We start from the raw sequence: 122,183 nt of genomic DNA, 5'->3' as shown, positions 1-122,183 counted from the left end.
GTCCTTGCCTGTTTATAGTTGTTGGAAGTGGAGATCCTACACTATCATACAAATCTTAACTATACTCAAGATTTCTAGAAGCAGATACACATATTGATCTGGAGTTCTTGTTCTTTACTCAATAGTTCAGTTGGGAGTTTCAAAGTCATTTGGCCGTATGCAACATATGAGGTGTACCCTCTACATATCTAGCTTACTCTTACAAAATGATGGATAAAACACCTCCTTGTTTAGACTTGAGGGTTTATGGAGAAATGGTGGTATGGACATTCCACCAGACTTACAGTGGGGATGAAGGTGGTGGAGTGGAAAAGAAATGGTGAATTCTCTGTGAATCTCTTACATTTCCTAGCTCTCTGATATGATTTACCCATTCTGTCTCTGGAGTCCCTATTTACTGACCCTTTTCCATAAAGGACCCACTCCCTTTCCTAAGCTCTTGATATTCCTTCTAATGTTTTACTAATTGAAAAGCCTTCCAGCAGCTTTTTTGCTTTGCCCAGTGACGTGCTTTACAGAATGAAGAAAAGTTTTTGAGGAGATAATTGAGAGAAAATTATGATCCTACTAACAGGAAGTATTCAGATGGGAGCTATAGAGGTTTGTTTTTCCCAACAAGGCCTGAAATTAAGCATATGTATCACGAGGATTAATTTTTTTCCAAGAAGCCATATCAGGTCTATATGAGAAATTAATATTTTATCTATTAATTTCTCTAATATGGTGCCTTGCCTGAGTTTATCAGAGTTCTCACACATTAACATGGGATCATGACCAAACCACTTAGGAAGATAGGAGGAAATCTTTTTTATTTTTTAAAAGATGTATTTATTTATTTGACAGAGATCATAAGAAGGCAGAGAGGCAGGCAGAGAGAGAGAGAGGAGAAAGCAGGCTTCCCGCCGAGCAGAGAGTCTGATGCAGGTCTCGATCCCAGGACTCTGGCATCATGACCCAAGCCAAAGGCAGAGGCTTTAACCCACTGAGCCACCCAGGGACCCCGGTAGGAGGAAATCTTAATTCATCTCGCCTCACATACGGAAAAGAGTGTAACAGAGGCAAATTCTTGGGAGAACGCAAATATTTGGGTTCAAGAAAGAGAACTTCAATGAACTTCAAGTATCTTAATTCTCTGACAAGATAATCCATCTTGTGGAGATGGATGCATCAAGCAATTTTAGCTGGATTTCAGTAAACAACATATTTGTCTAACTACTTCTCCTTATTTTATTTTGATCTTAAGCTCAGTAAGTAACCTTCTAATGATGATTTAGTTCCTTGGGTAAGTCATCTACAGGAGACAAATGCATTGTTCAAATGGACATCAAGTACCTGAAATACTGCAATTTATTTCTTACTATAAATTAATGAACTGTCATGATGGTTAATTGGAGTATATCCCAAAAAGGGATCCATTCTTGGTATCCTCAAAATATTATCCTTCTGAGATGTGTGTATGTGTGTGGGGGGGGGTGTTGGCAGGTGCTAGATATCTTGGGAAGCCTCTAGAGAGACAGAGTCTGGTGCTTTGTGATACTATTGCATATTTTAAATTTCCCACAAGATAATTGAGAACCTTATCTCCTTATCTCAATTGTAGAAGAAATAGAGAATTGAAATAAATAAGAAGGACCAACGGTCTAAAATAAATGGGGAACCTAAAGAATCATACAGGAAGAAACTGTCTTGAAAGAAACAAAGTACTTCTAAGATCATGTCTATAAAGCGTGGCAAGATGTGGAAAACAATGTAAGGGAAGACTTAGTAAACAAAAAATGAGGTATACCAGTTCCAAAGTAACAAAAATAATTAGGAGAGCTAAGTTCAAAATAAGTGCAATTTATTCAGATTATTCAATAATTTGTAAATATATATATATATATATATATAATTTGTTAATATATTTCTAAGTGGTTGCCATAAATAATAAAATAAAATTTCATCTATTTATGGTTCAAAGTTACAATACTCATGAAGCAATATTATTCTTAAAGTTAATGATAATAACAAGAATCAACTTTGAGTGCTTATTATATGCTTAGCATTATGCTTAATGCTTTACCCATACTTCCCATGTAACCCTCACAAAATCTCCGTGAGCTGGTCTAATGTTACCGTCCTCAACTTCCAGGTGAAGTTAGGTTTTGTGTCCAGTTTGCATAGCTAGGAAGTGATAAAGTCAGGATTCAATCCAAAGCCTTCACTCGCAACCATCATTCTCTATCATAGTTACGCTTTGGCATATTTAAAGACCTGCTCTAAAATGGAAATGATTTGTTTGGGGGCTAGGTTCCAAATAGTAGAGACTGGGAGGAGGGTATTGCTGAGCTACTGGTTGGACACAGTGTTTCAATGATTGTATGTATGAAAGAATTTGAAATCAGTAAGTGTGCAACCCATCTAGAACCCTCTTTAAGAGTCAGCACCACAGGAACGCCTGATACCACCTCATTTTCCTTCTCCAACCCAAACTACCTTGTTGTGACTCTAAGAAGAATTAAGAGCCCCTCGATGCTATCTTTAATAATAATTTCATGCTTATAAAAATCAGCGTAGGAGCACAAATTAGACTTGTCCACACTTTATGAAATTCCCTAGGTTCCGAAGTGCCCTGAGGATGGCTTTTGATAAACTATTCATCTATAAACTGATACTACCTGTGAAGTTACTATCATGAACACATTCTATTTCTTCCTTGATCTGGAGCTATAGTTCCCAAATTTATGTTCCAAAACTTTATTATTCTCTTAATTTTTCACTCTTAATCTCACCTGTTTTTGCTTGCTCCAAAGTCACATCCCAATTATGGTCATAATTTTCATATTTCTACAATACTTTTCCTTTCAAAATATCTTAACATTATCTTAAGTTTTGTAAAAATTAAAATGCTTACCCTAAAATATATATAAAAAAAAAGCTTTCCTTTCTACTCCCAGACTTCCTAGTAATTATTTTCCTGACTCCCTGCACTATTAAAACCATTTTTCTCATTGTTTAGATTCAATTTTTTCAATGATAGGCCTATACTTTCTTGATTTATGTATGAGATGTTACCTATTGATTCCTGTTTTTATCCTTGAGGATTTTGCACTCTTTTCACTCTTCAACTCCCTTATAATTATTTAGTTAAATCATTAGTCATTATTATTTTGTAAATATTGCCTGTGGCTAAGTCAAATTGTGTTTAGTGCTTTATGCTTCCTCTTTCTGTTCATTTTTAGAGCTTATGATTACTTTCCTTTTTTGTGGTTGGTTCCCTATGTATTATTGTTAAAATATCCCATATAAATGTCCCAACAAATTTATCAGCTGATTAGTTAGTTTGTCTTTTGGAGAAAGAAAGAGAGAGTGAGCACCTGTGCAGGGGCAGTGGGGAGCCGGGAAGAATGAGAGGGAGAGAGAATCTTAAGTATGCTCCATGTCCAGCACAGAGCCTGACATGGGGTTCTATCTCACACCCATGAGATCGTGACCTGACCTGAAATCACAGCTTGGATGCTTAACTGACTGAGGCGCCCAGGCACCCCTCACCTGATTAGTTTTGAATATTTAAATACAGCCATCATACTTGTAATTTCAAATACTCAAGCGTTTCAGGTTTATTTTTTCCTCTGTTCCAACGTGGTCTGGTTATTTTCTAAGTATAGGGGGCTGAGGCTGAAATGGAACTTCTCAGTCCTCTCTTGACTTGGATACTCGATGGCCGGAATCTCACATCATCAATGTTGTCTATTTTCTCATTTGCAGAAGCACACTTTCCCAAATGGAAGTGTTCTAGGTCCTTGTAGATCCTTCACATGTGAATGCTATTTTGACTGGAAATAGAATTCTAGCCTCATTTTTCCTTAGGGTTTAGATGGTCTCTCCGCTGTCCTCTGACTTCTAGAGTTGTTATTGAGATGTCTAATGCCATTGTGATTCCTGGTTTACTGTATATGAACTCTCTGTCTCTCTCTGTGTTTCCCCTTTATCCTTGGTATGTCCTAAAATCGCATATGATGTGTCTTGATAGGGGTTATTTTTACATTTCCTAATGTTCATTCAGTGGCCCTTTCAAAATGGAAACACACAACTTTCTGGTCTGTGTTTTATTGATAAACTATTCACCTCTTTTTCTCTGTTCTCTCTTTGTGGAAATCTATAGTTAATCCAATTTTAGACATCCTGGATTGATAACTATCATTCTTTGATACTTCTCTGTTTTCCATTTTTTTCTTTTTTGTTCTTTTTTTTTTTAACATTCTAGGAAATTCCATTACTTTTTCTACTAATGATGTAATAAAGATAATATTTTATACATAATATTTTACATAATACATAATATTTTATTTTGTAAATGTTCTGATCATTCTCTTTTCATAACATTCTGTTCTTTTTATTTTTTAACAAAGCAGTAAAAATTAATGATGTCATCTGTCATTCAATGATATGGATAATCTTAAAAATATATTAAGTGAAAAGAACCATTCCCAAAAGAATTACATGTAGCATGATGTTCTTTAAAAAACAAAAACAAAAAGCACATATACACGGTTTTAAAAAGGAAAGAGTAAGGAACATAGCATTTGGTATAATAATTCACTCAGGGGAGGAGATGCGGCATAGATAGATAGTTATTTCTGAGGTCCTATTTTGGGATTTTCTTTCAGGGGTTTATTTGAATAAGAGTATATTATTAAAACTAAAGGAAGTGGGTCTTGAAAAACATTCTGTTCTTAATTCTTGGTAAGGCAGTAAAATGTACGGGGTAAGAGGGTGCACTTGTGAACTCAGTAGACTACCTGAGTTCAAATCCTGGCTCTGCCATTTAATAGGATGCCCTTGACAAGTTACTTGGACTATAAAATGAACATGGTGGTAGTGCATACCTCAAAGGGAATACTATGATGATTGAGATATTATTATAAAATTAGTACGAAAGTGTCTGGTATGCACTAGACATTAAGAACTAAATACATAATGGAATATGTTCTCTTTCTGTGGTTATTATCATTAATTTTCTTTTCCTTTTGTCCCTTTCATTGTCTTTGTTTTTCTCTGCTTTCTTTTTTCTGTTTGCTTTGATCTCGGTCTTCACCTATGAGGCTTTCTTCAAATGTCTAGCTGTCTTTGGCTATTGGTACATCACTAAGAGCATGGTATGAAAATCCTCACTAGTAGCTCTGTTAATGGGTGGGTTTATTAGGTCATCAGGCAGCAAAGAAGCCTTTCCAGCAGAAGACCCCCAAATGGCAGTTTCTGGAGTTCTATTCTCAGAGGCCATTCAGGTTTGGCTGATAATAATTGCCCCGTGTCCTGGGAGGGCTGTGGGGGAGAGGGATTAGCTTCCCTGCAGGTTACGAATGCTGGAGCTCTCAAGAGGTCTTCGATGCAAGCTGATGACTCATTGAACTGACGGATGCTTTCCTGCAGGTTCTGCGACTGCCACTGGCTCCAATCCTTCCTGCACCTTCCATCATCCCTAACACGAGCCAGCATCTCTCCTTACCTCCTTTAACCAAGTGTTTTTGTTGATGTGGGTCTTCATATTTTTGGTAAATGTATGCAGATGATATACTATATTTAAACACTAGCTTTGCCAACTCTGTTTCTTCACATTTGTATCACCTCTGACTCTCATTCTGTCCTTTAAAATATTTGTGTCTCTTTATCTTGTTTTGGTAAGCAACTCATCATAGGGAATATACATCTAATAACAAAAAAATAAATAAACAAAACTGATCCTTGTCACTTCTACTCCAACCTTATAATTTTTAAGCTTGACATCGGACATGGCTATTGGCATGATATGGTAGGAAAAAGCCAAGCCATGAACACAAAGCTTTTCCAGGGCAAGTCCATTCTCACATTTAAGTATTTGTGTTCTCCAGACATTTTCAGAGGCTTTTCATGCGCACAATCTTGTGAAATAGTTTGCCTTTTAATTCTTTATAGAGAATATAAGAAAACAACAAAAAATTACATTTCATTGAAAGTCTTCAAAGTACTTTTTCAACTAAGAAAATAATTCAGTGTTACCTGATCATATTTCATTAGGCTGAAAGGAAATTCTGTCCATAGTACAATACTGACCAAACAAATTGAACTAACTTTGCACAGAAATGCTTTCTAATTAACTTTGATCTGAGCACATGTAAAAAGTACTTCACATGTACTCTTAAAATCCCCTGCTTAATTCATACTTCTTTCCCCAGAAGCACAAGAGGAAGGGAGACTGTTCTGATCAATAGACCGTGATTTCCTGTCTTTACCTATTAAGGAAAAATGCAATTAATAAAATAATGCTGAAGAGATACGTATGAGTTCCTTTCCTCAGAAAAGCTATTCTTAAACTGGAAGAACAAAATCATTTCTATTTCCTTTCTACCTTCACTCATCAGAAAAATTTACAGCAGACTGAAGAGTGATCAGACTGTTTTTCAGACCTTATCATTTGAAACTGCACTAAAACTACAAAGCTATAGGAGACAGTAATTGTATACCATGATCTATTTAAATAATCAGAATCCTTTATGGGATCTCCATTCTCTCAACTCTGGCTACAGCATAATTAGTTTAATTATGATTAAACTAATATGCAATTAGACATACTTTAATTACATATTAGTTTAATTACAAAAGAAATAAATAGACTATGATGGTGGTGGATGTTTTTATTTTATTTTTTTAAGATTTTATTTACTTATTCTTCAGAGAGAGAGGGAAAGAGTGAAAGAGCAGCAGGCAGAGGGAGAAGCAGACTCCCTGCTGAGCAGGGAGCGCAATTTGGGACTTGATCCCAGGGCTCCGGGATCATGACCCAAGCTGAAAGCAGGTGCCCACCCAGCTGACTGAGCCACCTAGGTGTCCCAGTGGTGGGTGTTTTTAAAGTAAAAATGTTTATCATAGCAAAACCAAATTTTATAGGGTCATATATATACATATACACACATCACATGCATATGTATATATATGTATATATGTATGTATACAATTTGTTTATGTCTATATGTGGTATGAATGTGTATATACATGTTTATGTTTGTTTGGATGGAATTTCTTCTTTTCCTTTTAACAAAAAGAGTAATGGAAGAGCCTCTTCGCAGATCAGGTACATTGTAAAAAAAAATACACATTATCCTCCCTGACCCAAAACACACCAAGTAAGGTTTCCACATAGAGTGTGAAGCCACAGTGTGGCACAGCTCTTCAGAAAGCCCCCTGCATTCTAATTTTAAAGCATCTGTATTTGTCATTTCTGGGAAGAGAAAAATTACTTGATCATTTACAGGACTTTACAAGTATGTTACTCACAACTCAATTCTATTTTCCTTTCTAACAAGAAAATTTTCCATAACTTTTTCAGCTATACTTTTGAGAAATGAAAGTCTGGTTTTCTTTGTTGATCTGTAGTACATTGAAACAAATAACCAAGTTAATATCTGCGCCCAGCAGCCCAAGAAAACTAACTAACTAAAAAACTAATAGCTAGTTGGAGAGACTATTGGATTCCCTGTTTCTTTTCCAGGGCATAGGATTTCCAGGCCACCCAATGTGGCCCCTACAGCAGTTATGAATTTTGGTGACTAGTCCTCTGTTGAACAAGCCTGCCTTGGGGTCTGCTTTTCCGCATGCCACCCATCCTTGGAGGCCCTGGGGTGTGATGAGAACAAGTGTGCTTTGGAGGACTGATATAGGTCAGAATTCAGACAAGCTATATAACTGGGGCCGAACCTTTGACCTTTCCAAGTTTCAGTTTCCTCCTTGGTAAAAGGGGAAAATATTTCTTCTTGAGAGTTGAGTTTAAGTCAGAAAACATCTATAAAATTCCTCATACAAAGAAGTTCTTAACAAATGCTAGTTTCACTCTTTCTCCTTCGAATGGAAAAGTAGAAAAACATAAACTCCCTAGGGATTCAAGCCCCACCCTCATTCTGGGATGTGGTCACAGTGTGACCCAACCTCTTAGTAATCTGTTCAGCCTCTGATTTCCAAAGTCCGCGCATGATGTCCTTGCTAGTTGAACTTGATGTTCTTTCACTGTCACATGCTCTAATGATATTTGAATATTCTCTTTATCCTCTGCCACCGACCAGGGGAAATTTCGACAGGGGAATTCAGTTCTACTTTCACTTATATTTGGGGATAAGCATTTAACTGTGGATTTGCAAATGTACTTCAAACAAATTCCATGCTTTTCCCCATGACGAAATATGGGAGTGTTCCCCTGAACATCTCTGGCCTTTGCCTATCTAGGTCACTCTCCTCTTTTCTCTGACCTGGTCATGTTGGTCTTCTCATTGTGTTTGGACACCATTCAATTTGTTTGTTTGTTTTAGTTACCCAGGAGGCAGAGGCCAGGCCTACTGCTGCCACTAGCATAGAGCCTGGCACACAGAGAGGCTTAGGAAGCATTTGTTGAATGGACAAACACACTAAACTCTATAGCTTTGTGCACTTTTGCCATCTCCTTGGACTGACAAGTATCAGGATTAAAATGTCAATTCATACCCCTCAAAACCAAAGGGGTTATGGCAGGCAGAATAAATGTTTAATTAAACATTATCATTAAAAGATCTTGCAAAAATTTCGAAACATACAGACTACAGACCACTTCATAAAATGCTTTCTCCTTCATGGAGAAATGCATAAGATATGTCAACATACTTCCTAATGCTGATAATGATCTATTATTGATTTCTATAACGTTCTTTTCCAAGGCTTGAGCACCTTTTAACATAAATTATTTTACCCTAACAGCTTTCCTATGAAGTACTTATCCTGATTTTATGCATATGGGAAACTGATTATTTGAATTTCCTCTTCTACCAAGTCAGCCCCTGATTCTAGGACTCCTTACTGAGCCCGTGAGCTTTCCTGCAAAACATTTATTGAAATGAAATACCTCCTTACAAGCTATTGAAAGAAATTGTACTGGTCCCATCTCTACTAAAATCCTGGCCCTATAATTCTCTGAACATTAGAACTTGATTTAAACTTATCAACTCATCCTGTAAAGATGGTTCTTTTGAAAACTAACACTTCTCCTTTAAAAGAGAAAAGAAACTTATTTACAAGATAAATATTTACGGGGGAAATGTGCATTTTGTTTCTAGTTCTTAGTGCAGTTGATAAGGATGTCATATGGTTCATGCAAAGCCAACTTCTTTGTAACAGCCAGCAAAGGTCAGCTCTTCTGGAAGTCAGTAGGTGAACAAAAATTACACAGCACTACTTCGAGAAGGCACCACTCTAGAAACTGTAGACATCTGCTGCTGGTCTTTAAGTCACTGCAGCTCTGGTTACCAGCTTGGAAACCCTTAATACATGTCAAGGCGTGTGTTTCCTATGACTGACTCTTGCACTGGTGAGGAGGACTTGGCATAATCCCCCTATTAGGTAGAGAGAAAATTGAGTGGGATTTGAACCTCCCTCAGGCATAAAATGTTGCTTCTGGGCTTCTCTCATCATTCTTGTGCTCTAAGATGTGGTGGACAGCCCAACCTATCTTATTTGTTTAGTAAGTATTTATTGAATATCTCCTGTGGGCCTGGCATTCTGCCAGGAGTCCAGAGATGGAAAAGCATGGGTACTCCCCTCCAAGACTTTACAGTTTAGTGAGAAGACAGGCAGATCTAGACACAATGAGAACCCAATGTAACATAGTCTGTATCAATCCAGGTTGCAATGTGTGGAAAAAAATAGAAATTGCTTATTTGTCTGAAGAAGTAGGGAAATAATTCACTAAGAAAGCAGTGCTTGAGGTAAGAGTGAGCCAATGGGAATTTGCTGGGCAGACAAGGGAAAAGAACATTCTAGCAATGAGAAGAATATATGATAGTTATCAGAGGTATGAGAGAATTTGTTGTGATTGGGAAGTGGGAGTAATTTCTTACAGCAAGTGTGTATGGTAAACAAAGAGAAAGGCAGGTGATAGGGCTGCCAGATGATTTAAAGCCAGACTATGAATGGTTTGGAGGGCATGTGTTATGGGTCGAATTGTGTCTTCCCCCGCAAACTCTATGTTGTAATCCTAACCTCCGGTACTTTGAAATGTGACCTTATTTGGAAATGGGGTTGCTGCAGTTGAAAACTGGAGTAGGATGAGCTCTTAATCCTATATGACCAGTGTCCTTAAAAGAAGAGAGAACTTGGACACATCCATGCACAGAGGGAAGGCTAAGGAGAAACACACAGAGTCTGGTCACATGAAGATGAAAGCAGAATTTGGAGCTATTCTACCACAAGCCAGGAACTTGCTTGGAGCTGTTCCTGGAGCTGGAAGAGTCAAGGAAGAATCCTTTTCTAAAAGCTTTGGGGGACAGTATGGTCCTGCCAAGACTTTGATTTGGGGCTACTAACCTCCAGGATAGTGAGACAGCCACTCCAGTTTGTGCTACTTTATTATGGCCACCCGAGGGAACGAATGCACTATACTAAAGAGTATGGATTTGAATACAATGGGAGTGTACATCTGTATGGGATGGAAATTACTGAAGAACCATTGCTGAAACAAGAGAGTGACACAACCAGATGTGTGTGTTAGACAGAAGGTTCTGGCTGAAATGTAGACCTTAGATGGAGATGAGGAATGGAGAGAGTTTCTAAAATTCCCAAAGCTCCTTGACCTCTATACTTAGGATCCCCTCCTCTCTGAAATATATAAAAAGCATGGAGAAAGAATCACTCTTCTCCTTCTCTTAGTTTGGCTTAAAATGTTACGGTAGAGCTCTCTTGTTTGTATAATGTTACCTGGATAAAGGGGCACACTTTGAAATTCAATCCTTCCAGACTCCCTTGTTTAGTGATGGGAAGGTCACGATGAAAAATGACTGTACTATACTATGATACAGACACTTCAAGTGATTTTGATATTGATATTTTGATATTGATAAAAAATATAATTCAGTTGAAAATCTCATGACCATGAAATGAATAAAATTAATTTTCCAGTAGCAAGCCATTTGAGTTCCCAGAATGCTTTTCCTTGATCTTTATCTTAATTGGAGAAACTAATTTATATCCACATTTTGAAATGTCTATTCCGAGGCAAGTAAAAAAACTTGTTAAGAAACATACTGTCACTAAGATCAATACTAGGGAAGCTGGAGTACAGCTGTTATTTCTGTTAGGTGTATTTCCTAGAAATATCATGAATTGTGATGATAATTGGCAGCTCTGATGCAAGCAAATGACTTTTTAATTAGAGAAGGTGGCATCCAAGCCTCTGACACTTGCAAGGCTATATATTCTTTAGCTGTTTTTAATCTTAAATGGTTTAAATAGATCCTGTTACAAATACGGAAGACTTGAGTATGTTTTCAGTATTTCAAGCAACATAAATGCACACACATACACACTTTACAAGTGATATATCTTTACTAAAGTGATAGAATTCACTAGAGAGCAAGAAGGCTCTGTTAAGGCATTCTGATTCACATTCTGCCATTTCATCATAACCTCCTGAGACACAGCGTGTTGTACTTGCATATATGAGTAAATAATTTAGTGAATGTAAAACATGTCTCAATAACTTCCAATTGCTGAATAGCATAACTGATGTTACAGAAATATTAATTTTGGGACAACTGAGCTGGTCAGTTGGTAGAGCATGCGACTCTTGATCTTGGGGTTTTTGGCTTTTAGCCCCACACTGGGCATGGAGATTACTTAAAGAATATACATTAATTTTATAACATAACCTGACATGTAAAGTATATGTCTTAGATTGTATGATATTGAAGGAGTCATTTAACATGACTTCCCCTGGTTTTAAACATGATGTATACAGTATAATAACAAGTTTAAAAATCATGAGTTTGTTAAGACTCTTCCCAAACAAACATGGAAAAACTTGTGTACACGATCATATGTTTTGAACACTGATATGTAAAATTCTAATATCCCTTTGGGAAAGTTAAGGCTCAGAAAGATGGTGAGGCTTGACTGAGGGAAGCAGAGATAGCTAAGGGCAACACTGACCTACAGTCTGAGTCCCTTCATTGTGGTACAGAGGTGGTGCCATGCTGTTGTCCTGTGACCATCTCCCACAGTGATAAGCTCTGGGTACAAAAACAACAGGGTTTGTGTAAAATCAGGTTTGTGTAAAGATCTGTACTTAGTGGTTCCTACAAAATGGCTTTTTAAAAAGGTTGGAAGCCTTAATCAGTATTGTGTGATAATTTCTCATCCCACAAAACACATTTTATCCAAGGAAAGAATAGATCTAGGATATTTGAGAGGGGCTGTGGACATGGATATGGATAAAGGGGTGTCCAGTCTCTCTGTAATTGGTATTCGTGTCAGAATCAGAGGTGGTCAGAATACTTATACAGGGAAAGAATTGACAAGTGGTATAGGCACAATTAAGAATAGTAATGGAAGTAAAGCAAAAATACCCTGTATCTACATTGGGTGATTGAGTTAGTTATGCTTACCCACTGGTATCCATTCATTTTTTTCCACTCCTTTCTCCAAACACAATTTTTTTAGTACTTATTATGTACCTAGCATGTTGAGAATATCTCCATTTAAAAAATGTTTAATTTGCATATACTATCTGGACTTCAGAAAGAAAGTTCTGAACCTATGCAATTGATTTCAGATCAGATCATCTAAGAGAGGAACTCCGATACCTCTAAAATACTTGACTTGAAAGAAGTTAGATGGATATATGGACAGAGAAATAGTGTTTATAGTTAAAAAGCCACCATGCCCCACACTTACATATTCAGTGTAGTTTGTTATTTAAGTACAGAATAGGCAAGAAGAGCAATTGCTTGAAAGAGGAAAATGAGCAAACGTATGGATGTATCTCAGTATCTCATTTAATGGGTATCTCATTTAATCTTTTGAACAACTGTTTAAAGTATTATCATCTCCTCATTTATAAGGAGGAAACTGGAGAACAAAGGAGTGAACTCACCTAAAGTCAAAAAGCTAAGAAGGATTGAACCCAGGCCAGTCTGACTCCACTGTACCACAGAGCCAAATCCTTTATACAGAAAAAAGTTCAAAATAAATTAAGGGAGAAAATTGCAAGCCCAAAGCAGCACCACTCACTTCTTTAGCAGTTAGCTGTGCACATAAACTTTGGTTTTATAACTAGAGAATGGGCCCCCTCATCACCTTTGTCCTCTGCCCCTTCTTCTGGTCTCTTTCCTTTCCCCACTTTTTATGTTGTAATTCTTTTCCAAAGCCTTGGTACAATATTACTTCCTCCTAAAACCATAATGGAGTATTTTTCAGGAGCAGTTAGGGAAGGAAATTGAAGGCAGAGGAGGGTGAACTTGAAACCAAGCCAAGAGAGGAAGTTGTAGCAAGCACAAACTTACCAGATAGTATGCAAGCTTGGAAGGGATGGAAATGCAACTGGAGAAGTCACTGAAATTGAGCAGAGGTAAAGGGGAGAAAAACAGAAGGGATGCACAAAGAAACATGTAAAGCTAAGAAGAGAAACACATTTTGCTTTGTATGTATCATACAGAAGTCTTCAAGATGTATGGAAAATATCCATACATCCAATAGAGGATCAATAGTTTGATCCTCTATTGATAATGTTAACATGTACACCAGCAGCCATACTGAGAAGTTTAGAGACAGTATTGAAGTTCAAAAGGCAGTCAAAGAGCTCAACAAAATGCTTCATTTACACCTGAATCTGTAATTGCCACACTGGTGCTGAGATGCAGCTTTCCAAAATACATGTTCCCTTTTAACATTCGTTCTTGGGGTTTTGGGTCACGATCTGTATGCCAGCCAGAGAGCTGAGCACCGTCATACAAAATCTCTCTTATCATCTTAGCAATAAGTCTGGGAGAAGGGCTCTATTTTCCCCACCACGCGGAAGAAGCAACTGGGTATCAGGCAGTAATGTGGATGTGGATGCCGTGGATCCCAAATTTAACCCCAGGGTCCCTTCTGTTATAGTCTAATGTGTTCCCCTTATAATGCTACAAAACTTCTAAGTACAGGCTAGCCACACTAAAAATCCAAAAGCATTCTATGGATAGTAGGGGTTTAATAAATATTGGTGAAAAGCTGATATGTTTAATTTCCAAAGGCAAGCCATTGTACTATATGACTCCTTGTTAGTGGGGTGGGGAATGGGGCATGTGTCTAGACAATGGAAAGAATAGGGACATACCATAATTTACTTACTTCCAGTTTCATATATGCACACTGACTTTTTAATTAGTCCTGTTTTTGTTACTGATCAAGCTGTAACCTCACCTTTCTAACAATTTTCTCAGATACAAAGGCCACACTTGCTTTGGTTGACAACTCATTGGCAGTAACCACATTTGCACTGCGGTTCCTTTGGTTGAATTTGAATTCAATTGTATTTTAGTCAAGGGAGACTTTTCTCCACTTTCATCAGAACTGAATTAATGCACAATAAATACAGCCATCAAATTTACTAATTGTGGTGAATAAAGATATCCAAGGGTTGCAGACTGTCAGGAAAAGCACATTACAGAAGCTAAGTACTCAATTTCAAAAAGCCTTTTAACATAAATATTTCAAAATCATCAGTTTTGTTACCATTTAACACCAGTGAGTTTCATTTCCCACAACCTATTCTGACATTTAAAGGAACATTAAAAAAAAAAAAAACAACAACCCTATTTCATCACATATGACTACCGCTGTATAACGCCACTTACAATTTACTGGTTTAGAAGAAAGATAAAGACAGATGGGGGTTGGCTATGGTGAATCAAATGAAACCTTTTTCACACGTTTCTTTTTGAGTTGTGCTAATGTCATTTGATGCAAAGCAACACACACTCTGATATACATGCACACACTACCTTGAGATCCCTTCCAATCCCATCACCTTGGCTCAAACATCATAGGATTTCGAGATCATGACCAAATTATACTGGAAATACTAAAGTAACTGGGTTGCATGCTTCGCAGTCCTGGGACATTTTCTTTAACCCTCTGACAGGGGATGACTTTTTCTCCTCAGTGACTGGATAGAGTGTTGTGTTCGGGGCGTTAGATCATACAGAAGTGTTGGGAGAGAGTTCTATGAGTACTAGAACCATAGGGAAGTAACCCACTATAACATCCATACTGAGGAGGAGTTGGCAGAAAAGAGGGTTGGAAAATGGCAGCATAGGAAAGAAAAAGTTACCCATAATTTTAAGAAAGTTGAAAAAAGGAATTGGGCAAATGGTTTTTAATTCATCTTGGATGTTAAGCTTGAAAGAACAGAACTATGATCTAATTAAGAAAATCAGATTCCATTTACACAGTTACTAAGGAAAAATGTATCATAATCAAGGAGTTATTTATATTCAAAAGCATTTTACAAAATCTGGAAGATACAGGGTAAGTGGCCTTGTGGTTTGTTATCCTTTATCTGGGGATTTTTCTGTTCTATGATTTATCAAAAGCCCCAACACTCTCTGATGGGAGTTTTCACCAAGTCACTTTGGAAAGCACTGAACTACTTCTGGGGATTTATCAGGTGCACCCATTAGAGGCTCTGTACACTTTTAAGCAGGATGATCACATGGGCTTTGAGTACTGAGAGTTCCCAAGGGCGGCCCAGTGCATTCCTTTGCTGTGTTCTGAGCATGAGGTCCCTAAAGTGATGTAACGATCTTACAGGAATGGGATTCCGAAGGCTTTGAACTCCTAGCCCTGGAACAGGGCTTGGACAAATTCCTCAATCCTCAGAGCCCTACCGTCTCTTTTGGAAAATTGAATTATCTACTTTACAGGGTAGTCTTCTTACTAAATCAAATTAAGTTAAATATCTGTCATCGCTCAAAAAGACTTTTGGTTAGGTGAAGATTAAATTGGAAAATCAGGGAACCATGAATTGTTTTCTTCTACTCAGAGGTGATTCTCAAAGTTTGGTGAGCATAAAACTATCACCTGTGGAGCTTATCAGAGAATGCCCATCCTAGAAAATCCAATTCAGTAATTCTAGCATAGGTAGACCTTAGTAACAAATGCCTTAGGTGATTCTGATGCCCTTGGTTCACGGAACCACACATCGAGAAATACAGTTTTAGGACATAATATTCTAGCAAAATTGTGAAACACCTTTTACTTGAAATCATCACATGTGCTGTGCTTCTTTCTTCCAGTGTCATTTTTCTCCTTTAAACCTTCAGTTTTCCAAGGCCTCTGATTCTCATCTAGAATGAGCTCCCTAAGTCCCTCTCATAAATGAAACTATATCAGCCTTTCAGATCCAAATAGCATTGAATTCTAGTAAGTGAGCAATAACAAGACACCCAAGTTAAAACACTATACATTACCCAGTTATATAAAACTGGGTAATAGGTTTTTACCATATTATCTTTTTAAAATATAAGGTTCTAAGTTCAGGAATATTTTCACGGGAATTAAGTCCCATCCCCAAGACGATGACTTAATATAATCTTCAACAGTTATTTATTCCTTCACAAAGTTGATTCATAAATATTTGTCCCTGAAAGAGATCTTGGTGGTTACCTAGTCTTATCCATTTACTTTTTACAGCTAAGGAAATTATAGCCTATACCATCTGGCTTGTCTTCTAAACCGGAATCTTCACAAATGAAGACATTTCCCACCCAAGGGAAGCCTAATTGAGAACTAATTCCACACTTAGAAAAATTTCCCCACTGAGCCAAGCTTCGCTAGCTAGCATCAAAAAGGAATCAGTGTCTTAAATCATAGTAACAATTTCTTCATGTAAGTAGGACGCAGGGCATTTGGGTTAACTTCCTTCAGAGTATCTAATTCATGGGATAAGAAAGCAAGATCCTTGATTCATTTCACAAAGAAATACACTATTCCAATAAAACAAAATTACCCAGAACTCTTTTTACTTCAAGTATTGAAATTCCAGCATTAAAAAGATTAAAAATTACTTTCTCTAAAAATAGATCATCTGTCACATTTCATAGTACAATCTGAATGCCTTTGGAGTCCTTGCTGTTTTGGGCATTTTCCCCATTTTCCTTCCACACACACGGAATGTTTAGAGCTGATGGTATTTTTAATCATAATCCTCATCTGCTTTTTTTTTTTTTTTTAATAGATTATCTTTACATTTTCCAGAATGGGGTCTGTTACCCCAGGGCCACACAGCTAGCAAATCTCTCTGGAACTCATGCCTCTAATTCTCTTCCTCAATCCTATAAAGCTTTGAAAGATATTGATTCTGCAAATGTAAAAAATTAACTTATCAAAAATAGCACACATAAAATGGGAACTGGCCAAAGAAACCCTAAGAATATTGTTTTAACTGGAAGTTGTGCCATTAAGTTCTACAACTTACTGTATTCCTGTTATAGCTCTTTGCAATATATTTATCATTGTGTGGGAACAGTTTAATCTACTCCACACAGAGAGCAGTAGGAGCTCTCAGTGGCCTCAAAGTATGATGGCCCTTGCCACAAACAACTAATCTAAATTTCTTGCAAGTGGCAGGTCTAACTTTTTTTTTTTTTTCTAAAAGGAAATAACCCTTCTCTAAAAGTCAAATTTGTTTTTAAAGCTGCGGTGTCTTTAACCACTTCTTTTTCCAGTTTTTCAGTTGACACCTTGTCATGACTTACGGTGGGTTGCATCAATCACTCTGGGTTCTTGCAGAAAATATTTTGTGGGGATGACTATCACATGCAAGAAGCTAAGTGCCCTTTGTGGGTGACTGCACAGGTACCTCTGATTTCTTGCCAAATCATTCAAAATGCCGCAAATCCATTAAATCTCTCCACAGGGAGGAAAAAATTCCCGCATCCTAGAGAGAGAATTTATGAGTTCCTTTCAATCACCACAAATGAAATCCACCCTTAATATTCATTAGAGATTTTATGGTGGCAATATGCATTATCTATTCGTATGCCCCCCCGAAAGGCCAATTTCCCTTGAAACCTTGCATGGCTCCAAGCCACTCTTTGTAGAAACAATGGCCTATGTCCAAGTGGAATGAGGGGAAGCAGATGGATGACATGTCCTTATCCATTGGTAATGATTCCATTAAGTCACCGTGGTGGCTCTGAGCTTCTGAGTTTTAAAAATTAAAGGATTTGGAATGTACAGTCATGTCACTCTGTCGCATCTCTGCTGTCGTCTGTGGCAAACTTTTCAGTTTGCATCACAAAAGATGACTTTCAAAAGGGACATTTCTTTCGTTTGGAGAATGGTGTACATTGGGTACATACGTCTATGAGCCCGAGAGCTTTTCATTGATCTCTTCTTTCCACTGCCACAGTTCACATCACCATCATCTTGCCCCTACTTCCGCCCCAGTCTAGTCTCATCACTATGGAGAAGGATCTTTTCAAAATATAAGCTTCGGCACACATCTCCCACCTTCAACAAAGAAGGACCAAACAAACAACAAAAACAAGCCTTTGGCTTAAAACACTTCTTGTAGTGCTTCCCGCTGCTTTGGGGGCACAGGAGACAAAACTTAGGGTAAGCAATTAAGCCATAGTGATTTGACTCCTTCCTCAGACTTACCTTGTACCACATCTCCATGCTCTCCCCCAGCTCTCCTCATCCATGTCACAACCTCGCTAACTTTGGCTAATTAACTCCCACTGTTTTCATCAAATTTCGGTCCAATCATCACTACCCCTGTAAGTTTTTCCCAACTCCTTGACGAAAGCAAATCTGTTTATCATAGGCCTTCACCGATCCATGGAGCTCTCACAGCCCTTGCCCAAGTTTTCACTTCATGTTTGTCTGATTATTTCTATGGTTTGTCTCTCATTGGACTCATGAGATTCATAGTACCTGCTTCCACCCAACATTTTATCCTCCTTAATGTAAATATTCCAAAACAAATTGTTTAGGGAATGAATAAACAAGTTCTTGAACTTAATCCATTTTGTGCCCTGGCTAAAAATCCCTTTCTATGAATGAAATGTAGGCTTCAGTTCCGGTTGGGCTTAAGGTAGGCTGCAATAAGGCCGTATTTCTAACCCAACCATTTATCAGTACAGTTGTATTTAATAGCTAGGAACCAAGATGCAGAAGGATCTTATTCATTCATATGGGTTTTTTGAGTGAATTCAACCAGTTGCTTTTACAACTTCCTAGAAAGGAGAGGGAGCATGAATTTCTTTTCCTTTGCTTTTCATTCTCTCCTTAAAAAGGTGAATTATGCCTGAGAGTGATATCCTGACTCTGAAATAAAATATCATGAAATGCATATGTGATATGGCTATGATAAATATATGAAAGGGGACTTTAAAAGCTAAAATAATTTTATGTAAGTAACATGCTGTTAATAATGGTGATAATTTGGGAAGTCAGAAATGGGCAATGGTAAGCACAGCACATACATCCCCAGGCCCACCTTCTTTTTCTTTTTTTTCTTTTTTTTTTAAAGTTTTATTTATTTATTTGAGAGAGAGAGAGAATGGGTGAGGGAAGGCAGAGGGACAAGCAGATCCCCTGCTGATTGAGGAGCCCAAGGACCCTGAGATCATGATCTAAGCTGAAGTCAGATGCTTAACTGACTGAGCCATCCAGGCACCCCCACACCTTTTTGTCTGCATGGTGGAGGTCACTAGGGCAGCCCTGGGAAGCTAAAAGTAGAGTTTCATCCTACCCATATTGTGTACATTTGAACTAGGCATTTCTGGCTTTCTTATCTCCAGGGACAAAATTGGGCAAATGATTTAAAAAAATCCTAAAAATCAGTGAAAGCTAGTAATATACATTTAATACATTATCTCTTATGATATCACAGAGAATTATTGATGGTGGGACTCTATACCAAGTTTGTGTCTTAGCCATCTTTGTGGCCCCACAGCCCAGGCAATACCTGATACCATGGACATTACACTGTATTCACTGAGCAAAGGATAAATAATTATAAACACATAATTGTACATTATAATTAAATAGTAGTATTTGTCACTAAAAGTAGTAGCTCTTCTTAAGTTCCAACTGGGTATCTGGTACAACGAAACACTTTACATCCAATTCTCACAAGAACTCCCCAAAGAAATCTTCATTCTGTTTATTTAATAGATAAGAAACCAAAACTCAGAGAAATCAAGGGGTTTAGTCACATGGTAAGCAGTGCGGCTACAAGTCAAAACCAGGCTTATTTGGCTCCAGCACACATAGAATTCCTTCCCTGTACTGTTTCTTTCTTTTGTTTTTGTATCTTTCTGCTGAAAATCAAAAAACAAAACTTAAAGACAACTTACTGATAAGGAAAGTCTGGACTAAGAGTTAGAAGGTTGATGTTCCGTATCTGCCATCACCTAATGTGGGACCTCAGGTAACTCACATAACCCTTCTTGTGCCTCAATTACTCCACGTGTAAGATGACAGTAATGCTTTGCCTAATTCACAGAGCTAGTATAAAGTAAAATATGAGAAAAGTTATATTGTACCTTGAAGGCAGGGACTCTATTTATTAAGCTATTAAGCCCCTACCTTGAGTTGACTCTTTCACATGGATCATTTCATTTTATACTGCAAGGTAGGAACTAGTGTCTTCATTTTCACAAATGAGAAAAGCATAGGTAAGTGATCAGCCTAGTCTCAGACCTTACAAAGCCATGATCTTTGCAGGAAAACTTTGGACTCTTACAGATAATAGCTTAAAAATACAGCTCTGCCACCTGCTATTACATTGCAGGAATTATTTAACCTCTTTGAGCTTCAGGTTTTTAATCATAAAAATGGGAGCAATAATACCACCTTAATGAATCATGACAGAAAGCACACATACATAAAAGCACCTGAAACATGGCCAAGTGCTAAGTCAATGGAAACCATGATCATCATTATGTGGACGTGCCTGCCTGGTCAGAACAAGATCTCAACGGCATGAACCACTCAAGGTGGCACCTAGGGCATGTGTGTGTATGTGGTAAGTGGTGGTGACAAAAGAGGACATCTCATTCCAACCCAGCACTCCTTTACCCTGCATAGCCCCTGTTGTTCTTCTTTCTTCTTTTAAAGATTTTATTTATTTATTTGAGAGAGAGAGAGTGAGTGACAGAGAGTGCACAAGTCACTGGGGGAGGGAGAGGGGGAGAGGCAGAGGGAGAAGCAGACTCCCCACTGAACAGTGAGCCTGATGCGAGGCTCCATCCTAAGGTCCTGAGATCATGACCTGAGCTGAAGGCTGACGCTTAACTGACTGAGCCACCCAGCCGCCACAGCGCCTGCCCTTCTGCTCCCCTCTTTACAGTCTTACTTCAACTTCTCCCACCCATTTTTCAAAGCAAAATTCAGTCCTCTGAAATGACGTTGAAAATGTTCTTTGTGGATGACAGAAGCCTTCTTAGCTTCTGAGAATGGAAATGTAGACATTTGGGTTCATGAAGAAATTTGCATGGCCAGGAGAACTTGGCTGAGTCTCAAGTGAAGTTTACATTCACATACATAGTTGCTGGTTCAGAACATGAGGGAGAGAGAGAGAGGAAGTAGCTGGGACAGAGGAAGTATGGTTAGGGAAAAGAAAACAAACCCAAACCTAAAATAGCTTAGGGGAAAAAAAAAATGATAGAAATAAGGTCACCAGTGGTCATCTGAAGAGTGAAAAAAGAGCTGGTTTGACACAGCTGAGAGAAAATCTGTATGCATTGATTTTTTTTTGTACATAGAATTCATCACCCTCAGTGTGTCCGCATAGCCCCAAACATTGAACATAAAAATTAAAATAAGATCTTAAAAATAATAGATAGCTCTCCTTCATTCTCAAGATGAGGAGGCAGAAGACCCTGGAGATTAAGCAACCTGACCCACAGTGATTCTAGTAAGTGAGAGTTGAACTCCCATGTGATGCTCCTGGCTTCAGCCTGTGCTCCTCTGATGTCTAACATGGCCTCCAACATACCACACTACACACTCAAGTATGACTTTTGTCTTTAGTTTGCTTAGCAAAAATTCAAATTCTGAGCTTGTTTCTCTGCCACAAAAGAAAATTTACCGACACTTGGAGTGTTTTCTGAGGCTCATTATATACGGTGTTTTAATATTCAGCTTCTCTACTTCCAAAGGTTGATATTCCGCTTTAGTGATTTCTTTATTTTTGAACCAAGCAAGAGGTAGGTCCTAATGAAGAAGGAGATTTGGGTGTCCCATGGTCAATGAGCATAACTGGATCCCCATCGGACTGATGTTTTTTGTCCTCTCATTTGAGGAGCCAGTGAAAAAAATTTCAGCTTTCTTGTGGAAACCAAAATGTAGTTATAACTGATTATCATGGATCCTATTTCATTATCAAAAGAACAATTCTAAATGACAAATATTTCATGATGACACTAGAAAGGTCTTATTTTCAGAAGCGCCAATTCAACTTTCCCCCTAATCTGATGCATTTCAGTAAGCAAGCACAGGGTTACAATACAAAACAAAACCAAGGGAAAAGTTGGGTAAAACCCTAGGGCAACTCATGAAGGAGAAGGATTCTTCGTTTCTCTAACAGCTTTAGAAGCAGATCACAGATCTGCTATTCTCACTGAAAGGCATGCGGTTAGTGTAACTGGGAAAAGCTACCCACGAATCAAATGATCAGACTGATTTTCGTTCTTCATTATTCTGCCTCAAAAGTCTAACTGAATAATATCTCTAGTTATCCTGGACTTGGAGAATAATACTTCACACTTTCGGAGAAATTACATTTTCTCATTTTATATTTATTCTTGTTATATACAATTTTATTAGAAATGATATTTAATAATTTTATGTACATTGACAACTTACTTTCCTCAAACTCAACCTAAAGAATTTCCATTAATTTGATACCTTGTACCTTTACAATCTCCCGTAATTTGTTTCTTCTATAAGCTCTTTTTTTAAAATTTTTAATTTTTTAAATTTCTTTTCAGTGTACCAGAGTTCATTGTTTATGCACCACACCCAGTACTCCATGCAATACGTGCCCTCCTTAATACCCACCACCCGGCTCACCCAACCTCCCATCCCCCGCCCCTCCAATACTCTCAGATTGTTTTTCAGAGTCCATAGTCTCTCATGGTTCATCTCCCCCTCCAATTTCCCCCAACTCACTTCTCTTCTCCATCTCCCCATGTCCTCCGTGGTTTCACTTATTTGTGGAGCATAAGAAATATAAGCTCTTTTTTTTTTTTAATGTAAAATGTATGTCTTGCAAGATCTTCTCCAGGATCATTTTATGTATGTAAGTATTGCAGTGTGTTTGCTATCCTAGTGAATTTTTATACCAAGGATTGTGATTATTTGTTCTCTTCCTTTTTGACTTGCCTCTTAACCCATAAGCTCTCATTATAAATATGAAACCATGGACTGGCCATCCCCCACATACACACTTCTAAGCTTGTACACTCATATACAAAGTGGCTCAGGAGGCACTTAACGTGAATTTGCTCAGGAGTGAATGAGTGAATGAATGAAGGAATGAAGGAATCAATAAGCCGTTGCAACATCTCCTATTTTTCAAACACTTCTCTTGGGTGAATGTTAATTCGCCTTCCACCAAACATTATCCTGGCTGCAGTTAAAATTCTGTCATGTAAAATATTCATAATTCATTATTCGTTCTTGTTCATTGAAGCTTTTAAAATTATTTTTAGAATCCCAATTCTCAAGTTCATCAGTTTCAGTGCGGCGTGTAGTAAGTATAGCTATCTTTTGGTATTTTTGTATCACATTTTTCTATTTTTCCTTTTGATTTCCTCAGTCTCGATTATCATTTACTCTGCCTTCCTTTTCACGGGTTGTCCAAATCTATTCATTGAATCCATGTTCACTTTCCATACTACCATAATTCCAGTGTCAGCAGATAAAAGTTTTAAGCTGTTCTAACAAATGGGTTTTGCTTTCACAGTTGAACACAAGGGCATGCAACAATGAGAAATTATGCATGGATGGTTCAGAGACTGCCTCCCTCTGGGTGGATTTGTGAGCAGTCTTCTTAGAATGTCTTATTCCGTGGGACCACAGAGGCTCTTTGGTAGGAGTCTGACATCACTAATGTACAAAGAAAATGGTAGAATCCATGAAATTAACATGTCTTTTCTTTCTGAACCCTGTGTTTTCTTATTGTCTTTTTACTGGTGCTCTCAATCGTCATTCTATTTCACATACATTTTTTTTCTTCAAAGTGTACATCATGGATTCTTACTTCTCCATCTACACTTTTAAACTTCCATACTATTCATCAAATAGGCAGAGAAGAAAGGAGGGACTAAATGAGGCAAATCATTGTGTTTGGTACCACCTTGCTGACAGCAGAGTGTGTCCGTGAAAGAGACTTGTGGGGATCTAGTTAAGAGGGCAGATTAGGTGAATGAATTTGCATTTGACCCTGTCGGTGTTGGGGAGATATTTAAAGGTTTGTGAGGGGAGCAGTAACATCAGATTTGAGCTTTGGAATCATTAATCAGGTAGATTAGTCAAGTAAATTAATCTGGTAATGACACGTCATGCTGATTGAAGGAAACACACCAGGGTCAGATAGACTGGAAGAGATTGCCAAGGTGGAGAATAGAGAAGGTAGAAGAGGCCCACAAACAGCTTATCCTGCTTTGGTCACTTCTTTCCCACAGATCAGTAGTTTTCTTGGTCAGTGTAAAAACTCTTATACAATTCAGCGATGGGTCTAGGGGTCCTAGGAGCATTTTCCCATGTCAATAATTAGTTTCCCCTATTCTCCATTTGAATTGAAATGTTAACTGTAGAGGCATCTGGGTGGTTCAGTGGGTTAAGCCTCTGCCTACAGCACAAGTCATGATCACAGGGTCCTGGGATCGAGCCCCGCATCAGGCTCTCTGCTCAACAGGGAGCCCGCTTCCCTCTCTCTCTCTGCCTGCCTCTCTGCCTACTTACAATCTCTGTCTGTCAAATAAACAAATAAAATCTTCAAAAAAAAAAAAAAAAGGTTAACTGTAAAATATTTTGTTCCTTTATTTCTTGGTAAGCTTTAGCCTACATCCTGTTCCTCTCACTGAAACAAATAGTTCCCTGTAGAAATGTTCCATTATCCATGCTTTCTCTTCTGGCATAGTTGTGACAAGTTCACGTACTACTCCAGCAAGACCTTAGTACTCCACTCCTCTCATCCTCTTCTTGTGTACTTTAAGATGCTTTAAGTAGAGCTCTGTTAATTTTCTCACCTTGAGATTCTGTATATAATCCTTGCTTTTCTTTGATTTTTATCCAATTCTCATTATTACTTTTCTATTCACACTGTATTTGAATTATCCTGCACTTGGGTCTCTCTGTTCTGTTATTTCAGGCCTTTGTCTTCCCTTCTTCCTGAAAGAGCTTTTGCTATTATCACTTCTTAAGTGTATCACACTATTTTTTATAAAATATTTTAGACATACACAGGGAAAAAAATGTATATTTGCTCCCCCTTTTCATGTCAAGATTACTTCCATTTCTTTATATTACAAAAAATAAGATTCTATTAAAGGACGGTCTCTTCTCCTTCGCAGCATACCCATTTTGTTCTTTCTTGCCCTTCTTCCCAACCAAGTTTCTTCGGACTCACTTTCCTCTTTTGTTAAGATGTTTCAAGTTCTTAGCACGCAGAGCTTCATCATAAGTACCCTTCAATCACTCTCCTCCTAAACTGATTGTAAACACTCGGCTTCACATATTATTTTTGGTTACCTCCACTATTACCTTTCCTAAATGTATCTGAAATCCCCTCTCCACACCACTCATCTCAGATATGGAAAAAAACCCTGCATCCTTAAGTAGTTTTTCCTTTCACACTTCTCTCGTGGAGTATATACTTTCACAAATCGGGCCTTTACCTTTCTCAGTTTATATCAGTTCCATCATCACTTATCTTTCCCCACACTCCAGAACCCACAGACCTTGCAAACAACTAAACTGCACATTAAATATCTGTGTGCGTCTCATTGTCCTCCTGTTGACTTCTGTGAAAAGCCCTCCACAAATAATATATTCCCCTGTCTGATTTCAGTTTGTTTATGGTATCTCCACTGAATAAAATGATGCTTCTTTCCAAGTCCAGCATAAGCCTCTTGATTCCTCGGTTTTTGTATGAATATCATCTATTGTCACCTGAGTCCTGGCACTATTTTCTTTCACCTTCCCAACAGCCCCACATGGTAGATTCTGGTAACCTTGATTTACAAATGGGTGTTTTCAGTACACAAAGAGTCACTCAGAAGAGAGGGGATGAGCAGGGTCTGATAGTAACGTCCAGAACTGGAATTAGTGAGTTAAAAAAGGTGAGGAGTTTGCCTAAGCTCCCTGTGCTGGTAAGGTCAGAATTGGTTGGTATTAAACCCAGTTCTATCAGAACCAGCTTTGAGAGTATGAGCCTGAGTGGGATTAACAGGGAGTCAGACTAGGGTGAATAAGAACTTTCTGGAAGACAAGTCAGTTGCAGGCCACCTGAAAGCTCTGCTTTGGTAACAGGATCAAAGGCACTGGAATCTACTATTGCTTAAATTTCTGAAGTCAAGGAGAAACTAGTGTCTTTGTGGATTGGTTTCATTTTCCCTGACATGTGGGGTTTTGGCTCAGCTCCAGCATATCTGCATATGTTGGTACATTAAGAAAAAAAATCTGGTCACACTTTTACCCTTTAAAATTGCAAAAATGTCACCTCTGACTACCTGTCATGTATGGTAAGTAACACTCATTTCAGAAGCACAACTTTTCCCTCAACACCATTTGCCTTCTGTACCTTCTATAGAATGAAAGTTAAAGTATAACCCAAATAATAACCCTGCAATTACTACAGAAAAAAGTACCAGCTATGCTAAAATGAAACTGGGTATTTTTCACTTGGTATTATTATAGAATATATGTGTAGAATATAAAAATAATAATTTGCACTCATCCAACTTCTTTCATTCTGTGTCTCAAATCCCTGAGTATAAGTGGTTTCATTACATTTACCAAACCAATTTAACTCTAGCATGTTCTTGAACTCTCGCTCCAAATCCATTGAGGTTTTCCTGTCACAAATGCTGAGCATTATCATCTGAAATTCTGAGTATTCTGCAGATACCTCTGACCTTCTGCAGATAAAACTCATTTACTTAATCATTTAGTTATGTACTAAAATCAACAAAACCACCACCAAAAGAAAAGAAAAACATTACTATGTATATATAATTAAATCTAGACACACATTTACAGATACACATACACAATAACGGAGTTTATGTATAATTGGATTGAAATGAAAACAGAAAAATGGGAACAAATACGTAGATCTATGGAAACAAAATCCATTGGTTTCTCAAACTCCATTTATTTAGTCAGCAGATGCCGCTCAAATATTAATCTAGGACCCGTCACATTCTAGGGACCATGGAGGATACAAAGATAAATTACTTATAGAAAATAAACAAATGCTGAAGTCATTCTACCATAAGGTAGAGTATGGTAAGTTACGTGAAGATGAGGGCAGCGTATGTATTGTTTGGCTCTGTATCCCCGGTGCTAATATTGCAAACTGGCGTACAATGATGCCAATATGTATTCGATAAATATGTAATGGAAGAATAATGCCCTTACATTCTCTAGAAGCTCAAAGGAAGGTGCAATTACTTCTATCTGCCATGACCCAGAAAGTCTTCCTAAAGGACAACAAAGTAATCCCAGTCTTAAGGGATAGGGTAATGGTTAAAAGTGAGAATAACATGCTAGGCAGAGGCCAATACATAAACACAAAGACAGAGAGGCAGGAGAGTACAAGACAGTCACTAGGAATAAGCAAATCATTCAGTTCGGCAGTCCTGCCCAGGAAATCCACAAGGAGTTATAGACAACACTGAACGGTTAGATTGAAGTCAGACTGCTAAAACCCAGAACTGCCAAGTTAAGAACTCCAGATTTCCTCTTGAAAGAAGCTCTAAATATGTGAATTTAGATACTGATACAACAGCTTTGCTACTTGCCAACTAGTCATTATTCTTGACCCTGACGCTGAAGCTGTCAAGGGGAGTCTTCAGAAGTAGTTCTGAATTATATTACCAGGTGCTCTCTAAGAAAGTCCTCCAGGAAGAAGTCAGCAAAGCCCAGTGGCCCCAAAAGAGAAGATGAAGACGAAGGAAGTGGCACAGACGTTCCTAAAAATAACTAATGTTGGACAGTTTTATCAGTTCCAAGTCTGCTACTAGACACCTGTAATATTTAATGTGGTACTTTGAACACAGATGACTTTAGCTCTAGTCTGCAAAGACCTAACTTAATATACAAGTCTTGAAAGGTGAAAAGGACTCCAAGCCTCTTCAGAGAGCTCTAATGCACCATGAAATATAGCCTCTGTCTAGTGCGAGATGGATTCTCAGAGCAAAATGGCGTAGAGTAGGGATCCTGGAAACACAAAGTTGTTCCATGCAGTCACTACAAGCACAAATGACCATGAACTGTAGAGAAATAAAGGTACAAAATACACGCCTTAAGTAACTTACAATCGAGGTGTGAAAAAAAAGTACTCTTAAGTCCTAGGATATTTGTGTTACCTAGTTTTGGTTTCTCAACTACCTCATGAATTTAATATTACTCTTTCCATTTTACAATTGAGAAAATTAGGGTAAAAGTTTTTAATTAATTTGGCCAAGCCAAACAAGTAGCAGAGCTTGAATCCAAACCCAATTTTTTGTAACTCCAGAGTCTATACTCTTTCTCTTGAGTCATATGGCTTTAGGGCCTAGTTTAGTATATGGGAAACACTATAATATATTAGCTAAAAGCAGGATCCTTAGCGTATGACTGTCTAGATTCTAGATCTTGGCTCCACTTTTTGTTAGCTCTGTGACGTTGTACCTGTTGCTAACTTTTTTGTTCCTCATTTTTCTCAACTGTAAAACGGGGGAATCGGTATTAGAATAACATCCCTACCTTACAGGGTTGTTTTGAAATTTAAATAAAATGATAAAGTGCTTTGAGGAATGGCAGGCCCATAGAAAATTCTCATTTAAGTTAGCTATTATTGGTCAGTGAGACTGTGACCACAGCAATGATTTACACAATTCAATCCACATCTTGATTTGAATGAACAGCCAAAGTCTTCCTTCAACTAAAAAAAAAAAATTCTCTAAAAAATACCGTGCAGTAGATTATTTGAACACAAGGTACACACACACACACACACATACACACACATAGACACACATGTAACGTGATAGCAAAAGTCACGAGAGCTGCATTGTTTTTTGGAAAGACAACTCGAGTTCTAGTAACTTTCCTGACACTGATAAATTTGACTGATTAGCATTTTCGTTATCTGTTTCTTTCCTGCTGGTAAAAACATCCAGATGAGGCGATACATTTCTTTTGTTTACAAACTTACCCAAGAGTGTGGGAGATCCATATCTGTATAAGAAGACTTCAGTTGTGGGTGGTGAGGGCAGCGGAAACAGTTGTTCCTGGGTCCAATTTGGGCAATTGGGAAATCAACACATGTCCAGAGAGGGTTTTCTGGAAAAGGCTTCCAGCTGTTCCACATCTGAACTTCACCTTCGTTGGGGGATAACATTTCTGCTGAATTGCATCCAGTTGAAGTGCTGGATCTAGCCCGTGATGCAGAAATAGAATCCCATCCAATCTCCATTTCTTCCTTTCCTCTTGTGCTAACATTACTAATTTTCTTTTCTGGGGATCTGGCTAATTTCATACAGAAAATCAATGTTTCATCTTCATCTTCTGAATGACAAAGAAAAATAAGAATCTTCTGAATGACAAAGAAAAATAATAATTTTGCACAGGTAGAAATTATGACTATTATATTTCCTTTTATATAGTAGAAATGAACACCACAGGATAAAACAGGAAATCATTTAATTTCACAAAATAATTTACAATTGCAATTCTTTTTTTTTAATAAAATTTTTTAAAGATTTTATTTATTTATTTGACACAGAGAGAGATCGCAAGTAGGCAGAGAAGCAGGCAGAGAGAGAGGGGGAAGCAGGCTCCCTGCTGAGCAGAGAGCCCGATGTGGGGCTTAATCCCAGGACTCTGAGATCATGACCTGAGCTGAAGGCAGAGGCTTAACCCACAGAGCCACCCAGGCACCTCTACAATTGCAGTTCTTTAAAGAGTAATCTTTTGTATAGTAAATGATTTGTTTTGTAAAGACAGATTTACCTCAAATATTTTGAAGCTGTATATAATGATTAAATTCAGTTGGACTACAATGACTGAAAGTCACATGCAAATAGTATACTGAAAAATATTTAAGAAAAATTACAAATTAAAAAAATCCCTATATATATTAACATAATATGGTGTGCTTATATTCTTACATATTTTTTAATTTTTTGAGGTAATGTGTATAGAGAACAGCATAAGGAAGTAAATGAAATATTCTCCTTTCATAAGAAAATGAAATCTCAGTGGACATGGGATGAAATCCTACTGGCATTCTAATTTTTTTCTAATATCAATCTATAAAGAGATTTATGCATACAGTGTTTGTCACAGTGAAATAATTTGGAAAAGGAAGAGCAGGACTGAGAAATCACTAAAAAGAAGGTGTATCTTAAATACTATAAAGTTGATTAGGGAGACCTATATTTACATGTGGTGAAGGGTCTGATGAAATTTCTAGTAATATATAAAACAGTTACAGAAAATAGAAATATGCATTACCCATAGTAAATTGTACCATATCATTTAATCTCTTTCAATTCAAATGTTTAACTGGTATAAACCAAAGATTATGGTCAATTACATATAATTGTAAATAAATAAATGAATATCTATGGGGTAAATACCCAGTAGTGCAATGGCAGGGTCATAGGAAAGCTCTATTTTTAATTTTTTGAGGAATCTTCACACTGTTCTCCAAAGTGGCTGCACCAACTTGCATTCCCACCAACAGTGGAAGAGAGTTCCCCTTTCTCCACATCCTCTCCAACACTTGTTGTTTACTGCCTTGTTAATTTTTGCCATTCTAACTGGTGTAAGGTGGTATCTCAATGTGGTTTTAATTTGAATTTCCCTGATGGAGCCATCAGAAAGGGACTGGAGGAGATTATGCTGAGTAAAATAAGTCAAGCAGAGAGAGTCAATTACATGGTTTCACTTATTTGTGGAACATAAGGAATAACACAGAGGACATTAGGAGAAGGAAAGGAAAAGTGAATTGGGGGAAATCGGAGGGGGAGACAAACCATGGGAGACTGTGGACTCTGAGAAACAAACTGATGGTTTTGGAAGGGAGGGGTCTAGTGGGATGAGTGAGCCTGGTGGTAGGTATTAAGGAGGGCACATATTTCATGGAGCACTGAGTGTCACACGTAAACAATGAATCATGGAACACTACATCAAAAACTAATGATAGGGCACCTGGGTGACTCAGTGGGTTAAAGCCTCTGCCTTCAGCTCAGGTCATGGTCTCAGGGTCCTGGGATTGAGCCCGACATTGGGCTCTCTGCTCAGCAGGGAGCCTGCTTCCCTCCACCCCTGCCTACTTGTGATTTCTCTGTCAAATAAATAAATAAATAAGTCTTTAAAAAACCAACCAAACAAAAACAAACTAATGATGTATTGTATGATGACTAACATAACATAATAAAAAAAATAAATAAATGAACATCTGAGTTGTATGGCATGCCATTTTGCCACACTCAAGTCAAAATTGAAAGATACCATTTCCTTTGGCCAAAGAATGGGGACAGTGGACGGTGCTGACCCTTACTATCTCTTTCTCCCACTCTGTCCCGGAGTCTGGTCTTGAAGGGAAGGAGATACGAGGTATATAAAGGAAAATTCAGGAGTAGGGTAAGGATATCTGTTTCGCAAATAAATTGGTAATTTAAAAACCCTCAACTTTTAATGATTATTTTACGGCCTTATCAAAATGGCCTTCATTTCCTATACGCTACCCCAGTTCTTTCTCGAAGAATGTTTAGCAGCATGCTGACTGCTTACTTACGGAGATTTACGAAGGCAGGTTTCATCTCCTTCAGACTGGGGGCCCTGGCTTTCTTGGCCCAGACTAGTTTCTGTAGTCTCTTTAACGTCCCTGTTGATTCCGCTAGGTCACCTCCTGATTTTACGGCCTAGCACAAACACAGCTCAAGGTAAGGGCAAATTCTTCTTCACAAAAGATTAAATATAAAATGTGTCAAGATCATAAATGTGGGAAAATTCATAATGTGACCTTGAAACTTGTAGCCTGGGACAAATTTTAAGCAATAATTTGAAAGCAGACCATTTTTTGGTCTCAAACTTGTAAAATATATTACAACTGACCAGTTATACTAAAGCAGGGTGTTGCTTTACCCTTTTTTTTTTAACTTCAACATGCTGCAAAATGGATTGAATCTGGAGCCATCTAAAAATGAGTCGCCCGTGCTCAATGTGAAATAGTGGAAAGGAACAAGGTCTTTGCAGGGTAACAAAGAAGGAACGAGAGGTTTAAAGTTGCTTCTTGACAGTGTGGGAACAGACTGATGGAGGCACGCACAAAAAAGCAAAAGTCAGAGTTTTTTGTTTTTCCTTGTGGAAATTTCTGATAAAACAGCATTTTATTTCAAGTACGAAATGTTTTCAAATAAAATCCTTTTCTTTATCTAGCCTTTTGCATTTTAGAAGATAGACACTGAGTAAAACAAACAAACAAACAAACAAACAAACAAACAAAAACAGCCAGGGCATTCTATATTATGCTTTAGTACCTAAGTGTCACTGGTTTATTATAGCAAAAAGAATGGATAGAAGAATTAATACTGCTTAATGCCTCAGATTTCTCTGAAAGATACGGAAACACTTCCCACTAGCTTAAGTTGGCAAATTTGTATTTATACTGTTTTTACTTACTCTATTTAGGATAGCTTACTCTTAACAATTTCAAAATATTGTGGAAATTAATACTTTGTTAAATTGAATACTAATTGGTAAAATAGTTGTATCCTGTGCTGTTAACTATATACGAGGTAATACATAGAGGAATACTTTTCATCCAGAAATCTCTGGGCGCCGACGTATTTCTTCCTGTGGTTTTGCCTCATTCTTTCCATTGAAGAGCTGAGAAATGACATCTGAATAAATACCGCAATTTTCAAAAGGTGAATGACCTGCTCCCTCATTACTGTTTGAATGAGATACAGTGATAATAGTGCTCTCCAATCCTTTGAGAGAAACTAAGCCCAAAGAAATGTTTGCGAGAGAGGATCTCGGGCACACAAACATTTCCAATCATTATTTTCAGCACTTATTCTTGGTCTTGAAGAATGACTTTGAGCAACCAGTATAAACTTGATGTTCTGTCTCTGCATAATAGCACCTAACTAGGAAATGTGACGTTTTGTCAGAGCAAGCCAGACCTGTTTGCATTAAACAAATGGGAAAATATTGAAATCATTTTAATCTTCCATGGAGGCTTGTGATGAGATTTCCTTAGATATGCAAAAATCTTCCCTCTCTTTCCAAAGGTCATGCTCAGCTCCACACAATTTCTATGGCTATTTGTTTTTGTATTATTTTCTTCTGTATTCCTTTTCAGTATTTTCTGACTTACTTGGCTTCCCAGGCGCTGTAACTCATGACGAGTCATTTTCTCATCTTGAGGCCCTTCCAGAAATAATAAGCTGACACTGCACAACCATTGAGCACGGTAATTTTCTTTGTTGTACTTCTTTCATATGGCAACCTCCTCCTATCACAGCTGATGCTTAATTGTTCGGCTGAAACACTGGCATCAGAAATTGCCTTCTCCTTCCCCCTTCTTTGTGAAAATGACTTTCACTTGATACGGGGAAAGGTGTTACAGACCAGGATAACTGAATTTCATATTAATGGTTTGCCCCTAGGAGGAATGAAAGCATTTGTATAATGTCTAAATTCATATAAGTGAGAGCTCATGGCCCAGAGGTGTTAAAACAAACTGACCTCTCATTATTTTGTTCAAACTGTGTTATAGTCTTTTCAAAGCAGAGTCTTGTTAACTCTTGTATCTTTAATCACTCACAGATCTTTGAGTTAATAGAGATCAATCTATTGCATTTTATTCACTTTTGAATCCCATATATCTAGGATAGTACCTGGCTTGGTAAGTCTTTGCTGAATGTACACTCTTGAGTTCATACATATGTTTTATCCACCAAATGGCTTATCCATAGTAAATGTTTTACACTAGACTATTTTCTTTTTTTTTCTTTTATTATTATTTTAAAAGATATTCTTCCATAGTAAGTATTTTATACTAGACTATTTTCTTTTATCATTATTTTAAAAGATAATATTTATTTATTTGATAGAGATAGCAAGAGAGGGAACACAAGCATGGGGGAGTTAGAGAGGGAGAAGCAGGCTCCCCACTGAGCGGGGAGCCCAATGTGGGTCTGGATCTCAGGACCCTGGGATCATGAGCTGAGCCGAAGGTGGATGCTTAACCAACTGAGCCACCCGGGCGCCCTAGGCGGACTACATTCTAATAGCAAAGTATTTCCAAAAAACCTTCTCTTGCTATTAAGGTAGTACATACCTGAGGGATGAAAGAGTAAATATTATAATAAGAGACAATAGAATCATTAAGATGATCTAATTAAAAAGGAACCCTTTAAAAAATAAAAATAAATCCTTTAGAATATTTTCAAAATTATAATGTTATTCACCAGAGTCTTCTAATCTGTTACCTGTGTATTTGTGCTGAATTTGATTAAAACTTATAATAATGTACTTTTTAATTTCTAGATGTTTTCTAAGAAGGCTGACTCATAAATTGAACTCACCATTCAACCAATCAACAAACTTTTATTGAACACCCCACTGTATTCCAGGCACTATCACAACTTTTTCTTTCTTTCTTTTTTTAACTATCACACATTCTGAGGGTATGGCATTGAACAAGTAAAATGAGACCCCTGCTTTCATACGGTCTACATTCCAGAGGGAAGTAGCATACCATCAACATATAATCACATACAGAAGCAAGAAAATTTGACATCTGCTACTCTAACAATTAGCAGCATGACTGAGTGTGGATGGGGGAAGTTACTAATTTACACTGGGTGGGGAGGGGTGGTTTCACTAAGGATACAGAAGCCCAGGCCTGAATTATAAGGAACCGGATGTGAAGATTTGGTGTTTGCTTTGAATTCAGTGCATGGTCAGAGAGGCCATTTCCGGCCCTAAGATCTGAACGACAGAGAAGGGTCAGCTCATCGAAAAGGAGGGGGGAGAGAACTCCTGTGAGGCTCTGTCTTGTGCAGAGGTTCTAAAGCTGAAGGTCCTGGAAGAGTTCTCAGCATTGGCCCAAGGAAGAGAACAGAGGGAAGAACGTGGAAAATCAGCCAGAGACCTGAAGAGGGGCCTCCAAGGAGGCTTTTGTAGAACAGGTTGAGGAACATGTATTTGTTCTAATCAGGGGAGTGACACACTTGGTTTCCATTTTATTCTTCTTGCCTTTTTATTGAATTTTGATCATCTTACTTTTTAAAGGACTTTTCCCCCCAAACATTCAAATATGCTCTGATCTTATCTATCTTTAATTCACCATATTTTATTTACCATTCTTTCTGCTCCCTTTCCCAGGCATACTTCTCGGAAAAGTTTACTGTGTGTGCTTCCCTTAATTCCTCTAATTCTCATCCTTTCAACTCCGTTCACACACCTGTCAATCAGCTTTTGCTTCTACTATTCCATTCAGATTGCTTTTGTTTTCCAATGAACCATTTTCAAACTCCATTACTGCTTGATATGCAGCAAGATTGACCATGATGGTCTGCAGGAAGCACTTTATTTTCTTGGCTTCTCTGGTTTTCCTTTCACCCTTTCCGGCCATTCTTTCTCTAACTCTTATATGCTGATAACTCCTTTTCTCTCAAGACCAAATGCTTCAATTCCTTTATAACTAACTCTGGGCCCTCATCTAATATTACCATCATTCTTTTCTCACCCACACATACGCATACTCGCGCACGCGCGCGCGCGCACACACACACACACACACACTCCATTTAATGCCACTTACATGCTGATGGATGCCCAATTTATTTCTCCAAGGTTTTCATCAGAGCTTCAGACTCAAATATGCAACTGTCTACCTAAAACGACTTCTGGGCACTATCAAGACTGACCTCTACACCCCCAAACATGATTCTCTTCTGGACTTCTTCCACTCGGTAAATGCCATCTTCATCTACCCTCATGCACGTTCTATAAATCAGATTATCACCTTTGCCACATACCTCTCCATTACTAAATTTGGTCTAGTCCCATTACTGAGTTTGGTCTGTCCTCCAGAATATATCTTAAACCTGTTTCTTTTTCACCATTTCCCTTATTACCACCCTAGTTTAATCTTCTCTCATTGAAACTACTGCCAAATCTCTAAATGGTTTTCTTTTTACTTTTGCCTTTCTTCGGCTGATTCACAATATATGCTAGAGTTCTCTTTGAAAGATGTAAATCTGATGATATTACTATCTTGCTTAAATTACTGCAAAATTTCCCAGTGTTCTTTAAATAAAATCCCAAATACTTGATGGAGTCTATAACACCTGTGTCTCTAGACTCTCTTCATACTCACAAGGTGATGACTTTTAGATTACCAATCTCCAGAGCACTTTTTTTCTTCAGTGTTTTTATGTGTGCTGCTCTCTCTGCCTGGAATGCTTATTCTCATTCTCCTAAACTGGTTAATTCTTACTCACCCCTGGGGCTTCATCCTAAATGTCATTTTTTCGGAGAGCTCTTTCCTGACTCCCAAGTCCAAATTAGGTTCCCATTTTTTTACCTTCTTGGCTTTCACCACAACTTCAGATTTATATTTTTGTGTCATTGGTTAAACATCTTCCTTCCCCATAGACTCTAAACTGAAGGAAGGCAGAAACCATAACCTTCTATATAGGTACAATGCAGTATCCTTAGTACCTATAATATTCTTGACAGTTGGTACTCTATATTAATTAGAAGTAATGATACAAAATGTATTAGACGTAATGACACAAAATGATTAGTTAGAAGTAATGATACAAAATGAATGAATGAATAAATGAGGACTTGATCTGGTAATGATGAGAAAAACAGAATTAGGGATTGAGAATGTGAGGAGATAAAATTATTGTGTTGAGTTTACTTAAAATTTCTTGCCAATAAAATGACAATTATATATGAATATAAATTAAATATTTTTCATATGTATATTTTACTACGTATATACTATCTTTCATATATAATGTGTCCATATCTTTTAGTTCATTTCACTCACATTCCTTAAATAATGTAAAAATTTTGTTAGAAGTGTTAAATTAAATATACCTCACTTTCTGACACTTTGCTTGACTATTAGGATGATAGAATAATTTTTGGAAAATAGCCTCAATGAATTATTGAACTGGAATAGTCCTACAACCATATTTTATGAGCTGGGATGAAACTTATTGGACATCTAGTCTACCAGCCTATTTAAAAAATGAGAAAAACCAGAGAAGCTAAGTGGCTTACCCAGAGAAAGATAATTCATTAATAATAGAGCTAGGATGAGAATCAAGTATTCTGACTTTTAATCCAATGTCCTTTCTCACAAGATTTTTAGAAGCTAGCATAATTGCTAGTTATCTAGGAATGACAGCCAAATTAAGACCAATCAAATCCAGGGTTTTGATTTATATATTAAATATGCTTTTCCAATAGAGGATGAGTATCAGATAAACATTCATATTTATAGGTCTATTCTCTTTCATATATATATGAAACATGTATATATATATGTATATATATATACATATATATATATCTCCTCTTTCATATATATATGAATATAAAAAGATATTTATCTTTTATTTTTATTTATATATTATTTACTCGTATACATATGTAAATACATGAATATATACACCTCATTGACACACATACATCTTCTTTCCCATATATATTTCACTATTTGGGAATTTAATTTTTTTCCAATGGTATCCCTTCCTTTCATTTCACACAGGAGAAACTTAGTCTTATGGAAACTAACTAAATCCAGGTCACCTAACTGTCTGAATTGTGTACTCTTCATCCCACTAATGAAAAGGAAGTTGGAAAGTAACATGATAGAATTTGCATGAAGTATAATCATTTCCCTTTGTTCTTTTTCTGTTCTTCTCAATTAGAAAACTGTTCTTTTCTTGTGATCTCTTAAACAAGTATTCAAATAGAAAAAGCCCGTTCACTTGATGTCTGTTTCACATAGTTTCTTCAACAGGAGATACAGAGATGTTTTCAAATTAATATCTTGGTTTATTTTAAAGAAAGCCTATAATGAACTCCCTGAAATGAAACCTCAGATAGTTTCATGTGTTTTGCATTGACAGTTTTTCTGAGCTTCCAACTCTTCTGACTCTTCACTTAATTACTAAAGATTTACCAATTTTAGGCTTTAGAAATAATTTTTTTAATGCTCACAATACACTATTAAGTGAAAAATCAGTATGTAAATCTGTATAAAAAGTACAAACACCACTCTAAGTGGCTTTTTTCCTCTCTTTAAATACTCTTCAATGAACATATATTATTCCTATAATTAGAAGAAATTCTATAATTTAAAAATATGTTTAGAATACAGGTTTTTATAATCAAATCCATTTCTTCCAAGCAGAACATAAGTACCCAGCTTTTCTACCATGAATTTTTCCCAGCCACTTGAAAAGAAAGATACCTAGGGACTGGATAAAAATGAGGAAATTTATTTTCATGGTAAAAACAAAATAATTAGCTTTAAATGCTGAGATTATTAAAACCCCAAAACTGTATATCCATTCTCTTCTGTATAAAAGGGACTACTCTTTATGACTTAAAACATACTCTAAAAAGATAATCTGTAAGGTCACAATGATCAGTTAACATTGTAGTAACTCAATGGACAGTAATAAAACCAAAAGAATTATGAACTAGAACCAATCAATGCAACCTATGAAAACAAGTCTCATTTCAGAGAATTATTTTAATGCTTTCTTGGAAATAAAACTAACTAAAAAGACAATTTGAAAAGAATTCATTTATATAAATGAATTGATTAAAAAAATAACTGGTGGAAAAATTGCCATGTTGATGCTAGGTATTCTTATATCATTATAATTATAAAATTTATTATTTTTTCAATAATAGAAATTAAAATTAAACAAACACTGGACCAATACTTAAAATAAGGTTAAGCATAATTTAAAGAAGGCCACTGAGCAGGCAATGGAATGAATGAAATGAAATAGAATATATTCTCCTAGAAGACTTATAAAATATTTATTTATTCATTCAACACACATTTACAGAGCACTTGATCTGTGTGAGATAGAAAGGAGAATAAGATATTTTGTCTACTTTGTGATGTTCATTGCTTAGTATAATTGATTAAAAATCAAACTTAACAGTAGTCTGTTCCTGTGCCTGCTCTCTCCACTAAAAGGATGAGTTTGGGGGGCTCCAGAGTGATTTTTACACATCTCAAACCTGGTCTTTAATATGGTCAATAAATATATCTGAAATGAACAGTTGGTTAAAAATACACCTGGAGGGGGGCACACAGGTGGCTCAGTCAGTTAAGTGTCTGCCTTCGGCTCCGGTTATGATCTCAGGATTCTGGATTCCATCTGTAATTTAGGAGTCTGCTTCTCCCTCTTCCTCTGCCCCTCCCCACTCCTGCTCTCTTACTCACTCTCTCTCTCAAATAAATAAAATCTTTTTTTTTTTTTAAGATTTTATTTATTTATTTGACAGGAAGAGACACAGCGAGAGAAGGAATACAAGCAGGGGGAGTGGGAGAGGGAGAAGCAGGCTTCCCTCCAAGCAGGGAGCCTGAAGCAGGGCTTCAGGACCTGAGCTGAAGGCAGACACTTAACAACTGAGTCACCCACGTGCCCCAATAAATAAAATCTTTAAAAAAAAAAAAAAAAAACATCTGGAGGAAAAGGTTAATGTGTGTCATGTGAGAAGTACAAATAAAATGTGATGGTTATTCACAGGAGAGAAGATTGCATAAGGTAATGTGGGGAAGGGAAAAGCACTTGGCTAGAGGATTAAGATGCATTTGAACAGTGTAATTTAGCATGTCTAACAAAGCCCTTTATGTAACAGTCTTATCCCACTATATAAATACAAATCACCTACTCAAGTTCTAATACAGGTTTCTGGCTCCTTCTGCTTCCTCTCAAGTAGATTTTCGTGTTCACAATTCTGTCTTGGAATAATGCATCACATAGACTCTATTTTCCATGGCACCAGGAAGTTACAACTCCATGGTCATCTTTCCCCTACTTTGGTATGGGAGGAGCCAAGACTGCTATTTGCTCATTTACCCATATGTTGGGGTCACTCTTCTAGGAGACACTGCAAAGTCAGCTGGGAGCTGCCTGGATTACACAAGTCAGAGACTACTTCCCGTGTAATATCCTCTGCTCTCAAATTTGGAAGAAGTTTCTAGAACTGTTCGTAAGACTGCTTCTCTTTTTGGGTACATCCTCTAGCTGACCCCAAAAATGTGCACAGTAGGAAATCTGAGTGCCAGCATACAAATTAATTAATCTTTACTAAGCGTCCACTAGAGTCCTAGCATACAACGAGCTATGGGTGTAGGAAATTACATAGAAAAAAAAGAATACAAACATTGTATATAGAAGCTATAGTTTAATCTATACAATAAGTGAACAAACAATGATCCAGAACCAGCCCTGGTCTGCAGATGCATGGCTGCCTTACTGGGATGCTCTGCTTTGTGACTAGCCATGTGAACTTGAGCGAGCCACTGCACACCTCCGGGCTTCAATAAAATTAGAAGCCTGATCACAGGAATTCTTTGTTTGTCTAACAAGTTTAGGGACATTACACTAGATAATGGTGTCATTTTTGTTATTTACACCCGACTCTTGGACCTCAGAAGAATATCAAGGGAAAAGTAAGAATGAGCTACTAATAACCACATATTATTAGAGTTCCAACAAGTTTCTGTGCTCATCTAGCCCAATACCTTACTTTCAAAAGGAAGTGGTAGCTCTGGGTCTCTTGATCTGGTTCCTTGATTCTGTTTCTAAGTAAGTTATTTCTTAGTCCTTCCAAATGCATAGCTTTACTTTCACCTGGGAAGTCCTTTTTGTATTTATCAAGATTTAGTTTTTTTTTTCCTTATAGCTCTTTGATATTTAACTAGTTATTAAAAACTTAGAAGGCATGGGACCACAAAGGGCAGAGTACAGTAGTTTTTCAGGAAACAGAAGTCATATTTAAATAGTACCTTTTCTTCACCTCTTCCTACCCAGAATAGCTATCATCCCTTAGGCAAAAAACTACTGTTGAGAAGAAAACTATTACAGAAACTTAGATGTTAACATGTTAATTATCTTTGGGAAGAGAGACCTGTGAATGGAGATACCTGGAAACGATCATATTTGCACCTATATAATGAAACAAGATTTACTGAAGGTAGTTATTTGCCACAAAATCTGCAAGTATTTATATTACATTTTAGGAAATAATAATCAAATAAATCAGTATAATTTAGTTAGCCGTGGTTTCAAAAGCAAGTCTGGAAAAATAATTGTAAAGAGGGCTTACAGTTGGTTCAGGTCCATAATACTACAAGATGGGTTGATGTCTATGAGTGTCCTGGAAATTTTCCATACCTTCTAAAACCTGTCCTTTCCCTGAACTTCTGTTTACCAATGGCCCAACAAGGAAAGGAGGATGGTTAAGGTAATCTGAGGATTTCAATATGGTAAGAGAAAGTCGATATACTTTTTAACACTATAAAATTTTCCTTATCTCATGAGAAATTGCTAAATTTGGGGGAATATTTTCACATTAAAAACTCATTCTTCTTTAGAGGTACTGCTTTATGCTTAAGTCAGAAAGCTTCTCGATAAGTATGAATCTTTTATGTTCTCTAAAAATATTTCCATGTGGCAAATACAATAAAGAACTATAGAAAATAATGCTCACTGTACCAGAATTATTGGAAAACAGAAAAAAACAGTTAAATAGTATTATTTGGGGAGAAGTTTCCTTCCATTTCATAGGCAGCAGGTTTTACATGTCTTTGGTAGTGAGATGGACTCCAGTATTAGAAGTTTACCCTCTTGGTCACCTGGGTGGCTCAGTGGGTTAAAGCCTCTGCCTTCAGCTCAGGTCATGATCCCAGGGTCCTGGGATCGAGCCCACATCGGGCTGTCTGCTCAGCGGGGAGCCTGCTTCCCCCTCTCTCTCTGCCTGCCTCTCTGCCTACTTGTGATCTCTCTCTGTCAAATAAATAAAATAAAATCTTAAAAAAAAAAGTTTACCATCTTTAGCATTAGAAAAAGAAAAGGACAAGATTAATGTTAACATTCTTTTAAAAAATAATAATAATAAAATAAAAATAAAACCACACAGATGCCAAAATAATGGAGAAAGGATCCTTTTCTCTCAATTTTAATAATCATCAAGTTAACAAAGCACAGTGATTACCATTTCACCAAATACATACATATAAAGATGAATATCTGTGTGTAGGTATATATATATATATATATATATATATATATACACACACACACACACACACACACACACACACACACACATATACCCACACATTAAATATATAGTGGATTCACTCCCCATTCTTCACTTACTATAGTCCCAACACATGATCCAAAAATCCACAAACTCAGAAGTTGGTAGAAAGAGAGTTAGGATCAAGAAAATGGTTTATGAAGCCGTCTATACCTTATTTCCTTTCTTCCCTTCACTATCAGGTACGTAATAGGCATCGTTTTTGAAACTCTGATAGAGTTTAAACTCAAACCAAATATATATTTGGAGTTAGGTAATATCTGGAATCATAGCATAGGATATGTTTTATTATGTTTAGTACTGGTCAATGCAAGATCCTTACTGTCTACATCTACTTGAAAAATCCATGTACCTGGTATTAAGCAAAGGGCATTGGATGGAGTTTACAACGGAACAGAAGGGAACTTTGAACTTGATTCTGAGGGTGAGGCCTACAGTGGGATTTCATGGAGTTTAGGGAGAGGACACAAGTGCTCAGTGCTCCTCTTCTGGGGGTAACATACATATGCTGTTTCATTTACTGTTTCTAACAATCATAAGAAATTTTCCTCATCACCATTTTACACATAAGGAATCTGAGACACAGAGAATTTAAACGAGTTCAAAGTCAAAAGTTATCACTCCTATAAAGGTGAAGCAAGTTTGGTTACTATAAAGGCCAAAGCTAAGCGGAAGTCCCACAAATTCTAGCCAAGGACCAGGAGGCAAAAAGTGGAAATCAACATAACAGCTGAAGCGACGGAAGCCAGTACTGAGTGACGGGATTTTACTTTGCCATTGGGTGTAGGATGTGGATTTGTGAGGGAGGAGGCCCCCATTTTCAGGTTTGTGTTAAATTTTAAAGATGTCAACTAGTACTTGGTACTTGGCACAGTATAAGTCCCCAGAATGTTTTTTCAAGCCATTTTTTGAATTGTATAATTCTTTTAAACATGAGAATAATGCTAAGGGATACCCCAATAATTCCTTTCAACTTTTTAAAATGATCATTATGGGATAATACCCATATATATAAAATAAGAACTTGGCTAAGGAATATAGTTCATTCACAAAATTCATTTATTAGAACCAGGCATTTCTTTTTCTGTGTATAAACTAAAGATGAAATGGGGACTAGTTAACCTCCTTTCCTTGCTTTAAAAGGTGATGGATGGATAGATGGATAGATGGATACGTAGGTAGGTAGGTAGATAGATAGACAGACAGACAGACACAGCGAGCATGACTTTGGATACTAAAGTAAAAAAATCTATTCTGATTTTAATTTCATTTCACCAGAGCCCAAGATGTGGATTTCATATTAACATTCCATGTTCCTTTAAAACCAACTAAAGCCACTCCGTAAAATTTTCTATTAAAAAAGAGGTTATGTTTTTCTTCTAGCTGACAAATAGAGCTCTACATTCTTTCTACCTGCAAAATGAGTTATAATATTGCTCTTGGGATATAGGAAAGCTCCTCCATCTATAATGTCACATTATTATTGGGTGGCTTGGGTGGTTTTAAAATATGTTTATAAGTTGTTTTATACTGCTCTCTTCAAAAGGTGGGTCATAATGCCCCTCTCCCTAGTATTAGCTGGATTTAATAACTTGTCTATAACAAATAGAAAAGGGAGAAGTGATGGCATATGACTTTGGAGACCAAGTTTTAAAAGGCATCCTGGTCTCCTTCTTACTCTGTGCCTTGGGTTACACATTCTGGGGGAAGCCAAATGCTTCTGATATACTCAAGCAGCCACATGCAAAGGCCAACAAGATGAGGTACTGATTCCCTCAAATGGCCTCCAGCAAGCAGCAGAAAGCCCTGCCTAGCGCAGGGAGAGGGACTTTGAAAACAGATAACTAATCCAGTAGCAAAGTTATACAGTGGATAAGAAAGTACTTGAAAATAAGAATGATGCACAACACAATTTGTTCATTTTTATATTCCATCATACATAAAAACTAACAATTTTTTGGTTGACACTTTCAAGTAGTAGGTAAACAATCTGTCGTTTTGGCCTGTTTTTTCCTGCCTTACCGTTTGTTCACAACTTTGATTAGAACCACCCCCGATTTGTCTGATGAAACCTAACAGGGGATCTGTCTCTTCTGGATCACACCATAACCTTAAGTATTTTCCCGGTCACCTTGTGTCAAGCCACCTCAGTTAAGCTTACCAAAAAGCAGTCCCACTTTGATCCAATCTAGGTATCTTTTCCAACAATGCTGTGCTGAATTGGATACAGTTTAAAGTCTCTACGTTGCCAATGGGCTGTATGTAGCCAAGAGTTGTTTTTCTTATTAATCCAATTTTTTCTTAAGGACTAAATGACTAACTCTCAACTCTAGAAGCCAATGACCCAGAAGGAGGCTGGTCTAGATCGCACAGTCGGGGCTGAGTCGAGTCACCCTCTAACTCTGAGCCCAAGGTTTGGTCAAATATCTTATTAGGGCTCGGCACTAGCAAAAGTGGCAGTTATATAAATAATGTGTGTCCATGAGGAATACGTCCAGCTTTGAGGGAGAGGGAGAAGCAGGCTTCCCACCAAGCGGGGAGCCCGAGGTGGGACTCAATCCCAGGACTCCAGGATCAAGACCTGAGCCGAAAGCAGATGCTTAACTGACTGACTCACCCCGGCGCCCCTCCTGCTCCACCATTCTTACATACGCCTTTTGCCCTGTGGTGGAAGGACAGCTTCTAACTTAGCAGATACCATGTCCCAGCTTCCAGCAGGGAAAGGACAAAGCACAAAGCTTTCTCCTCAGGAAACTTTGCTACCCCCCACCCCCCAAAAAGAAAACCTCCCCTGGGCATTTCTCACTACAATTCTCTGGTCAAGACTGGATCCCATGACCACCCTAACTACAGGGGAGGCCGAGAAATCAACTACTTAAGCTTTGTAGTCTCCATAGGAAAGGACGTCAAAGGAGAAATTGATTGAAATGGGTGTGAAGTCATCCAACCTTTAGAAGAGAACTAACCCACGCTTACATACACACGTATTTTTAAAAATTAATTCATGCAGCAACACTTCCACTGAAGGAGCGTAGGGAGAAAATGTTTTGGTGCAGTCTTGGGTGGGGGGTGCTTGACAGGGCTTAATATCACCAGCACTGAAAGTAATAAATGTTATCCCTCTTTTCTATCATGAATATGAATGACGCTCTGAAGGCTGAAAGCAACCTAAGAATTTACGTGAGAAATGAGGCATGAAACATTTTTGAAAATATATTAGCCCAAAGTCTGTATTACTACATATTTTATACCCTTTTCAATATGCTACAAAAGGTTTGAGCCATCAACTGAATGCTGCCAGAAAAGAACAAATAAGAACAAGGATACAAAAATAAATGCTGGGAGTCAAGTTACCCCCAAGATGTTCTTTATGGTCGGTGTAATGATCACGGTACCGGGCAGATGGTTTGCTTCAAACTCTCCCCATCGGCACTTGTGCTGCGAGGTGGGTTCTCCAACAAGCTTATCCCAGGCCAAGTGGTCAGAAATACTCATTGAACTAAGTCGGTATTGGAGATAGAATTCCATAAACACTTCCTGCCCCCACCTCCTGCCCCTTGGTTCCTTGCACTTTCTTCTAGGCCTGAGATCTTTTCTCTTATTTTGAAAACATGAGGGAAACATGTCTAGTCGAGGGGTTCCTGATGGGGAATTCAGTTAATGTTTAAATTCTGTATTATGAATGTTTTTATTGTCTAAAATATATTTTCAGACATAGTCCTGTGATAATCAGAAGTATGAATATATCTTATATCCCATGAACTTTATCCCATGTTAATGATATTCAGTAAAATGGCCAACCATGTGAAAATATGTACCCTGTTAAGATATTATGCATTATTTTAATCCTTTTTTCCTTTACATGATTTTAAGAAGTTCTGCAATGAATATACATTATTCTCACGATAGGAAACAAATGCCAACTTCGGTTTTTCCATGAGGTTATTGTCTTACCAGACCAGACATGAGCCAAGTTTGGGCTTCTAAAGTGAAACTGTGTGGGGCATTATGTCTGTAGACAAGTGCCTGTCTACTGTCTGGATGCCAGAGAGTCTCATGGTTCATGTACTTAGCGTCATCATTTCACTCATAAAAATGTCTACTCCTGGCCCCAGACATGGTAATTCAGTCGGACAGGGGTGGGGCTCAGAAGTCTGCATTTTTAACAAGTCCCTCATTCTTTTTTTTTTTTTTTTTTTTGAGAGATTAAGAGAGAGAGCACACAGGAGTGAGGTGGAGGGCAGAGGGAGGGGGAGAGAATCTCAAGCAGACTCCACCCCAGCAAGGAGCCCTACAGAGGGCTCAATCTCATGACCCTGAGATCATGACCTAAGCTGAAAACAAGAGTTGGGCGCTTAACTGACTGAGCCACCCAGGCACACTCAACTCCCCTCATTCTTTTTTTTTTTTTTTTTAAGTCCCCTCATTCTGATACAGATAGTCCCCAGGCTACACCAGAGAAACATTGCTCTGATAAGTCTTTTGCTCACTTATTGAGAGGCCGCAGTCTTATGTCGATGTCCATTCTTATGGATCCCACTGATAAGCCAGTCTGCCCCCTCATACCAGAGAATGGTGCCCCCTCTGCTCCACCTTTCAAAGGGTAAACTGCTTTTACTTTTCCTCAGTCACAAGGAGTTAATAGGTTAATAATTTGCAAAACACTTCTTAATACTTAATAATACTTCATTATACTCAAGTATTCTGTCATACAGAAAAAGTGTTTCTTTTTTTTTTTCTTTTTTACTTTTAAAAATTTTACTTATTTAAGAGAGAGCTGGGGCACCTGGGTGGCTCAGTGGGTTAAGCCTCTGCCTTCGGTTCGGGTCATGGTCTCGGGGTCCTGGGATCGAGCCCCGCGTCGGGTTCTCTGCTCGGCGGTGAGCCTGCTTTCCCCTCTCTCTGCCTGCCTCTCTGTCTACTTGTGCTCTCTCTCTCTCTCTGTCAAATAAATAAATAAATAAATAAATAAAATCTTTAAAAAAAAAAAAAAAAGAGAGAGCAAAAGTGAGAGAGATTACAAAAGGGAGAGAGAGAAGCAGGTTCACCGCTGAGCAGAGAGCCTGATGTGGGACTCGATCCCATGACCCTGAGATCATGACCTGAGCTGAAGGCAGACGTTTTCCCAACTGAGCCACCGAGGCACACCAGAAAAAGTGTTTTTTAATTAGTTAAATTCAACTGAATGCCCATCATGAATGAGAAGAGAGATATTAAAGATACACAAGACCAACCTCTACTCCCAAATGAAAATTTCCAGATTAGATATCTCCAGCTTGTCTGTCATTGCTTATGAATTCCCTCAACTGATCTTTAGTGATAAACTACACAGTACTAGTGGATGGTTACTATTCTAGAAGGATCATTTCTCAGCCAATGAAAATGCCAGAACAACTGGTGTAGTAAAGATTTACCTTTAACCCCCCTTTAAAAAAAAAAAAAAGATTTTATTTATTTATTTGACACAGAGAGAGAGATCACGGCAGAGAGGGCAGGGGGAAAAAGGCTCCCTGCTGAGCAGAGAGCTCAATGCGGGTTTGATCCCAGGACCCTGAGATTATGACCTGAGCCGAAGGCAGAGGCTTAACCCACTGAGCCACCCAGGTGCCCTAACCCTTTTCTGCTAAGAAGTTTTTACATCATTTTCTTCATTCTCAGAGATGGTTCTATTTTTCTTCTAAAAACCTAAAGAAGGACTTCTCTTGGCACAACACATGTCTGGGGAGCTCTTACTGTAAATCAGCCTTCATTTATTTCCTGGCTATCAGACAATGTTTCACTTAGATACTATATCTGAGGCCTCATCTAAATTTAGGAGAATGAGACTGCAGATTTTAGAAATAATCTGCCAGCTGTGCTGGTCAAAGTGTCTTGAAGCCCTTTGCAAAGAGTAAGAAAAGGAGGAGAGGGAGGGAGAAGAGAAGAGAGGAGCCTCAGGGACAACCACAATAGAATTTTTTAAGCATCTCCTAAATGCTAGCCATGAAGGGAAGTGCTTTAATAAAGTACCTCACTTAGACCTCCTGATTAAGCCAGGAGATGAATGTTCTTTATAGCCTGACTCTACAGATCATGAAAACTGAGGCAGAGAGAAATTATGTAAATTGCCCCAAATCACAAAGGTACTAAGATTCAGAGCTCTGTGTGTTTCCAGAACTCTCCACCACACACTGTGGGACACCATGCCGGTTGAAGGCACTCAGGCAATTTGGGGCAGCCCCCCTCAGGAGCTCACTACTATCACCCCAGCAGCATCGGAACAGCCAGGAGACACTATGGCTGATCACAAGTTACGGTCCACTGTCTAACCCGTTAGAAGGCCTCCGACAGCCTCAGAAATCAGGCTGGATTTAGGAAGGCGAGCTTCCTTTCCTCACCAAATCAGTCCCTCCCGATTCAGACGCTGTATCCTGTCTTCCAACGGATCAATCTACTGCACCGAGGAAGGCTGGTTCTAAATTTCGTAATAAAACTATCAGAATGATGAAAGAGAACACGATGGGCTGCCGGAAAAATATCAAAAATCAGTGTGATGCTTGAGTTGGCCCGATTGGCTCATATACTGTTTTCTGTTACAAGGTGAAGAGCAACTATTGGGCTGTTAATTAATGTTATGTTATTATTATGAGGGAGGCCCAAGGTTCAGACATTCTTAATTGCCTGAACTCCTGGGCTAATTAATGCAATTTATAAGGGATATGTCAGGAATAATAGTATATGTTTTTATATCAAACATAAAAACATGAGGGACGTGCCCCTCACTGAAGGTTACCAGATAGTTCTAAGCACTTAACATGGGTCTTGTCAGAGAAAATCCCAGTACATTAATTTAATAGGCTCAGAGTTACTTATCAAAAGGCTGTAGAGCATAATGTTTTGCATAATCAAATGGTTTATTAACGCAAGTCATCATTTGATTTTTTTCATTTATATTCCAATTCTCAGAGATATAAGCATATCAATTACAAAAACAGCCTACAATGTCTAAATACAAAATAGCTACGAGGCGAAGTATTGTACACAGCATCTAGAATACTATAGAGCTCAGTAACAAGATGATTTTCACAAAACACATGCCAAATGTTGATTATTCACATTACCTGACAGGAAATGCCTTGTGGTTTTTTTCCTTGAAAAGTATGCATGTTATTACTCAAAAGAAAATCATCTTCATTTAGATCTATGAAAAGAGATAAATGTTATGCAGATTATCAGAAATTACAGGACTTAAGAAGTTTAAGTGCAATTTAATACTCTTTATTCTTTTCGTTAGTCTATTACAGCACTATATTGCCTAGATCATAAATCTTTATTTTCTTAAAGATATCTTATTCTCACAAGAAACGGGTCAAAATAAAATACAAATTTAACAAATTAACAAATTTAACAAAGAAAAAATGAAGAATGCCACTGGCCAGCTGGGTATCTGAGCAAGCATGGAACCTCTCTGGGACTCAGTTTCCCTCTCAGTAATAAAAGAGTAGCATACTACCTACTAAATTCAGTTACACAGTTACCAGTTTGTGGCCTCTGCTGTAGAAAAAGGAGGACGTTCGAGGGTCTTGAACTAAGGAAGAGACATCAGAAAAATGGTATTTTATGAAGATTAGCTCTTTGTTTTGTGGTCTTACACATTTTTATTTATTTGCAATCTCCCAAATATTGCCCTACAAGAGAATATTTAGAAAACAGAAGCAATTTGGTCCTAAGTAGTAACGAAGTTGCAATAGTTGAATTAGGCAATATGCAGCTGTACTTTCCATTGATGGCCACAGAAATATCCCTCACACCACATATTCCACAATGTGAACTTGGTATGTCTCCATCAAGAAACAGAGTTCAGGGTGCCTGGGTGGCTCAGTGGGTTAAGCCCCTGACTTCGGCTCAGGTTATGGTCTCAGGGGTACTGAGATCGAGTCCTGCATCGGGCTCTCTGCTTGGCAGGGAGCCTGCTTCCCTCTCTCTCTCTCCCTCTCTCTCTGCCTGCCTCTCTGCCTACTTGTGATCTCTCTCTGTCAAATAAATAAATAAAATCTTAAAAAAAAAAAAAAAGAAAGAAACAGATTCTCCTCTAATTCAACTGAACTTAGTAACTTAGTAACTCACTTATCACAGGACAATGCAGTGGAAATGATGCTTTGTGACCCGTCCCCCCCTCCTAAGACTAGGTCAGAAGAAGCCTTACAGCTTCTGCCTTGTTCATTAGGGATGCTCACTCTCCAGACACTTCCTCCTGTGGTGCGTGAAGCTCCCTCTCTTGTGTCCCTCCCTCTTGCAATCCAGGCCTTGTCCAGGGTGGGGCTTACATCACCTGGAGAGGCCACATACTGGAAGTCTCCACTGAGCCCAGCCTGCACGTGATCCCAGAACAGGTGCCAAATATATAAGCGAAAAAGTCTCTAGATGATTGATTCAAGCCAACAAATATTTAAGTCCTCCCCAGTCATTCGAGTCTTTCCATAAAAGGCCTCAGATATCATGAAGCCCTGCCCTGAATGAATTCCTGGCCCACAAAATCCACGAGCCTAATACAATGCTGTTTGATGCCATTAAATTTGGGGGTGGCTTTTTTGCAGCAACAAGATCATGAGAACATGCAGAAACTACTTAAGTGAGTCACAGATGACCGCATACGTAGGAATGCACATCCGACGTACACATTCAGACTCCAACTGCCCCTCGAGTGCAGATGTGGGGAAGAAATGAGATGAGGTAAAAAAGCAAAATAATCTAATAATCTAATAATTCTAATCAGCTTCCAGGTGATTCTAATGAAGATAGTCCTAACCACACTCAGGAAACTATAACCCTAGGAAGAACTCCACTAAGGAACTGAAGGGAGACTCATTTGTCCAAAACACGAAGGTGCTGAGTGTTCTCGTCACTCGATTCAGAAAAGTCCTTCTTGGAAGCAAGAGGCCTGCTTACAGCAGCCTGTGCTCAGGGAGTTTCTTCCCAGGTGATAAATGGATGTTCAGGTGCGAAATAGGGCTTTTCTCTGTCACTCCTTCATGTGATCCAGTCTAACCAAAGTTAAATTACATGGTCTTGGGAAACAATTTTTAAATTAATTGGTGGTCCCTGAAAATTAAACAGAATAGCAAATACATTTGTGGCTTTATCTATTTGCCATCCTGAAAGTGAGGGTATCAAGCCAAAAAAGAAGAGAATTAATAAGGTCTGGAAAAATCAAGCCAGAATGTTTACATGCATACTCCGAAAAGGCGGGCCAAATAATAATATTGACTAGAATTCAGGAAAGAAGGTTTCAAACCAATGGCAATTCAAATGTGAAACCGGAAGCTCCTAGTAACATCCCTCCTATAATAAGATTTTTGGTAATGAATCTCATCAAAATCATACGTAAGGAGTATTTATTTTTAAAATAATTTGACAGCAATATGGGTGAAATTAATATTCCCCTCAATACTAACCATGTTTCCTGATCTTATCCAGCCCTTTACTTCCTTTACTAACAGGCCAAGTTTTATTATTATTTTTTTGCCTATTTTCTGTTTTATGGAATAGTCTGTCATAGTCCCACTGTTTGAAAAATCTCTAAATATGTTGTTTCCTTTTTATTACTTTTTAAGTTCTAAACTCCAATTCACAGATTTCAAAGTTTGTTCTTTTCAAGCTTGATTTAGTTTCTTCATAAAATTAAGGCCAAAATCAATTTTAAAATCATAAATTTAAAATTTTAAAATTGATCTTGATTTACTCTAATGAATATTATTACTATTCTGCCTTTGATGATGCTGAAAATACAATTGATATGAATTACAGATTAATTTTCCTTGATACCTAAACTATGCCAGTGCTTTAGTCATAAAGTCCTGAGCACTTAATTTATTTTGCATTTATTTTGCAGATGTAGTCTCTTTTAACAGCACAGATGGAGGCTTCGATAAAACTCTTCTTAGAAGAAGGAAATGGACTAGATAAACTAAAAATATTATGCTTCTGGCACTCAATGTATTCTGGTAAATTTTGTCTTAACTGACATAACACAGTCATATTCTTGAGCTACATGAATATCTATAGATTCAAACACCAGGCACAAATTCTTGCTAAACATAACCTGTGGACATTTCTTTCATCAGGCCCCAATATTCTTTAGGCCTGAAACGTTGTTAATATGTGTCATCAACAAACACCTTTTTGAAATTGAAACTGAAATGGAGAGAAATGGCCTTTTTTCCCCCTTTGGTCTTGGAGTTAGTAACAGATTCCGTAGGAGTTAGTGCCACTCCTACCATTTAATTTCCTGTATATTTTCTTCTATTTTATTGAGGCTGCCTTCAGAATTTCATCATATGTGTTCAATAAAATAATGGGCTCTTGTGATAGCAACAAGGCACCCTCCGGTCTTCCTCTCCCTAAACTTGACAGACTGCCTATCCTCAGACACAGTAAACCTCTCTTCAGTAATTATGCAATTAACAGTTGAAAAGTAGTGTTTAAAAATGAGAAAGAAATATTGTGGGTTGATGGGTAGGGCACTAATTGCCTAGAAATACTCTGAGCTTTCCAAATGAAGCTCCTCCACCCATAAAATTCAAGTCCACAACTTGTGGCCCTCCCTTCCCCACTGAATTTCTCCCTTAATTTACAGTGGCATGGATGGCCTTGGTCTCGGGCCATCAACTCTTCCTTGCACAGCATTAATCCCTAGGAAATGTCCTGTGACTCAGCTGCTACTGCTGAAATGCCAGCCGAACTTTTAGACACACACACACACACACACACACACACACACACGTGCGCGGGCGTGCGGTTATATGGTAGCTTAAGATGCAGAAGTAACCAAAGCTGAGAAGGTTTCTGTTAAAGGCTTGCATTTTTTTTTCTCTAACAAAAGCACATCTCTAATCAGAAACACCATACTATAAAGCCAAGATTTTTCGCTATAATAGAATTACCTGCCTATGACTCCTAAATTTAAAAAAAAAAAACAAAAAACGGAGAAAATTATTTGCAAAAAAAATAGCAAACTGAATTATTACGAAATGGTAAAATTTATGACAAAATAATCTACAGTACAGTTATAACTTCTTGATCCATAGATCAATATACAATAAGCTAAAAATCACATGTATTTATTAAAGGGGCGGAGGATAGATTATGTGGATGAACGTCTGACTAATCTGTAGAGTCTGTGAGTGAACATAGCTGGCATCCACGAGATAAAGATACAGTCCAATTGCAACATGATCTTAAGACATTTCCTATGTTGTGATTAAAGAAAATACCTAAATTCCAAAATGTTTCATCTATTTATTTATATAGAAAAAAGTATAACTATTTAAAAATTCAATTAAAATTATTTCCCCAAATGTTACATAATCTTGAATAAAACAGAAATACTGCAAAATAAATTATTTTCATAAATAATTACTATGTAAATCTAAGAGGACTCTTAAAAGGTAAAATTTGGACAGATTATATAATCAAATCACTAAACTAATGATAAAGATGCACTATAATTCCCTTTGTCCCAGGATATTAAAAAATATATTTAATTAAAAATTAGAAACTCTTAAATAATCAATAACTAACATAATTATTGTTGTTCTGGTAACATTAGAGGGAGAATACCAAGCAACTTTTTATGCTGTTGTTCATGTTTGTGAACTCTGAAGACTTTTTGTTTTATTCATTACCTTCCCAAAGTTAAATAATTTTAATTTTGAAGTCATTTATTATTAATACATTTTACTACACCTGGCTGCTAATTTTCTCTTCTTGGGAATTTTAAAATTATGAAATGATATAATTTTGTATTAATAATCAAGGTTACTCTTCCATATTTGTAAGGAAAATGTAAATGTTTTAACAACTATTAATATATTAATGTTATTTTAGAGGGTTTTTCTATGGGCTGATTTGTAATACATTTTAAAATTATTATAGACATTAAAGACTTTAAAATATTATTTGCAATTGATTCTTTGCTTCAACAGTCAACCTAATTAGATTCTACTTCCTTTCTATATGTCTATGAGTATCTATACACACCCAGACACACGTATATATCCTATTAATAATATATATCTCCTATTCTAGTTGTTTTTCCTTTTTTAAGTAGACCACAATGCCCTGCTTATTTTAATAGGGAAAGATGTAAATTTTTCTTTCCTGCCCTTTAAGCTACTTTGGGAAAATGCAAAGTCAGCTGAACTGAATTTAGCAATTACCTTTTAGCTGACAGAGTCTTCTGATGTGGGAATCATTCTCAGGCTTGCGGGGTTCCTGCCAGATTGTGTCACTCACTGTTTTCCTTTCTAAAATAAAGCAGAGGATTGGTTAGCAGAATTCACAGTAACATCTGTCCAGTAAGTGTAGGAAGTATGAAATCAAAACAAGATAAGCACACAGTTGTAACGTGGTAAGAGACAGGAGAGCTCTGTGGTCCATCCTAGAGAGTTCTAGTGCCTGACAGACAACCCCCAAGTGTCCTGCGGGCCCCCATGTCTTTCCATAAACTACATAAGCACCCAGCATACGCGGTAGGATGCTGCTGTTATTGAAATACCTGTTGATAGTCTGTGATTACATTATTCTTGGAAGGATTTTTCCTGAATTAACATTTAGGTTTTCATGCTTAGTTCAAGTCTCCCCACCCTCCGCATTCTTCATCATTTTTAACAAAATGATCAAGTGTGTGGAGAGAACACCGAACTGCAATGGTTTCAAGAAACTCTCAAATCTTGAGTGGAAGAACAATGACTTACTTGCTCGGCCCTGTCCTCCCACCACCTAGAGCAGGGCCTGGAAGTGCGGTGAAGAACTAAAATGTGCTAACATGATGAATTAGAATCCCTTCTCGTCTTTTTACCAAAGATGATCATTCCACACGTCCTGTCATCATACTGATAAGGCAAATTTGAGATAATACACCCAAAGCGTCACAGGGAAACAAAGTCAGCACGTCTGTGTTGTTTTTAAGGTCACTGTTTACTCTCCTGTTTGACTACAGGAAGGGAATCGAGCATCAAGAATTATGTTAGGAAGGAAACAGCTATAGCCTTGTGTGTACAAACTGCATAGCAGGCTATGAGAAGAAATCTGATGGAAAATAAAACTTTGACTTACTTCCTTTTACTTAAGATTATGCATTATTTAAATCAGGGCTGATATGCAAAATATTTAAGAACTACTTGCCCACAGGGCCTTGACTAGTGAGCTAGGACACAGCCTCTGTGGATGCTGCTCTCTGAAGAGTAACTGACCTCACTAAGATGCAGACACTCTTGAAGATGCATCCATTGATGACCATCACCTGGGTCTGAATGAGCTTTTCAGATCCTACCTAGGAGACTGGATTTTGAAAAGACGGGAACAGGAGTCTGAGCATCCAACTCCTAGACTCTACCAGAGAGAAAGGGCACCCACAAATTTAACAGGCTTCACTAAAAAGAAATTATTGCCTGGGCTCCTTGGTGGTTCAGTTGGTTAAGCATTTGCCTTCAGTTCAGGTCATGATCTCGGGGTCCTGGAATCAAGCCCCACATCAGTGAGGGGGGGTGGTCCCCGCTCAGCAGGGAGCCTGCTTCTCCCTCTGCCTCTGCCCCTTGCTGCTCTCTCTCAAATAAATAAATATTTTTTTTTTTTTTTTTAAGATTTCATTTATTTCACAGAGATCACAAGTAGGCAGAGAGGCAGAGGGGGAAGCAGGCTCCCCGCCGAGCAGAGAGCCAGATGCGGGGCTCGATCCCAGGACTCTGAGATCATGACCTGAGCTGAAGGCAGAGGCTTTAACCCACTGAGCCACCCATGACCCAATAAACAAAATCTTTAAAAAAATAAAGTATTGCCTGAATAATCCAGATATTTAAAAAGATTTTATTTATTTATTTATTTGCGAGAGAGTCAAAGATAGTGACAGAGAACATGAGTGGGGAGGAGAGGGAGAAGCAGGCTCTCTGCCGAGCAGGAAGCCTGACTTGGGGTTCAATCCCAGGACCCTGGGATCATGACCCGAGCTGAAGGAAGGCACTAAACCAACTAAGCCACCCAGGCGCCCCTAATCCAGATGTTTTGCCACTGTGACTACTTTATAATTAGTGAACTATATTCTGAAAGAAAAGGAGAGATGTTATCCGTTAGCTTTCTAAAAGTAATTAATAGAATTAGATATTTACTTCAGAATTAAATAAACATCAAGGCTTTATTGTAACTACAAAAACTATGACCACAGAAACTAAAGAAAAGGTCTGATGTTTGAAATGCTGTGGAAGAGTCTTTTGTAATATATTTTTTATTTCTTTTTATTCACTCCTAGATTCATATATCTGAAAAGATACGGAAGAGGTCACCTTGACCATGGTCAGCCAAGCTAACGTTGAGAAGCCGGAAGATAATCAGCCAATAAACCATCAAAGAGAATTATATTTTTAATGTAAAAGGAAATTATTCTGAATAAATCAATGATTTCTTTGTCTTAGCCATTTACAATTAGAATGGAACCACCTCCCTTTTAAAAAAATTTCTTCTGTAGAATTCAAAGACAACTCAATTTGATTTCATTAATCACTTATTGTTGCTCTATGGAAGCGGCAGAGGAAAAGAACTTTTAGAGAAACAGAACAGGTTATCTGCATGAGTCATCCTCTAAATTACTAACCAAATCCTTCGTTTTCAGACACAGATCTCCGGATTGACCTAGAAGAATAAAAGAAACATATTTAAGTCTACACCTTACCCACTAAGCACATATTATTTACTAATAATATTTTTAATCAAGCAGAAATTAGATTACTTAGACATGCTTGCACTACGTTTGAGAGCAGAAATACATTCTACCCCTAACTAAGGTCTATATATAGCCCTGAATTTTCCTAAGCACAGTTAATATAAGTATAATCTTGGCCTGGAAATTTCCATGCAGTTTGGAAAAATTTCCATGCAACATTCATAAAACTCACACACACACACAAGTGGGCCACTTTGACATGATTGTATCTCGAGATAATCAAATAAATAGTTAATGTGGAAAAGCTCTTTTTGAAATAATTTCATTCAATAAATACAGAAAGGAGGACTAAATGTAATCATGTAATATCCCTAATGAAACAATGGATCTGGCCAATAATCAACAGTTGCTGTTGAAACTCTTCATTGAAAGGCTAAAAGGGCAACTTTGTGTTGATGGCTCAGCCTGATACCATCTGAACTCACCAAGCACGTTCACAGTCATAAAACTACAGACAACCAAACATATGGGCTTCCAAAGTAATGCAGCAGGAAGCCTACAGTCACTGATAACCTACTTTTAAAATATATCACATATCAAACTTGAACACTATCAAGCCCAGAGATCTACCTAAAGAAGTTACAGGAAACATACAGGATAGAAGAACATGTTTTTTGTTTTTCTTTTTTTAAATACCACAATGATGAAATCAGCAAGGTTAAAAAGTGGAAAATTCCTCAGAACAAACAATCCAGTTTCTTCAAGCAATCCATGGAGAAGGACCTATGAATTAAGAGACATGCACTGCGATGATCCTGATTGGATCATGATTTAAATTAACTTTTTAAAAATAAAAAAAGCACTTGAGGCTCTCAGAAAAATTTTAACAGTGACTATATATTTGGTCATATTATACAATTTTTCTTATTTTATTCTACTGCAGTGGCGGCACTGTGTGTGTGTGTGTGTGTGTGTGTGTGAATACATATATATATACGTATATATATATATGCTTACCTTTCAGCAATATATATCCAAATACAAAATTATGTGTCTGGTATCTGCTTTAAAAAAATTGTGGAGGTTGGAGCACTAGGGTGTCAATGGGTAGAAATAAAATAAGACTGACTATAGGTTGACACTTGTTCAAGCTTGGTGATGTGAGTTCATTATCTCCTCCATTGTGTATAATTGAAAATTCCCATAATAAAATGTCCAAAACAGAAACAGAGAATAAGACTGTGCTGACTCGATCATGTTAATTATTTTACGCGCTGGGTGAACACACACGTGTCCTGTACCTATGATTAACTTTGGGGTAGCTTGAGCGTTTTCCACTATTTATATTCTTGGTCATCATTAAATTAGTGCTGTGTTCACTTTCCCTTAAGCTCAGGTTTGTAAGAAAAAAAGTCTGTATATATAATTTTTGTCTTTATTTTACTTTTATTTATTTTTTATTTTATTTTATTTTATTTTACTTTTATTTTATTTTATTTTCTTATTTTTATTTGTTAATACAAATGCTTAGGACACCTCTTGGCAGAGTTAGTGTTCCCAAAGAACCATTTATAGTATTGTAAGGTGAGGGGGAGGAGAACAGCATGAGATGTTATCCCTTCAGGGGAGTGGTGGACAAGGGAATTAAGGAACTGGAAAGTCTTCGATTTTATTTTAATTGGTCACAATCGGAAGAGCACATTCACTGGTTTTGAAAAATCCTAATTAGTTGGCATCAGGTACTTTCCCTCTCATCCATTCCCCTTTTTCCTGTCCATGTTTTGATATCCTCTGATTGATAGACGCATCAATCATAAGCCAATAGCTGTCATTTCATTTAAGGATTTTATTTGGAATCGGTGATTCCTTATCCGTGGCTGGAGGGAGACCCGGCATAGGCATCGCAGTTTTTCAGATGGAGATGAGCTGTGCCAAAAAACCCCCTTCTTTACTCCTGCTCAGGCTTAAAATGCTACCGTTGTAATTTAAATAGTTAACTGTAGCTAAAAGACAACTTCCCTGGTCTGCCAGGTGCTCTAAGCTGTTAATCCAATTACCTACTTCCTATGGGTGTGTTTTATATCCTTACTGGGACAAAGCTTTGAACAGGTAAGGAAAACAACTATGTAAAAGCTCAGAGTGTCTTGGGGGCAGGAGAGCAAGACCCTCCGGAAAGACTCCATCCAGACAGAATTCCACAAAGGAACAGTTTGGTCTCAGAGCATTCAAAGTGCAAGGAAGCTATTCCATATCATCAGCAACCAATCTGGAAATTTCCCCATAAACCAACTTCCGGCCCCTATGTATTTCCCGCTTATTAGTTAAAATCCCATTACCTTATGCAACACGTGTGTACCACATCCTCTGGCAGCTTGATGTGCTGAATGTAAAGCCAAGCCTGACCTAAATAACCCAAATCTCTTTACAAACACATTTTTATTTGGATTAGCAGAACCCTTCAGAAGATTAATAGATCACTGATAGAAGCATGTTTTTGAGAAGGCTCCCACTTTAATCTGAGCCTAGTCTGAACACATGTTTCTTCTTCTGGAAATTCAATTTTCACCTCTCTGTGGACAGAAATGTCACAAAACAGGTTTCCTATGCATCAGCATAAATAGATAAATGGTAGCAGAGTAAAACATATCTAGATTTGTACATGACAATTTTTTAAAAAGCACTTTGATAGGAAAACCACCAAAATATTACATTCAACATGATAGAACTAACAGAACATAAAACTTACAAAGTGAACTTAACTTACTTTCTTTTTGGTTGTGCATTCTCAAAGTTAGAAACTTCCTGGAAAACAAAATACAAAATAAAATAATACCATTCCAAGAAATCAGAAGGAGAATTCAAGAATGGTTCATCTTCGAGGATAATCTAAATGTAGTTCATTTTGCCCTTTCCCAGGAAGGTGACTGGTGTTTCCTCCCTGTATTTTGGTACTATATCATAGAATCTCAGTTCAAGTTTTTTTTTTTTCTCTCTCTTTTTAACTTTGAGAGGTGTAGAGTGCTTCCTTTATTAACTAGGGTTTATTCCTTATTCTAAGCCCTGATCAGTTAATAACACAAGTGTTTTAAATAAAAACATGCAATTAAATCCTCATAACCTCAAAGTTTCCATTCCTCATCAACCCACCAACACCAAGGGCAGAGATATGCACTAGAGTATGCTAATTATATCACATAGTACTTTCCTTTGAGAAAGTTCAATCTATCACAATACCCTGAGTGTGTAAAAATACACCTGTGATTCATCTGGTCTTTCTCATCAGAGCAACTGAACGTTGTATAAAATCCCTTACACTTTTCGGGGAAGATGATGTCGCCATGTCTTTCACCATCCTTGAAAGAGCTTAAACTGCTCCTAGGCACTTTTAAGAACCCTTCAGATTTTCTTGTTATCATTCATCTTCTCCTTCATTCAAAACTATTTATGTTTTTGATGTTCAATTGTTTTCTGAACATCTACTACATCATAGACAACAGACCCTACTGTAGAGAGGTTTGATTGGTATGGTAGGAATTTGTGGGAAAAACAGAAATGCAAAAGTGGGGAAGAGTAGTGAATGAAAAATCAGTAAAAGGAAAATTGTTTTTATTATTCCAGTGGCTGACAGTATCTGTCGGAGCACTGCCAAATCCACCATAATGTGTCCCCTACAGAGTAACCCATATTTATTGTATTTCTGTCAAGATTTAACTCTCAAGGACAATTTAAATTGCCTATTTCCAGCTGTTGAGTAGAGTGTCACTGTTGAGTACAGTGTCACTGAAAATTCCAGATGCTGAAACATTCCATTCCTGAACTTGAGGAACAGGTTTTGCCAAGTTAAAATGCCTGAGTCATCCAAAGGACAAAGTCTAGTAGGAAACAAGGGGAGTGAGGGTAGATAATTGGGAGTCATGAACCAAACCCTGAGGTGAGGTGGGATATCAACAGACCTTTGAGGGGCTAATGGTCAGACTGACCACTCCTTCAATTCTCTATGCTTTGTCATCATGTGTCCTAAAAATAATCCATCTGGGGGAGGAGTCAAGATGGCAGAGAAGTAGCAGCTGAGACTACTTCAGGTAGCAGGAGATCAGCTAGATTGCTTATCTAAAGATTGCAAACACCCACAATCCAACGAGAGATGAAAGAGAAGAAGAACAGCAATTTTGGAAACAGAAAATCAACCACTTTCTGAAAGGTAGGACTGGCGGAGAAGTGAATCCAAAGCGACGGGAAGATAGACCGCGGGGGGAGGGGCCGGCTCCCGGCAAGCGGCGGAGCAACGGAGCACAAAATCAGGACTTTTAAAAGTCTGTTCTGCTGAGGGACATCGCTCCAGAGGCTTAACCGGGGTGAAGCGCACGCGGGGTCAGCGTGGCCTCAGGTCCCACAGGGTCACAGAAGAATCGGGGGTGTCTGAGTGTCCCAGAGCTTACAAGTATTAGAGCGGGGAAGCCGGCTACAGAGACAGAGCCGAAGAGTGACTCTCAGCTCGGGGTTACCTTGAACCGGTCGCAGGCTCGGTCAGCTTGGAGCGCGGCCAGAGGCCAGGGTGATGGGAGTAATTGGGCGCTGTTCTCTGAGGGCGCACTGAGGAGTGGGGCCCCAGGCTCTCGGCTCCTCCGGGCCGGAGACTGGGAGGCCGCCATCTTCATTCCCGTCCTCCGGACTCTACGGAAAGCGCTCAGGGAACAAAAGCTCCCGAAAGCAAACCCGAGCGGATTACTCAGCCCGACCCTGGTAAGGGCGGTGCAACTCCGCCTGGGGCAAAGACACTTGAGAATCACTACAACAGGCCCCTCCCCGAGAAGATCAACGAGAAATCCAGCCAGGACCAAGTTCACCTACCAAGGAGTGCAGTTTCAATACCAAGGAAAGCAGCGGAATTCCAGAGGAGGAGAAAGCAAAGCACGGAACTCATGGCTTTCTCCCCATGATTCTTTAGTCTGGCAGGTAATTTAATTTTTTTTTCCTTCTTTTTCAATTTTTTTTTCTTCTTCTGCTAAATTTTTTTTAACTTTTACGCTTTTCTTTTTTAACGTTTTTTAACTAGTTTATCTAATATATATATGTATTTTTTTTCTTTTTTATATTTTTTCTCTATTCATTTCCTTTTTTTAATTGTTTCCTTTCTTTTTTTTTTTTCCGAATCTCTTTTTATCCCCTTTCTCCCCCCCATGATTTAGGATCTCTTCTGATTTGGGTAAAGCGTATTTTCCTGGGGTCTTTGCCACTCTTTTAGTATTTTACTTGCTCCTTCATATACTCCTATCTGGACAAAATGACAAGACGGAAAAATTCACCACAAAAAAAAGAACAAGAGGCAGTACCAAAGGCTAGGTACCTAATCAACACAGACGTTGGTAATATGTTAGATCTAGAGTTCAGAATGACGATTCTCAAGGTTCTAGCCGGGCTCGATAAAGGCATGGAAGATATTAGAGAAAACCCTCTCGGGAGATATAAAAGCCCTTTCTGGAGAAATAAAAGAACTAAAATCTAACCAAGTTGAAATCAAAAAAGCTATCAATAAGGTGCAATCAAAAATGGAGGCTCTCACGGCTAGGATAAATGAGGCAGAAGAAAGAATTAGCGATATAGAAGACCAAATGACAGAGAATAAAGATGCTGAGCAAAAGAGGGACAAACAGCTACTGGACCACGAGGGCAGAATTCGAGAGATAAGTGACACCATAAGACGAAACAACATTAGAATAATTGGGATTCCAGAAGAAGAAGAAAGAGAGAGGGGAGCAGAAGGTATATTGGAGAGAATTATTGGAGAGAATTTCCCCAATATGGCAAAGGGAACAAGCATCAAAATCCAGGAGGTTCAGAGAACTCCCCTCAAAATCAATAATAGGTCCACACCCCGTCACCTAATAGTCAAATTTACAAGTCTTAGTGACAAAGAGAAAATCCTGAAAGCAGCCCGGGAAAAGAAGTCTGTAACATACAATGGTAAAAATATTAGATTGGCAGCAGACTTATCCACAGAGACTTAGCAGGCCAGAAAGAGCTGGCATGATATATTCAGAGCACTAAACGAGAGAAACATGCAGCCAAGAATACTATATCCAGCTAGGCTATCATTGAAAAGAGAAGGAGAGATTAAAAGCTTCCAGGACAAACAAAAACTGAAAGAATTTGCAAACACCAAACCAGCTCTACAGGAAATATTGAAAGGGGTCCTCTAAGCAAAGAGAGAGCCTAAAAGTAGTAGATCAGAAAGGAACAGAGACAATATACAGTAACAGTCACCTTACAGGCAATACAATGGCACTAAATTCATATCTCCCAATAGTTACCCTGAATGTTAATGGGCTAAATGCCCCACTCAAAAGACACAGGGTATCAGAATGGATAAAAAAAACCCAAAACCCATCTATATGTTGCCTACAAGAAACTCAGTTTAGACCCAAAGACATCTCCAGATTTAAAGTGAGGGGGTGGAAAACAATTTACCATGCTAATGGACATCAGAAGAAATCAGGGGTGGCAATCCTTATATCAGATCAATTAGATTTTAAGCCAAAGACTATAATAAGAGATGAGGAAAGACACTATATCATACTCAAAGGAGCTGTCCAACAAGAAGATCTAACAATTTTCAATATCTATGCCCCTAACGTGGGAGCAGCCAACTATATAAACCAATTAATAACAAAATCAAAGAAACACATCAACAATAATTCAATAATAGTAGGGGACTTTAACACTCCCCTCACTGAAATGGACAGATCATCCAAGCAAAAGATCAACAAGGAAATAAAGGCCTTAAATGACACACTGGACCAGATGGACATTGCAGATATATTCAGAACATTTCATCCCAAAGCAACAGAATACACATTCTTCTCTAGTGCACATGGAGCATTCTCCAGAATAGATCACATCCTGGGTCCTAAATCAGGTCTCAACCAGTATCAAAAGATTGGGATCATTCCCTGCATATTTTCAGACCACAATGCTCTGAAGCTAGAACTCAATCACAAGAGGAAATTTGGAAAGAACCCAAATACATGGAGACTAAACAGCATCCTTCTAAAGAATGAATGGGTCAACCAGGAAATTAAAGAAGAATTGAAAAAATTCATGGAAACAAATGATAATGAAAACACAACGGTTCAAAATCTGTGGGACACAACAAAGGCAGTCCTGAGAGGAAAATATATAGCGGTACAAGCCTTTCTCAAGAAACAAGAAAGGTCTCAGGTACACAACCTAACCCTACATCTAAAGGAGCTGGAGAAAGAACAAGAAAGAAACCCTAAACCCAGCAGGAGAAGAGAAATCATAAAGATCAGAGCAGAAATCAATGAAATAGAAACCAAAAAAACAACAGAGCAAATCAATGAAAACAGGAGCTGGTTCTTTGAAAGAATTAATAAGATTGATAAACCCCTGGCCAGACTTATCAAAAAGAAAAGAGAAAGGACCCAAATAAATAAAATCATGAATGAAAGAGGAGAGATCACAACTAACACCAAAGAAATACAGACAATTATAAGAACACACTATGAGCAACTCTACACCAACAAATTTGACAATCTGGAAGAAATGGATGCATTCCTAGAGACATATAAACTACCACAACTGAATCAGGAAGAAATAGAAAACCTGAACAGACCCATAACTAGTAAGGAGATTGAAACAGTCATCAAAAATCTCCAAACAAAAAAAAGGCCCAGGGCCAGATGGCTTCCTGGGGGAATTCTACCAAACATTTAAAGAAGAACTAATTCCTATTCTCCTGAAACTGTTCCAAAAAATAGAAATGGAAGGAAAACTTCCAAACTCATTTTATGAGGCCAGCATCACCTTGATCCCAAAACCAGACAAGGATCCCATCAAAAAAGAGAACTACAGACCAATATCCTTGATGAACACAGATGCAAAAATTCTCACCAAAATACTAGCCAATAGGATTCAACAGTACATTAAAAGGATTATTCACCACGACCAAGTGGGTTTTATTCCAAGGCTGCAAGGTTGGTTCAACATCTGCAAATCAATGTGACACAATACATTAATAAAAGAAAGAACAAGAACCATATGATACTCTCCATAGATGTTGAAAAAGCATTTGACAAAAAGTACAGCATCCCTTCCTGATCAAAACTCTTCAAAGTGTAGGGATAGAGGGCACATACCTCAATATTATCAAAGCCATCTATGAAAAACCCACCGCAAATATCATTCTCAATGGAGAAAAACTGAAAGCTTTTCCGCTAAGGACAGGAACATGGCAGGAATGTCCGTTATCACCACTGCTATTCAACATAGTACTAGAAGTCCTAGCCTCAGCAATCAGACAACAAAAAGAAATTAAAGGCATCCAAATCAGCAAAGAAGAAGTCAAACTCTCACTCTTCGCAGATGATGTGATACTATATGTGGAAAACCCAAAAGACTCCACTCCAAAACTGCTAGAACTTGTACAGGAATTCAGTAAAGTGTCAGGATATAAAATCAATGCACAGAAATCAGTCACATTTCTCTACACCAACGACAAGACAGAAGAAAGAGAAATTAAGGAGTCAATCCCATTTACAATTGCACCCAAAACTATAAGATACCTAGGAATAAACCTAACCGAAGAGGCTAAGAATCTATACTCAGAAAACTATAAAGTACTCATGAAAGAAACTGAGGAAGACACAAAGAAATGGAAAAATGTTCCATGCTCCTGGATTGGAAGAATAAATATTATGAAAATGTCTATGCTACCTAAAGCAATCTACACATTTAATGCAATTCCTATCAAAATACCACCCATTTATTTCAAAGCAATGGAACAAATAATCCTAAAATTTATATGGAACCAGAAAAGACCTCGAATAGGCAAAGGAATATTGAAAAAGAAAGCCAAAGTTGGTAGCATCACAATTCCAGACTTCAAGCTCTATTACAAAGCTGTCATCATCAAGACAGCATGGTACTGGCACAAAAACAGACACATAGATCAAAGGAACAGAATAGGGAGCCCAGAAGTAGACCCTCAACTCTATGGTCAACTAATCTTCGACAAAGTAGGAAAGAATGTCCAATGGAAAAAAAGACAGCCTCTTCAATAAATGGTGTTGGGAAAATTGGACAGCCACATGCAGAAAAATGAAATTGGATCATTTCCTTACACCACACATGAAAATAGACTCAAAATGGATGAAGGACCTCAATGTGAGAAAGGAATCCATCAAAATCCTTGAGGAGAACACAGGCAGCAACCTCTTCGACCTCAGCCACAGGAACATCTTCCTAGGAACATCGCCAAAGGCAAGGGAAGCAAGGGCAAAAATGAACTATTGGGATTTTATCAAGATCAAAAGCTTTTGCACAGCAAAGGAAACAGTTAACAAAACCAAAAGACAACTGACAGAATGGGAGAAGATATTTGCAAACGACATATCAGATAAAGGGCTGGTGTCCAAAATCTATAAAGAACTTAGCAAACTCAACACCCAAAGAACAAATAATCCAATCAAGAAATGGGCAGAGGACATGAACAGACATTTCTGCAAAGAAGACATCCAGATGGCCAACAGACACATGAAAAAGTGCTCCATATCACTCGGCATCAGGGAAATACAAATCAAAACCACAATGAGATATCACCTCACACCGGTCAGAATGGCTAAAATTAACAAGTCAGGAAATGACAGATGCTGGCAAGGATGTGGAGAAAGGGGAACCCTCCTACTCTGGTGGGAATGCAAGCTGGTGCATCCACTGTGGAAAACAGCATGGAGGTTCCTCAAAATATTGAAAATAGGACTACCCTATGACCCAGCAATTGCACTACTGGGAATTTACCCTAAAGATACAAACGTAGTGATCCGAAGGGGCACGTGCACCCGAATATTTATAGCAGCAATGTCTACTATAGCCAAACTATGGAAAGAACCTAGATGTCCATCAACAGATGAATGGATAAAGAAGAGGTGGTACATATACACAATGGAATACTATGCAGCCATCAAAAGAAATGAAATCTTGCCATTTGCAACGACATGGGGGGAACTAGAGGGTATCATGCTTAGCGAAGTAAGTCAATCAGAGAAAGACAACTATCATATGATCTCCCTGATATGAGGAAGTGGAGATGCAACATGGGGTGTTAAAGGGGTAGGAGAAGAATAAATGAAACAAGATGGGATTGGTAGGGAGACAAATCATAAGTGACTCATAGTCTCACAAAACAAACTGAGGGTTGCTGGGGGGAGGGAGGTTGGAATAGGGGGGTGGGGTTATGGACATTGGGGAGGGTATGTGCTGGGGTGAGTGCTGTGAAGTGTGTAAACCTGGTGATTCACAGACCTGTACCCCTGGGGATAAAAATATATGATTATAAAAAATAAAAATAAAAAATAAATTTAAAAAAAATCCATCTGTATCCATGGTCTTTTTATGAAATTCTTTCAGTGTTGGTCTGGATGGCTCCACACCTCAGCCTGGAAGCCAACTGTGTTCCTTTCACCACCATCAGCAACCACACCAGCTTTGTGAGAGTCATCAGTAAAGAGGATGGCCATCCATCTTTCTATTTACAGTTACCTCTCACATATATTTGGAATTTATCTGGGAAGGAGCAAGTTCCATGTTCACCTAATCTTCCAAATCTGGGCCAAATATGTCTTAATAATCATAATCCACTGTTTTGTGTCTGATGAATTTGTTGTATGAATGTAGATAATTTTTTTCAGATTGCAAATCTCATAGTCCTCAAAATAGTTTCTACCTGTTTTGAGTACAGAGAAAGATGTGCCTAGTCTAGAGGTAACCAGTACAAAAGGTCAGCTTGCAATGTGAAAGATGGGAAACATCAGATACCTTTTGTATTTCCATCATGCAAGTCACATTACTTTTAAATTAACTTATTATATTAGTAATTCATTATTTTGGTTTTTGTTTTACATGGGAAAGTTTATTTTGTGCTGGACGAAAAATGCTACCAAAGAGATTAATTCCAGAGGACTCACACAACTTGTGCGCAATGGAGTTCTAAGTGTTTTAGTCTGGGACAGAGGCGGGATTATTCAAGCATGGTCTCCTGCTTCACTTGGGTGAAGTCTCTGACTAAGTTAATACAAGGAGGTATTGAGCCCACGCGAAACTGGTCAAATATGTGAGGTTGCTGATTGTGGTAAAAGAGATATAGTTAGCTCTGGGTTGGGGTAAAGAGACATCTGGAACAAGACTGAAGGAATTTCATATGACCAGGGATAGAGGTTGGTTATTTTTAGGGCATACCTTGTCACAACATTCTCTAGGGACTATCTGTTCTGTTTTACAGGATTCCGGGTTATCCAATTTTTACTTGTAATGAATCATTTTGGTTTGGGGATTTTTGTTAGAGTTTTCTTGTAATGGATACTTTGAAAAGATTTTGAGGGATACCTAGCTGGCTCAGTATGAAGAATAGTGATCTCAAGGTTGTGAGTTCCAGCCCTGTGATAGGTATGGAGATTACTTAAATAAATAAAACATAAAAAAAAAAAAGAAAAAGATTTTGGGTTAAAATTCTTTTAATCCCTAATAAGATATAAGAGGTAATGTAGTTTTCCTCTGGCAACCTGCTTCTTGCAAAATGGTAGATAGAGTCAAGCACATTAAATGTATGTCTGAAGTGTGATTATACGGGGAAAGGGGAACACTCAAACAGTGGAACATCTACTTAATTAATAATACGTCTGTTCCTTGGGTGTTGCCTAGTTGTAGATTACTACTGAATTGGTTAAGCAATTTTTAGTACTGCTTGTACCAGACTCAAAGCAGCTGCTTTCCTTTCTGACTTCTGCTTACATAAGCAGACTGTTATGTATTCACAGTTCAGACCCTGTATTCCTAGAGGGGCAAGTCAAGGAAAGACTAGATACGGCTTTATTTTTAGAGCTACATCTGTATGTATATGTGTGTGTGTGTGTGTGTGTGTGTGTGTGTTACTCTGAACTCCAAAAAGAAGATACCATTTCAGAGAGTCAATGAAATGATTCTGTCTAGTCCATTAATTTGACACTTGCCATAAATACCAGGCAAAACTTGCTCCTGTTAGCCTTCATTTCATTATCCCCTAAATCAAGCACTAATCATTAGTCTTACCTTTCATTCACTAGGGAGTTTGTGGCTTAATTTAATTTTTACCCCTGGCCATTGTTAGGAAAATAAAAAATGAAATGTAGGCAGATTATTATAAACGGGCCAGCAGAAACTAAAGAATATGTCTAACATGTATTATTATTCAAGTAGATGAGAGTGGGCTGTAGGAGTAAAGCATTTTCACATAATTATGCAACAAGGTCGTATTAGGTCAAATTTAAAAAAATTCAAAATGAAGAAAGAGAAGAGACCACTTAGGAAAAATTTTGGACACCCAATGCTACATTTCTGTTCTCATGCAGTGGTTAGAGTTGACTGTCCTTTGGGGTTGAGTCTAATATGTGTCTGTTCCTTGCATTATTGGTTCTTAAATCTTACCTTCAAATCAAAGTCAAAAAGGAAAAATGAAGTGAATACGTCAGGGATTATTGTTGCCTTAACTAATGGAAATGTGAAAGGTGTTTCGGTACCAGAGAAAATTGATTGGCAGTAAGTGATGATGTAAATCTCATGGTGAACTTTTAAGACTGTAGAGAGCTGGGGCGCCTGGGTGGCTCAGTGGGTTAAAGCCTCTGCCTTCGGCTCAGGTCATGATCTCAGGGTCCTGGGATCGAGCCCCACATCAGGCTCTCTGCTCAGCGGGGAGCCTGCTTCCTCCTCTCTCTCTGCCTATCTCTCTGCCTACATGTGATCTCTGTCTGTCAAATAAATAAATAAAATCTTTAAAAAAAACAAAAAAGACTGTAGAGAGCTGACCTTTGATTTGCAGATGAGTAAACTGAGATCCCAAATGGTAAATTGACTTGTCTAGGGTCATGCATATAGTGCTCTACTTTGATTAAATCTTAGTCATGTTTTCATTCTAATATATTCTTTCAGAATTATATAATTCATTCATTCATACCTTCACAGTTGTTCCAACAAACATTTATTGAGCATGTACTATGTATCAGACACTGTTTTAGATGCAAAGAAGAATTATAAATGGTCCTTCTCTTCAATATTTAACCATCAATGACTACTGATTTCAGGATCTTGTTGGAGTCTATGACTTTTTTTTTTTAAGATTTTATTTATTTTTTTGAGAGAGAGACAGTGAGAGACAACATGAGCAAGGAGAAGGTCAGAGGGAGACGCAGACTCCCTATGGAGCTGGGAGCCTGATGCGGGACTCGATTCCGGGACTCCAGGATCATGACCTGAGCTGAAGGTAGTCGCTTAACCAACTGAGCCACCCAGGCGCCCGAGTCTATGACTTTCTTAACTTTGAAGATTAAATGACCTGGCCTTCATAAAATCCTTACGCAATGCCGAACACATTCAAGAAACTTATAGCTGTTATTTCTCATTAAATTAATTATTCATTATTAGTTACATCAAATTCTAATATTAAAGCAAGAGTTGAACATAATACAGATACACACATACATATGTATACACATAACTTCTCATTAAAATAAGTTAACACAATTTCTATTGTGTCTGACTCGTTCCTTCAAGAGAATGAGGTTTCACTTGCATAACCGAAATGGCTTTACTAATATCAAAATATAGCAATTTACTAATATTAAAATAGAGCAGTTCCAAGAATGCCACATCCAAACTGAATGAGCCTGTTTCTGGATGTTTCTTAGGTTCCTATGCTTCATTAAAGTTCCCACAGATGTTCAAAAAAGACATGGAAATTAATGGAAGTTCCTTTTTAAAAAAAATTCTCAGAGACATCTGGCAAAGATGATTATAATGCTTCAAAGTTAATAAAATAGAGTAGTTTTGCAGTGCCCCTAAGGCCACCAGAGAGCACACAGGCACACACGCAAACACATGCACACACACATAAACACACACAGGCATGTACATGAGCTATCAGTTCTGTTGTCAAAACAAAGAGGAGGTTTGTGTGACTGGATTACAAACCATCACCCATGGGAAGGAGTCCTACTCCCCATGAGCTCTTCTTCCTTGCCTATACATCTTAGGGCAAACATAGGGAGAAAAATCCCACGATGGAGAAATTTCCTGAGTTATCAAATAGATCTCACAGCAGACAGGCATGTTAGCAGATGTAGCTAGTCTCAACCCAATTGGTTAAAGCAAGTTGCTAAGAACAATATGGCTTTAAATCACATTGCTTTTCCATTTCTTGATTTAATACATTTGCGGAATAATGATGGCAGAACAGTCATGTCGTATTAAGCACAATTTTAAGTACTTTATATATCATAATTCACTTAATCTTTACAATAATCCCGTGAGGTAGATACTATTATAATTATCCTCAATTTACAGATGAGTAAACTGAGGCACAGAACAATCGAGATTCTTGTCTAAGGTGACATAATTTGTATGTGGTAAGACTGATATTTTATGTCTGATGTCTTTTTTTTTTTAAGATTTTATTTATTTGACAGAGATCACAAGTAGGCAGAGAGGCAGGCAGAGAGAGAGGGGGAAGCAGGCTCCCCACCGAGCAGAGAGCCCAGTGCAGGGCTCATCCCAGGACCCTGAGATCACAACCTGAGCTGAAGGCAGAAGCTTAATCCACTGAGCCACCCAGGTGTCCCCTTTATGTCTGATATCTTAACCAGCACCCAATACTACTTCTATGCTTGACTGCACAGATACAAAATCTACCTATCATTTAGATCAGAGATCTCACAAATGAGTACTATTGGCCAGAGGAAGAGTGGCTATGAGAAAGCTGAGAAAATATAGTGTTATTTCCCACTACTAAACAAAGAACTCAGAAAGTACACCCTTATCAAAGCATTAATACGAATAATTTAGTATTATTTGAAGACAAGTGCATAGACAGCACACTCATGTCTTTTAAAGGCACTAATCATTTTGTGGATGCTGCCGTCATCACCAAAGAATGCCCAGTAATTTATGAAAGCACATTTAATTAAAAGTGGGCATTTCAGGAACCACTGAATTTAGATGACAGTCTGTACATTGGAGGTCCCCCAGTATATTACTGTAATAATGATACGGTTCTCAGGGAAAACAGATTTCATCCCCCCATGAGAATGCAATGAAGAAGAAGAAGCAATGTCAGCTTATCCTGATGGGAAAGGTAGACTTTCTTGCCAGCCTGTCCTACTCCTGTCAAAGAGTAACAACCCTATATAGCTAATGAATCCTGATTTCCTCAAGAGAAGCAGGTGCTGGATGGCATCCCCATGTGGCCCGTCATCTCAGGGCAGATCACAGAGCTTGTAGTGCCTGGAGAATGCACAGGTACCCGTATCTAATCCATCAGGAACAGAGCTGGTAAATCACATAAAATTTTGCCATTTGTCTACTGGTGTGCTAAGCGAGCTTTCTATCAATCCTGAACTAACAAACTCCTCTCACAGTGCTATAAATATCCGGGATGACAAAACAAGTTTCCTAGGGGATGGTTATTTGCATTATAAAAGATTCTTCCTTTACAAAAAGATTCCATTCCAGATTTCTTAAAAAAGAGAGCTTTTCTGAAGTATCTTCAAATGTGTCATGATTTCTGAAATTATATTTACACCAGGTTTGGGGAAGGGGAATACTGCTTATTAAGTCACCAGTTTGCTGCCACTTCGATCATTATCTTATTTAATCCTCAAAGCCACAAATGGAATGAAAGCAAGCCAAAGGAATTTGTGAGAAGTACAGTAGGACATACGATGGGTAAAAATTTGAAATAAAAATTTTCACAGAGCTTCAGTCCCTGCATCCGCAGAATAAGGTTGGTGGCTGAGAACTTTACAGTCTCCCCCAGCAGAAACAAGCCATGGTTCCTAATCTACAATATTTCAATCCAAAATCAGTAAGGATGGCAAAAGCTTTTAAGAGACAATTAAAGTGAGCATGGGCTTTTTTGCTTTACAGCTTTTTCTTTAAAACATGATTAAAGAGATAACCATGGCTTTCATTAGATTCAATTAGTAATTGTATCATAAACTTAGGAAATAAAAAAGAGAATAAGGCATAATTAACCTTAATCTATTGATTTCATTTTATTTTAAAATAAGTCTCTATTTACTAGAGGAGACTAATTAAAACCACCAGAAAGTGTTCGCACAGGAGTTGGTGGCAGGAGAATCACCGTATGTGATCATAGATATAATGGGTAAAAAAATAAAAATGAGAGAACAGAGCCGTCTTTTTAATGAAGGTAATCTGTGTTTTATATGTCAGCTTGTTAGGAGTCATTTTACAATCCAGAAATCAAGGAAAGGATTACATGCCCTGTTTTGACACTGACTCTTCTTGTTCATCGTTTGATGAAGACCTAGTTGATGGGATGCCATTGTTAATCTCATTTTCTTCCTTTAGTGTCTATGTTATTAATAGCTCTGTCAATGCTGATGCTAATATAGAGACAGAACAAAAAACTCCCAATTTTAATAGTTTGGAGACGAGTAAGAAATGCAGTTGAGTGGTTAGAATACCAACCTGAGAGTCACCTACCTTGACTTCTCCATTACTCACCTATTCTAAAACGACATGTCACATTTCAATGTGTCCATTTATCCATTTATAAGACACTTGGCTTTAAGTGCTTTTTAAGCTCTTTTGTGAAAGATGCTAGAATAGTGTGCGATGATAATGTCTTAACCACCTTCTTTCACCACTTTTAACTCTAGTTCTTCCTTTAAATATTAAATTTCAACCCCGTGGGACTGATACCGTTAAACCACAAACCACAGTTACGTTCTTAGAGATAACACCTATTAGTGATCATTTATTTTTGTGCCAACCACTGTGCTAATAATGTTAATTGTATTGTTACTTTTTATTCTCAAGTGATAAATAAGAATAACAGTTTCTTCATTGTATAGAAGAGACAGGGCTTGAAGAGTCAAAGGAACCTGTCCAAGATCACATAGCTAGTAAATTTCAAAGCGGAGATTTTTATAAGGCTTATTTGATCCCCCAGTTTCATGCTACTTAACAATATTATTTTTTCTTTTGAAATTCCTTCTGAGAATTCTTATAGAAGTTGGGCTTGATGCTTACAATACAGCATTTAATTACATAGCTATTTATGTTTCTCTCTAGATATTTTGGGCATATGTATTTCTCGCTGTAGTTGACATCTCTATCATTCACTAAAGCTGAAATCAATGTGTAGAAGAGGAGGAAAAAGAGAAGGAAGGGAGAAGGAGAAGGGAAGAGGAGAGGAGATGAGAGGATGAAGAAAGGAAGGAAGGAAGAGCATAAAAGAGAGAGAGAGAGAAAGAAGAAAAGAAAGAAAGAAACTTCTCTTGTTACAAGATGTGGGGGTTTAGGTCCTGCACACCACATCCACCAACCTAAGGCACTTACACAAAACTGACTTACAAAGGGCGAATTATAAGTTATGGGCATCCATTTTCTAATGTAACAAATCTCAGCACAGACAATGGGGCTCTGGAGCCTGCCACAGTGACACTGTCTTCTTGATTTGGCCACTTCCTGATTATGACAGAAGCGGCCCCTCTCTTGGGTAGCAAATTTTGTAGGATGCTTCTCAGAGTAATTCCTACATCATCAGCTAGGTATCTGTCTTCAACCTCCCAAAAATTCTGAGCTCTCTTTAACTTGTATTATATTCCTTTCTGATTAAATTAGTTAGCATGGATCTGTTAATCTGCAAATAATTCTGATTAATAACTTGTCAAATTAATTTTAGTCCCCATATTAGTTAAATATTGCTGTGGGGATATCAGGTGGCTCAGTCGGTTAAGCATTTGCCTTCAGCTCAGATCATGATCTCGGAGTTCTGAGGCTAAGCAGGGAGCCTGTTTCTCCCTCCCATCTGCCCCTCCCCCGCACTTGTGCGTGAGCGCGTGCTCTCTCTCTCTCTCTCAAATAAATAAATAAATAAATAAATAAATAAAAATATTGTTGTGTAATAAATTACTTCAAAAAGAGTTGCATTTATTCTCTCACTGTTTCTGTGCATCAAGAATATGGCCATGACTTAGATGGTGCTCTGTTTCATGGTCTCTCACAGGGTTGCAGTCAAATTGTTGGTCTAAAGGTCTGAGGTCTCATCCAAAGCTTAGCTGGGGAAAGGATCCTCTTCTAAGCTCAGTGAATGATTGTTGGCAGCATCTAGGCAGTAGGCTGGCTGCTGCTCTAGGTAGCTTACCACATGGGCCTCTGTAGATGGGATCTTGCTTCATCATGATGTTCAAGCCAAGAAGGTAATGAAGCCAGTCTGTTAGCAAGACAGAAGTCAGGGTCTTTTGTAACCTAATTATGGAAGTGACTTCCTGTTACTTTTGCCAAATTCTACAGGAATCAAATCACACAAAAGGGTGGGGATTACACGAGGACTTAAATATCAGAAGGCAGATAGGATGATTAATTTTCTGTCAACTTGGCTAGGCCACAATATCCAGATATTTGGTCAAACACTAGCTTAGAAGCCACTATTTTTTGAGATGAGATCAACATTTAAATCAGTAGACTTTGAGTAAGGCCATACTACCCTCCATAATATGGGTGGGTCTCATCCAATCAGTTGAAGATCTTAAGACAAAAAGACTGTGCTCTCCCACAGGGGAAGACTATTTCTAGATAGTCTATATATCTTCTAGATAGTGCCTCTAGACTCGATCTGGATTCTAGTTATAACATCAACTCTTTCCTGGGTCTCCAGCCTGCCAGCCTGCCCTGAAAATTTCTGACTTGCCAGCCTCATAATCACATGAGCTAATTCCTTCAAATAAATTCCTTTCTTCATATTTCCACAACCTATTAGTTCTATGTCTCTAGAGAACAATGACTAAGATAGCCAGGTTCACTAAAGGACATCTTAGAAGTCTGTCTTCCACAGTTCCAAAAGGAAAATAATAGTGTTTAATGTTAGACAACACTCCCCTTCCAAAACAATTAATTTTTTAATTTTTAAAAAGATTTTATTTATTTATTCATGAGACAGGGAGAGACAGAGAGGCAAAGGGAGAAGCAGGGTCGCTGCTGAGCAGGGAGTCTGATGTGGGACTTGATCCCAGGATCCTGGGATCATGACCTGAACCAAAGGCAGATGCTTAACAAACTGAGACACCCAGGAGCCCCTTCCTCGAAAATAATTTAACATTTGTTCAAGGAAACATTTTAGAGCAGCAAGGGGCCTTAGAGATCACCTAGTCTAAACCTATTACCTTATAGAGGTGGAGACTGAGATCCAGATAGTGTAAGGACTTACTCAACACTATTTAGGAACAATGCTGAGGCAAGAAATCAGTTTTCTCTCATAATGCTCTTACCACTGACCCCGGAATTATCCCAAGATGAAGGCTGAGAATTGCACTGGTGGCCTGAAGACTGATTATAGCAAAGGAAACTCTTTGTTTGTGGGCAGATAAACTGTCAGTCAGCAGGGTTGTTTATCCCTTGAGTTGCTCTTCCCATAAGTGGGCAATAGTTTCATGCTTGTACCTCCTCATCCCCCAACCCAGATTCCTTAATGATCAATGGCACACATAGTCAAGACTGTGGGCTGGGGTCACGGATGCTGCTAGTGGCTATGGAACACAGCAAAAATAACTGGCCATATGGGGATTAAACCCCTGACCTTGGCCTCATTAGTGCTGAGCTCTAACCAACTGTTAGACATGTATTGCATTGTTTGTCTTTAAAGATATCTTTGAATCTGCTATATTACTTTCTCATTAACATCTGGTGGCTGGGAACAATTTAATTGATTTCTACAGTGCTTTTTATCAGTATTGAATGGTGATGAGTGAATATATAAAAAATTGAACTCTCATTTTACTAATATTTAAATTAAAATGGACCCCCCAAAACCAAAACCAAAACCAAAAAAAAAAAAAAACCCCCAAAAAAAAAAAAAAAAACAAAACAAAAACCATCCTGAAATAGGAATTAGGCAAACAAGACCCACTGTGATGGATTTTCTTGTTCGCTGCTGTCTACACATGATGGGAAATCTCGGGCTGAATTGTCAAACATTGCACTCAATCTGAGTGTTCCTGATTTGAGGCAATTTGTGGAGATTAAAATCTTGGGAGTTCTAATGCACATCAACAATAAATCCTGTTGCTTCTTCTTGTCCAGCCCAGTAAAAATCAATGCTTTTAGGTAAGGAGTGTTGATTACAAATTATTTTTGAGCAGTTATTTTAAAACGACATCCTAGCTCAAGTGAGAGTTTGACTTAATGTCATTTAATCAAGGGTATTAAATCAAAGGATCACTCTGCCCTGGTGTGATGGGTTGCAGAAGGAAGGAAAATGAACATTAACATGCATTATGCCAGGTGCTTAACGTGTGTTAAAACATTTGATCCTCACTACAAACTAGGAGGCAGACATTTTTAGCCACATTCTATTGCTTAGGAAATTTAGGGTCAGAGAAGTTCAAAACACTTTCAAGGACACAAATTTCTCAGCTGCCTGGGGAGCAGGAATAAAACTCGAGTCTATTAACTACATTGCCCATCTCAAGTTCTTTCTGCTATGTTCTCTGTATCATCAGATTATATTTAGCATATATATTATAAAGTCGGATTCTTTATTCTCCTATCTTCCGCTCCTCTTACTCATCTCCCAAAAGCACTCCACCACTCACCCGTCTCCTGCCTTCTCTAACTCTTGTGTATACACACATTCATACCATATACACACACACACTCTCTCTCTCATGCTCACTTCTGGCAGAGTGGCCAAAGGACACGATTAGTATTGGGGAAGCCAGAACTCCAGTCTTGACTCCATCTGTCTCTCCATACAAGTCACTAATCTCAGCTTCCTCCTTGGGTAACACACCTGTTCCCTATTGTCTCATCTCCTTCTATAAGTATATAATTAAATGTTTATCATCAAGTATTTTTATACTTTAATACCTATACTTTCTTAAGTGGAGTGGAGTATGATATTATGTGGTTGTTTTGATTCTTCAGTACCATTAGCAGTTTCAAGCCTCTTGTCCTGCCCTGTCTAATACGGAAGCCATTTCTAGCCCCATGTGGCTATTGAGCAATTGATAGATGGCTGGTGTGACTGAGGAGCTAAGTTTTAATTGAACTTAAATTAATTTTAATTTAGAAACTGATGCTGGGCAGAAAATACACAATCTTCATGACTTCACTAGGACTAGATTTCACTTTAACCATTGACACTTTAGCATCTGACTTAAGATGTATAAAATACGGACAAAAGTTGGATTTTAAAAACAAGAATGTAAAATGTCTCATTAATATTTGTATTAATTATATTTTTAAGGTTGGTTTTTTTTTTTTTTTTTTATTTTTTTTTTTTTACTGTGACTACTAGAAAACCTAAAATTATATCTGTGGATTGCATTGTATTTCTACCGGACAGGGCTCCTTTAATCCCTTCTTACCAGTATGGTAGATCCAGAGTAGGCTCTAGATATATGTGTCTTCAGGTAATCCTGATGTCCAGCTGCTCTTGAGAACAACTGCCAAAAGTTGTACCAAAGTCTTGTTATAGCAGCTTTTTTTGTTTATGACTTTTTTAAAAAAGATTTTAAAATTTATTTTAGAGATTTTGTATGAGTTGGGGGAGGGGCGGAGGGAGAGACTCTCAAGTAGGCTCCACCGTGGGGCTCCATCTCACAACCCTGAGATCATGACCTGAACCAAAATCAAGAATCAGATGCTTAACTGACTGAGCCACCGGGTGCCCTTGTGATTTAGTTTTTTTTTTAAATTTTTTAATTTTTATTTATTTATTTGACAGACAGATCACAAGTAGGCAGAGAGGCAGGCAGAGAGAGAGAGGAGGAAGCAGGCTCCCCACTGAGCAGAGAGCCCGATGTGGGGCTCAATCCCAGGACCCTGAGATCATGACCTGAGCCGAAGGCAGAGGCTTTAACCCACTGAGCCACCCAGGTGCCCCTGTGAGTTAGTTCTTAATGTAATAGTAATAGATGGTCTTTTTTTTTTTTTTTTAATCATTCCACTCTAGCTTAACCAGGAAAAATCATAAGTCTTAATTTATCATCACTTTATAAGATCCAAATATTACAGAAGATTTGTAACTCACTATAAATGTTAGGATAATACTGTAAGCCTGGGGTAGGAATGATACAAATTACTTTCTACAGAGACAAAAGAGAGCCATCTTCAGAAAGCTGGTCAGCCTCCTTGTCCACTGCAGAGGAGTTCCAGAGGTGAAAGGACACTGCTTTTGTGTTTTGTTTTATTTTGCTTTGGTCTTTGAGGATGGTAATGCCAATTATAATAAGTATGGAAAGTGTCAGAAGGAAGGATGGTGGACATAATATTATTAACACTTAACATCTCCTCACGTTCCTTCTAGTGTGATTTCATCTTTCAGAGGCCAAAAAGCTAAAAACCAAGTTCCCTAAAGCCTGGAGAACAGATATAATTTAAGTCTGGCAAATATAAGCATCTGTGTAACATCTGAAAGGTGGGATGTGACATGGAGGCCACCATCAAGTAGCCACGTTAAGAGATGAGTAAAATTCCATTTATCCTGATATACCTAAAATGTACTCATTTCAACAAGTAATTAATGTAAAAATTGTTAATAACCTGTTTTATACTTTTTTCACAGAAAGTCTGTAAACAATGGCATGTATTTTACCCCTTCTGCCATCCCGCATTTGGACAAACCCCTTTTCAAGCACTCAATTGCCACTTGTGTTTGTGACTGCATAGCTCTAGGGGTCAGTAAACTTTTTCTCTGAAAAGCCGGATAGAAATATATCAGGCTCTGGAGGTCACAGACAATTTCTACAGCACGGTCTTCTTTACCTTTGCTTTTGTGTTTAAGCAAATCTTTTAAAATGCAAAAGCGGCTCTTAGTTTATGGCCATAAAATGTAGGCCCCCCTCAGGCTGCAGTTTGGAGCCCTTCTCATGGTTCTTTAACTCCTGTGCTACATCCTTCCTGCGTGTGGAGAGGAGGAGGATCAAGAGGAGATTGTCTCCCTGCACCAAAACTCAGCTGAACCTATGCAGGGGATTGTTCTCATTCTCTAGAAAAGGACACTGAGGTCTAGAGAATTTGAGCAACTTTCCCAGGTCAAATAGCACGTAGTTGCCCAATTCCAAAGCTCATGCTTTTTGACACTGCATCATACCTACTTCGTTATTTTTTTTTAAATTTTTCATTCAAATTTAATTAGCCAACATATACTACACCATTAGTTTCAGATGCAGTGTTCTATAATTTATCAGTTGCGTATAACACCCAGTGCTTAACACATCATGTGCCCTCTTTAATGCCCATCACCCAGTTACCCCTTCCCCACACATCCTCTCCAGCAACCCTCAGTTTGTTTCCTATAGTTAAGAGTCTCTCCTGGTTTGTCTCCCTCTCTGATGACTTCCTCTTCAGTTTTCCCTCCCTTCCTTTATGATCCTCTGCACTGTTTCTTATATTCCACATGTGAGTGAAACCATATAATTGTCTTTCTCTGAATGACTTATTTCATGTAGCATAATACCCTCCAGTTCCACACATCCTGATGTAAATGGTAAGTATTCATCCCTTCTGATGGCTGCGTAATATTCCATTGTATGTATGATCCACATCTTTATCCGTTCATCTGTTGATGGACACCTCAGCTCCTTCCACAGTTTGGCTGTTGTGGACACTGTTGCTACGAACATTGGGGTACAGGTGCCACTTCAGATCACTACGTTTGTATCTTTGGAGTAAATACCTAGTAATGCAATTGCTGGGTCATAGGGTAACTCTATTTCTAATTTCTTGAGGAACCTCCTTATCGTTTTCCAGAGTGGCTGTACCACCCTGCATTCCCACCAATTGTGTAAGAGCGTTCCTCTTTCTCCTCATCCTCACCAACATTTGTTGTTTCCTGTCTTGTTAAGTTTAGCCATTCTGATTGGTGTGAGGTGGTATCTCATTGTGGTTTTGATTTGTGTTTCCCTGATGCCAAGTGATGTGGAGCATTTTTTCATATGTCTGTTGGCCATCTGGATGTCTTCTTTGGAGAAATGTCTGTTCAATACATTTTTCGTTATTAAGACTTTCTTTAGCTTGATTAATGGAACTTCGCTCATTCATTCATTTAGCTTATGAAAATTTACTGAATGAATAGTTGTGCAACATGTAAATAATGGGGACATTGCCCCTACCCCACATTAAAACTCATTTTTTTGAAAAGGCTTAAATTTCTTACCAACTTAATTTATGGGTCACAAAATGGAAAGGAAAATTGACAAATATTTGCTTACTTCAGTCAATACAGATGGCAAACCAGATAATTCAGGACTGATCCAGTTAACCCTCAATTGGCAGAGGTACAAACATTTTATGTTCTCACTCTATTTCTAAATCAAGATATTTTATTAGCTTCAGACATAATAAAGCAGTAATAAAATAGGTACAGAATGAAGCCCTAATGGCCTACATCTTAACTAATATAATAACAAAGTAGTCAATCCTTAGTTAGGCTGATATATTAGCATAGTTTCTTTCAGCATATTTACTTAGTTGCACAATTATTCACTCCAAAAACTTTTTACACACACACATATATATTTTTTCTTTTTGGGGGGCAGTAGCCCTCCAAAACTCTCTAGCTTTGCTAAGATACAAGTGGATCTCACTTATTCTTCTTCACAGAATTTAATAAAGTTTTATATTTTAAATTTATTTAACTTTGGACCAGCTCTCCACTACCAACCCCTCCTGGAACTGCAATTAAAATGGAAGCTGGATATTTCAGATGTTATTCATTAAAATCCCAAATACTGAAAGGATGTTTTTCCAAAGAAGACATGCAGATGGCCAACAGACACATGAAAAGATGCTCAACATCACTCATCATCAGTGAAATTCAAGTCAAAACCACAATAAAATATCATCTCACACCAGTCAGAATGGGTATTCTCAAAAGGACAAGAAATAACAATTGTTGGTGAGGGTGTGGAGAAAAGGGATTCCTCTTGCACTGTTAGTAGGAATGTAAATTGGTACAGCCACTGTGGAAAACAGTATGTAGGTTCCCCCAAAAATTGAAAATAGAAATACCATGAGATGGAAAATAGAAATACCATGAGATCTAGTAATGCCCCTTCTGGGTATTTACCCAAAGAACATGAAAACACTAATTCAAAAGGATACATGCATACCTGTGTTTATTGTAGCATTGTTTATAATAGACAAAATATGGAAACAACCTAAGTGACCATCGATAGGTAAATGGATAAAGAAGCTGTCTTACACACACACACACACACACAATGGAATATTACTCAGCCATACAAAGAACTTGCTATTTGTGACAACAGTGATTCATAAATGTATTAAGCATAAATGTATTATAGTTAGTGAATTAAGTCAGACAGGAAGATAAATACCATATGATTTTATTTAAATGTGGAATCTAGAAAACAAAACAAAAAAATAACAACAATAACAGAAAGAAAGACTCGTAAATATAAAGAACAAACTAGAGGTTACCAGAGGGGAAGGGGCCAGGGGATACACAAAACAGGTGAAGAGGATTAAGAGGTATACACTTCCAGTCATAAAATCAGTCATAGGGATGAAAAGTAGAATATAGGGAATGTAGTCAATAATATTGCAGTAACTTTGTGTGTCGTGTGGTGATAGATGGTAATTATACTTACCATGGTGAGGGTATCATAATGTAGATAATTGTCAAATCACTGTGTTGTGCTCCCGAAACTAATAATATTTGTGAGAACTATACTTCAATTAATTTTTTTAAATTTAAAAAGCCCCAAATAAACTTCTTTCCCTTTAATACCTATTCAACCCTTAAATCTGGAGTCAGTCTACACTGGAACATCTCCTCTGGGAGTCTGGATTATTTTATATTCATCTATATAACTCCACACCTTGCTTAAAACAGTGTTTTCTTTCTTTCTTTCTTTTTTTAAAGATTATATTTATTTATTTGACAGACAGAGATCACAAGTAGGCAGAGAGGCAGGCAGAGAGAGAGGGGGAAGCAGGCTCCCCACCGAGCAGAGAGCCCGATGCGGGGCTCCATCCCAGGACCCCGAGATCATGACCCAAGTTGAAGACAGAGGTTTTCACCCACTGAGCCACTCAGGTGCTCCCCAAAACAGTATTTTCTATATCACAAAACTAATAAATATGAATAAATAAAATATGTTTAAGGGAAGCCAGGAAGCCGAGGATGCTTTTTTCATTTTGATTTTTCTTTTCTTTTCTTTCTTTCTTTTGTTTTTTAGAGAGGGAGGCAGAGCAGGGTGATTGGGGGGAGCACAAGGAAAGGGAGAGAGAGAATCTTAAGTAGACTCCACACAGAGTGCACAGCTTGATAAAAGCCTCGATATCATAACCCTGAGATCATGACCTGGGTGGAAATCAAGAGTCAGACATTTAACTGGCTGAGCCACCCAGGTGCTGATTTCTCTTTTCAATTCATGTGACAAGCGATATTATTTTTGGTGTGGACTATTAATTTCCACTGTTACAACCAGCTATGCTGTCTGGTTGCTTCAAAGAGTTTGAATATGAGAACACCTCTCCTCTCTGGGAAGGGTTACAGATACGTTGGGTCGAGGACTGGGAACTTGAGGTATAACTCCATGAACTGTAGGGGTGTTTTTATAATATTTCTAGAACATGAATCCAAAATGAATAATTTTTTTCTGATACTGTCAAGACTAGCCCAAAACTTTTTTTTTTTCCCCTTGAATTAGGGGGGAAAAAAAGGAAGTGGGAATACTAGGAGGAAGAAATGATCCACTCTTCAGAGGCTCAGAGGGAAAGTTGTAAATCACTAAATGTCATTTTATCAAAAGATTGATTTTATTTTATCCAAGCTTTGGAATCATTTTCATTAGGAATAAAATGTCAGTGGTAATTTGAAAGGACTGGTACAATTTAACAATTAATAGTAGAATCAATGGTTGAACTGGTTGCCTTTCAAAAGTGTATAAACACACACACACATTTATGCTTGTATGTATGCATACATTTTTAAATTAAATACAGAGATGTATGTAACTATATACATGATATGCATATATATACGCAGACTCACGTATATGTGTGTATGTTGTATATATACATGGAGAGAGTTCTAGCAATTTAAATCATGTTTTCAGTATTCTCATCTACTTTGTAATGTAAGGAAGTTTGATAAAAATTCTAGTAGACTGCTTGGCCACGAACTTGTTTATTTTTCATGCATATTTATTGAACTAACACATTTAAGGAAATATCTTCAGGTTCTTCAGCCTATTCAATTTTTCTTTTTAATTATACAGTAAAAATGCTTACAAACATTTTGCAATGTCAATTGAGAGTCTCCATGTAAGTCTCAGCCTCTCACATTAATACGTAAAGTGTACCGCTGCTTCCTCTTCTGCATATCTGTCAACATCAACACTTTCATGGATATTGAAAAGGGTATAGATTGAGGAAAGAGTTTCCACTACGCTGAATTTTTTTTTTGGATTATTTTTACTTACTGAGACTTATCATTGAACTTGGTTGCTAACTGATGTGACATTGCTTAGATCTGTAAGCTACATAAAAAAGGTTTTCAAAGAACATCCCCAAGGAATAAAATAGGTAGGTATGAAAGTAGGTATAAAACAGGAAGGTACTTTTCTGGATTTGAATCCTGGGTCATCCTTTTTTCAATTGGGAAAGTTATATAACCTTTCTCTACATTTTTTTTTTTTTTTAAGATGTTACTTTTTTTTTTTTTTTTTTTTTTTTTTTTTTTTGACACAGAGAGAGAGAGACAATGAGAGAGGGAACACAAGAAGGGAGAGTGGGAGAGAGAGAAGCAGTCTTCCTGCTGAGCAGGGAGCCTGATACCGGGCTAAATCCCAGGACTCTGGGATCATGACCTGAGCCAAAGGCAGATACTTAACAACTGAGCCACCCAGGTGCCCCCTTTCTTGATGGTTCTAAATCTCCCTAAAATTATTGTGAGGATCAGCACAAATAATGTCATATATAACATCACCTAGTACAAAAAAAGAAGTGGATATTCATCTTTGTGTTGTTACTGGGGAAAAGTATGATTGTAGGAGTAGGAAATGACATTTAAATCTATAAGTATAGGGAAGTTCTTTTTTTGTAGCAAACATGGACGTTTTGTATTGTACTAAGCCACAATAGAAGTGAAATAAGTTTGTTAGTATGGGATTAATTTAAATACAGCACCATCAACTATGAGAATAGCCAGCACTGTTAAACAGGGACAGGGCCAATTTTGCAGAGCACTGAGAACTCTCTGCCTCTTGTAATTATAAAGATAATTCAAAAAAAAACTATCTGCATTTGCATTCTAGTAATACTCGTGTTTTTGTAAGTTCACAATGTGTGTCCATAAATTTAAGGAGAAGCTTAATAAAATGATTAGCACAGACTATAAAGCCACCAGTGGTATGCGGCACTTGGCACTGGAGATAAGGAACAAATAAATACTCAGGTGTTGTAAGTCTGTTATTAAACCACTGGTAGCATGACCATGGTAGGAACATTTATACCAAGGCAATCGGCAAATGCTACATACAGATCTGGGGTTCCCTCCATCCATCCCAAAGACCTGGTTTACCAATACATTACTGATGAACTGCTGAGGTAGACCCATATATCTTTAACTGCCAGCTTTACTACTTCACAGTTTATAGCCTTTAGTTATAAATAAAAATAAATAATAATATAAATAAATAACAACTAAAATAAAAAATAAAAAGTTATTTTGCTTTCTCTCCTGCAATTTCCTAATCTCAAAAAAGATATAATTATTTCTTTGTCCTAAGGTTGTTTTGAAGATTAACTGAGTTAACTTACGTAATACATACTCTGTAAATGGTAGTTTATATTAAGAAGCTAAAATCATCAAAGAGACAACAATGAAGAGAAACTCAGAAACCGAAAGTAAATGCAGAACTTTCTGAGAACAGTGGTTTTTGCTTTATTAACAGGTGTCATGAAGCAAGTGATTTGAAATATATAATAGAGAAGAAATCCACGAGACTTGGGGCTTCACTCACCACGAAGAGATTGTCGTGTGCTTTTCCACTCTCTCCAAAAGGTGAGATAACAGAACCAGTCCCGACAGAAGTGCTTTCTTGGTTAGTCTGTTGCTCTGGGACTGGCTCATACAAGCTGTCCATGGAGCCTTCCTGCAATAAAAGAGATTTATAAGGCACAAAATAATAAAATATTTTCCTTGAAAAGTCTTTTTTTTTTTTTTTTTTTAAGACTTATTTATTTTAGAGAGCAAGTGAGCACGCAGGCAGAGGGAGGGAGAGAGGGAGAGAATCCCAAGGAGACTCCCCACTGGGCATGAGGCTGGATGTCAAGCTCCATCTCAAGACCCTGAGATCACAACCCGAGCTGAAGTCAAGAGTCAGCTGCCCACCTGACCAAGCCACCCAGGCGTCCCTCCTTGAACAGCCTTCGAACCCATCTACCCACTTGCGTAAAGTATCCTATCTAAATCATCCTGGGCATAGAGACTAAGAGGTAATGGTACGCCATTTTACATCAGTGAACAAGGCAGTAAAGGAAGGCATTCTCACCGCTGACTTCAGAGCCCGCAATTCAAACAAGACTCAAGTGTTGGGGAGCAACGCACAAAATGAGGCAGTTTCTCAAGAAGCGTGATGAATTCATCCAGGTCAAGGTACGACCAAATGAAGGCCGATTTGGACAGCATTACACCGTGTTGGCTCTCAGGTCACAGATTTTAGAGACACACATCCCTCTAATTAGTCCCATGCCCTTGTAGGAGAAACACAATCTGTTGTACTTCTTCCTTAACAGTGAAGCAGCAGTTTCATCCACGTTACAGAGGCACCATCAGGGCAAAATGAAAACACAGGACACGCTTTGAAGTAGCAAAAGTATTTCACAAACATGATAAAGGCTTTGACATTAATGTTTACAGTATTTATATTAATAAATAATATTATTTACTTGTTTTTATTCTTTTACAGAATAATGAATTTTACACTGAATGGTTTGCACTTAAAGCCATTATGAACTATACTGTAAATTTTCTTTGTATTTGGGAAGCCAACTTACTAACTGAACAGACTTGTATTTTCTCGTTTTGAGACAAAATTGTTCTAGTTGTGATGTCATCTGGAAGAGAGGTAGATAGTATATGGAAATTTCTTTAGTGACTAGGGATGCTGATAATGGTGTCATTAATATAAGTGTCTGCTGGATTACGAAAAAGTTTTCTTGCTTGAAAGGATAATAAAAACTATAGTGTGGTACTGAAAATGTTCTCATCCTTAAAAATGATTTTTTAAATATATAAGCTAAGATTGAATTATATTTGCATCATCTACCTTTAGAACTTTAAACTAAAATGCTCTACAGTTTTATATTTTAAACAACCTCTCCTCAAAACACATAGCAAATTATTGGGAAAATTAAAAAGACTTAAGTAAGAACTAAGTCGCGTATGCTCTAAGGTACCTAAACGTGTAAGGAGACTGAAAATCGAACGGAAACACAGTGCGGTGGGTGACTGTAAAGCTTTGAACCTGTTGGGTGCCCATCCACAAACAGGTAGTAGTGACCAGATTTGGGGCTCTGTGGGGTAACGTGCAGTAGACATCAACCACATAAAGCAACTCCATGCTGAAATCCAGGGGCTACAGCAAAACTCATAGTTAGAAAGGAGGCTGGGAAAAAAGCTCCTTCCAATAGCTGCTGGGGCCCTCAGAAGAGTGAAATTTATCAACACAGCCAGCAAAATGGGACCCAAAACAAGCAAGCAGCCAGCTGGTGCAGTCACTGGCTCAGTCATACACCAACTATCACTTTGGGATAAATTCCCAGACCACGGATGCATGGGTGGCTCAGTCAGTTAAGCATCTGCCTTAGGCTCAGATCATGATTCTGGGATCCTGGGATCGAGTCTCCCATCGGGCTCTCTGCTCAGTGGGGTAGAGTCTACTTCTCCCTCTGCCTATGCTCCCCCTGCTTGTGCTCACTCTCTCTCTCTCAATCTCTGACAAATAAATAAATAAAATCTTTAAAAAAAAATGTTAAAAAAAAAAAAAAAGATCCCTGGACCAGCAATATAAGTCTTCGCTCTAACCTGGAGCCTCAGAGAGACTTGAGGTCTCTGCCTCACAACCAAATGGGGAAAGGTGAAGAGGGCAGAGAGGAAAGAGAAAGAGGGGGAAGAGGGTGTAGGTTGAGGGGAGAGGTGGGTGAGGGAGAGGCAGTGACAGAGACACAGAGAGAGAGAACAGAAAGAGTTTTAGCATTCAACATTAACCAAAACACATGAGGGGATTAAATGCTGAGAAAGAGAGCCAACTGAACTGACAATCTGAAAATCAAGCCATTTCATTCCAGATAAAATTAAAATCAAAATGGATGGAGAAACAGTTTAAGAAAGAATGTGATCTTCATACAGTAAAATAAAAAAGTAATATCCAACTATAAATAATCTATGATGAAACCAAATAGGCAGCAATGAAACAAGTATCATTAAAGAGCAACAAAAATAAACAATTACAACATCTTGAGAATGAATAATATAATCAAATAAATTTATATGAAAAAAAATAAGAAATGAGGATTAACTCTAGACCTGAGTCTAAAAATCTGAAAAAGATTAAGGAATACTGAAGAGTGTACCCATGGTGCAGCATATAAGAATAAATAGAAAACATATGGTACATTCAGGTAGAAGTGTGGTGGGATATGACAAAATAAGATTAACAGGAATTCTAGAAAAATAAAATGACAGAATTTTCCTGTCAATTAAAGAAAAACCTCTCTGCTCAGCAGGGAGTCGGCTTTCCTTCCTCTCTCTCACTGCCTGCCTCTCTGCCTACTTGTGATCTGTCTGTCAAATAAATAAATAAAATCTTGAAAAAAAAACAAAACTATAGACCAATTTTACTTATAACATAGTTTTAAGAAATTCTAAAGGAAATGCACACATTTAAATTTAATTAAATTTAGTAGCCTCCATAAAAATACACCATGGTCAATCAGTATTTAATATGGAAATACAAGGGTGTTTCAACATTTAGATGTCTTTTTAAAATATTTAACAGAAAATTTACTATTTCAATAAATTTGAAAAATTTCTTATTCATCTGTGATAAAATCTTAGCAAATTAGGAAAAGACAGGATTTCCTTAATCTCACTAGGATTATTAATCAAAAGCCTCAGAAAGACTCAATTAGGAGTAACTACATGAATGTGAGAAACAAGTTTGAGGTACCTACTGTTACAGCATTCTGACTGTAATGTAACAGAAGAGAGAGAAAACTTGAGAATGATATAATTACTAAAGAAGAGAAAAACTTACAGATTATCTGTGTGAGAAATCTAAGAAAAAAACATAGACTATCAGAATTTTTTAAATTCAGCAAAATTGTTTACTTGCAATATCAGTATCAAGAAGTCGATAATGCATCTATAAATCAGCAGAAACAAATTAGGGACAAATAATCACAATGGCAACCAAAATTCTTAGACCCCTAGCAGTAAATTTAGTAAAAGATGTGCATGAATTTTATAGAGCAAATCATAAAATATATTAATAGTCCATAGGAGTAAACTTGAATAAATGAAAAGCTACACATATTTGTGGGTGGGAGGACTCAACTCCATAATTAAGTCAATTTCCCCTAAAGATGATGTGAGATTAAATCTGTTTTAACCAAGATCGTATCAAAGGTTTTCATATTATTTGAAATTTACCTAGAAGCACAAAGACTTAAGAAGTCCAAATTTTGAAGAAGGACAAAGAGAGGGTATTCTGTTGAGTAAGATATCTCCCTTAGCGTTAGAATTACCTTAATAGGTATATAAAAGAATGGGTATAAGGAAAGGGGTAGAGAGAAACCAAAGGGATAGAATAAAGTCCAAATAAAATAGAAGCAGCATTATTACAGATCACTGAAGAAATGGTGCAGGGATAATTGATTTGTAACCTTACTGGGTTACAAAGTCATGTTAAACTCAATAACTATGTGATGAGCTCAACAAGAAAATCATCCTGCTTCTAATGAGCAAGTCTTCTAAAAGCCTTATCACAATGTTAAAACCGTAAGAAAAATTCTGGAGTCAGAGTGGCATACATAAAAGGATATCCCTGCCTCCCTTTTGAAAGACCCCATCTCGAGTTTATAGATCCAAAATAATAGCAATCACCTTTAATGGATTATTTATAGGATCCTTGGTTCAGAATGGGTAGTTCATTAAGTTTGCTTTATATTTCTCTTAAAAACCCCATTTACTAAAAGATTTACAATTTCCCCCTCCACTTAAATAAGAGAATGTTTAACTCTTTCTCTGGCTTTCTTTAGTGGTAATCTTTACACGGTCCTTAATATTTAAAGCCACCTCCTTCCCACAGAATTAAAGATCAATATATAAATATACACCTCTATTTTGTGATTATGAAATTGTTCTTTCCACTAAATCAGTGATTTTTATTCTCTTTATTTTAAATGCCTGTCCCATATGTTCACATTCCTACAGGCACAGATAAAATATGTTTTGAATTATGCACAAATTCCTGGCGAAAGCTGTAACCCCACCCCGTTTTCGCAGCTCATAACAGCACAGTAGGGTGTCACAACACCCTGGTGGAGAGCCCATACACTGAGCAATTTTATTTATTTAGCCCACAGGAAGAAATAAAAAGCACCTAAAATAGTTTTGAGGTTTTTCCAAGTAACTTGCGGACATTTTATTATGAGAGCAATTAATTTTGACAAACTTTGGAATGCTTGAACAAAATATTTCCGTGTTCAGGATGGTTCCGTCTAATCAAATATGTTTCCAAACAAGGAATTGTTTAAGGACAACTTTAAAACATCGAAAAGCGTTGCAGTCAGAGTGAGTCCACGCGGCATGGCTTTGAAGCAATCCTTTTGGAGTACATGCCCCTCTCCCTATATTACAGAGAAAGACAATGATGCTCCTTAGATGGTTAGATGGCTTCCATCGCAGGATTAGGAACGTCTGCCACCCTCTGCTGAGCCACGCTATGTTATAGAAACATTAGCATACTGATTATAGAGCCATTCGGAGTGATTCTGGAATGCAGTCGTCTCTGCTACAACACTGCCTATTTCCATGGGAAGTATATTCATATAAATCCCATATAGCTCTTTTAGATCGACTAGAAAAGAATGCACAATACCACTTAAATCACCTGAAATGGGATTTCTCCAGTCAGATTTATATGGCACAAAGCGAAGTTGAGCACCGGCAATTATTTTGTAAATTGGGACTATAGAGGCAATCAGAACTCCATGATTCAGCCTGCCACAACTCACAGCTGCATTTTATTTTTCAAGATGTGCCAAGATTAAATCCCTTATCTTGGCTTAAAACGCCTCCTGTTTAGGTATTACAACCTATGTCAGCACCATCTCCCGCACTTATGTTAATCTTATTTGCAATTTGGAAGGAAAACAAACATCAAAGTAAACCATTTTATTCCCACAAATGACAGGGATCTCCCATCCACATCTTGAAAAACCAACAAATAGGCATAATGTCCTGCTATAAACACAGAGAGAAATGAATAAAATTATTTTTGAAATCCATTTTTAGCATTGGCAGATGGTCACAGTTGCAGGTTAGAGTTATAAAGTATTTCCAGATCTATGACTACCTGCTAACTTTCACTGATCCACTTCAGGCTAAACTAAAAAAAAAAAAAAAAAAAAAAAAAAAAATAGCAATAATGTAAAAAAGAATTTGAGAAGTGCTCATACCCTTGAATGAGCACATCTGCGGGACTGGAATAATCTATTGTACCTCACATTTACAGTACTGTGTAACTCGGGAAGCTGCCTCCATGGTAGCTTAACAAAGCCAACATTAAACGGAATTCATTACTCACACAGTAAAGAAGAAATTTTGATTCCTAGGATGTCTCAAAGCAAAGCAAGTAACCCAAATGCAGCATATTTTGCAAAAATTTTTCTCATATTTACAATAAATAGAAGAAAATACTTCCTCAAAAATACTGTTTACAGATCATTCTTAGAAATTCAGCATAAAAAGACATTCAGCATCAAAATGTTAAATAACTAGTCATTTTTAAAATAAATATACATATGTATACGTATATATGTATATATAGTTAAGTTACTTGCGTCTGAATAGAGTTGGCTTAAGTGCTTTAATAAAAACATCCTTTTCCTCTTTTTGATGTGGACTTTTTTATGAGACCCTAAATGTATCAGTTAATTACCACATAGGAGGTTTAGAGTATACCTGAACTCCATTCCTTTTCATTGATACAGTAAAATAAAAATGAGGATGTCAATGGTGCATGTAAAGAAACTCACCAGTGAAAAGCAGAAGAGGTTCATTCTGGTAGGCTCCAGTCCCTTGTTGCTGTGCCTACGAGAATATGATCACCCCTTGTAGCTCTCTCTTGGCTTCGCAGCTGTAGGGGCAGTTCTCATGGGAGATGATTACAGAGTAAAATCCCTGCCATAATCCCGAGGATTCAGAGACCAGGATCAAATGAGATAAGTCTTTATTGAACGAACAATTTTCTAAATTAATGAGGAAGTCTGACTACTCAAATGAGAGGATGAGACGTACCATGTTCTGTGTAAACAGATTTCACAGGTGGCAATGATAGTACTAAAGTCTGAAGGAAAACGGCAGTGAAAACAATCATAGACCTAGCTAACTAAATTGAAAAGAAAGCAAACCTCGAAAAAAAAGACCATCCTTCAATATAAAATACCACCTTCCCTTCAAAGGTGGTAGGTTGAGGCTGTGTCCCATGTGTGCCTCTCCATCCCTCTATTTCCTTCCATTAATTAAAAAAAAAGTTTTGCTTTTTTTTTGAATAAGGCAAGATAGTGAAATAAGTACTTTTTATAGTGGTAAACTAGACATAACAATTTACCATTGTAACTGTTTTACAATGTACAGTTTTGGTGGCATTAAATACATTCACATTGTCATTAACCATTACCACCATCCATCACCAGAACTCTTTCGTCTTGGAAAAAGTGAAACTCTGGACATATTAAACACTAACTTCCCACTCCTCCCTCCCCACCAGCCCCTGGGCATCCGTCATTCTTCATTCTGTCTCTATGAATTTCGCTTTTCTACTAGGCACTGCATTTAAGTAAAATCATACAATATTTGTCCTTTGGTGACTAGTTTATTTCTCTTAGCATAATGTCTTTGAGGCTCACCCATGTTGTAGGATATGTCAGAATTTCCTTCCTTTTTAAGACTTTTAATATTCGTTGTATGTATATACCAACTTTTGTTTATCCATTCATCTGTTGATGGATACTTGGGTTGCTTCTACCTTTTGGCTTTTGTAAATAATGCCTCCATAAACAAGGCTACACAAATCTCTATTTGTATCCCTGCTTTCAATTCTTTTGAGCACATATCCAGACGTGGAATTGCTGGGAAGTTCAATTTTCACCTTGCAAATACGCTGCTTCTTCAGCCAGTCCTGGGCTTATTTTTCTTTAAATTACATTTATTTCTAATACCCTCAGAAAAGGCATCTCCAGTTGTCCCTTGTTCTTTAATCAGAAAAGCCTGGAGAACTACATTGGCACCTTCAGCTCTTAGAGTGCTGTGAGTTAAGAATGCTTTGAATTCCAAGTAACAGACTCCATATCTGAGAATGTTTCCTCAAGAAGAGTTAACTCTTCTCATAAAAGGACTGGTTTGTGCATTGACAATTGATGCCAAGGGTCAGTAAGGTCAGCCACGGTAACTTTCTACAGTTTCTCTGACTTCCCTTCATGTTCTGAAGACGGATGCAGGACCTCAAAGCATGAAGTCCTCACATGGTGACTTTCAGATGAAAAAAGTACACCATCAGCATCATTGTCAAGCAGTCTTCTGTGTTTGACTGCCCTCTATTATTCTTCCCAATAGCTTCCACGGCACCCCTGTAAGAGTCTCCATTCTGCATGCTTTCCCAAGTTAGTACTTTGGGGGAGTATTATTTACAGTGTGTTCTGAGAAGATGTGATATTAAAATTTAATCAAAATCGAAACCAGATGAGACTAGAACTTTGAATCTCTTTTAGGAACTATAATATTATTTCAAGTCTAGGTATTTAACAAAATTGATGATGAGCTTTTCATACGAACCCAAAAGTGGAGTTCACTAATCCCTCCATATTCCTATCATATGTATTTAAAAATTATCAAGATATTACAACAGTTGCTAAATCTATCTCATTTATTCTTACATTTTTCCTTCCTGTGCAAGTATTTGAAACCCCAGACATCATGTCATTTCACTCCTACACAATTCACTTTGTATCTCTAAAATTTTTTTGACATTTTCTTAGACAATCAGAGTGCCATTGCTACACTTTAAAATTATTCCTTGATAACTTCAAATACCTCCCCATGTCATTCCCCCCATAGAGAGATGGAGTCTATTTCTCCAATTCCTTGAATGTGGTCTGAAGCTGTGACTACACTGATAAATGGAATATGGAAGAGATATCACTGCGCCAGATCTAAACTTAGCCTTTAGGAGGACTGCCAGCTTCCATTTCCTCCTTCTTGGACCCCAGCTGTCCTATTGTGAGGAAGCCCAAGCAGCACAGAAGAGACCTCTATGAAGGAACATAAGGGGTTCTAGCAACAGCTCGAGCTGCTCTCCAAGTTGATGACCAGCACCCGGGTGCTACTCCTATGGGTGAGGCCATCCTGGAAGTATCCTCAAGTCCCAGATGAGGCACCCTAGTTATAGCGATGGGGAAGAGAGGCATCTCCGAAAGACCTGACCTGACTGCAAAATTGTGAGAAAATAAATTGTTTTAAGCCACTAAGTGGTCTACTATGTGCCAAGATAGCCAAAACATTTTCCATAATTAAATGCTCCAATAATCTTAAGAAGAAGAACAAAGGATCTTTTCTTACATTTGCACCATTTGAATCAGGATCCAAATAAAAAAGATCACATGTCACTTTGAGTATCATGTCTCTTAAGTCTCTTTAGTCTAGAACTTCTCTTTCTCTTCTTTTCTTCCTCTCTTTCTCTCTTCTTTGCCACTAACTTGTTACCATCGGCAGATTCTAAAGATAATACTGTAAAAATTTGTCTCTCTATACTTTTCTTCAACTTGAAAATTTCCTGATTTGTGTGCCTGGAAGAAGCAATAAAAACAAAATATCCTAAGATTCTTTTTGCAAAAGATCTTCAAGGAATTGTACCAGGACATGCACTCCCCCAAAATCACCGCCAAGTAAGAGAGGAGATTAAGTCCTGGTAGGCACAGTGAATGCACCTATTTTCTACTCTCCTCTCCTTCTCTTCTCATATACTGAAAATTAACTATCTTTTATCTATCTCCTCTGCAGGCAGAATTTCTGTTATGTTATAGAGATGACAATTACTTTTTATTCCAACAGGTAGTTATCCTGATAGTGTGCAAAGAGCATAAGCTCCGGAGCCAGACAGATCTGCAGTTGAATTCAGTAACTTACTATGAAATCGTTGACAAGTCACTTAACTTCTCTGAATGCCAATTTCCACTTCTTTAAAAAAGTGATAATAGAATCTGTCCTAACGTCTTCTTACATGTGTTGATACCAGTGTATATAAAGTGAATTTCAGGAAGAATTCAGCAAACTGTTATGAATTAGTTTGGTCGCTTCTTCCAATAGAAGTGCTTACCAAGAACAGCCATTAAATTTTACTGTCTCACCCAAAAAGAAGGAAGGAAGTGTGTCATGGCCAAAGTGCCTCAGAGCAAAAGCCACAAGATTTGGATTCTGCACCTAGCCTTAGAACTAAGGAACCCTCTCACAAAGCCTTCAAAACTCAAAGGGTTTTCAATTCTTCATCTACAAAACAAAAGAGGTAGAATAAGGTTTTCTAAACATTTTTCATAGAACAGCACACACACAAAAGCACATGGAAGTTTCTTCAAGGCTCCTTCAGTCACTTCAAGTTCCAAGGAGATGATATCTCAGCACATCCATAGCCCTTCCTGGCATCTCAGCATGTCACCACACGCCAGCTGGGAAGCTCTGATCTGGAGGATTCTAAAGTCTCTCTAGCTCATGACACTTGTGATAGATGCTTCAGAGCAGGGAAAATGGTGAAACTAGACTTGGGGGGAGAGGAAAAATCCCTCAAGCTAGAGAGGTAAATCTAATGTTTATATTCAAATCTTGTGGACTGCTGCATGAAATTATCCTACAGACAATTCTGAGACCCCAACGTATCTCCAGGGGGCACTTCCTTAAATGAAATTGAAATAATTTTAAATCATACAGTCCTTTCATTGCAAAGAAGTGTCTTAGCTTAATAAATAATCATTTATTATCTCACCTATTTCTAAAATTTCATAAACAAAGCACAAACATAAAGTGATACATTTTAAAGAGGCATAATTAGAATAGTGGAACATGCAAATACCTACAATTTTGGAAATAATTCATAGAAATTATTCATTTATCTGTCATATCTATTAGCTAGTCAATTGAGATAACATTGTTTTCCCAATTGTAAGCATCCAGTATCAATGAAAGGAAGTGGGAGAGAGTAAGAGAGAGAGAGAAGAGAAGGAGAGTGAGAACTCTAATAGTATATACATTTCTGTTATAGACAATAAAGTATTTTGCCTTTTCAGGGACTGATTTTCAGGGAAAGCCATGTATATTAGATAAAGGTTTACAGAAGTGTGTTGATTTTGCAGTGCTGAGACTTCAACCTTTATTTGGTAAAGGTTTTTAATGTTTCTTGCTACTAAAGTAGAATTTGACAAGGAATAAGCTTTTAGAAAGTTCAAAAGAGCATATGTCCTAGAGTTGGATAATCTTAAAATTCTTCATCTTTTTTTTTTCAAATTTCTGTAGAAAACTGCAACAAATGAAACATGACTTTAAAACTTTGTGATTGGAGAGGGAGAGAAACAAACTGAGGGTTTTAGAGGGGAGGGGAGTGGGGGGCTGGGTGAGCCTGGTGGTGGGTATTATGGAGGGCATGTATTGCATGGAGCACTGGGTGTGGTGCATATACAATGAATTCTGGAACACTGAAAGAAATAAAACAAAATAAAATAAAATGAAAAAAAAAACTTTGAAAGCAAACTGGAATAAATTAGAGTTTAAAAATAACAGACAAAAGTAAACTCAATGAAAAAAAATGTAACAAATTTTAAAAAATGCTTTATTACTACAAATAAAATTGTCATTTTTTAAAATTAGTAGTTTTTAGAGTTTTAATTTAATAGAAAAGATAGAGATAGAGAAAAGCAAATACAACTCTTATCTTCTGCGCAACAGATTTCCAGAGAAGCCCTGATCACTAGCCTCAAAGAGCACTCCATACTAGGTACATGGCACTGATGACTCTGGAAGACTGCATTTGTCCAACCCAAATTGAAATACTTTCCTTTATAAGATGTGGTGACACTAAGAAGTGCACATGCCTGTTTAACGTCATATCTCTTTGCTTTAGGCATAGTACAAATTTAGGATCAAGAAAAATACATGCCATGAAAGGGCTGTCAGTGTCTGCCTGTTGAACTTCTCCTTCTGCTTATGTAGGCTTTGTGTATTGTTATTGAGAACAATCTGACTGTATTTGCCTTTATGCCAATGGGTGGTTTGATAATGCTAAAATAGCCTAGATTTTCATAGAATTGGCCAAACCAAAATACTGACATGCTTCCAGGCCACCAGACAGACCCTAGAGGATCTAGTGATTCTGGGCATGTATCCTCTGGCTATGGACATTGTTAGTCTGCCATAAAAATATCCTTATGACCTATGCGTATCATGACGAGTCAAGGATTGGGAGCTATGGTGGTGGGATGACAACAGCAAATATTTTGAGCATTTACTAGCCCGAAAGAAATAAGGCAAATGTTCTCCAAGATTTCTTAATGGTGAATTATTTGGTTCAGGGAATAACATCATTGCCGATCTTGAAAAACAAAGATATAGCATTCACATCGTAAGCCCTAAGTATATAATACAGCTCAATACATTTTTACATATGCACACTCATCCACAACTACCCAGATCAGATCAAGCCCCCCGTGTTCAGAAGGCTACCTTATATCCACTTCCCCAACCAAGGGAATACCCTCTTCACCCCTTTCCAAGGTCACTACTATTCTAACTTCTATCATCAAATATTAGTTCCACTTTTTTTTTTTTTTTAATTTTAATGTAGATCTGACTTGTTAGTCAACACTATGTTTGGGACTTCATCCATACTGTAATTTGTTCTTCTTCATTATGGTGTGGTCTTCCATTATGTAAATATTCCATAATTTATTGACCCATGTACTATTGATAGGCAAAGGGTGGTTTTTTGTTTTTTGTTTTTCATTTCAACTGTTACGAATGAAGCTCCTCTGAACATCCACACAGTGGTCTTTTGGTGGTTATCTGCATTCGTTCCTCTTTGATATATAACTAAGAGTGGAAAATTGGGTCATAGGTTAGGTATCTGGTTAGTTTTGGTAGATACTAGGAAATAATTTTCTAAAGTGATTGTACCCATTTACACTCCTATTGGCAATGAAGAATTTCTGTCCTTTTATATCATCATCAAAACTTGGCATTGTTAGTTTTCTTAATTTCAGCTGTGCTGGTTTCAATTGCGTTTTTAACAAGGATGAGCTATTTTTCATGTTTGTTAGCCATTTTGATGCTGACATATCTGTTCAAATTCTAAGCCATTCTTAAGTTACCTGCTTTTTTCTTATTTATTTGTAAGCATTCTTTATCCTCTGTTAATGAGAACTTTGACAAATATATAGAGATGTAATATTAAAAAAATCTTTTACCAGCCTATGGCTTGACTTTTTATCCTTTTAATGCTATCACTTAATAAATAGAAGTTCTTAGGTTATTAATTAATGAAGCAATTAAATTTAGTTTATTCATTATTATCATTTTTTGGTTAGTGACTTTGGTGTCCTGGTTAAGAGGATATTCATCATGTTTTATTCCAGAAGTTTGATTGATTTAGTTTTCATATCTATTGATTGTGATCTATCTCAAGTTAATTTCTGTGCTGGGTGTAAGGTAGGAGTCAAGGAGGGTTTTTTTGTTTGTTTGGCTGGTTTGCTTTCCATTGCTATATCCAATTGATCCAGCACTGTCTATTGGGAAGATCACTGATTCCCTATTGATATACAGGGGCATCCATACCATCTCTTATCAAGGCACCATTTCAGTGGGGATACGCATCTGGAATCTTTATCACATTCCATTGGTCTTTGTGCCAATATTTATACTTTCTTAATTACGATAGCTTTAGAGCAAGTCTTGTTATTTGGTGGTGGATGTACTCCAGCAGTGCTCTTTGTCTTTGATATTGCCTTGGCTATCTGAGGTCCTTCAGTAATTTTTTAAGGCATTAGATTGAAAGTCTAGACAGAAGTTTAAATTTCATCTTGGCTACTGCCTAGCTATGACCTTGTGAAAGGCATTTAACCTCTCTCTCTCTGCTCCTCATTTGTAAAATATGCAGGGCTTGGATTAGAAAACCCAAAGACTTTTACATTTGTGATTTTCTAGCCCAATTCACACAGAAAGGGAAGGCAATTAATGTTCATAAATAAAACCCAGGAAACCTTCCTTGGAAGGATAGTTGCTTAAATGCAGTCAAATTTTCTCTCCAAAAAATTATTTCACACTTAAAATAATGCATTTGAAAGTGGGCTTGGAGACCGCTGTGTTTAATATAAATCAAAGAATTTACAAATTCATTAGGTACCTAAGGACACAACAAAATACACAGCTTTTATTGGAAATAAAATTTGGATATTCCTGGAAACACTGGCTCACATATATTTCTGTTACTAGGACAGGAGTTTAAGGTGGCTGTGCCTGGTTATGAATCTACCACTCCGAACATGATCTTTAACATAAAACCCATCCTCTCACTTTATCAGGCTAGCAGCATAATGTCACACTGTTTTATTCTCCAGTATTTTCCTATGTCATTCTCCACCCCTACCTCATCCTGCTGTCTTTTCACCAGTTCACATCTATTAGTTTCTTTACAAGTCACTGCCTGCTTGTCTTCCTTGAGTAACCCTATTTCACACTTCTTACTTTTCCACTTTGTACTTAACCGCCTACGCTGCATTTCGTATTTTATCTGTATACACAAATGGTATTAAACATTTCATTCTCATCTCCCTAATTGGATTCTAAGCTGCTTTTATTTTGATTCGTCAGCTAAGGAGCATTGTGTCTAGCATTGTGCAATCACAACCAGGTCCTTGGGAAGAACTCTTAGGTTGTGAGGGCTTCCTCTCTGTCAGTCATATGTGTTACCTCATTTCATGGTGGCCTAGTGAGGTGGTCAGAATCCCTCTGATTTTATAAATGAGAACATGTTGATTAAAATTAGGTAACACTTTCAGCGTCACTTAGAGTGTCTGAGTCTCTTCTTCTATCAGGGAGATGGGAGTGGGGACAAATTGGCTTAGTGTCTCCGCTAGCTATTGGGGGTAGGAGACAGGTCCCAAAGGACACAGACTAGGAACAAGGTGTTCTTACCAGAGACAAGAGACAGGAGTGACTGGAGCTGGAGAAAAGACTAAGAGACAAGGAATCAAATCTGGTCAAGGTCTAGGCTGAGAGATCCAAGATGGATGCCAAATCCAGGAGAGTAGAGTTTGAAACAGAGAGATAAGACGGAGCAAACTCTGGTTTGAAACACTGGGATGAGACTGGAAGAAGGAAAGTATGTAGGAGCAGTAAAGATATATATAAACAGTAAAGATATATAGCATAATAACATAATATATGTAAGCAGTAAAGATATATAACATTTGCTGGATAAATAAATGAATACATTCCTTACAAGGAATAAATAAGAGAGAGTCACCAAAAACTTATTTGGAGATTTGAAACCTGGATAATGGCAAAATGTGAGTACCAAGTAATAGAATTTCAGAAGTCAGGAGAAAAGAAAAGCTTGAGCAGAGCATGTGGAGATGGATCTTAGATGTGGGACACCCAGCAGAGAATGTCCAAAATGCAGAAGAAAAATGTGTAGAGCTCAGAGGACTAGAGATGAGAGGTTGCAGTTTGCAGCTTATAAAATGGTTTGCATGCCTTACCTCATTCTCATACAAACAAACAAAAAACCTAAGTAAGTTGGAAACTAAAATTAAAATAACTGGATTTAAGAGAAGTGACTTTCCCAAAGTGACACAGCTAATGTGCAAATGATCTAGAATATGAACGCAGGAGTCCTAATCATAAAGTTCAGTGCTCATTTTATTACATCATACTGCCCCCCAGATAAGAATGAGTAAGCCACCCAAAACAGAGGATTTCAGGTAATATGATTCTATTCAGGCCACGCATATGATAATGTCTTATGCTAATGTGAATAGCTTCAGGTAACAAAGAACTGAAATTTATCAGACACAGCTAGTTGACCTCCCCGTTGGTTAAAGATATTTTCTCATTCATTTCAAGAGTTACTTGCTTGCTGCAATTTGCCAGCTGGTATGGACATAGCTGACAGCATCACCTGCCTGCCAACAAAATACATGTGCTGAAAGCTGTTAAGTGGATTAAAATTTTGTGCCATAAAGTAATGCCCAAAGCATAGTCAAAAATTTCAACTCAGCTAAAGATGTTCCTAAAAACTCAAACCAGAAAAGAATACACTTAAAAAGCTTCATGAGGTAGAAGATGTAAGAGAAATTATACAATATACAAGCAAAGAAAGCAAATATTTGAAAATTTGCCAAGTAGCTGGAAGCGAGAGTGGAGAAAAAAAATTTTTTTTGAGTACTGCTGATTTTCTGGACTACTCAGGGAGTTAAACAAAGAGTAAAATAAAATAAATTATGTGTTAGTTATCTATTGTAGCAGAATCGGCACCTTATTTCTTCTGCATTCTGTCAGCCAAAAGAAATCAAAATGCAAGCCCAGGTTCAAGGTGTGGGGAAGGAGATGCCTCCTTTTAATGGAAGAAGCTCCAAAGTCACATTGCAATGGATGTGGACACAAGGGGCAAGAACATTGACAACCATTTCAAAGTCAGTACAACCAATAACTAGATGTTTGATTTTAGGCAGTTCATTTCACCTCTTTTGGCCTGTTTCCTTATCTCTAAAATAAGAATGAGGACCAGATGGTCCCTAGGACTCCTCACAGTTCTCTATTTCTAATGCAATGATTTCCAAAACTGCCTTTAAGGCAAATTAGAGGGTTTTTAGGTAACTTAAAGAAAAGGAAAATCTGCAAGTACAGTGGTATGTAGTTGCTTAGCTAAACTCACTTGTAAGTATAAAGTCACTTAGTAAAACGCAAAAATGCCACATAGAATATAGAAGTGACAGAGCAGGTCAGAACATCAAACAACATTATAGTGCTCCAACTTGGAAATCATTGCAAATTGCTAGTTTAGCCCCTCGACAACACTGATATAAGGCACCCAGTGTTATTACAAATACTCTGTGCTAGAAATTGAGCTGTCCACTTCGTGTCCTAAATGACCCAACTTGACCCTGGCTCATCACCAATATTCTACTGTGTAGATTTGTCTTCCTCCATAATTCAGGGTGGGAAAATGCCCAGTGTTAAAATTGCTGGGATTCACTGTTAACATAGTTTGAAGTAAGTGGTTAATTGCTTCATCTTCAATATCACTAGGATCACAAAGATTCAACCCGTTTTATGAAGTCCAAACATCAGCCAAGCAGATGCTGAATGAAGGAAGTCACCCGTCAACTGTGCTTCCTGTTCTACTATGCAGAAAAGGAGCATACTCATATGAGAAACCCCAACTGCAAGAGAAGACAAAACGCTTACTTTTCTTAGACTGATGAGGAAACAATGGCTAAAATAGAAAGCATCGTTGCCCAGAAATAAAAACAAGCTTTCTCTGAATGCTTTAAAAAAAAAAAGTCTTAATAGTTTCCATTATTGTAATTTACAAATATCTGTATGCTCTGTTTTTCTGCAGGATACAGAGTCAAAATGTCAGACTACTAGAACCTGGAAATTACTTCAATTAGATCTTGTCTTACTTAAATTTAAGCAGGCTAAGGAAGTTAACCCTAACCACCCCCATCGGTAAGAAAGAACATGTCTGAATTCAGCACATATTGTAACTCACGAAGCTCTTCTGTCAGACAAAGGAGGAAATGTTCAGATCTAAACAAAGCTGTTGCTGTAAGAAGACCATTTCCTTGATATCTGCATGTTCATCACCTTAGCTCTCAGGCCCCAGACAGCTCTCTTGGACTTTAGGAAATTAGATACCAAAAAGAAGATCTGAAAAACTAAAATCTACTAAGCCTATACATAGCAGACAGAGGTCAGGCAGAGCTATATTTAGGATTAATATTGAGAGCTCTGGGTCTGTTTTTGCAGAAGGGGTGGATATTAGGGTGATCAGTGTGCACATCTTAGGTAGAATTTGGAGAAGATAGTAAGTTGGTATAAAGTAATGACCTGCTTCATTAAAACTTAGAACATTCATTGACTTGTTTGCTGCTGGAGTGATAAGTAGTAATCTACATATATAACACGGTCTTCATATTTTCAAAATATGGGAAATTTAGGTGACACAATTTAGATGAAATTAGCAAATGGTAATTTCAAAACAACAACAAAAAAGCATTTTAGAAAATAAACTCATTTTCTTTGCATTCTTCTTTCCATTGCTTCCAAAAATGTTTAAAAATCATTAGCATCATAAACTTTACAGACCCATTTCCCAAATTGGCTTCCTTCTTTCCCTACTCCCAATCTTTGGTTATATCCCCCTTCTGTTTCTGCAGCACACAGCTGAAGACCTAGGGTTGCATCTGCAAAAACACTGACTTTCATCATGAATGAGAGTTCTCAGGAACTCCTATAGAAATACCAGAAGAACGATTTTGAATATGCCATTTCTCTTACACTAGCTTCTTGACTTCCTCCATTCTCTCATATATCTGGCATATGAACAATTTCTCTTTAACTTGACAGGGTGAGGTTAAACTCCTTGCTGTGTTCATGCTTTCACCCCCTCTATCTCTTCCAGAACAAAGACCTTATACTATTAATGGTGTATTTTCAGCCTTTTTGCCTGTACTTGTTCTATCACTGTAGTCTATACATCAGCTCAACCCATGCTTGCCTTTAAAAATGTCCTCTGTGACTTTAAGCCTCCCTCCATTAACCATCACTTTCTTGCTCCTCCTTCCTCTCATAGCCAAGTTCTTCCAAAGGCTGGCTTATAATCACTTGTTCATATCATCTATTTCTAATTTGCTACAATCAGAGTTTTAGCCCCATCATTCTGGATGAAAGGTGATTTTGCAGAAGGTTATTATGATTCAAAGTTTCCCAATCCAATAGAGGCACTGACTGTGGTGTCATCTCTGAAGCTCTTGGCACAGTTGATTAATTCTTCCCTCCTGGAATGGATAACCCCTTCTCCTGGTCTTCTGTTGTTCCTTTAACCATTCCCTCTCAGCCCACCACCCCCAACCTCAATCCTAATGCCTCCCCATCTACTCCCATAAAATCTCTGCAGTACCTCCAAACCTATCTCCACCCTTTGAACCCCTGGTGCCTTAGTTCAGTCTTTATCATCGTTCTTTAGACTCTAGCAAGTCTCTCCTCTCTGGTGTTGCTGCCTCTACTCTCTCCCACTTCCCCTTCATTTTTTCCCTTCCTGTCAAGGTGATCAGTCACAAAATTACTTTTATCTAAAACATCTGAACCCCTTCCTAGCACTCCTTATCATGTTGTGTTAGCTTAAATTTTCCCAGAAGCAGACCTTGACATAAAGCTTTATGTGCTCATAGTTTATTTGGGAAGACAAGGAAGGCCAGTAAGGGAATGAGGAACCGATACAGAGACAGGAAGGCAGGGTGCCTGAAGCTTAATCCTGCTGAAATACTGAGACATGCTGCAAAACCCATGTCTTAGTTATCCCTCTATGGGGGTACATTTGCTGGGATATATACATACCAGCTCCAGTCAGTATGCTCTTGGGAGGGAAGTCTCACTTCCCTCGGCACTTCTGGCCTGCTAGGAGTGGCCAGAATGACCTCCTGTTATCCGGTAAAACCCTATACACAGCTTGAAGTTGGCACTAGGACACAGTGAATTCGTTATGGTACAAGGGATATGGGTGAAGTTCTGACAGCATCTGCTACAGATGGCTTACAAAGGTCTTTTGCTTTCTTTACATCTCCCTAACTTACCTCTTGTGGCACGCTGTCTTTCGTTCTTCTTGCACACAATGCTCACACCATCAGGAAGAACTTTGATCTTGTGTGATGTGTTGTTCTGGTCTATGCTTCTCTAGAGGGTCCTTCTCTCTTTGCTGATTGACACCTGATAGTTTAACAATGGCCTCAGTTGTTATCTCTGTCACTAATCCTGTCCTGACACTCCCACAGCTACTAACCAGTGCTTCGTCTGAATCCCCACTGTGAGCTGTACACTTATCAATCCTACAACCTTGAACACTTCTCTGCAGGGCACCTGTTTGTCTTTGGTCTTAAATAAAGCAGTTTGAACCAGAGCAGTGAACTCAGGTCACAAAACTACAAACATAAAATAATTCATTTTAGGTAAGTACTTCCATAACTATTTGTGATGAAGTTGCCCACTATGCAGACTTACCTTGTTTAACAAAGGTAATTCCTGAATATCTGAGTAAAGTTCAAAGATATAAATGTCAAGCAATAGGCTTGGACATTATAAGAAGATTCCCATTCTGAGAGTTAAAACATTTAATAAAATTTCTAATTCTATCTTGTGTTTTGCAAACACTTACTTTCATGAAATAGTAGGGAAATTCCAACAATAGAAAATGTTGAGATAATTGGCCAGCCCCGATCCCCACACCTACACACCAACACTACACAGACCAAAATGGTAATATAGCCCAAAAGGAACTAGTGATCCTGGGTTAGTCCCACCTAACAGGGGTTGGTGATATTCCTTAGTTAGATGATGGCAACAGTCTGTACCTGTCAGATCAAAGATGGATTTGGGGCGGTAACACATATGAAAACAGGTCATGCAAAAATTGAATGTTGCAACAGCAAGGAGCACTTGGAGCAGAGTAAGGAGCCATCTCTGGAGGGTCTGTCAGCTCATTACCATCAGAGCAAATAGATCACATGACCGCTTAAAGCCAAAATCAAAATCATCAATTTGAAAAAACTGGGCAATAAAGTAGAAATACTTTCTTCATTGAATTACCTCATTTGTGTGTTGGTAGGGCATATTTTGAGCTAATCTATAGACGGTTGGGCCTTCTGAGGTATAATAGAAAGAACATGAAACCTGCAGTAGAAGACCTTGGCAACTACGTACCTGGCATCTTCTTTCAGTAGATGGCATAACACCCACCATTTTAAGAAGTGGCCAAGGATCTCAATTTTTTAGGTGTCTTTAATCTGTCCCCTGCCCTAAGTCCACCAAACTGAGTACTGAATGTTGAATGGGGAGAATACGTACCTTCAACAGGGAGAGTTTAAAGCAATGCTATGCAATTCTCACTGCACATTAGAAGGACATGAAGAACTTTTAAAGCCTGAAGACACTTGGACTCATCCAAGACTAATTAAAATAGGTAAAGAAGGAAGGGAGGAAGTAAGGGAAGAAAGGAAAAAGGGAAGGAATCCATTCCTTACATTCAGCAAGGGCAGAAATCTAAATAAAATGCAAAAGGGCAAAATTCTGGGCTTCTGACCTACCTAAGTTTTCAGCCAGGCTACACTGAACTGACTTCTTGTGGGGCCTTTGAGTCAAGTAATTCTACACTTTTTTTTCTGGGCCACTTTGCTCTCCACTACATCTAATTAATTAATACTTTCTAACAATACTACATCCATAATAGGGCTCCCATCTAAAGCCACAGTTACTTCTGCTCAGTGTCAATGACCAGTGTTTCAGTGTATGTCTCCATAATTGTTCACCAGGCTCTCTGCAACCATCTCTTAATTGGGTGTCTGTGCCCAAGGTATCCTGTGTATGCCACTCTCTATAGCACCATAAAACTCCTTCCTTTGCTGAGAGATTTGGACATACCTCTCTCCCACCTAAGTCAATGCTTCTTCATCTAAAGTATTGGATTTTAATCTGGAGACTTGAAATGTTCTGAAATCTGTATGAATTTGAGCTTTTCTGTTTGAGTATTCATTTTTTTTTTTTTTTTTTTTTTAGGAGAAGTTGCTCTGTTTCCTTCAGATTCTGAAATAGGCCTCAAGTACAATCAAGGTTAATACCTTCAGGACAAAGCCATAGACCTTAGCATGAAGTCCAAGACCCCTCATGACCTAACCCAATAGCTTCTGTCATCCCAGTGTCACCATCTGTCCTGCACACTTTATGCCCAGCCACAGAAAATATCCTTTAGTGTCATAAATGCACCAACTGTCTAACTTTTTCATGTTTTTACACATGCTGCTTCTTCTAGAGTGCTCTGATCTCTAAAACACCATTCATTACCTAATCTTAACCCTCTTTTCAAAACTTGACTTAGAGGTCACTTTTTTTGTGAAGCCTACCTTATTCCCACCTTGCTAGTGTGCAATTGGTATCTTTCTTTTAGCTTGGCACGGTACCTGAAAATACATCATGGCCCTTATCAAATAATTTCACAGGTGTCTGTCTGTACAGCTGTCCCACTGTGAAGGGTGAGGTTCCAGAACACTGAGGTTGTATTTCATCTGTGTTGGTAATCTCAGTGCCCAGAGGTGTCTAGCATAAGTAGGTGCTCAGTCAAAGCTTGAAGAATGAAAAGCACAAGGCATAAGGTATTTGAGCAAGACGATGGAGAACTCATATGGAGACGGAAAGCTTCGACACCGTGTTTCAATCAAGGGAAACTGAACCCCGGGCAATAAGTAATTAATAGCAGGTATTTGACAGAGCATGTTGCTGGGAGTGAACCTCTTTAGAAATGTGAATGATAGAAAGCTTTTACTAAAAGTACACTCTGAGCAATTACACAAGCAGAGGCCAAGAATGGACTGCTTACAGCAAAAGGCACCTGAAATTAAGAAGTAAACTTTCAGGGCGGAATTTCGTGTTACCCAAGAAGTTTGGTAGAATTTGAGCAGTAGAAAACTTTAATGATTGAAACCAACCCTGAACAGAATGCTTTTCTTAGTTCTAATTGGCTAAATGGGGCCATTTACTCACAAGGCAAGACTGGTAATTGGCATTAGAAACAACTATCATTCAATTTACTGTGAAGAATTGTGCTGGATTTTATTAGATTTTTAAGTTGTAGATACAGTAGTTCCCACACCAGAGTTATTCTTAACTCATCATTTCGTTGCTTTATAAAATCTCCAGTTTAAAGAAAACCTATCATAATCAAGATTCTAGGCACTACAGTAAGGGAAACCAAGTAAGCAACAGGCCTTAGTGATTACTTCTGGAAAAAGATTTATCCCTACAACATGTTACATTTGTACTCTCTCAGAGTATCCCTTAAATCTCTTAAAAGGGATGTAAGAAAACAAGATACTGTATAATGATCTAAGTAATACAGAGAGAGAAGATAAGACTAGCATCCTGAGGCTGCTGGTGGGGTGTTATTTCTGTGGAGTGGGGAAGAGTTTTAGGAGTTATAAGAAGAGCAGGGGAGACCTTCCTTGTGAGTACGATTCCTAGGAGTAGTGTGACAGGAAGACATGTGGGAAAGAGGGTGTTTAAGAAATGTTGCAATTCCTATTTCAAGATTCTGAATGTCCTCACCCTTTGCTTTTTCTGTGAAGGATTGCCAAACATATTTAAAATGCTTTGTAAATATTCCTGATAACAGACTAATGTCTCTTCAAAAGCAACACCTGAGGGTTTGGACTATCTGTAGGTTCACACTTATAATTTTAGAAATGTTCTAAATTACTATGATATCTTTCTGGTATACCAAATTTAAGCAGATTTTGACAAATAATAGAGTTGGCTTGCCCACATTCTGCTTCATTTCTTGTTCTCTGACCTTCTGTATAAGCCAGTAGAATAATGATTGAGAGCACAGACAGTGCACCCAGGCTTGCTCTGTGGGTGACCATGGGCAGGTTATGTGTCTTAAATTTCTTATCTGTCTAAAGGCATCATAATAGTTTTTTGCAGTCTTATTATGAGTTTTAAAAGTGAAGCTCTTAGATTAGTTCCTGGAACATTATGATCTTTTTATATTATTAAATAAAGAGCTTAACACTTGGAAAATAAAATGAGGCACTGAATAAACTGCACCTTTACCACAAATAAAGAAACGTTTATGGCAGCACCTAGGTGGCTTGGTAGGTTGAGAATGAGACTCTTGGTTTCAGCTCAGGTCATGATCCCAGGATTATGAGATCCAGCCCCATGCTGGCCTCTGTGCTCAGCAGAGAGTCTGCTTGAGACTCTCTTTCTCCACCTCCCTCTCCCCCTCTTCCCCTCCCCCCAGCTCTCCCTCTCTCTAAAATATACATAAGTCTCAAAAAAAAAATATGAACATTTATAGAATGCCTACCATGTACCTTAAACACATCTGCTCATCCCCTTGCTAATGTCAATGGTACCATGAGGAAAGTTATTATTACTGTCTCCACCTCAAAGTGAGGAAAATAAAGAGAAGCCAGAGGATATATTCATATCTCACTTACCAAGTCAGAAGTAGAGCTAAGCTTACTCAAACCCAGCGCTCTGACTCTCACTAGCTCTAAAGGGTCCTGCTCAGATCCTTGTTCCATTATTCATAAGCAATTCAGCCATGACTCCTCCTCATCAACCTCTCCTTCTGCCAAATGGACAGCTCAGTTGCCATCTTAAAGAGCAAAGCATGGAGAACTCGATGAATCAAAGAGAACCCAAAAGAATATCCGAGTTCCTAAAACCCAACCCTTTATTTTTTCAGATAGGAAAATGCTGAGAGAGTTTAAGGAACTTGCTCAAAGCCATATAATTTATTTAGTACCAGGGCCACAGTGCAAACCCATTTCTCTTGGCTACCAGCTTAGCATTCTCATTCTATCCATATCGTGCGAGCAATTTTGGCAGGAAAGCAAAGGAAGGGCCAGGAGGTCAGGCGACCCTTGAAGAAACACAAGAGAGATGCTAGAAACAAAGAAAGGAGAATCTGAGGTCCCAGAGACACAACGTTGCCCACTAGTTCTGCCACAACACCTTAGATTGGCTTAGGCAAAGAAGTTTTCCAAACTTTCTGACTGTAACAGATAGAACATTTTAAATAAATTATTTAGATTAAGTTAATTGATAAGAAAATCCATTTCCATTTAAAGGAGTTAAAAGTAACCTACTTAAAAACTTGGTCTTCCTGTGTACAGTTGAAATAAATTCTATAGGCATACATAACTGTGTTTACTTTCTTTGGTGTTATAACTTGCCTTTGGGAATTCTGGAAGTGGGTCTTCCTTATTTACTCTTGTATTTCACCACCCGGTACAGCACACAGCATTCAATGAAAATTTCTATTTGCTATTTCAGCATATTGGGTGGTCCTTAAACTTCCCTGAACCACAGCCTGTTAGAAGGTAAACACAACCCCCAGTCAGGCTAACCCAGAAGGCCTGGGGGGCATTGTTAACAGGCTCCTCCCACATCTGAGGGAGGCAGCTTCACACAACGTTCAAATTAAAAATACAAGTAATAGCCTGGATCAACTTGTCATCTTCCTTCATTATTTTATCCAAACTTCCCTCTGCAGGCATATCTTGCACAGCTCTCTTGTACATGTTCTCTAGCTCACATGCCACAGGGATCCCAAGAGCAATATTTCTATCTCTTGCCTCACCAGAAGTGTGCTAAAACTTCAGAGCAATATTCTCATCAGGCCATCTCATTTCTTTCTCTCAATTATTGGTTATTTTTGCTGTTGAGATTTGATTAGAAAAGAGTTGAGAGATGTTGAGGGGCTAAGTTTGACAGTTTCGGCACAGTGGAACACGTACGGTCTCCTGGAACAGGAACTTAGTCAATACATCCTCAAGTCTGTCTATTTGCAGGTTTCCAAGTATTTTAAATTAGTACCATGGTCTCAGAGTTAGGCTTACACCCTGAGAGATCGGGTTATTGATAATAGGGCAATTACATAACTAATACTGGTCCTCGAGGGTAGGATTCCATAAAAATGTTGTTTGGGGGTCAGTCTGAGACATTTTGAAAAGAAGTGGATATTTCCCATGCCCACGGATACATGTTTGGGCCCAAATTCTTCACATTTAAATGTCTACATAGTCTCAGTGCACTGCACTCAGAGCTTTTTGGCCAGGAGATCTGGCTGTCATAACAAGTAACATCATCATGGCTGGGACTCAAGAGAGGCTTGGGTGGAACATGGCATCATTTACAATGTGTGTGTGTGTGTGTGTGTGTGTGTTACTCTCGAAATATTTGCTAAAGAAAATGTGTTTGGTGGCTTAATTGTCATCAATAAGTCATTAAGAGAGACTGGGAATGTAGCAACATGCTAGGAATTAGACAATATAAATTAATCAACAGAAAAGTGATACTCTGGTATCATTAGAAGTATAAACAAAATAACAGGCACACGGGCTACTGATGACTATGTGAGTAAGAACCTAACGTTACGCACACAAACACAGGTAACTTTGGGTGGAACAGAGAGTTGAGGGTTTGTTACTTGTCTGACACTCTCTTCACCTTCCAAAGCATGACCCGGCACTCTGAATTCATATACAGTGTGCTCACAGAGATCACTCTTGTGAATATTTCAAGGAAAACATTTTAAGACTTGAGATAGAAACCTGAAGAACTAAAAAATAAAAAAGGATTAATCTGAGAACAAAGCAATAGAGTCTGCCCAAGCTTGAATGGAGAGCAAAGGAGCATGGGATTTCTGGTTTATAGACAGGATCAATCATCCACTGACATTGAGAAGGCTTCCACTAAGACAATGGCAGAAAAGAAGGGTATCACGCTCTTGTCCATAAGGAACTTATGAACTACCGGTGGAGCAAAGAACAATATAAATGCACATAAATTTTTAACTTATAGAAACAGGTATATACACACAACAGAAGACAGTTCTAAAAACTGAAGTTTGGACGGAAAGAAGTGAACTGCTTTAACAGAAAGTGGTGTGTGGGGGAGCCTGGGTGGCTCAGTGGGTTAAAACCTCTGCCTTCAGCTTGGGTCATGATCCCAGATTTCTGGGATCGAGCCCCGCATCGGGCTCTCTGCTCAGCGGGGAGCCTGCTTCCTCCTCTCTCTCTGCCTGCCTCTCTGCCTCCTTGTGATTTCTGTCTGTCAAGTAAATAAATAAATCTTAAAAAAAAAAAAAGAGTCTTTCTCTCCCTTTAAAAAGAAAAAAAGAAAGTAGTGTGTGCGCCTCTTTAAGTGAGAACAATAGGAAATCTTAAAGGAGGAAAATAGTACAGGAAGCAAGAGAGCACAGAGTTTCTGTCTGGCTGTGGAAGGGAGGAAAGAGTAGTGTGGGAAATAAAAGAACAGTAAAGTACAGGAGGGACAAAGCAAGAGAGTCAGAACATTTTATTTTGACGTAAATTAAAACTGGGAGTTCTTTTAAAGGCTTCCTTAAAGAGAGTGACATAATCTAAAGATGATGGCAGAAGATCATTCCTTCTACTTATGGTTGGAGAGAGAAAAGAAAAAAAATGAGTTGAGGGCTGATGAATTTCTTAATCCCTTAATCTAAAAGTTACATGGAGTACCAATTTAGATCAAAAACTCGAAAGAAGTTCACGTTTCACCAGATGCCCAGGAGTTCTTGGTAGGAACAATGAGGACACCTCTGCACTAGACCATGTAGCGGGACTTGGGGGTGGGGGGAAATACAAAAAAACAAAAAACAAACCTTCCATGGAAACAAATAATGTGTTCCACTTCTGCCAAGGTCATTCTGCATATACAGATGGCTTAGGTGGCTCAGTGTAGTTAACTCCTTTGGCAGAGGAACACAGATTTCCATCAAATCCTTCTCCTGCTCACTGATATCTGGCCCCTGGCCTTGCTCGATCCTCACATTTTAGAAAAACCTTGTTGCGGTCTTTGTTGTTGCGCTTATTTTGGTTTCTCTGACCCTAGTGTCTTCTGTCACAATTCTCAGGGGCAACAAATAGGTGAGGCCAATTCAGCATTACCTCAAGGAGGTAACGTAGCTTTATCTTGGTCTCAATTGCCAAAGTTATGCGGTTGGGGAAAGTCTGCGAACACAGCTCTCCTTGGCTGGGATTCACTCCAGTGTTTGTAATTTCTCTGAAGACCCATTGAGCAACCTGGCCTGAGTTTGAATTTGTGCAAAAAAGCCTCTAACCAGGTTTGTCACACATTGTTTCCAGCTCATTAGAGATGTTGTGGACAACTTCTTTAATGAGGTTTGACATTTGACTACCACCACATATGCGACTTTCTCCATCATGTCACCCTCCCCCCACTCTCTGCTTCCTTTGCTCTTCCTCATTTCTGTGAGTGAATCATCTGATCTTGTCCCTTACATGACCATGCTCTGGTTTGATTAATCTCTCTCATCAACCCTCCTTCCTGAATCTTCTGATTAAATCTAGTCTTCTCCCTCCTCGCTCCATAATGCATGGGACCTTTTAGCAGCTATTAATTATTTAAAAGAGCGTTACTTTCTATCATGCTCAGGTTAGTCACTACAGTTTTCTGTCTACCATGTGGCTTCTGTTAAAAATTATGGAACCCAATTAAGAAAAGCTTTCAAACACCAAGTTCTAAAAGCTATAAAAATAATCTTTTCTATTACATCGACAAACTCGCTAAGTTGGAAAAGGAAAGAGACACAGTATGTCTCACCAAAATGCATCTCTTCATCCTGTCCTAAATGGCATATGGTCCTCACCAACAGATTGAGGAAATGTGATTTAAATCAAATTATCAGCAGGTGACTGTAAAACTGCTAGGGGTCATTCCCAAGGAGGAGTTCTACTAGTGGATATTTTTGATCCAAGCAGTCAAAATTCTGGTGGCATTCCACCTATGTTAGACCCTTATACAATATTCATATGTTTTTCACTAAAAATCCAGCACAACTATGGAAAGGTAAGACAATACATTAATCTGTTGTTTAATTCAAAAAAGCCAAACAACGTCTGCACTGATTTTTACCAATTTGACCGAATCCACTGGAAATTTGGCCGTGGTATAGATACGGTCTTCAGTGAATCTGCTCTCAAAATCATTTTCTGATGGTTATGAATTAGCTGAAACTAGCTAAAATAAGACATGACCTTTATAAGCTGAAATAGCCTGTGGGTCTACATAGGATGAAGTAATAATACAGTGCCAGGTGCAGCCCACACCCATTAGGTAAGAAAAAAGAAAATATCCAGAGAGAGCTAGACTGGCTTGTCCGAGCCAGAGAGGCATTTAAGGTCAGAGCTGACCCCACTTGAAACCTGGCACAGTAATGTGGCACTGTAACTAAGAGAAGCACGATTCTTAGCTGTATTAATAGAAGAACAGTGTGTCAGGAAACGTGAAGAAATCTTCATTCACAGTTATCAAGAAGAACCAGCATTCAGCTGGTAAACACAGACAAGGGTGATCACGCCAACTGGTCAAAGCCTTTAGAGTTCAATATTTAAGACTTTGTAGTGCTGTGTTTACGAGGAAAGTGTTACAAGTTTAACAAGGAAAGTGTTACATTATTTTGATAGTGATTAAAGGGAAAGGAAGATCATTTTATGGTTTACTGAAAATACAAACACTAGTCTTATCTCTACCCTTAATGAGAACCAAGTGCTAGTTATCTCTGTAGTTCTCTGTTTTGATATAGAGTCAGACTAAGTAATACCGATATTTACTTCTAGCTCTAAAATTCTGACTCTGGGGAACTTTCTCTGGATTTCTCAAGCTAAAGCATTTCATATCTAAATTAAAATATGAACTAAGGTATATGTCACTCACATAAGACTTGTGTCTGAAAATACTCTATTATCAGTAATATTTAACTGTTTGCTCTACTGCTCTATTGGTTTGTAAATTACATTCTTCCCCATAATAGTAAAAATATAAACATGTAAAAGAAAAATAAAAACTTATTGTTACCCAGTAAACCAAGAGACTGGTTGGGGGCACTAATGTGAACATGTCATTTTACCTTTCTTCTTTTTCTAGAATTTATTTCCATTTCATTGACGAGATTGTGGACATGGGGGTAGGGAGGGGTGGATATACCGGTTTGTGTAAGAGAGAAAGAAGTCAACTAAAGTTAAATTTAAAGAAAAAAAGCACTTTCTCTTTACTTTCCATTGCTCAAATGATCATTTAATATAATCCATCAACGGTATCTCATGCAATTATAAAGGAGAAGACACAGCCTTGATGCCAAAATTGAATAGATGTTGGTCAGAATCTTTTCTGCAAATGCCAAGGCACACATTATTAGTGTAGAACTAGTTTAAAGTATGTACAACAGTGGTTTTTTTTTTTTTTTTTAAGAAAAATACAGTCTCTGTAGGATGCTCCTCTAATGTAGCTCATCTGCAGGGCAGAAGTGGAAGCCTCCTGAGCCTTTCAAAAATCCCAGTTAAGTACTTTCTTAGGCATTGCCCAAGTATTACCTCAGAGGTGTGTTCATTAAACTAGACTTCTCAGGCTGATTGCTTTTTTTTTTTTTAAAATAAGCATATACTTTAGTATAAGAAATAGAGAGTAGAGTCAGTATGAAAGAAAATAGTTTCTATGGTAAACATTGGCCAGCAAATGGGTTCTCCTGAGTTTATCCACCCATTACACCATGCACACTCACACACACATGAGTGCATGTGTGTATGCACAAACACACACACGCTATACCATGTAATATAGAATACCAAGTAGGATGAAACAAAATCAATTCTGGTTAGGAAAAATTCAAATTTCTTTGATATTATTTTCTTTTGAAGATCAGAAGAGGTGAATGGGGGGGGCATTTTTTCCCTTAAGAACGAAGAACTGCAGAACATGGTGGATTTATTTAATGCAGAAAGTCACATTATTGAGATTAGACATCTCTTTTTCAAGGTGCTCCTGAGAGATAATGGCTCTCACACCTATAATTCAGTGGTCGCATCCATAACATAAAAATGGACCTGAGGACCGAAGTTAACACCTTCATCTCTACATAGCACATGAAGATTGTAAGAATAAGTTTAGAAAATATTTGTTCTTTTACATTTACTCTCATTTCTAGAAGGTTCTTTTAAGTGGACTCTACATGAATATATTTCTAAAGAATATGGTCAATTTTAAGACAAATGGAAAATATAAAACATGAAATATTTTCTCTGTTCCATGAAGTTATAATTTATAATATCATTCTTACTAATACATACAATTAAGGCAGGAAAAAAGTAAAGTCCTGCATGAAATGGGTAAAAGAGCTGGAAAATGATTCTTCATTTGTGAAATAGATATCACATCATGTCTTATTTTAAAATAAAATTAAAAATAAGAAAACAAATTATTTTTAATGTTCATTTTGACCACTCTATATATGCTTATTCTTGGGAGAATGAAAATAAAAAGAGAAATGTTGATTCTCAAAAAGTAGACAGAGTGTATTCATCTCATCTTTGAATAAGGCTTCACCTCATCAGCAAAGTTCCCAGCCTCTGCTGCTACCCTGCTTGCTTCCTCATAAAATTTAGCCTATTACTCTCTTATTTTTTTACCTTTATTACACTATGATTATAGTCAAATTTTGGTGACCTTAATCTAATTTCTTCATGATCAAAGAGAGGAGTCACAGGCTCATTTTGCCCCTGGCCCCAGCCCCTGAGCCCCAAAACCTAATACAGTGTGGTGAGGGCACCTGGCCCAGGCAGTCTTGCACACCTCGCACGGTCTCATCTTAAGACAAGGAGCATCCCTTTCTTCAAGATTCAATTCTGGTGTCACTTCCTCCAAAAGGCCTCCCCAGATTTCTCCAGTCCAGAATGGCTGCTTCCCCTGAATTCACAGTACTATAAATTCTGTACATGTGAAAAATGTAGCTGCCTTTTGATACCTATCAGGTGATATTTTATACCGTTACGTGTGTTTTACATCTCAACTTTGCAATTAGACTGATGATTCTCACAGTTGCCATTTTTCAGTGCCTATTATGTGTTAAGGAGCATTTATGTGTTTGAAATTTTACACTTACAAGCCTGCACAGTAGTCACTATCCTCATTTTACATGTAAGTAAAAGAGACACAAGGGTTAAATTACTTGCCCGGGGTTACATAAATACTGTGTACCAGACCTGGATTGGAATCTTATATATTTAGAAGGCAAAGATCACTGTTGGAATTCTTGTATATCCCCTTTGCCCTTTTCACAGTGCTTTACCTAATTAGATACAAAAACATTATTTTCTGATGATTGGATTTAAGCACTGACTTAAAACTGTCCAGGTTATCATTAAATAAGTTTCTACAGTATCAACCCAAACTAATATTTATGCTGCCTAACATGGCACAGAGTAGACTGGCACTAGGCCAATGCAATCAGTGATAAGAAACATAATTCCTAAGGAGAAAAACAAATACCTGCATGGATGTATGATCAGGTATATTGCTTCAGAAACAAGCAACAACTTTGGCCAAGACACTGTCTCTCTTTGAAATGCTAAGGAACTAGTGAGAAGAGATATAAAATTAAGAACATACGAAAGTACTGAGAGCATTCTCTTCAGCTTTCAAGAGTAAGATTTAAGCACACCTGAGATAAAGTAGTTGATAAAAATGGTTAGGAGAATGGGTAATATGAAAATGGTTAACACCTAGGAGAGCATAGGCCCATATAGATCAGAAGAGACAAAGCAAGAGTTAGAATGGACAACTACGGACAACTGGTTCGAACATCCCAATACATGTTGCCTAAGCATCCATCCTGGTTATAAGGTGTGGACTGGCTAAAACACTTCTTGAACAAATGCCTCTTTCATTCCTCAGCATGGTTCAATTCTAGTCTGCTGTGATGGCCATGCCAATGCAATTGTCAGGCCCTGTGGCCAGGCTACTTGGATTATGAAGATTTATTCAGCAGGTGTATACTGATTACCTACTCTGTGATAGGCACTGTGCAAGCCACTCACTAGATAAAGACTGATCAGACATCATTCTTGCTGGGAGTGTGCAGTCCAGCAGACTCTTCACTAGAAGTTATCCCTGGTACAATTCTAAGAACTGTTTTGCCATGAAAGGATAAGGATAACCCACTTTCTTAAGAGGTCCATGTTTCAGTTGAGATCTCTCCAGAAGCAGACCTTGAAGTAAGAATTATGTGTAATCTTAGGTGTGCTTGATCAAGAGGTACCTCTACTGGTCATTTGAGGAGTAAACACCAATAACCCACTAATAAATCCCTCTTATTTAAAGATACTTAAGGCAAAATCAATTTCCATTACCTATAAATAAAAAGTTGTAAGTATCGTGGCTGTTAGTGTGCATGTTTGAGGAATGTCATTTTTGTGTATAACTCTCCCCACATAATTGGAGAGTGGAAAGGTGGTAGAGGGAAAGCAATCTATAAAGGGGGATGTTATTAAACCAGGTACCACACTGGATCACTAAAATTCAACCCCCTGGGGAACTCGGAACTACACCGGCCAATTACCCCTCTATGCTCATCAGTTACTAGTTAAGGGCTGTCTCTGCAGCAAATTCCCTGGGGCAGTTCTGGAACAAAGACGCTAAGGGTGTGATTTAGGAATCATGGGGTGCCTTCCACTGAAATGAAAAGAGAATCCAAGAGGAAATGGGTGACACTCCAACAAGGCTTACTGCAGTGTTCTATCTAAAGTTAGGGACCTTATAAATTTAGCACAATAGGTACAGCTATCATCAAACAACAGATATTGGGGATCTACTTTTACTAAGACAATATGCTAGTGACTGATGGGATGGCACAAGTAGTAAGTTGGCCTATTTCTTTATATTTTAGATGATTTAACATTATACTTCAATTTGGCTTCTTTTTTTTTTTTTTTGCCTTCCAGAAATTGACAGTCTAATTTTATGGGTCAAGCTGTACACAAAATGACATTCTATTAGCAGGTATGATAATGCGTGGAATAATTAGCAATTTTTCACTTGCAGGCAACATCATTTAATTTTATCCGGTTTGTCCAGAAAATAAAAAAGAATTTATTGTTTACTATTGACTTTTGGTTCCCCAAATTACTACCAGAAAAACCTGTTGATCCAGCAAAGATAAGTTTATTAGACCTACTACACTAAAGAAGGTCAACATTTATAGGGTTGTAGGGTCTGGATATAGTGATTATAAAGGAAGTCAGCAAGTCAAGCAACTACCTGGGCAGAATTTATAATATGGTAGTCTTGGGTTAAGTGAGCACAGTGAGGCAAGGGCCTTGAAATGAGTTTTGATGTGCAATCTATTGGTCCTAATTTTAATTGGTTCACAATCTTATCTTCCAGGAACAAGTATATCCTGGAGCAAGAAGCTAAGTAATATTTGCTGGATCTCAGTATTGCCTAACACAGGGAAAAGGAATTATGATGGCTTCAGCTCTCCTTGAATAGCTAATAGGCTTAAGAAGAATTAAACAACTAGCTCTCCAGAAAGAAAAGAACTAGGTTATCTTTGGGAATTCAACAGTATTAACACACAAAAAGTTTCTTGGGTGCTCCTACCACCTTTCATTCCTGAGTGTTTCACCTTAAGGGCTAAATTCCCAACAGAGTGCCAATAGTTGGTCTAGTGTAGGATATGTGATAACCCTGTGGGATAGGGTCTGTAATTTTATATTTCATAAAAGTCACATGGAGAAGAGTACAAATAATTCTTGTAAGTACTAAATTTTGACTGAAACTGTTTCTTTTCACTGTTGTTCAAATTTAACAACTAAATTTTTGTTGTTCCTCAAAATACAAAATTTGCATTTTTAAAATACAATAAATAAATAAATAAATAAATAAATAAAATAAAATAGTCATTTATCTCCTCTGATTACTTCCTTACAGTTAACTACTGGCAGTCAACGCTTACCAGTTCTATCTCTATGGCAAGTTCTTCCTCCCTACCCCTTCCTTTCCATCTACCTATAACTGATCTAATCTGTTCTTAAATTATGTTATTTTGAGATTCTTGCAATAGCTTCGTACTTGTTCTCTGCATTTATTGAATCTCTTGTCTATTGCCAGATGAATAATCTTCTTGAAGCACATTGTGATTCTTTCATTCCCAGCCTTTCCTGATTTAGTTATTCCCCATTCTCTTTAACTGTCACACACTCTTATTTTCACCTCAAGGATCACTTATAATGGCCTCCACCTCTATATCTGTACTTACTTTATACTACACACATTCATGTATGCTTTACCTCTAACCGAAACACACAGTGACGTTCTTAGGGTACCTAATGATTTCTTAATTTCAAACTCCTTGAGAATACAATGTATGCCAAATTCATCTTCATATTCCCCATATGCTTAACACAGTCCCTTAGGTTGTAATTTGAGGGACTACTCTGATGAATTGAAAATGATTGCCTTAAATGCTACTTTGAAAAAGAGCATGAGGTCAAGTTCAGGATGAATGGGAAGGAATGTTGTATTGATTATTAATGTTTATAATGGGCAGTTTGTATCTGTGTGGAAGGAGGGGGGGAAATAACAGTAACTGTACTTCGCACTTTCCATTTCTTTCTGAATATTCAATTAATATTTGTTGAATGAAGTTCACTAAGAATTTAGAATAAAGAAATCTCAGAAAAGATCTCCTATATCCTTGCTGGTTGGAGAAATGAGATCACCTCTACCTATAGATAGCAATTGTTAGTGAAAACTAAAGCTATCTGGGTTAGCATGACTCAACTATCTGTTGCAGGAAATTCCTGTCCAAGAACTTAGGGTAAAAAAATCAATAAATAACTGAGCTGTTTGCTTTAAGAAAATTCCTAAAAACCAACATGTCTGGGCAATTATTTTGCTCTCCTATCAGGGCAACAGATTGCTCACCTGGGCAAACAACTCACTTATCAAACTTCAGCTTATTTTATCAAGATTCATTTAAAGACCTTGTCCTCTTAAGTACACCAATACTAAACTGCTATGTCAGTTTAGTATGTTGCCCATGTCCAATCAGTTCCCCACCTTGAACCACCCACTCTAAGACCTACTTAAATGATACTTAAAGCCCTATAAATGTCCTATAAATAACACTTACCTTTTTTCAGACACTACTAAGACTTAGGTAGTGTTCTCCCTTACTCTAGGAGGTTAAAGAACAGCTTTGTAAAAATATTTTGTGTTGATTTTTTAGAGAGTTGATACCCAATAGTTGATTTAAGGAATACCATAAAAAAATGGGCACAAATTCAGGAAACTGATAACTTTTTGTTGAGAACTGAGTTGTACCTTCTTAGTTCAGAAAGAGTTTTCAGGAACAGATAATTTGAGAACAGATAAACAATTGTCTGGTACTTTGTAAAGTTGCATGACATTTTTGGACATTTACAGTGGAAGGAAAAGAAGATTGTTAGCCTTAGACACTGTCATTGTCAAGCACACAAGGTCAGTTGATTCCAATCATGTAGAAGTTTTCAAACTACGAAGTACACAAAAGTTTCAGAAGGGCTTGTTTACAACACTGATTAAAGGCCCAACATCCAAAGACTGATTCAGAGGTCTATGGCAGGGCTCAGGCATCTGCCTGTGAAATAAGTTGGCAAAAGAATCCCTGAACATGCCCTTAGAATCCAGGATGACACCTAAAGTCTAGTTACCTAAAACCATTTCTACTACTGGACAATTTCCTCAATGCCCTTTTCATCCAAAACTCAACTTCCTTTTGAACGCTTTTATATTTATTTGGCTTTTTTTTTTTTTTGCATCTTTTTGATACTTTAAGGATTTTAAAAACAATAGAGAAAGAAAGGGAAGGAAAGATAGAATTCACCTTACCTAATTTTGGTTTATGTCAACATATTTTCTGTATTTTATGAATGATGTGTTTTCCTTTCCTGTAGCAAACCTTCGACTTTGTGTAAGAAATAAAGGAAAACAGGTTTCCTACATCAGGTATACGTTAAGGGTTAGCAAGAGGGAAGATAAAGGAAAAGGTGGGGAGGAACTGCAGATTCCTGAACA

The 122,183-nt window shown here is 37.8% G+C and overlaps 1 protein-coding gene across 1 annotated transcript; it reads right to left on the bottom strand.

Moving 5' to 3' along the window:
- Positions 1-17,668: 17,668 nt before the first annotated feature.
- On the bottom strand, positions 17,669-92,525 carry LOC116879629 (putative uncharacterized protein ENSP00000383407). The gene is made up of 9 exons (XM_032877987.1): positions 92,474-92,525; positions 86,173-86,304; positions 59,874-59,911; positions 57,041-57,078; positions 54,612-54,698; positions 49,515-49,594; positions 31,820-31,946; positions 29,231-29,583; positions 17,669-17,728 (listed from the first exon to the last, which is right to left on the bottom strand). Exons 1-9 carry the CDS (start codon positions 92,495-92,497, stop codon positions 17,669-17,671), a joined length of 939 nt encoding a protein of 312 aa, XP_032733878.1. The 5' UTR covers positions 92,498-92,525.
- Positions 92,526-122,183: the final 29,658 nt, after the last annotated feature.

The sequence above is a fragment of the Lontra canadensis genome, unplaced genomic scaffold (genome assembly GCF_010015895.1).
Source record: "Lontra canadensis isolate GAN:19392208 unplaced genomic scaffold, GSC_riverotter_1.0 scaffold62, whole genome shotgun sequence".
NCBI lineage: Eukaryota > Metazoa > Chordata > Mammalia > Carnivora > Mustelidae > Lontra > Lontra canadensis.
Note: the sequence above shows the minus strand (reverse complement) of the source record. Positions and strands in the feature narration are given on the sequence as shown.

Coding starts and splice junctions, on each gene's coding strand:
- LOC116879629 (XM_032877987.1), bottom strand. CDS start 92,497: ATGAACCTCTTCTGCTTTTCACTG. Junction 59,912..86,172: donor CACACGACAATCTCTTCGTG/GTGAGTGAAGCC, acceptor TTTGTTTTCCAG/GAAGTTTCTAACTTTGAGAA. Junction 54,699..57,040: donor GTCTGAAAACGAAGGATTTG/GTTAGTAATTTA, acceptor GCTTTATTTTAG/AAAGGAAAACAGTGAGTGAC.